At 37.3% G+C, this 144,179-nt stretch overlaps 6 protein-coding genes across 18 annotated transcripts; 2 read left to right on the top strand and 4 right to left on the bottom strand.

Annotated features, from left to right (window-relative positions):
* Positions 1-567: 567 nt before the first annotated feature.
* ALY3 (DNA binding protein) lies at positions 568-35,956 on the bottom strand. Of its 12 annotated transcripts, none has more exons than XM_088857622.1 (22): positions 35,712-35,936; positions 35,555-35,598; positions 34,194-34,295; positions 33,532-33,658; positions 31,541-31,636; positions 31,244-31,306; positions 28,591-28,668; positions 21,307-21,499; positions 16,097-16,359; positions 15,607-15,985; positions 14,575-14,658; positions 13,358-13,647; positions 13,216-13,272; positions 11,395-11,754; positions 11,134-11,312; positions 9,626-9,908; positions 9,086-9,331; positions 8,828-8,992; positions 7,890-8,034; positions 7,516-7,733; positions 1,431-1,742; positions 568-906 (listed from the first exon to the last, which is right to left on the bottom strand). In XM_088857622.1, the coding sequence occupies exons 4-22, from the start codon at positions 33,634-33,636 to the stop codon at positions 697-699; spliced, it is 3,726 nt and encodes a 1,241-aa protein (XP_088713748.1). In that variant the 5' UTR covers positions 33,637-33,658; positions 34,194-34,295; positions 35,555-35,598; positions 35,712-35,936; the 3' UTR covers positions 568-696. The 12 variants fall into 12 exon arrangements, with proteins under 12 accessions (XP_088713748.1, XP_088713780.1, XP_088713742.1 ...); XM_088857654.1 differs by having other exon boundaries at positions 11,401-11,754; XM_088857616.1 differs by lacking the exon at positions 35,555-35,598 and having other exon boundaries at positions 35,712-35,956.
* Positions 35,957-62,464: 26,508 nt separating this feature from the next.
* Positions 62,465-67,850, top strand: LOC18427124 (tetraspanin-2). Its single transcript, XM_088857602.1, has 2 exons — positions 62,465-63,548; positions 67,296-67,850. The coding sequence occupies exons 1-2, from the start codon at positions 63,051-63,053 to the stop codon at positions 67,605-67,607; spliced, it is 810 nt and encodes a 269-aa protein (XP_088713728.1). The 5' UTR covers positions 62,465-63,050; the 3' UTR covers positions 67,608-67,850.
* Positions 67,851-82,244: 14,394 nt separating this feature from the next.
* Positions 82,245-99,369, bottom strand: LOC18427123 (Single-stranded nucleic acid binding R3H protein). Its single transcript, XM_006836179.4, has 4 exons — positions 99,107-99,369; positions 86,664-87,282; positions 85,729-86,011; positions 82,245-82,553 (listed from the first exon to the last, which is right to left on the bottom strand). The coding sequence occupies exons 1-4, from the start codon at positions 99,210-99,212 to the stop codon at positions 82,503-82,505; spliced, it is 1,059 nt and encodes a 352-aa protein (XP_006836242.2). The 5' UTR covers positions 99,213-99,369; the 3' UTR covers positions 82,245-82,502.
* A 5,309-nt stretch (positions 99,370-104,678) lies between these two features.
* On the top strand, positions 104,679-111,319 carry LOC18427122 (bZIP transcription factor 17). Its single transcript, XM_006836178.4, has 2 exons — positions 104,679-106,900; positions 110,720-111,319. Exons 1-2 carry the CDS (start codon positions 104,995-104,997, stop codon positions 111,130-111,132), a joined length of 2,319 nt encoding a protein of 772 aa, XP_006836241.1. The 5' UTR covers positions 104,679-104,994; the 3' UTR covers positions 111,133-111,319.
* A 2,833-nt stretch (positions 111,320-114,152) lies between these two features.
* PPD6 (thylakoid lumenal protein (Mog1/PsbP/DUF1795-like photosystem II reaction center PsbP family protein)) lies at positions 114,153-118,101 on the bottom strand. 2 transcript variants are annotated; one of them, XM_006836177.4, is made up of 3 exons: positions 117,531-118,101; positions 116,368-116,684; positions 114,153-114,409 (listed from the first exon to the last, which is right to left on the bottom strand). In XM_006836177.4, exons 1-3 carry the CDS (start codon positions 118,051-118,053, stop codon positions 114,239-114,241), a joined length of 1,011 nt encoding a protein of 336 aa, XP_006836240.2. In that variant the 5' UTR covers positions 118,054-118,101; the 3' UTR covers positions 114,153-114,238. The 2 variants fall into 2 exon arrangements, with proteins under 2 accessions (XP_006836240.2, XP_088713710.1); XM_088857584.1 differs by lacking the exon at positions 114,153-114,409 and adding an exon at positions 114,906-115,239.
* Positions 118,102-123,656: 5,555 nt separating this feature from the next.
* On the bottom strand, positions 123,657-125,919 carry LOC18427120 (Galactose oxidase/kelch repeat superfamily protein). Its single transcript, XM_006836176.4, has one exon. The coding sequence runs from the start codon at positions 125,268-125,270 to the stop codon at positions 123,882-123,884; it is 1,389 nt and encodes a 462-aa protein (XP_006836239.2). The 5' UTR covers positions 125,271-125,919; the 3' UTR covers positions 123,657-123,881.
* Positions 125,920-144,179: the final 18,260 nt, after the last annotated feature.

Raw genomic sequence — 144,179 nt, 5'->3', positions numbered from 1 at the left:
AGATGATGGACCTGCAAAATCTTGGTTTCATAAGGCAAACTCACAGCAACAGGTGCATCCCCAGACACACTAAACCCTACCCATTTTTAAACTACTAGAAAAATATGGAAAAATGACTTAGTCATGCCAGGACAGCTCTGGAAAATATAGGACTCTTTTGAGAACTGCTATCTCTATCTCTAGGATGTTTCAACATGGTTACAAATACAATCACTATAACCACATATATTCATAACACATATCAGAAATAGGGTTAAAAAATCATAGCCAGCTTGGTTTCACAAATTTACAAGAATAATATGCAGCTAATTTGTTGCAACAAGGATCTAAACTGGGTTCAATGACTCCAAATTGATGGGTTGGTTTGCATGAATCTCTAAGAATCTTCTTGATTTCACTTCTAAAGTGTCCATAGGAGAGAGACAGGGTTGTTTACTTTCTAGTGGGAGAGTAAAAAATACAAACAAATAAATAAACAGAGAAAGTTGATAGAGAGAATCCTGCTGTTCGAGAAACCAGGAGTCAGCACATAAAACCTTACAAGCATTCCCATTTTGAGGAGAGAAGGAAAAAATACTCACATTTTTATTGCCATATGTATGGACATGAATCTTCTCAATAAAGGAAAGCAACGAAAAGAAATGCATTTAGTACATACAGTAGAATTGGGGATGGAATCATCACCGAAGTCTTAAATTAGGCACTCGAGAGCCCAGTTCCACTTGAAAGAGGAACATTTTGTTGAGTAGGTACAAGTGCTAAGATCTGATTCTTCACAATACCCATTAATTGCTGTATCTCTCTGTAAATTCCAAGGTTTTGAGGAGAACATGGTTGCAGGCTTCTAACCGCATCATCGAGTATCTGAGCAACCTCAGCTGGTGGATACTGCCTCTCTGTACATGTCTGCATATCAAAAGTACCAACAAATAATGTCATTGTTGAGTTTCTAGCCCAGATGATTTCTTTGTAGGTTTTCCAAATCTAATTTTCTAGGGAAAGTCCACGAAAACTATATACCTATATATTATCTGTGCCTGCGCGTGTTTATAAAGATGGAGAGAGACAGAATAAAGACAAAGAAATTTTGAAAAAATAAAAAAGAATGAAAGGCATGTTAAAGCAGTTCCTCCAATATTGTAACTTGTATATTTGTTCCATAAAATATACATCCTATATTTTTCATGTAATCTTACATATATATTTTTCATAAAAACTTACATATGAATTAAGCTTCAATCAAATTTCTTAAAAGATTACCAGGAACAAGAGAAAACCATGTGACACTTAAGAAAATTTCTCTTTCGAAAAAATTGAGAGAGGGGATTCCTCACTATCACGAGCACATCTAGTAACATGGTATAGGTGTCCCCAGATCATTTAAACCAGTAACTGTATCCTATCTCTCAATCCCCTTGACCAACAATTACCTGAATCATGAGCAGAGTGGCAACACAAGAGGAGATAAGTTCAGAAGGCAACTGCGCTTCGTTGGCTTCTGAGAAGTCAATCTCACGCTTTGGTTCAGGTAGGCATATTGTTTCAGGATCAGTTTTGCATGGAACCACCCCATGATCCTGAGGTGGTGGTGCACTAGGTTGGTTTGTTGAATCAGGAGGAGGAATGGAAGATTGCATGGCAGGTAAGCTCGAATCACCTGTACAATTCTCATGATTTGCTAAATCCAGAGCCTCCCCCATCCTGTCAAATGGATTGTTCCCTTCCTTCAAAGACGGAACAACCTGGGGTATCCATCAGATCAGCTCGAAATTATCTTGAATGGGGCATCAAAAGAGGAAAAAAATGGAAAGTAAACAAGTATATATTTTGAAAGAAAGAAGATATTTTATATGTTTTAGATGTCACAGAACCAGTATTTCAGAATCAGGAAGCCAACTTGGAACTGCGAAAAGACAGAAAAAAGGAAAAAAAGAAAAAAGAACGTTTTTTTGGTTCATAAAACCCTAATCCACCATTTTCAGTCACTCTCCCTCATTAAAAATCATGAAATTCATGTCAAAAAGTTGAAGCCTCTTTCCTCTTTCCTAACCACAACCATTTTTTGGATAAAAACCAAAATAGAAGAAATGATGAGTCCAACCAGGAGATTTTTTAAACCAAACCAAAATTGAAAATCTTCAACATCTCTCTCATTCTTTCAACAAATCTTGTCAAATTTGTCCCAAAACATTCCTATCACATTGGTCTACAAAATCCAATAAAAGCAAAAAATAACCTCTCAGATTGATTTTGGTTGTCTTTTTTTTTTTTATCCTCCATTTTCTTCAATTCTCCTATGTTTTTTTTTTTCTCTCTCTTATTTTAATTTTCTCTAAAGAAAACACAAATTTGTTCTTTTTTCAAGTACTCTATGAGATCGAAATCAATTTCTCGGATCTATAACTCCCTATCAGACGAAATCGAAAGATGAAAAATTGGGTTTTCTTTTCCATTTTGAGCATAATTTTTCTTGAGATTTAAATGTTTTTATATTTCAATATTGATTTATAGCTCCTATTTAATGAAATGAAATTTTTTATTTTGATTTTCAGGGGTTTTTTCTTCTCTTTTTCCGTCATTGTTTCATCCCCCGAATTTATCTTTTTTTTTCTCTAGTTTATTTCTTTTTTAATACCATGGACCGCCTATCTGACACGTCGAGATAGCCGATCTAACTCAAAAGGAGAACGGTTCAATCCGCCAGTCCAACTTTTTAAACCTTGGGCCAGTGTTTTAAAATGCGGCCGCATCAGGCGCTATGCGCCACCCAACGCATCGCACTTTCTCGCATATGCAGTTTGGAGAGATGCGCCCGCATCAAAGCCGCATCCCGCATCAACTGCATCAAACCGCATAATCTGTCCACCATTTTTTTCAAAACTGTACCCCTTGTGCAGGGGCAACAAGGTTATTTTGACCTTTGAAAATGGGGGGAAAGGGTTTGGGGAGGTATTAAACCACCCAAACAACATTTGGGTGGAAATTTTATTTGTGGAAGTTCTTCAATTTGTAATACAAGATACTACCAACTAAAAGCCCATGAAGATTAAAAGTTAAAAATCAAAGAACTTTTCCCAGTACTTTTCAAATAAAATTTGTAACTTTAAAGAGTTTCATGGACTAATACAGTAAAGTGACAAATTAATGAGTTTATAAAATTTATTGATCTTCATAAATGCTTTGATATTGAAAAGTTACAATATTTTTCTAAATTTGTAAAGTTTGTTAAAAGTATACAAATCGAGTCGAAGAACTTTGTGGACTCTTTTCAAGATTACAGAGTTTATAAAATTTGTAACTTTAAAGTTTTTGGTTGCAGATTTGTGCTTATGGCTGTTGATAGTTGAACGTTTTATGAAGCCAAGTTTCTAGTTTCTATCTAGGGATAGTGGATACAGAATATCCGACAGCTAATAATTTTGGAGTTAATGAATAATCTAAATATCTATTATCACATATATCATCTCCATATTTTTTTCTATGCATTAACCTATTTTTTTAGTTTTTTTTTAATTTTTTTATATTTATTGACCGCATCGCAATGCACCGCATCGCCCCCCCCCAACGCTTTTGGCCGCATACCGCATTTTAAAACAATGCCTTGGGCAGAACACAATCATCACCATCTAACGAAAAGATGTCATGGGGGAAGCAAGCCCCACAGTTGGCACCATGTCCCATTCAATGTCACCCTAACACTTTGATTTTTGTCATGTATCGCGTGTCAAAACTTGTCGACACACTTTGACACAACCGACACTCAAGCATGGAAAATATTTTTTATGAACATGTAGTATCGAAATGGTTAGTCTCAGCTATTGACACGACATATCCCACTTTATGCGGCTAAAAATATTAGCCACCCTGCCTTTAACCACACTTGTGGTGTAATACACATATATAATACACATCCTAAGAAAAAGTAAGGGATAAATCAACCATGATTGACGTGGGATTTCCAAGACAAATAGCAGTAATTGAACACACTTATTCTAATACAAAACTTGTCATCAAAAATCAAAGAGCAGTACTTGTCATATGTTTATTCCATTGTACTAATATTCTCTCTCATGTGCTACATGTCTATATCAATATGGCCCCACCCGGACTAAGATGTTAAACATAGTTCCACAGGAACTTAAAAACCAAAATACCTCTTCTCTTAAGTACAAATATGGTTTATAGTCTATTTTCTAGAAAACAAATTACTCTTTACGAGATTTGAGCTTACATCTTTCCAGAATAAATATAAATGGTTATATCAAAACCACAATAAATAATGCTCAACATGCATTATGCAAAATAAAATATCACTAGTAAGATTTAAAAAGCATCATTTGGAAAAATAAAAGAATCAAAACATACCTTTTATTTTTATTGTATATCTATATTTTAAAATATTCTATTGGTTTATTTTTAGACCAGCCATACCCTCCATTAGACCAGCTAGTACAACGCGTTGCTAACAGGAAAAGTTTAAGTATGAGCATATAACATCGGACTAGGGTTCATGATATATATCTGGCAAAAGTCTTATGTTGTGCGAGCCTAACACAACCCTCCATTATCATCTGAACTTGGGACAAAAAGAGCAGACTTTTTAATTCCCATTTGTCTATTTTAAAATTCTTTTATAACTTATCAACTACTTTTAAATTATTTTTTATATATAGCAAATTGTACAAACATATCGGGGTCGTACTGGATTTTTAAGCTGTAGTACTAGACACCTGAGATATGTTATAAACACAACACTCATGTCAGTGTCCATGTAACATTGCTCCCTTTCAAGTGGAACGTGAAACCAAGAGAGGGGTGGTGATCGGAAACAGGGGTGAATGGTGATCGAAAACAGGGGATCATGAAATGGCACAAAGATCCCTTTGGGTGGGAGCCCTGTCTACATGATGCATATGTTAGAAATCTATGTCGGGGCTTTGTGGCCTTTAAAGGCCATGAGAGCGTGCAAATAAAAATTTTAGTGGATTATACACTTCAGTAGGAGTTTATGGGTTTGTTGACTTAGGCGGTCTATGGGCATGGGAAAGTCCAAAACCCTTACCCCAAGGCATACAACACAATCAAAAGCATTGTCAAAGGATGTTTTGTAGGTTAGGAGAACTTTGTGGTCTCCTGTGTGCGGATGTAGGCCTGAGATAATGAGGCTTAAATCCTAAATAAATTTCCGCACGGCATGTACATCTGATAGTTGCAGTATTGAGAAGAAACCCAGAAAAGGGATACATCTACATGTGCATAGAGAGAGCCCCCTTGCACTATAGTGATATGTGCATGTGACATGACTTTAGGGAGGGGGCTATAATGCACATTCTGAGAATGTGGTTCTACTATTTATTGGCCAACTTTGACATGCCAATCAAGAGCCCATACATGAGATTGTGGGTCATGGTTTCGTTCGGTCGATTCAAGAAGATAGTTGAAGGTCATAGTTATTGGGTCGGGTGCACTGCCTTGATAGTCACTTGACCCGTTGGTATCAGTCTACTTTTACATATTTTACTTTCAATGAAAGGAATGTTTCTGTGAATTTTTAAAATTTACATGATTTTAAAAATTAATTTCAGATGCAAATTCCATGAAAAGGGTATTATGAAATTATGGTCATGCAGAGGAGCACGTGTGGGGCCCTTGGATCCAACCCCACATTGTGCCACACAATGTGGATGGGTTGTAGAGCCCATGGAGCCCATAACTCACTCTTGGAGGTGGCACGTCCCCCTCTATTATTTTTAGTTATGTTTTAATAAAATTAAAAGGTGTCTTTTAAGTTCATAAGTTAAGGAAATCTTTTGAAAAGATTATGTCCTTGTTGTGTCGGAGTTAGTTTTTGACAATATCTTTGACCATATCTATATCTTTTTTAACTCCTACAATCTTGATAGATATGAGAGTTCTAAAAGATTAGGTTTAGATGGGTCTTATCCTAGTTGCTAGAAGTGGATATGGTCAAAGATTCAGGGGATAAGGTTCTTAGAATTCCTCTCTAAATCATGATGGCTGATTCATAGGATGAATGGCTCAAATTTAATTCTCTCACCTTACAGATTAAAAAAAAAAAAAAAACATATTGGTTATGATGAGGTATAATTGGATAGGCATATCTAAGGCCCTCAAGAATGGGTTGGGGCCTTATTGGTAGTACTGTCAAGCACCATAATGAAGTATTGGACTCCATTCCCAATTCCCCACTGACCTGCCCTTTTTTATAGGAAATGGACCAATGTCGCAGCGGTATTACCTCTAATGACCTAGAAAGAGGTCTCAGACTCATTCTCACACAAGTAGGGGCCCAATCCCCATAGAACTACTCAAAAAAAAAAAATCTAAGGCCGTTAAGACCTATATAAGGAGGAATTCCCCCCTCATTCTCTACACCATTATTTTCTAGACTCTCTCTATCTACACTTTCTCACCATTCCACACCCCACTCTCTGTCCTCTCTCTTTTTCTCTCTTCTCTATCTACGTGGCACGCCACCTCTCATAAGTCTTTAGGGTGGCATGCTCCACCATAGTAAGGAAAGAAGGGGGCACGCCCAGCCCTAGATTCGGTTAAAGGGAGGTGCCACTCTGTCGCATGCCCCATAGGATTGAAAGGGGTCTTGAAGATTCTCACTATCTCATGCTATTAAAACTTTAGTTTATGAGATATCTCTTACGGAAGCTTCCCGGCTCAAAAAATTCAGCAAGGCCAATAGGATAAGAGTGCTATATCAATCAGGAAATCTAGTGTGGAGTGCCCTACGTCCTTTAGGGGTGACCTTAGGCAAATTCAAGTAATTCTCCCGACTGTTTAGTTTTATTTTCAGTTACCTTTGCTTATTTATGTGATTTTACAGGTACTAAAATTGTTAATGGAAGCTTATTTTTAATTCCTGGATTATTTTTTTTATTTGGCAGTAAAAACAAAGATCCTAGGTTATATTTAGGGTTTTCTTTTTTATTTACAGCAGTGCAACGTGGCACTCGTAAGTAGAATTCAAACTGATTATAAAAGAAAAAGAAATATTTTGATTTTACTCCCTTGAATCCCACATAAGCACCTCTTTCAATCTAGATCACATTGTTACAAATCAAGATCCCAACCTTTTAGGGGTCTTTGTCCTAATCTCAAGGAGTGTATATAGTCTAGGACTATGTATACTCTTTAAAGTAGGGATCTCTTATTTATAGCCAACAAGCAATGCAACTATGTCTGGTTGTTGTCCTGGTCTTTAAGGTTAGGATAAAGATCCCTAACAGTAGGAACCAGGATACCTACAATGGGGATTGAGATTTCAAAATTTAAAAATCGAGATCCCTTGAAGATCCCTTTCCTAGAGCACCAGAGAGAGATTCTGGAGCAGGATTGCTACCTATGTTGGGAAATCCTAATAAATATGATTGTACATACTAGAGTGGAACTCCAAATCCAAACTCAAACAAGTCCAAAATGATGTGATCCACGTCTAATGGGAGAACCTCGAGTTCATAAGAGGAAACAAATACACCCTACCTGCATTGCAGCATCCACCAATGCCCTAGCTTTCCTCCTTGAACTCTCGACAATTTCCGCTACATGAGATGTAGAATCCAAAGATATCGGAGCACTTTGATTTGTTATCGACAAGCCTCCAGACCCAGGCCCAACTGTGTTGGTCACAGAACGGTAGCTTGGAGGCAAAGAGGTGTCCTGGTATGTGTTCCGTTGCCTCAAGGTAATAAGTGCCTTCTCTACCTGCAAGTGATGAAAACATACTAAAACTGATTAAACACACAAATACAATAAAATAACCACAAGATCATGGACTACAGAATATGGAGAATCTGATATTTCGGCCAGATAATAATGTAAAGCCAAGTAGTGATGCTATAGCGACTCATGGGAACTTGCCTGATCATTAGCACCATTTAGTTGGACAAGGAGCATAGCATACTGCTTTTTGAATTGCTCTGAGTGCTTGGCAAGGTCAGTGTTTTTGATGTTATCCCCAAATTCATTATTCATGTGCCTCAGCTCTATCAATATGGCTTCCTGCAGGAGAGAACATATAATGATTCAACCAATAATCAAATAAGTCTAGAATGGATAATCACTATCAAATATGCTAGCATCGATTCACTATTCTATTATCATGACTTTGATCAAGATTATATGGCTTCTCCATATGTATCTTGACCATGAAATCTGAAAAGAGTCTTCTATTGTACTTAGAGATATATGATAAACTGCAAGCATTTGTCTACCCCCTCCTATTTCGGTTATGGCACCATATGACTTACACATATATTTCAATTGTTTAATAAGTGATCAGACATTATTAATTTTTTTGCTTCTGTGTGATTTCCAGAGAACATCAACATTCTGTTTCACACTTCAAAACATTAAATTTTGAGTTTCATACATTTTTTGTAATGGGATTACTTAAGGCAGAAAACTTGTTTTCGATAAGGAAAAGAAAGGCAGCGAACCTTTTTTCCTTATTGAATAAGCTTTCTCCCTAAAGCAATTGCTAGACAAACTTACAATTTTCGGATTATCATGCTTTACTTCTTGCAATTTCACAATATCTAGTGTCATAGTGCACTCCATACAACTGCAAAACCTTGCATGAGCACTCACATATATCAGCACGATCCTAAGTAGACAGACAGCAACATCTAAACCAAAACTAATTAGCCAAATTATCAAATCTTCCAAAAAAATTACCTATCTACAAATAAACCATCGAAGTTATTTACCCCAACAAAGTGTAATAATATGTTTGGTGCTTCAGACAAACAAATAGTAGTTAAAAAGTACCATAAGGGTCAGAAAAATCATGTACCTTTTTATCAAGAGCACGAGTTAACTCAGCAAGTGCCTTAATATCAGCCTCCCTTGCTTGAATTTGAGAAAGGCTAGAAGGTTGGTTGTACATCCCTTGATGTGCAGCAAAAGAAACTTCATTTGCAGCAGCTTTTGCCTGCATGACTGCATCAACAGTGTCTCCCTGCAGAAAATGAATTTACAATTTAAACAATTCTTAGGACAATCCTATAGTTCAACGGATTGCTGTATATTCGGGTAAAGTAGAGCTACAGACCCTTGCTTGCATGAACAAAGTGTTCATAGAATGATCGGGGAAAGCAACAAAAAAGGGTCCATCAGTTGCATTATCCAATTTTTCACTTGGAACAGGTCCCAATTGTTCTCCGACTTTCCACTCTTTGGGTTTGACGTCCAGTTTAATATCATTAAGATCCTCTCTGAAATTACTCACTTCATGATTTTTTCTTTTAAGAGCATCTGGCATATTCTCTAATTGATTTAGAGGCATGCAATCAATATCCTGCAAGAGCAAGTGGATATACTTCAAGTGGTAACATCAAAGATTAGATATTACAGGGTAAGTTAAAAGTTCCAATTGAGACATTATATTTTCATCATAATGGGAGTAACAAGCTGCAGAGAAAAAACAGTGAATATTCCTTAAAACGAATAAGAGGCACAAATATTCAAAAGTGCCATCACATAGCATCCATGCCATGAATTATACAGAAGAGTCATAAATCATAATGTAGACCGCCATATTTATGAATCTAAGGAGACAAGGAACAGTGAGCTCATAGCTATCGAAGATTACCAGCACAAACTCCACACCTAGTTCTGGCCTGTCAAATTGAACTCTGCATCTGTTACCATCAATGGTTAATATGCTCCCATCATGGATTTCTCTGGTCTTTGGGTGACAGGCAATAACACGTTGTCCAACGGACAAAGGCCTTGGGAAATCTGCAGGCAATCCTTCTCGAAGGCCATTACGCAGATCGCTATAATGTTTCCTCACTGATTCACGATATTTTTCCAATTTTTCCCGCTCCTCCTGTAAAAATCGCTTGGATAATCGCCGTGTCTTGCCAAGTGAACTGTACAAGAGACATCAAAAAATCAGAGGGAAGAAATTAAAAGGAAACCTTACCAAAGCACACCTAAAATATCAACTATTTAAGATTCACCCACTTATCAAAACACACCTAAAATATCAAATATTCTAACTCATGTTTATGTGTCCTTTGATGGGCTTTTTGAAGTTGACTCAAAAGATACAGATGAGATGTTAAATAGTTCATCTCTAGAGTGCTTTTTGGGAAATTTCCCACATAAAATAGCACTATATAAAGAATAATTCCAATCACATCACCATAAAGGAGCTTTCTCCTAGCAAATTAATCATCCATACCCAAACTTGGGATCAATGAAGCTGCACACATAGCATTATAGTATTTACCATTGTTTTAAAAGCTCGAATCGAGAGACTAGATTGGTCAACTGTTGGGCTGATCTGGTCTAGTTCAAATGATTTTCTGGTGTTGGAACCAGTCCAAAAAATTTAAGTAATATTTAAAAAAGACAAAAAAAAATTGAGAAAACACTAAAAAATAAAATGGGCTGACAACAGGCAATTTGGCCAATCTAAGATCGCCACAGGCTCATTCAATTCTCTAACAGAACCAGGTGACCAATGTTTTAAAACACGGATAAGTGGGGTGAATCGCCACCTATTTATCCCGATCAAGATTGACTGGATCGTCAATCCGGTAAAATTATTAACAAAAAAGGAAACATGTACACTACTAGAGCTCTTGGGGAGGGATCGAACCTCCAAGTGCTATAAAGTCGCACACCCTAGCCAACTAAGCTATTCTAGCTAGTTGCTATAATGTTATGCATTAGTATATAGTATTATATTTAAAAAAATATATTTATATTATTAGAACTCCAAAAGAAGGCTTCAAACCTCCACCCAAGTGATTTTAAGCCATCCTCTCTTGCCAACTAAGCTATTCCATGTCCAACCATTTGTTATAAGTTTTACATATTGTATCTGATACAACTATCAAGCACTGATTCCGACCAGGAACCAGTATAATATCTATAGATTCTCAATCCAGATCGGTGATTCACGATCCAGATTGCCAATTTTTTAATCATTGTGAGCGAATCTATAACCATCAGACCGATTCCCAGTTTCGACTAGGAATTGGGTCGGTTCCCCCCAATTGCTGATTCAGATTTGCGTTTTTTAAATCTTAGGCACATATAATAGGCTGCCCCAAATATCAGAAAAATAATATGTAGAAGCATGTCTACCTTCTTATGACGCCCCACTCAACACGAGTCAACCTTGGAACGTGGCCAAGGCGAACATGATTTAAATACTCCACAAACTCACTTTGAGCGAACCAGGGGTAATCGATAGCACTGTAGAACCACTCATATGTACACCATCTACGTAGCTTTGGAGAAGACAGGCAGTGCACAAGAGCATTCTGTAACAAAAATACCATTCATTTGGTGTATTGTTTCAATAAGTTGAATAAAGAAATGTGTATAAGACATATCATATCTGACCTTCACCTCAGCAACTCTATCCTGATGTGAATGCAAATTATTAGGAGCTTTAATATTCACTGTTCCAAGCTCATTACCAGCAAAGTGTCCTGAAGTGTCGGAAGACTTCAAATCCTTCTTCACTAATGTTTTTGGAAGATCCATCTTACGTCTACTTCTCAGCTTGGTGGGTAAGCTAACCTGGTTCATTGTTGCAATTTGTGCAGCCGATGCAGTAAAATGGGCATCAACTTTTCCCACATCAATATTTGAAGAGGACCGCTCTGGAGGCTTCGTTGATTTCCCTAGTTTTGGCACTGCACCAATCTGGCTGACTCGCTTTGCTTTAGTTGCAGATTTCTTAACTTCTCCAATTGAGCCCTGAATTGATAAAATACATCTTCAGAGAAGCAATGCATGCACTAGAAACACAAAAGATAAAATGGGAGAGTAAAAGCAAGCCTGACGCGCCTGCAACCGATATACATTAAATGCAGGTTTGGAGAGGTATACGTATGTCACATTTTGTTCCTAAACTACCCTTGCCTAAAGCCTGAATTCCATAAGAAAAGATCTCATTTGTGTGGGATTTTAAATTTGTTCATATCCTCATCTAAAATAAGCCTTTTTTTAATAAAATACCCCTTCGCAATAACCACACTAATTAAAGTAAGACCCTTGCAATGTTTAGAAGATATATTTGAAGTTCAAATATTTAATTTTAAAAAAAAATTTATTAGCAATAAAAGTTCCTCAAAAACAAGGTTATAAAAGGTTCTTAAACATAGGTTTTTATTCAAAGTATGATATATTCAAAATGCTACTCATCTCTCTCTCCCTCTATATATATATATATATATATATATATATATATATATGGGATTGTATGCAAAGAGAGCATTTCTCTTTTGTACATAGAGGTCACAATCATTCTTGTCCCTTAAATTTCAAAATGGGTGGTTGTAAGAGTGTCATTGAATAGACAGTTCCATAAAAAAAAATCTGACTCACCCTAAGCCATCTAATTTGACATCGAATGAGTGGGAATGGTTGTGACCTCCATGTACAAAAGATAAATGGTCTCTTTGTAGACAATCTCTATATATACATGTATGCATCACATGGCTGGTTGGCAGCTTTAACTAGATAGCATAAGTAAACTCAAACTAAGCAGCACAACAAAATTGTCACTATGGAGCTATCAAAATCCAATTCTCCGAAAACATAATTACCGCTCAAAAAGCTTGAACCATAACTTTTTTTTGTTTTTTGGAAACTGTGAAACAGAGCTTATTATAATAGAAGGGAACAGTAGACAAACACACCATAAGAGAGACAGAAATATGTAAACCAATTGTAGGAAGATATGCACTATAAATGGAAGACTACAGGATTGATTCAATGAACCAAGAAAAAAAAAACTGATGCTTGCGCAAGGTCCAAGTGGCGAAATCTCATTGGAATTTTCTTCAATCAAGATATTTCTTACCATTTTAAAAATGCCTGAATAACCCAAACAGGAAACCACACAAAGAGCACTACAAATAAGGAAAAGTAATTAACCATATTATCTTGCATTCCGAGACCTGTGCACTTCACTGTTTATGAGATTTAAAGGTAATACAAGTTCCAAATATGAATCCTAAAGGAAGGACCAAAACGATACTCCTTGGATTGTTCTGAATACCTGACAGAGAATGATGTAGATTTATAGGTCGCAGAAATCGAAATCAACATCAAGTATGAAGAAAGAAACATTCAATTTATAACATATTCATTGCCCCTTTTATAAGTAAATGAAACAGATGTCTAATCAAGTGTAAAAAAAAAACATGACCATACCTCTGCCTTTTGAGAGTCTTTTGAATGCAATTCACTATCAACTTTGGAAGGTTTAGGCTGCATATGGTAAGAAAAGGATTATCAGAACCCCAATTTTAGAAGATATCCAAAAGCAAACATCAAATGTTATCTTCATTCATACCTTCACATTTCCAGTTAACGACTTCCGTTTTCCTTTCCGCATGTTATCTATAGAGAGGCGAAACCGTGGACTCTTGTCAGTACTTATGATCGCATTAGCAGATTTTTCCTTTCCCAATTTAGCATTATCACGAGCCACAGTTTCAGCTCCCTGTGATGAAGTTCGTTTCTCTTTATGAACCACGCTACGAGATTTTTGTCTTTGAGATTTTGGAGGAACATGCTCTTGTACATAGGGCTTATCAACATTATCAGTACTTCCATTTTCTTCTTTGACCTGGACAGATGATTCTAGAAACAACAGATTTTCGTAAATTAAATGAATGCACACAGTAGCCAATAAAGGCCAAGACTATTACAAATAGTAGTAAATATATGCATGTGTGTGTTTCCTATATAAGGAGCATAACAAATCAAGTCCCCAGAATATCAGATACTAGGGATGATCACACTCGGGATATATAAACCTTAACGTTTTCAATTACGTATTTTAAGCGGCACCACATTATTGAAAATCAATAAAAGGGAGCTATACAAAACAGGAAAAGAACCCACTTTCTGCAGATGGACAAAGTATGATTGTCTGGACAATATATATATATTTCAGCTAGAAAAAAAGGAAAAGAAATGTAATCAGATAATTATATGTAGCCTAACAACAGAAAAAGAAAAATCATGTGTAGACACACTGCTTTAGTTGGAATAAGGTGGTCTATAACTAGACAAAATAACACCTTTATGGCTTTATCTCCACTTGCAATTTAAAAGAGACTCATATTGCACTCAATACTAATCAAAGATGCATTTAAGAAAAGCTTCCTTCAACAAACACTGGTGTCTTGTGTTCAACACATACAATTCGCTCATCACATTCTAAATGAGGATATGCAATTGATAGTACACCATGTCATGCAACATGATAAACACCATAATTAGCAGCTATCAATCCCGAACACATTGTTCCAAGAGTAAAATCTGAAGAAGTATAAGTCACAAACATGCCTGGCATTTTATTGAAAACATAATGGGAAAAAAAAAAGAAAAGAATAGAAAATAGGAAATCCAATAAAAAGAAGCTTGTTTTTCAAAACAATGCAAAGTTATAAGAATTAAAATGGTCATAATTGTTCCTAACCATACAAAAATAGATATATAGTAGAATTTTTTGTCTAAATAAAGAGTAAATGAATAAATTAAATGAAAAGGGAAAAGGCTCACCAGATTCTACAATGGATGATGGCAACAAGCAAGTTAAAGATAAATCAGCCAAAGTTTGAAGGGCATCAATGGCCGAGCATTCATCTGCACAGATTGAACAGAAAAAGCCCCATAAGAAAGCTTCATGCTCGGAATCAATTCATAGATTAAGAGTTCTTAGAAGAATAAAAAGTCATCAAAGCACATGCATGTATCCCACATGCATGCACTCTTGCACACTTGTGTACGCACGCACACATGAAATAAAACTCTCATCAAACATAATGAACATATGAAAAATAAAATCAACAATGAACATATGAAAAATAAATCATCGCCAATTTACGCATTTGAGCAAACCAAAACAAAATCAGCAGTAGCTCTCACAATTCCGTCTCCATCTACCAAAACTATTGGAAATGTTTCAAAAAAAGTAAGCATACAGCGTACAAAGAGTTCATGCCCTTCCTTATCTCTAAAGATTGGGTGTCCTAACCTCCCAACAGCTATTCTATCTCCGTTGTCCATTGAGCTTGCTCTAAATAATCCTCCTTTCGCTGGATTATTATCGATGTAATCATAAAAACTATACATGCATTTATTAGTGTCGAAATAGTGTTTTCATCAGAAAGCCAAAAAAAGCAATGGGCAGGCTAAATCACAAGTTATTCAGTGAAAGACATACAATAATGGGAAATTAGAGGACAGAAAGTATTGCTAACAACCAGCAACAAAAGTATAGCAAAAACACAAATTAAGCTGGCACAAGTCCTAACTCCTTACAATACTAGTCAGAAGAGCTTCAAAATAATGATGGAAGAAAATATATACACCATAAGGCAAGAATGATTTCAGCAGGAAGATATCAATGGAGACCAAATCAGGAACATTGTGGGAAGACTTGGCTCATGAGGACAACCTATATTAAGATTCTTTAGAACAACGCATCAAAAACAAAATCCAACACCAACAAGAAAAGAGAAGCATGAGCAAGCATAAAGCCTCCAAAGAAAGAAAGAATGAAAAAAAGCAACCCAGTGGAATAACACATGCCTCCAGAAATCAACTGCCTGCTTCTCTTCTTGACAACAGGTGGAGAGGACTTCTCACTTTTCCCAATAGCAGCTTCCATGTCAATCTCTTCATTGTCAGCTCTTGGATTAAGCCCTTCATCAGTACAACTGCACTCCTCCTTTATATCATCAACATGATTATACTCAATCCCTTGGGCTTTCAATTTCTTTCCTAACATCCTCTTCATCTTTGGTGAAGCTTGTTTTGCATCAACACTTTCAACATCCAGATGAGATCGATGGTTTCTAGGTCTTGCACTTTCTCCATTATCAGCTTCCCTGCTTCCCAAACTACCCTCCACGCAGCCTTCATCCACTGCTGTATTACGCATTCCACCCACAAACCCAGCTTCCATATACTGTGGTCCATGAATAAAACCTTAAAAGTTACAAGTCTTCTCGACCATTATTCAAGAAGGCATTGCCAAGAAGATATCAAACATAAAAACTAAGTTTCCATAGATGTTTACCTTCCTGTCACCATTTTGAAAAGGAATTTGTCCTGTATGCTCAGCTCTTTTGCTTGGTGTTCGAGAAACCTGAGGAGAACCCCCCCTTTGTGAAGCTTCAGCCAATGTTAATGCAACTTGAGCAACTTCATCTTCATCAGGATCTACCTCTGAATCAAATTCCTGCTTTTTTGGCGCCATGACCTTTGCTTTGTTATCTTTATCATAAAGATATGAAACAGGAAATCGAGGAGTCCTCTTTCCAACAGCCCGAGGACGGCTACCTGCCAAATATATAAACTTGGAAGTTAACAAAAAGCTCCAAGTTACAGACAGATTTGACCAATTTTCATGGGATCATGTGGTGAACATATTCCTATAACAGAACAAGCACCATTCAGAAGTTAAAGAAACATCAAATGCTTGAAAGGAGAAGCAGGATATGGTCAGAAACAAATTTGTTTCATACACACAAGAAAATTACATTATAATAAGAACATTCTTTTTATTAGAGAACAACAATGAGCTAAAGAAGCCGAAGCTTCATGATTGTCAAATTTCTTGCACCTATCTTAAAGAATTGCCGGCGATGAACTCAATTGCATGGAATTTTGTAAACTTCTCAATGGTTTTTGTTAATCCATCTTGGTGATCCGCATGCATGTGACTTATAGTTTATTTGATTTTTTTCTCCAGAAAACCCATCCTTATCCTATCAGTAAATAAGAACGCTGTTGATGGAATGAACTCTATGTTTCTAGATGTTCATCACTGGTTCTGGTCCAAAGACACCTATGTGATGTCGTCGTGCAGTTGGGTAAAGATGGCTCAGCAACCATAAGTTATTACTTCACCTGCCAATATTTTCCATGACCATTACAAGGGCATATATACTTATTAATAACATCAACATGGACCAACCACAAGTTTCAAAAGACACCAAAAGCATCATGGTTCAATCAAACAAGCCAATTGAACAATACCTTTGGGGATACAGAAATGAAAACAATGATACCTCACCCCATACGAAAAGCAAGGGAAGCCGAAGCCTCTACCATGCTAATTATTGAATTTCCCTCAAAGGAAGAGCCTTTGGAACAAAACCTTTCATGGCTTACACTTGGAGTCCACACTGTGGCTACCACTTCCTCGGCCCCTAGACCAACTAGGGCAATCGAAACTGAAAATTGGATTGTCACTCCCCATCCATTGAATCCATCAAAGGGATCCATCGACATTTCCAAGTACATGTGCCAAAAAAACGGTTTGGCGCAGGGTGCCTATACAGACACCCTGTGCAAGGCCAGCCCCTCCGGCACCATCACTACTATCATAGAAAATACGGTCGAGACCATCGATAATCCCAGTGAAAACTTGGGCCCAGTCAAGGAAGAAACTAAAAATAAAAAAAAAATGAGGACTGACCTGCCGATGAAAATCAAGAAGAACAAAATTTTGAGGTAGATGAAGAACCTCCCTCTAAGGAACTCATATTCTAAGCTGGACAGTTTAAGAAAGGATTCCACAGTAGTATTATTGTTATTGTCCAAGAAACCTTAGACGTCACCTTAGGAATTGAGGAATAGACTACTAAAATTGGAATCTCTTTGTCACCAGAAGAACGAGGCAAGATGGTCTCCCTCTTAAAAGAATACATGGATATCTTCCCCTGGTCCTATGATGACATGCCTGGCTTAAATCCCGAATCGGTACAAACACCATCTTGTATTCCATGAATAGGTAAAAGTCGAGAAACAAAAATTATGCCGTCAAAAGCCTCACCTGGAACTGAAAATAAAAGAAGAGATTGATAAGCTTTTGAAGACCAACTTCATCTTACCTGTATCATAGGAAAAACAAAAAACTCTTCATTATCTTTCAACAAGTCAAGTCAATTTATTGGTAACTTAGAGCTAATGTTCGTCAGATCACCAGGACCTAACATTGTTGGTTAGGAGTTGTGATGGAATAGGTCAATTTTCATTCAGGTATTTCTGTAGAGCCTTATAGAATTTAAAGTAGGAGATCCATGGCAAAGATTGTTTGGGGAATCTCCCTGCATGCGGTTCCATTCAGCTGGCAATGAAACAATCCAAGCCCGAACTGACGATAATCTCAAAATTCTATGTTCCATTTTTCAACAGATGCTTCAAGTGTCAAGGGAGCTTGTTGACCAGCTTATCCTGCAGTGCACTTTCAACATGACCATGTGGAGCTCCACATAAAACCTCCTTGCTGCACAACAGGTTATACCAACTTTCATGTCCTCTTCATGGCAATATGGAATATATCCTCTAAGTCCAAAAAGCTTGCATTCTTTGGACAGTGTTACCTAGACATTTCACCTCTAGCTCGGTGTCACGTGACAAGATGTCAACACGCATAGACACGTGGCCGACATTTAATTGTAGGTTTCTGCTGATGTCATATGTTTTGAGCATGTATCGACACTTTTTATTCAAGTGTCATCCAATTTTTAACACTTAAATTATGGTGCCCGCGTAGTAGCGCAAACAACTTACGTCACATTGTAAGGTCCACAGTTCCATTCGTAAGAACCTCCTTTCTTCTTCTTTTTTTAAGGTCAACATGGTCAACTACTTTTAAATAACTTAAATAAATGCATGTTGTAAAAAGTAACAAGATGCTTGCGAGGCTGCACTAATATGCTATCCACTGCCAGCTAGTCATTCACAAATAATAAGCACATAAAAAAACCTTGAAAATATTTATTAACTGAGAAATATTGTATAGCTCATAAAATGAGATCCAAGGGTGTGGAACCTCACAACGTCACCCCATTAGGCACTAGAAGCAGTACAGCCTACCAAAACGACACTCACAATGGAAGTGATCAATGCCTAGAATTATATTATATACTATATAAAGCTATTTACTATACGGCCACGTCAGACAAGTACTAGCTTTTTCACCTCACGTACTAGACACTCTAATACATACTAAACACTCGCGTCGATAGACACCTAATACATACTAGATACCGATACGAGTGTCAATATCCATGTAACACTGTCTTTGGAAGATGCACCTCTCAGCTATCTTTGGAGTATATGGAAGGAATGGAATGATTTCCCAGAACCATCAAACACATAGTAAGTCAATGAGGAAGGAACGGAGAAGTTATAATTTCCTAGGCACCTATTTAAGAGGACTTGCAACAATTCAAAGCGTAAAGCATGATTCAGGGATTAAGGACAATCAACATAAGATTTTCCTATAACCATGGTCTAGAATAATGATGTATAGACCGGATCAGCCAATTCAAACCGGAAACCGGTGAACCAGTCTCAAGTCTAGTTCAATCAAGCATAGTGGACAGGAAGGTCATTGAGGGGTATGTCTCAATCTGAAATGCTTGCATTCTTTGGAACATTTAGTGTTATTCGTTGTATCTATTGTTATTAATGGTTTGTGATTTAATGCGCACCGGATGGTCCAAATTTAGTGTTATTTGCACTTTTTATTATTTAGTATTATTTCTAAATTTGTAACTCTGCCATGGCTAGTCCCAAGTCAGTCATGTTGGTCTCAAGCCCGGATAAAGGACGGTTGTGTTAGGTAGGGCAGCCAGCATATAACATTTCCATATCGTTTCATGAATCCTGAACCTATGTTATATGGCCATGCTTGGGCATGGGCATTCGTTGTAATGACAAACGGTATGAGAATAAATAGATCTTAATGGCGAAACAGGATTTATGTAGACAACCTAAATAGTTGGAATAAGGCTCAAATGATGCTGATGATTCCTGAATTTGTTTACAGTTTTATTTCTTCTTTCCTGGTAAAGGTGTTCTCCGACATTTTTGGAATTTGGAGGCTCTTTATTAGCATCTCGTTTAGTCTTTTCCCATGTTTAACCTTGTTTTTTCATGATAGTACCTAAAATGTACTAAAATGTTTTATCAGGCTCTTTACTAGCACCTTGTTTAGTCTGTTTGTTTCCCAATTTTTTCCTTATTTTGATATTTTTGTTAATTTTTTATTTATTAGACCAGTCCGACTTGTCCAGCTCTGCTAGTCCAACTAAACCGGTGCCCTCACCAGTCCAGTCCAGACAACATTGGTCCTAATCTGTCACCAGATTGACTGCTCCTCCTGATGAAGTCTTTGACTTTGATGATGATTTCTTCAAGGAAGCTGATCCATTAGAAAGACTATTAAGAGAATAGATCATGGAATGTCTGAATGATGCTTGTTGTGCATCTACGAATCAGTGGCGCTAAACTAGTCAAAGAAAGATCCATATTCACCATTTTCAGAACATGGCTCCAGTTTTGAAAGTGACCCACTGAACATTAGGTGCACGCCCAAAAAAGAACCATAGGCATGGAACAATCCTAATATGATGGAGGAGATCATCAGCATGTCCATCTAAAAAAGACAAATATTCCAGAGGTACTCAGATCCACGAAGGAGTTAATTCCCAAATCAAATTAGGTGGCTAAGATTCCATGTGATCCACTATCTCTCTCGAACAAGGCTAATTTATCTATGTATTAGTCACTAAATGCATATGCTGCAAGTGGACGCACTCTTTCCTAACAAAAGTATCATTTAAACAAAACTATACTCCAACCATATTCAAACTAGAAAAAGATTTCCTTCCTAGAAGCAGATCCTAAGTGTTAACCCCTCATCAGCACCGCACTGCTAACACCAAAAACCGAACTTCTTTTTTTTCTGTTTGGTGGATCATTAGGGAGATTTGAAGCCATGATGTCGTACTGCAATTGTAAGATTGAAACTAAGTTGATTCCCCTGAGTTCCATCTATTTCAGTAGCAACAGCAATCAACCAAAGTACTTAAATCTTGCCTTGCTATCAGTAAAAGTCAAACTTAGTTTACCGAAACAAAAGTAGAGAACTCATTTCAATTCAAGTTTGAAACAGCAGAAACCATAAAATTAGTGCAATACCACACACACAACCATTATCAAATGAATCAAAAAGATTCTCATCTTTTAACTTGAATGAAAATAATAAGCACTTCTTATCGAGCCAACGATGTGGTAAAGAAAAAAAGTTCAATGGAATATAACAAACATAAAAAGAATGAAATACACTAACTTCATAAATCACATACCAAATGGAAAATAACAACATCAATAGTACAAGAAAATTCTATAAATTTCGATATACCCAATGAAATTATCAAAGTGGGCAATTGCATGGTATATTGGAAAGATCATTTAAAACTAACACGATACCTCCAGAACGTCTTCTCTTCAATAAAGACAGGCATCCATACTGTGATGAAATAGCTGGATTCTTAGACAAATCAGGAAAAGGCTGGTCCATGTCCTTTGACATGCCAACTCGGGGTTTTCCCCGAGCACGCTTATGAGGTTTCCTAGACATTCCTACACCTTCATTGCTCTCTCGATCACTATCACTCGCCTCCTGCCAATTCACAATCTATTAACTCCAAGGGCATACAAAATAAAACCAACGGTTTCAATAGGAAAAAAGGAAAAGCAATGTAAGCACAATTTTCAACAAGAGGTAAACAGAGGGTTCAATAAGCATCACTAGTGATTTGATTGAATTAAGTTTCAAACATCATCAAGCGCAAAAAATAACAATAAAAAAGAACAAAATAATTAGGAGTGATTCGATGAATTTTCACTCTTCAAACTCGGATACAAATTCTACCTGTTAGTTCTCTTGCTACGTTTCAATTATCTTCTAAGCTCTAAACCACCTTATTCACGATGAGAGAGAGAGGATAGACTGCTCTATTTAAAAGAGATAAAAGAGGTGGTTACGCTTTGAACCACCTTACTCACAGTGAAAGAGGGTGGGCTGCTCTATTTTAGAGAGATAAAAGAGGTGGTTGACCCCCTGCTCTCCTACCATTTCCAAGAAATGGTGGCCTCTTGGAAAAACGGGTGTTTCTCATAGACATTGCGTTATGATTATAAACAAACAGTGATTCAAAAAGCGGACCGCCAACACCTAGGCGGTCTGAAAGGCCTGGGTGCATCGCCCAGGCCTAGGCGGCCAATTTGGGCAATCGTTCCATGGGTGGCCGCCTAGGCAGTATGGAACTCGCCTAGGCGGGTGCCCAAGGCCTACGCCCCGCCCAGGGGCAGAAATGACTTTCAGTAGGGGCAATTTTGGTCTTTTTTTTTTGTTTTCAAGGGCCCAAAATTAGAGTTTTAGATTCATTTGAACCCTAAAACTTGTTGGAGCCAATTTTAGAGAGAAAAAACCCCCAAAAAACTAGTTTTTTGGTAAATTTTTAGGATCGAAGGGTTTCTCAAAGTTAACAAAAATTGATCAAAACATCACTCGTTGATATTAGATTTACTTTTTGATGTTTTGTAAAGTTATAAGGGGTTTTTTAAAAGATTTTGAGTATATAGAAGCATCTTTGAGGTGGAAGTTTGAAGATTGAGCAATCAAACTCAAAGTAAGTGATGTGATTTTTTTTTATTACTTTAGTAATTTGCATTATTTTTTAGATGTCTTCTTCGGGATCTAATAAGAGTGGTTATTCCGGTTGGAAATATGGCTATAACCCAGATCCTAATGATAAAAATTGCATAAGATGCAAGTTTTGTGAAAATAATACAAAAAGGGCATAAACCGGTTCAAGAAACATCTTGCCAGTATCGGGGGGGATGTTGTCCCATGTAAAAAGACTCCTGATTTTGTTAAAGAGGAAATAAACATTTTTTTGAACATGGTGAAAATGAAAAAATATGAGAGATTAGTATAGCAGAGATTAAGTCCGGGGTTCGAGTCAACTTTGATGATGATGAAAGTGATGAGGAAATTTTGGGAAGGGATGTCAAGAAGTTGAGCAATTCATTATTAAGATATCAAAAGGCAGTGAGTGCCATGAAGGAAGCTGTAGAACTTAAGAAGGATGCATGGGCTCAGTATGGGGTTTCTATTATGACTGATGCTTGAAGTGATAGCAAGAGAAGAAGTCAGATGAATTTGCTTGTGAATTGTCATGTAGAGACTATTTTTTTGAGGTCTATTGATGCCTCTGATCATATCCATGATGCCCATTACATATTTCAAGTGATAGAGAAGGGAATCAAGGAGGTTGGGGAGCATCTTATTGTACAGGTTGTGACAAACAATGTTGCTCCTAATGTTGTTGCATCTAATTAATTGCGCATAGCTTATCCTAGAATCTTTTGGACACCATGTGCAGCACATTGTATAGACCTCACACTTGAGGCTCTTGGCGGTTTAATCGAGATATCAAGTGCAGTGAAGAAGACCAAGTTAGTTACAAATTTCATTTATAGCAACCATCTCACCCTCAGCATGATGCGTACCTTTACAAAGAAGAAAGAGATTGCGAGGCTTGGGGCCACGAGATTTGCGACTTAGTACTTATGCCTAGATAGCATACATTCGAGGAGAGTACAGTTGAGGCAAATGTTCATCTCAGATGAGTGGAGAGCATGTAAGGGGTCTACGGATCAGGTTGGGAAGAAGGTGAGAGATATTATCCTTTCTAAGGCTTTTTGGCAAGGAGTGAAGGGCGCTCTTAAGGTATTTTTTTCTCTTATCAAAGTCCTTCGTATGGTTGATAGTAACAAGCTTTCTATGAGCTACATATATAATGCTATCGAGAAATGCAAAAGAGAGATAGCCCAAAATTTCAATAATAAAGAAACCCGTTACAAGCCTGTTTAGGAGATTATTGATGAGAAGTTCGATAGGCAGCTACATCGGCCATTGCATGAAACTAGTTATTATTTGAACCCAGCTTTTCTTTATATTGACAGGGATATACAAACAAATGACACAATTATGAATGGATTAATGATTGTGTAGAGGTGCCAGTCCCTAATCCTGATATGTAGGATATTATATGCGATAATGAGCTCATAAATTACAAGTGCTCATTAAAGTCTTTTGGGAGTCCAATGGCGGCAAAGGACCAAAATTAATCTAGGTATTAATAATATTATTAAGTTCATCTTCATCAAGTTCAAGTAATCAAGTAATTTTATTATTTCCTTATGATTTTTTCTATATCTTTATAGCCCATTGGTGGAGCCAACATGGGTGAAGTTCACCAAATTTACAAAAGTTAGCCATTCGGATCTTAAACCTAACCAATTCTTCATCCAGTTGTGAGCACAATTGGAGTACTTTTGAAGGGGCAAGGACATAAGGGTAATTTGTATAATTTTATAAATAATACATGAACCATAAATATTATTCATACAAAGATAAGGAACAAGCATGAATCAAAGAAGCTCAATGGCCTAGTCTATGTCAAGTACAATCGATTCTTGAAGGACAGCTAAGAGAGATACGAGAGACCCCATCAGATCAAAAATATGGACCATGTTATGGACTGGTTAGTTGATGATGATGAGGTCGAGAGGCATGAAGGATTGACATGGGACATGGTAATGGATGCTTCAAGGACATCAGCTGACCCTCCTAGGGCCACTAGATCTTCTGCATAGAGAACAAGGATGGAGGAAGACGAGGAAGAAGAGGCTGATTCAAAAGAGACGGAGGAGGACGGGGACAACCAATAGGTCGAGGAGGGTGACGACTCCGTCGACTCCAATGAATATGATGCCAATGCAGCTCACCCAAGATTTGATGATGAATGTTGATTGTTGAATAATTATTAAACTTTGAAGTTTGAACTTTGATTGAAGTATTGTGTATTGAACTATTGAAGATTCTTTTGAGTCTTCAAGTATTACTTTCATAATTTCATAATTCAATTTTATTTTCTTTCTCATGGTGGTGTATTGTACTACTGGTGTGTAATGCTATTTGATAACTTGGTTTGATAATTTGGTTGGTTGGAAAATTTTAAGTTTTAATTGGATATGGTACATGAACCGACTTATGGATTATGGTTATGCTTATGGAGTGTGTATTAAATGCTAATATGTAGTATAATTTGAATTATGTACTGCAATACAAATAACTAATACTGACATAACTGCAGAATCCTTATTTATATTCAACTGGGCCGCCCAGGTTCTGAGTGCTCGCCTTGGCGCTGGGTGGCCTGGACCCCCCAGGCCGCCTAGGACCCGCCTAGCGCTTTTTGAAATGTTGTAAACAAAGATATGGGTCTTCTAGAGTGAGGAAAAAGGTTTGTACCCAGTAGTGAGGACTGCTGTTCTCAACTCAAGTGGAGTGCAGATAGAAAGAGAGAGACAGAGAAAGGGAGGGAGGAGGGAGTTATGATATCCAGTGAGCGAGCGTCTGCCCGCATTGTTATATTAGAAGAAAAAAAAAGGAGTTCATGACCTATATTTTCCATTTGTGATTTTGGCCCTCTTTTTGTGTGTGAAACTTTAGGCAACATGAGCTCATATATGCCTCAAAATGAACTTTTTAGTTCTCAATTTGCACAAACAAATTCATCACCAGAATGCCCTCAAACCATGGTTTGGGGTGGCATGCAACGTTACCTTAAACTAATGCAATAATGCACAATCATCTAAAACAAATAGCATTTTTTTGTTTGATGCACAAAAAAAATGGACTGAAAAGCTCAAGTTCCCGTATTCCAACAACAAATTGGTGGAAGTTACCAATAAATATTTGATAGCTTATAACAAAGTTCTCCACATCTGTACAAATTGTTAATAACAATACACCAAGAATACTATTAGAAAAGAAAACAGCAGGATAAATCAACTAGAAGAGGGAGCCATCAAATCCTACCAGAATGATCCACCAGTTGGTAGGATGTAGTGCGTCAGTAAGAACCCTCAAAGTACAATTTTCACAAATGTGATGACCCTTTGGAATCAGGGACATACCAAAAATATCCAGTGCTCCAACATGGAATATCCCAATAGATAACTAGACCCTCTCACACTCACTCCCAGTTGGGAAAACCACAATTACTGGAATCTCCTAACCTGGGTGTCAACCCCACACCGTGATCTCGCTCCAGCAATCCAAGAGAGGGAACTCCATAGGGTCATGATGTTTAAATTTTAAGATCTCCATCCCACCTTTTAGGGATAGCCTCTAGGTGCTCCAAGGGGTAACAATTGGCCAAGAAGATTATCCTTTTGGATCTTAATTGCAATCATACTCTCTCTCTCTCTCTCTCTCTCTCTCTCTCTCTCTCTCTCTCTCTCTCATGCTTTAGGCGGTTGCGAAGTCTAAAATCGTAAATAAAGCAAATTTCTCTCTCTCTCTCTCTCTCTCTCTCTCTCTCTCTCTCTCTCTCTCTCTCTCTCTCTCTCTCTCTCATGCTTTAGGAGGTTGTGAAATCCACAATAGTAAATAAAGCAGATTTGATATGCTTTTGGAGGTTGTAAAGTGAGAAATTATAAAGGGAAATTTATCAAAGGAAAATGTTGAGATTAGCACACTAGCTCATATGAACATATGAGCCCAATGGCCCAGATTGAATCTAAGCTGATCTGACGGTCATGACCTCATTTCGTATTTTAATTTTAATTTTTTTTATACAAATCCAAATAACTTGAAATTTTAGGCATACATTCTTCTCATCAAGGCGTACCTAATAAAAATATTTTAAAAATAAATTGCTAAAAATAAATTGACCAAAATAACTCAGAAACATTTCAGGGGTATTTTGGTCAAATTATTTCTTGCAAATTAATTTTTTGATATTTTTATTAGATTCTCCTATTTTTTAAGAATACACACCTAAAATTTCAAATTATTTGGATTTGTCGAAAAAAATTAAAATTCAAATACGAAATGAGGTCATGACCGTCACATCGGCTCAGATTCAATCTGGGACGTTGGGCTCATATGAACACATATGTTCATATGAGCTAGTGGGCCAATAAGAGATGAACTATTTAACATTCTACCCAATTGTAACTATTCCAACTCAAAATAAGTGGTTTTTTAAGGGTATTTTGAAATTAAATCAAAAGATATGAGTAAGGTGTTAAATAGTTCATCTCTGATGGGTAATTTTGATCAATTTCCAAATTATAATAAAGCAGATTTTATCAATAAAAAAATCTGCTTCCTTGTATTGTTATTAGTTATCCTAATGTGCTCGTCAACATTTTCTTTTTATTGTATTTTTTGGGGTTATAGTTAAATAAACTACTCTTTAACAGAATATAAATTATTATACTAGTAAAATTTAATTAATAAATAATCATTTTACTGCCCATTTTGTTGCCCCATCATTCACTGTATTTTTTGATATTATTGATTTTAAATTTTTTAATTCCCTTCAATTATTATTTATTGATTAAATAATTGTGCAAAGAAATAAAACAAACAATGAATATATGGTCCAGATCTTTTTTTGTTGATTGATCCCCATTCCTCAGCCCTCTATCCCAAGAAGCAAAGAAAGACAACAAAACATGCATACAAAAAACAAGGACTGACAAGCAAAGAAAGACAACAAAACACGCATACAAAAAACAAGGACTGACAGGGGTGAAGATGTGTGCACCATAAAATTAGAGGTTTCACATGAGGTAATATTGCAATTCACAAGTGACGATACAGTAGAGGAGAGAACAATAAATGGATCTTTGGAGACAAAGAAATATCAAGAACAATTTGTCTGAGATACAGGGTCATCTAGAAGCTTCAGAACCTATCCATCAAAAGCTTAAAAAGAGAAAAAACCTTACTAAATCATAACAAAGAGGAAATTATGAATTAAGGCCAAAGTTGATAGGTTTTACCCACCATCAGATTTCTTAGAGCTGGATTCTGAAAAAGGCCCTAAATTAGATATGGCTTAAGCTGACAAACAAGTTGTAACAAGGGATTGCATCAAGTTTAAATGTGATTATAATCGACTCCTGAACAGTATTGATACCAAAAATGTCCTTTGGTGCTATGCTTATTGCTTTTCAATTATGTGCTCCATTGGAGAAAAGAGAATAATCTACCCAGTAATGAATTTTATGGGAGGGCACACCCGAGTAAAATCATCATCAAAACCTGGTTTCTGATTTCCTTGGTGTACGATGAACAAAAATTTGTTCATATAAAGAAAATGGAAAACGCAAAAATAAACTTTTTCCAAGAAAGATGTTTCACAGTAAGATGAATACATGCCAGGACATCACTATGGGGAGAAAGAAATGGAAAACGCAAAAAAACAGTGTCCAAGAAAGATGTTTCACAGTAAGATGAATACATGCTAGGATATCGCTATGGAAAGAAGCATTTGAAAGCCACCAAGTCATTTGAACAAATCTTATAGGCTATTGGAACACCAATCCAAGACATCTGCAAAGTTAGTGTGTTCATTGAGCCAAAAAATAAATAGTTGATATGGGTTAAGACATGAGAGCAACAAGAATCAACTAGAGCTGACAGATGTCTTCAGTAATAAAGGAGAACAAGTCACAATTACTTAAAATGGTTATATCGTGAGGACAGTGTAAGAACATGATATAACCAAAAAAACAAAAGGCAAGATGTTCTTGAACCTATTATAATGGCACAGATTGTCACAAACACAAATCTTAAATTTGCAAGACATAAATCTAGACATATGTAGTGACTTTCAATCGTACCATTAAATTGTAATGATCGGTCATCAGAGCAATAAGCCCTGCACCTGATACATGTCCTTCTGAAAGAGATAAGTAAGCCTACAAATATGTTAAAATATTAGCACAGAAACTATTAATAAACTGTGATGATTAAATTTCTGACAGTTCAAAAAAAATCAACTCTAAATTAACTAACAGAAATGCCAGGCACAGAAAGCATAACCCTTCCAAAGCAATATTAAAGCCAGGCAGGATTAATACCTCAAACTTAACAGTGTGATGCACATAACACACAAAATTCAGGCAGGTGAAAGCAAACCAGCATACGGTTAAAATGAGTGTCAAAGAAAATATGAAATAGAGTACAAGTGAACATCATGCACAGTCTTACTTGAAGAATATAAAATATAGAGGACAAACTATGGAATAAGTAAATACCTGACTACAAGCTTGACACAAACAACTATGTGTAATAGAATATACATAGGAAAGGTTATGGACTGTAGCATTCAAAGTACCGTATGGTACGGACCTTTTCTTTTTCTTTTTTCCAATAAATATTTCGGGAAAGGCTTCAAAGTACCTTATAGCACGGATCTTTTGTTTTTTCTTTTTTACAATAAATATTTTAGGAGCCTTTCTCTATAGTTTTCGCTTTCTTGGGCTAGTTTTTGTATGCACCCAAAACTAGCAGATCTTTTTATGATGACCCGAAATCTTGTGATAAGCGCTTTGAACTGTTTGGACAACAGTGCGTTTCCAAATATGAAAGTTAAAAAACTTTACCATCTAGTCAAAAAGCCACATCTAAAAAAAATTCAAGACATGAATTTTTAATGAAGTTTCGCTCTTGAAACCCCCATCAACCAAACCAAACCCCCACCCCCACCCCCCCAGGAAACCAAAAAGGAGACCCACAAAACACAAGCGATGCTCTCCCCCTCCAAGTGCTAAATTCTGCCAACACCAACAAACCCCAATCAACCACAACACAAAGAATTTCCATGGCCACCAATCCACCATCAATCTATCTCCTAATAATTCTTCTTCACTCTAGCCTCTCACAAAGAGCAGAATTGCCAGGGATCGATAAATATCACCTATGGCCTGGTAGTCACCAAGCCGCTCAGTGTCACCATCATTCCCTCTCTCTTCTATCATGATAACCTCACACTCCTTGATCTCTATCTCAACAACCTCATTGGATTCGTTGCCCCTTCCGTCTCCCCTTCTCTTGCCCCATTTGAATCTCTCCCATAACGTCATAACCTCCTCCCTTGATGGCACCATTCCTCTCCCTCTTTCCCTCCTTGACAATGTTGATCTCTCTAACAATAACTTCACTGGCTCCCTCCCCCATTTTTTCTCTTTTCTCTAGCCTAAGTCAACTGCTCCATTAACCTCCTCGATGGAGCCATCTCTTACCAGCTTGGCCCAGTCAAGAAATCCCACCATTAAAGGACATTTTCAGGAAAATGAAAACAAGAACCATTTCTATGATCTAGTGCTTTGATGTGTAGCCAAGCTACACAAGCCAGGGGCAAGGCAAGCAACGTTTAAGCGAAAGTTGAAGAGGGCTTTGACAAGACTTGGCCACTTGCTCTGTTTGCAAAAAGCCTAGTTCTCCATACAACAGCAAAAATTTCTCTATCATTGTCCGTTAAGACTGTTACAACCAGAAGGGCTGTAAATTGAGTTGCTTCTGCTCCATTAGAATTGTTTCAGGCTGTAGGCCACACCCAACGGTGGCTTCAAATCTTATCCAATTTCAAGTGTGTTTCTTCTGGTTTCACTGTATTGATTTTCGGTTTTTTGGGTTGGGAGTTTTTATGGGGATTTTTTGGGTGTCCTGCTGCAGTTTTAGGGAGAGTTCCTTGGAATCCAGAGATTTCCATGGGGTGGGGAGCAGCAGATAACAAAGGCATTTAAAACAGCCAAACAAATTTCAAGTAGTAAAGAAAAAATTCCAATTTTTTGAAGGGATTGTATAAAAATGAGATCATTTACCTTTGATACAAGGTGGTCACAATTACTTACAACCCTCTGATGTGAAATTTGATGGCTTGGTTGTGTCACAAAGTTCGAGAAAATTTCTTTTGAAGTTTGAGCTTGGTCAATGGAATAATTGCAGCCACCCAATTTCACATCTAATGATCAAGATTAATGTGACTACCATGTACCAAAGGTAAATAGTCTCATTCTATATTTTCCCTTTTTTTAATTTATATATGAAAAACTTGAAAACTTTTTCAACAATAAGCATTTCTTATGTGACATCCCAACTAGCCCTTTGTGAAATTTATCACCTATTGTAAAAATTGAAAAAGAATCAGCACATCTAACAGAAGTTGCATATGACAAATGAAGAAACATCTTCCTAGACATTTGTCAACAACTGTATTATCCCAGGACGTTACCTGCGAAGCTGCAAAAAGCATTTGGAAATTGAGAAACAATATAAGTTCAACTCCATCATCAGGGGTCAAAATCATGTTAAAAGTACTATCTATTTGCTCATTAATAGCATCCAAGAATAGTCGGAAGATGGCCATCATTTCATGAAACCATTTTTTTTGTAAAAGGAAGACAGTGACTGCAATGGTTTTGAGCTATATCAACATTCAAAAGCACGACGGCTTCCACTTCACATTGCAAATATTCTTTCTAGGCTCACCTTGTTCATTCGATAAAGAGCATGTACCATATCTATGGATCGATTACGTATTGCCCCTGCAACCTAAATATCCAAAAGAAGTTCTCAATCAAGAGAAGTCAAAACCAGCACAATAATGATTTTACACTTCTAATGAGATTTACAAACAAGTAAACTTTAGTTGCCAAAATAGATCCTACATAACTTGTCAAACTTTCATATTTTAATAATATTTCTCAGTCACATACAGAAGAAGGGAAATACAAACAAAAGAAGGCAAATTGTGATCAAACTAGATTAACAAAACACAGTACTAACCTTTTTCCAATCCTTCCCAAACTTGCGATAAGCGTCATAAAAACATTCAAGCTCTTCTTTGCTCCACTGAGGACCAATATCTTCAAACTTTCGTTTCTACACAAATTTGGAACATTTAAGAATGTCAACGGGTGAACTTAAAAGGCAAGCAGCCGAAAACAAAGACCAAATGGGGTAAAGAAGCACATTTGCGGTATTGAAGTTGTGTAGACAGCTGAAAAAGAGACCAGGTTCACGTGATAGGCACATTATGACAGAGAAGGGAATCTCACACATGTAATAAAATAAAGCTACAACCTACAAGTAATATAGGCATTTCCCATCTTCAAAGACAAGAACTCTAAGCAATTTTTTTGCTTGGATTCTTCAAGTCCATATTTTTGCTCCTTTGAAATGATGGTAGAAAAACCCATTCATCCAATTGAAAAATGTTTAGCTGTGTGACATTAGTTGCAGATTTGGCTACAAAGCTGGGCTGGAAAGACTACGACAGTGACGCTCCTTGATAGGAGATTGAAATTTCTTTGTGACCTTTCTCATATGGCCCATTTTGGAAGGTTAAGCACAAAGAAGATTCCATTAATTCCAACCACGCTGCATAACTCTTATGGTAAACTGACTAAATTCAAATTCAAAATGTAATGTGCTTAGGGTTTATTTACTTAGGAGATTGAAACTAAGGTCATTTTGGTCTTTCTTTTGTAGACCTTTTAGGGGTATTTGTGTCTTTTTTTGTCCTAGAGATTTTAGGGATTTTTGTCATAAATCGAAGGCTATGAGTTAATAGTGACTAGGGTCACTAGTGGGGTCAAATTAGGTTTTAAGTTTTTCTCTTATAAGTATATGACCTATTGAAAACAAAGGTGAAGGGAAGAAAATATTAAACTAAAAATTAAGACTTGTGAAATAGACCTTGTTTTTGGGGTGGACTCCCTCGTAGACCTAGACATAGGGCCCAAATCTCTCATCCTTTGGTGAATACTCACTTGCAGGCCTAGAGAAACAGCATATTCTCTCACCCTCCTTTTCATACTTTCTCTTTTATTTCTTTTATTCTCTCAACCTCCTCTTTTTTAAAAAAAATATTTTACCCCTCTTTCTTCTACTGCAAAGGGTAAGCATTTCTCAGACCAAACTATAGCAGATTACCAAACAGTCCCAAGTAGACTCCAGTAGGGACCATTTCGCACCGAGGACTAAATTGGTGTCCTAATTACAAACAAATTCCCTAATTATTTCCAAAATGAACATGCGAGAAATTCAATTCACATTGTGGATTCAATTCACATTGGGGACATTTGCATGCGAAGACTCAAAAAATTGGCTCTTAAAAAGCACCCCCCCTTCCTCAAAGCATAATTCTAGGACATGTATAAAAATGATCTGTCTAGTTGTGTGATTATCTCTGAGAACTCCTTCTCATATGAAAGTATAATCCCCCGAATCCAAAAAATACAAAAATCTGACCACACCTTAAAAGGTAGAAGAAAACAAGTCCCTTTACCCATGAATCAAACCTCAAGCACAGAAGGTGTTTCATGCCTAGTAGAACTTGGATGGCAATGGCCCTGCCCATTACGTCCATGAAGGTATATTTTGTAAAAGCCATTGCTATTGCTGAAGAATATTCAAATATCCCAACAACTGCCTTCTACAAGATTATTTCTATATGTACAATGTACAAAATATTATTAAAAAATCCCTTCAGTCAAAATTTTCAGGACATTAATCTCACAACAACTTCACATTTCCATACTAACTTCTCCAAAATTTAGAAACGAATGAACAATATTACAACTGGATACCAGGCTGGCACAATTAGATCAAAATCATTTACATTACCCATGGAATAATATTGATGTTCGTTACAGTATCCCAGTAGCATTAAGTAAAGCAAAGTACATTAAAGTGCTACTTACCCAAAAAAAAAGTACATTAAAGTGCTCCTACAATTCTGAGACCAAGAATACAAATTTCAATCATAATCTTACTCGTGAATTACTCTTGTTTGGACTCACTCCATCCTTGTCAAAGGGCTCTTCATGGACTTTAGAAGACCGCCTATTGGCAGCTTTAGATTTCCTTGTTGAAGCCATGATTAATTTCTGCTTAATCTATCTGAAACAACGGAATAACAGTTTCCCTTGTTACCTTATCAGGGTGTTACTAGAACTAACATGGAAAACATGGCTAGTCTTGATTCCAAGCTAAAAGGCAAAAATAGGGAACGCATTAACCTCAAAATGTCCATGAAATAGAACAAAAACAGGTTCATTTATCAAAAAAAGAATATCAATCGTTAACAATATCACGTGCTCAATATTCAGCATGTTCAAATATAATAACCCTAGATAAGCAAACAGATAAAGGGGCTTTTTTAGTTTCTACTGTGTTAACCTACATGAGACCACGTGCTCAATCAAATTTATTAAGAAAATACGAAGATAACATGTCATGAAAATATTAATGAGTGGGTGTCAACAATGACAAGATTCAAATCCAACGACATCTGAGAGAAAAATAATTATCAGCGGCATGAAAGGTTTGCATTTTTTTATTTTTTAAAGTACATTATATTAGAAAAAACTACCAGCAGTTTAGTGGCTATTCAAAAGGACAATAAATAACTGCACCAACCCATTTTAGAAAGTACCTGATTCCATTTCATGGGAATAGGTTTAGTTTAGCTTGCAAAGGCTCATCCAATAGATCTTAGAGAAACAATGTCAACAGACAGTTCTAACAACAAGCATAGCTGCAAGGATGGGGTGTGCCAAATTAGAGAAGAAAAATAAATAAATAAATAAATTACGAGTGAGCGTGTCTTTCTTTGAGATAAAACATAACAGTGAAAGAACAAATACAAGGATGAGAGATAAAATCCTTAAATTCAAACATTGGCCACTAAAACTAGAAGTGAAATCCCTTAATTGAAACAAATAAACACAAAGATAATGTGACAAATGTTGGGTCAACATATCTCTAGATAGACTTGTTTCCTTTAAATCTATGACATACAGCCCATGCATCAAATAATTTAGGTTTGTTTATTATGATATGAACCAGAAATGACACGAGAAACTGATCTACCAAAAATTTGTCACTTGTACTCCATGTGAAGTTTCATAGAAATGCATTCAAGACAGTGAGATAAACATCTCAAGCAATAGTGACTTAGGCCAACTACAGAATAATAATTCTTTAACAAATAGTCAATAGATATTGAGATCAGAATGAAGGTATTGAGAATAAACCTTGATAGGCTACTCCAAGAGCACAAAATCATGGGAAATATTTTAAGAGTAGCAGTTTCATAACCCTTTCCATGAATAAGCAATACCCATTTTGTTTAAAATGACAACATTTAACTATCGTGTACATGGAATATGAAGAACGCAACCTGTTTTCAACCTCTTGTGATATGCAAACAACAAGCAATCACTTATTGCATCAGAGAAAACAAATACGAATAGAAACAAACACAATATGAACTTGATCAAAAACCCAAGAAAATAAATTGGAAAATATTAAGTATCAGACCAACTTATATTGCACATTTTAAATATTTGAATAAACAATTGTGATACTTGGTATAGATTAAATAAATAAAAAGTAAACTTCGAAAACCTTGAGACAATAATCCTCCATTTCATAAAAATACCAGAAAGACCAAAAATCCAACAAAACAAGTTGGAAAATATTAAGTATCAGACCAAGTTATATTGCACATTTTAAATATTTGAATAAATAATTGTGATACTTGGTATAGATCAAAAAAATAAAAAATAACATTTGAAAACCTTGAGACAATATCGGGACAGAATCCCCCATTTCAAAAAAATACCAGAAAGAGAGGCAGAGATCAACGCCATTACTCCATGTGAACTACCAAGAATTCAAAAATTGCATGGATATGAATTTTTTAAGAGATAATCAAATGAAAACGAAACCCTGGTTTCTAGCACCAAATCCAACATAGCCAATATGTCAAAAACTCTCCCCAAACTAACCTACCAATGACAAACCCTCGAACCATCAAATAATCTTTAGTCGCCAATCTGCATCATTACACAAACAATTCCCAACAAAAGTACAATCTCAAACCGTGATAGCCCAGAAAACCCTAATATTCATCTGATTAACCCATTAAAAAACAAAAAAAGGTAATTACCAGGATTCCTGAAACAGACTGGTTCTGCAATTCCACAGCCGCGAATCAATGGCAGAATACGAATATTAGATTGTAAATAAAGCAGTTTCTGAGCGATCAAAGAAAAGATCAATGGAAAATTTCAAGATTTTTTAAAGCTATTTGTAATGGCAATTGGGGTTCAGAGAGAGTGAAAAGAAAATGAGCTTTCACCACCTCTTCTTCCCCCTTATAAAGCACAAATTTGAAAAAACCCAAAACTATAAAAAGTTTAAATGGATAAAAATAAAGAAACCGGGAAGGTGACCGAAAATACCGAAAATACCCCTAGAGGGAAAATACCGAAAATACCCCTAGGTATTTGGGGAAAATCGCTGCGTCTTGGTGGGTTTGAACTGGGTGAGGATGAATTTCAAAAGTCTAAAAACATTTCATGCTCCCGGCTGAGCATATTGTTTATAACTGCCTTGGGTAAAACCTATTTTAAGAATAATTTTAGACCCTAAAATTTTGGAGGTATAAACCTTTCAACCCATATACTATACTCAATAAAAAAGTTATCAAACTATGTTCTCTATGTGCGTGAAAAAAATGATTCTTAGATGTTTATTTGTAACTGTCCAATAATTTAAGGTTGATATCTAAGTGTTATAAATCTAAAAATTTTTATTTTTATTTTTATTATAATAATCTACTGATTCATAGGGGATTCCCAATAATTAAGATAAAAATATCTTTCCAAGTTAGTCTTCTACTTGATGGAGTAAGGGCACAGTAAGCTCCCATGGGAACATTTTAAAATGTATAATAACCCGCCCATTTAAAGAACCGGTTGAATCGGTAATTCAATTCATTTATTTATCGTTCTCATAATATTTTTTTTTTTTCCGTTCAAATTGGGTGAGATAGTTAAGAGGCACATGCTATCTTGTATTTTGTTTCCTCTTTTTATTATAGAAAAAGTTATATATATAAACATGAGGTCCTAAACAATCAAATTAACGTGCACCTCAAAAATTCACCATAGATGGTTTGTTCAAAAATTCTCAAATAGATTATCTCAACCTCAAGATGTATAGACATGAGAAAAAATGTATTTCAAATCTTGAAAATAGTGCATCTTGTAATGCATTTCTTGAACTGTCAATTTTTAAGATTTTTAAGTATTCATATGTCAACTTGATTTATATTATCTTTGAAACTTTAAATTTTATAGTTAGAGATGAAAATAAATACTCAGGGCATCACAAATATTTTCAATACTAAAACAACGTCTTTCAACATTATTTAAAAGTGTATCTTACTTTGATTTTTTAGGCTTCCGCTTTATACAAACTTTTATTATTAGCTTATACTTTACAAAATATAGTGTCATTAACAATATAGTGTGATTGTTGAAGGAAAAATGTTTGATCAGTTGACCGACTCACTCATTTGCCCTCATTTTTTAAGGATTTAGAATTTGAAACATGTCCAGATCACTGGGAATCCATTTCCTCCTCTCTTTCATGGAATTTAAGAATAATTAAAATAAGCAATCCAAAAATTTATAAATAGATTGATTTTAAGGTTCAAAACTTTTTTGCCTTTTCTAAGTTCATGATCTACATAATTTTGGATTCAAAATCCGTCTTCAAAATGGGTTTTGAGAAGAAGAACTCATATTATTGTAATATGTGCATCACCAACCCATTATTTGAATAGAATTGAGTTAATTGGTGGGACTAATTAAACAAGTAATCCATGTTTAGAGTGTTTATACTGTTGATTTAGCAATTTTCAAATTGAATTTGTGAATTATTAAAGTATTATTAAATGGTCTGAGTTCAAATTTAACTTGCTCCAAAATAAAAAATTTAGTAATTTGCACATCTAGCTTGGATGATAACCCAGCTGAAATGAGTGTCTTTCCATTCTTTTTGCACACACGTGAAGTGTGAAGTGTGAGGTCCGAGGGATTTTAGACAAAATTAAGGATTTGTATACTCAAATATTATTTACTTTTGCCACAGCAACCTGACAATCACTTTTAACAGTTGGATGTCAAATTGGGCAGTGAGCATGGACTCTGCACAAAGCATGATAGAAAATTTGAAAGGATTTTGAGATTGGTTGATGGTAGATGGTAGATTTCACATATAATGGCTATAAGTGATTGTATCTTTTTTCGTCAACTGTAAATACTTTTATTATTATTATTTCCTATATTTGATTGAAGTAAATGCTTAGAAAATTGGTAGGGAGTTCGAATCGGTCACCCAGAGTCGTAATGGTTCAATTATTTAATATTGACCAATCTTATAAGAAAAGGAAAAGAAATAAAAATTTGGCAGGAATAATGAAAGATATATAAATCAAACATTCCAAATCAAATATTTGATTTAACCTAATAAGAGGAATAAATCAAAATCATCGAAATATCAAAATTAGTAAACACTTTGGGACGAAATGGCAGAAAAATGCTTGAGAAAAACAAAAAATCAATCCTAAAGGTTTTCTATTTTGATTAAAAAATTGGCTAGAACTTTTTGTGTAACATAATGAGAGAAATTTGAACCAATGTGAGGAAAGAATGAGAGATAAATAGAAGATTTTGGGTTTAATAAACTCCATAATTTTGGAGTCGATTCCTTCCATCTTGCATTTTTATCCAACAAATTATTACAGGCGTCTAGTAGAGGACTCTAATATCAACATTTTGAAACAATTTGCATATGATTTGATTAAGAAATGAGATAAATACCGCAAAAAAGATAGTTTGAACATTAAAACAAGAAAATTAGAGAGATTTTAATTAAAAAAACTCCTACAAACTGTAGATTTTGATAAAAAAAATGATTATGAGTGATAATATGGATCTATTTGTGTCTATAACAGATAAATTGGGAGTTCAAATTGTGGGATATGGGTTAGAAAACAAAAAAAAATGTTGTAAGAAAGGGTAGAAGGAAACTTAATGAAGTTTTGTGAGAACCGGTAGTGAACCCCTGGCCTTGAGCAGACTTGGGCAACTCCAAGTCGACTCAACAATTTTTGAGCCCTAAGTGAAACTAATGCTAGTATCCTAATTTTGTAAATTACTAGCTAGTATTCCAATAGTATATGTTAACTATATAGTTATCCAAACTGCTTCATTAAATGGCTTAAAACTAGATGATTCAGATCAAGAATCACCAATTCATACTGAAAATAAGTCAAGATCAAATTGGTTATAGGAACTATCAGTCATGACCCTAAAATTGCCTCATTCATATACATACGCATATACATACATAATGTATATATACATATTGTTGGCAATATTGCCTATCATGCCCTTTTATCCCAATTATGTATTTTCAATAATAGTACAAAAGCCTTATTGTATAGTATATGTGAAATCCCATGTGGTTGACATGAGGCAATGTCATTTACTAGGATCCATTTTGGAGCTTTTATAGGATGTTGCACTGGAGGTAAAACCAGTGCTGTGTTTGGATTCTTTGTAAGAATTGTTATTTTCATATTATAAACGTATAAAATTATTTAATTTCTAAATATCTTTTATCAAGTTGTAAGAATGCTTGAATGACATCCTATTATGAGAGACATTAGTGCACTAATGACAGGTTTAGCTCATTGTATAGGATTAATAGTTTGGTGACAACTTGTTAATCATAATTGGCCGCACTTAAATAAATTAAGACAGGAGTTATACTTGGATCTCAACTCCTATAGACCATGAATGTGAGAGTTACAAAATATGGCTATCTATAAAAAGAGATTAACCTCTCAAGTAGAAAGAGAGATAAAGATAAAAAAGAGGTGAAGGAGATTCACTAAGAGGACTCTTAACGTAGCATGTCACCAGATGGTTTGGTCTATAGGATTTGGTATGGAACCTTAGGTCCCTCGTGTGATTTAAGGACAGATCCGAGTAAGTTGTTTATCATTTTCAATTTTATTTATTTATTATTATTTTCAATGGGACTAACATATATATATATATATATATATATATATATATATAGATATATATATATACATACATACATACATCTAATGTTTTCTTAGGTTTTCCTAAATCCCCACTCGATAAACCCCTATTTTATTTTTTATTTTAAATATTTTTTGGGTTGATGATTCGAATGATCTAGGTTGTTGATCTAGTAATTCGACATATATATATCAGTAGACAATTCGCCTCATCGATTCGGGTTTTGAAACCATAGTTTTATTATATAGAGAAATAAGTTTTAAGTTTTTAATCTCGCATTGAATAATAGAGAAAGAAAAGTAATCTATTTATTTAGAAACACTTCATATCCTATCTTATTATAACATAAGGGAAAGTGTGAAGGCTTGTGTAGAGCATGTAAGTAAGGCACTTGAGGTGCACTTTGTAACAAAAAAAAAAAGAAAAGAAAATAAGAGGGCATTATTTTTAGTGTTGGATGTTGCATGACAGCTAAGGGTTGTTTATAAGCCATTGGATGTTTATTGTGGTTGAGGAGATTTATGGTTTTGTGTTTTTTTTTTTTTTTTGAGATCGTCTATAAAGAGATCATTTATCTTATGTACATGGAGTTTCATAATCATTATTATCTTTAAGGTTTCAAAACGGGTGATTGTAAGAGTGTCATTGAAAAAATACAAAATTGAAAAAAAAAAAAAAAAAACTCGGACTTCATGACCACCCCAAGCTATCCAATTTGATACCTAATGAGTAAATGATTATGACCTCTATGTACAAAACATAAATAGTCTTTTTTTAGACAATCTCCCTTTTTTATATGGTTTTTAGTTGTTGGATATTGCAAGGTTGTTGAGAAGTTATGACAGTTGAAAAAGTGACTGTTGGTTTTGCTTTTGGCAATTAGTAGTTGTTAGGTAGTTATAACTGTTGATTAACACTTTAAGTACTTTATAGATAGGGATTTCAAATTCCCCATTTAATACATGTTATCCTCATCCGTTTTTATCTCTCTTACTACTTTGTGTCTCTATAAATTAAAGGCAACTCTAGTGCTTTACAGTTTTACTTTTCTAATCCAATGATAAGCAAGACTACAAAGAGATATTATGTTTTCAAGTATCTCGACGGCTAATTTACTAGTTATTTACATACTAATTTCAATAGTAGAGGCCAAATATACTCTTCATATGATGCTTATGCATCCTCGAAAGTAAGACCCTTTCACCCACACCCTTATTTTTCAATAGCTAGATAACTAAATAACATTTTGTCCCAATGCCACAATTCTTGCCTCTTCATGGATGATCTGGGGTCGTTCTGATGCTCGGTTGATCGAAAGATGATTGTTTTCTTGTAGGGCTCGGCATGACGATCGATTTGATACTAACTTTGAGCCATGGATCGTGTTTTTAGGGCACGATCATGTAACTTGAAATTTGAATGAATCTTGAAACTTTAGATCGATTGTGTGCTCATTCCTTGATGTTTTTATATGATTTCTTCGCTGGAGTATACTGAACATGCCGTCACGATCACGGGGCAACAAACACAGCTCGATTCCGTATCCAGACGAAGGTTTTGCAAATTTGGAATTTTGGTCAGAATCTGAAATTTCGGCGAGGGAATTTACAGTCACTTTGTAGGCTTTGTGTGCAAAATTCGACCATCCATCATGTACTGGGTTCGGGTCAGAGACAGCCTGAGACCTTACGCACGCAATGGAATTGTTCACATCGATCAGGCTCACAAGCGGCGTGATTTGCCGGCTCGAGCGAGGCACGACGCTGCTGATTTTTCTGCACTTTCTTCACGGATCAACAACTTCTCTCTAGCTTTTCTTCGTACTCGGGCATCATCATGGAGCGTGCCACATATTAAAACACTCGTCTTGATGAGACGAATACACTCACAAATTTTGGACTTGATCTGACCTCAAACGAGTGAGATATGAGTGTCAAAAGTTACTAGTCGTGACTATCCCTTCAATGGTGTGGGGTTGCAGGGTGGCCGCAAGGGAATAGCATGCAGCTCCTCCTGTTTCACCCTTTTGCCTATAACTTATTCTTGGAGTGTCTGTTCAAGCTAAAATTTGACCCTTAATATTTTTTAAGCGGAACGGATCAAATGGTAGTGGTCCCACAGTAAATTGAGACACTAAAAATGTATCTCTAGTTATAGGGTCCATTTCAAGGTGTTAGAGGTTGATTCTACCGAAACTGTTTCTCAATCTGCATTGCCTTAGACATGTCAGAATGTGAGGAAATTGGTAGGATACTTTTGAGAGAACTCATGAAGATCTTGGCCAGTTTTGCAGCTATTCTGAGACTATCGAAATTTCCACTGTTTGCTAGGCTTTTATTGAGCGGGGGCCTCATGATGATGAAAAATATCTTCCAACACTGTCTTTCTTCTCTTCTATCACAGCCGACGCAAGCTTAGCACCGCCTATGTTTTCTCTCTCTTTCTTCTCTAATGTCACAACCGGCGCAAGCCTATCGCTGCCTGTGTTCTTTCCCTTTCTTCTTTCTTCTGTCATAGCCAGTGCAAACCTATCGTCACCTGTGTTCCTTCTCTCTCTCTTCTGTCACAGACGGTGGAAGCACATCGCCGCCTGTGTTCTTTCTCTTTCTTCTTCCTCATGTCATAGCTGGAGAAGCCTGTTGCCATCTATTTTTCCTCCTCACTTTTCTTCCTCACATCATAGCCGGCGGAAGCCATCACCGTCTGAATCTTCTTTCTCCCCATCTCATCGCCACCTACGTCTCTTTTTTCTTCTCCCTACTCGTCACAGCTAGCGGAGACAAGCGTCCTCTAAGTTTTCTCTCTCCATCCCTCATTGTCGTGTGTGTCTGTATTTACCTTTTCTTTTCCCTCTATCCTCTCTCACGTTTTTCTTCTCCTTTCCTTCTCTTTCTCCCCTTCTTTCTATTCTCTTCTTCTTCTCTTATCCTTCTTCTTTTCTATCTCTCTCTGATCTCTATTCTTTTTTTTACTCTTTCAATTGATCAAGAGAGTTGAAGACTGGCCTTCCATGGTAGTCCAGTCGTTTAGCCGTAATGTCATTGTACTAGTCAGAGTTACTGTGCCCGTTTTATCGCTACGACAGACTAGCGATTGTGTCGGTATTGGTATTGTCGTCTAGTAGTAATTCTGTTGAGCCGATCTGAGTCACTGAGCCCATTTTACTACCACACTGGGTCAATTCCTTACTAGTTTAGTCACTGTGTCAATCTCACCATCTGGTCAAATTCTTCTAATTCTGGTCCTTCTTCTCTCACTCTTCTCTTCCTCTTTTTTGAATGTGCACGCCTGTGTACGTTTGCCCAAAGGCAAGGTAAGATCCCTTGACCCACTTGTCTTGTAACATTTGTCATATATGTGTGATTGCAAAAACAGGAGGATACAAGCCAAGGGAGGCGATTCCGAACTAGTTTTACGACTGGGGGGCTTTCTTTGTGATATAAGAGGGCGTCCACAAGAGCCAGCACGAGTAAATCGTGAACCCACCTTAAATTTCTCTCTCATAGATTGGTCTACCTGCCCTTGTTTTTTAGCAAGGTTTATGAGAGAACAATCTCAAGTCCTGGGTTCCCTTGCAACCCGAGACGCGTGCCGAGGGCGAGATCGAGGCACCTAACCACTCTCATCTTTTACTATCTCTTCTCTTGTATTCTTCTTTTTCCTCCTGCTTTCTCTTTCTTTCTTCTCTCTTATCTTTCCTTTATCTCTCTTCTCTTTTCTTCTATCTTTTTCTCCCGTTTGACTAAGGGAGGTTAAGTCTAGCAGTACCATGGAAGTCTTGTGATTGAGCATTATTACCACCATACCGGTTTGAGTTACTGTGCCCATCTTACTGCTACAATGGGCTAACCATCATGTCAGGCCAGTTACTGTTCGTTATGTTGTCGAGTAGTATTACCACCGTGTCGATTTGAGTTACCGTGCTCGTCTTGCTACCACGTCGGATCAATCACTTACTAGTCTAGCCACAGTGTCAATCTGACCACTTGGTCAAATTCTTCTCTTCCCTTTTCTCTATTCTATCTAATTCTTCTCCTTTCATCATCCCAATCTCTATCCTCTTACTCTTTCCTTTTTCCTTTGAATGTGCATGCCTATGTGTATTTGCCCAAAGACAAGGTGGGGTCCCTTGGCCCACTTGTCTTGTAAATTAACCATGTTTGTGTGATTGCAGAAATAGGAGAGTACAAGTCACGGGAGGCAATTTCGAACTAGTTGTAGAACTAGGGGCTTCTTCGTCGTGATCTAAGATGGCGCACACGCTAATTAGCTCGAGTGAGTCATGGACCCGGGTGAGGTGTGTCCCGCCTCACATTAAAATCCTCTCTTATCGGTTGGTATTCCTACCCTTGTTCCCTAACATGTTCTCAAGTCCCAGGTTCCCCTGAAACCCGAGACACTTGCCACCAGATCATCCCAACTTAAAGGGCGAGATCGAGGCACCTAACTAACTTGGCAACTCCACTAGGGAGTTACTACCCCTTTGTCCAATTGTCCTTGTTTGGCAAGTCTCTCCTTTGTTTTTTGCATTACACACACATGGCTTCTGGGTTCCTTAACCCAATTATCTGGATCGGGGATTTTCTCGTTCCCACATTCTCGAGCTTTCCCCAGGAACAAGTTTGTCGAAATTTGTTCCCAACTTTCCTTCTGAGTAAAGACCCAGTATCTAGCACCCAGGTCTTAACCTGGATAGGTGTGAGGAGGGACTTTAAGGTCCCTAACTCCCCATCTCCTAGCTCTAGTGGAACTTCCACCAAAGCACTCTGTATCGGTAATGCATCTGCTACCACTCACGGCATGCACCATGTAACTGGCAAATCACTTGCCGGTCGTATTGTCGAGGTACGCCGAAAGGCTGCCCAGTCCCTTTCTGCAAAAGCCAAGCAAGTTGTCGTTGCTTTTGTGGGCGCCGAAAGGCTACCCCCCACATTTATGCTTCGAGGCTCAACACATTGAGGCGGAGACCTTGGAGCCTCCACCTCGTGCACACACCGTAAAGTTTGTGGAGCATCCACTCAAGCCACACCTCAGGGCAGCCCTTATGTTACCTCGAGTAAGTGTTTAGGATCAGGACTCCTTGGGCCGAAACCTATACATATGCATGTGCATCCCACCGCTCGGTGCAACACCGTCGATGTGCCAACCCGAGCACATGGGAGACGACCCCCTCATCCTCCCATTCACCACACACTAGCATACCCTATAAGGGATAGGCTTCCATCTATTCCCTTATAGACACGTGCATGCAACTCTCAGCCTCCTAAGGCCAGACCACCTGTTTGAGCTCGGGCTGACTCCCAAGTCACCCGTGATCCTTCTTCAAGGGGCGCACATGCGCCGCCTTCCCAAACTGCCGCTCCTCGCTCTTGACTCAAGCGTTATCACGAGTCGATCCTTCCCTTGCCTACTCCTCCTCTTACGAGCAAGCACCACAAGCCTTGGTATTCAAAGACTTTTCCCAAGAGTGCCATCTTGAACCAGCCCCGTCATCTCGATCGTGCCTCTAGAGCCCATAAGAGAACTCGGGGTAAAGACCTGATGGGAAATCAAGTGTTCGTCCTTCTCGGCCCAGGTTGACCCTTGTTCTTGGCCCACACCCATTGCTCCACTTAATGGAGATGGATTTCTCTTGTGCAAGAAGTGTCGATCAACCGCAGTCCTGATCACAGTTCTAGCATGAGGTCCATCAAAGCCTCAAAGCCAAGCACGACAGGGGTCTGCAAATCCTGCCTAGGGGAGCCACTAAAATAGTCGAGGCAGCCAGTCCTGATAACCCTCTTCACCAAAACCCCTTCTACCCTCTTCAGATGACAAATCTCGAAGAAGAGGTGCCTGAATCCTGCACCATGGTCAGTGTGGTAGAAGATAGCCCAACTACTCATCAGCCACGGTCCCAAGACCATCAAGAACCAGTCATCATGCGGTCGTCATATAAGACTCGAGTTCAATCAAGGCATGCTGAGCCCCTGCTGACCGATCTACCGCGTGCAACTTGCCAAGTTCGGAAGCCCTCAACCGCACCTAAGGCGGACCTCCCTGGAGAAATGGTCAACGTAATGGTCATCAATGAACCTAGAGTCTGTCAAGAAGAGCACATGAATAGGTTTGAAGACATGATGCATGCAATGATGGAGAAGATTGACCTCATAGAAACAATGCAACATTTAGCCAACCATGAGGCCAACTCCCATCACTTGGATGATGCGCTCCAAGGCAGCCTCCCCCTCCTGTCTCACATGACAATTTCGTCCCTCACCCCGTTTCACAGGCCTACATCGACGCTATGGTAACCCATAGTTTGAAGAACAGGCAAATCCCGGGTATCCAGGATGTAACACTTCACCAAAATTAGTACCCCAGCATATCGCATATTTGCGGCATGTCAAGAAATAGAGGCGTATTAGAGACTCCTCCTCCGTCAGTTCGTTGAAACTCTTGATGGCCTGGCCTTTCAGTGGTAAGCTCGGCTTCCCCCCAATTTGGTACATATTTGGGAGGAAATGGAGAAATTATTCAACCAACGCTTCTATGAGGTCGAGAGTGAGGTTAAAACTATTGAACTTCTCACCTTGACCCAGGATCCAGACGAACCTGTCGATCAATCCAGACGAACTTCTCACTCTATTGAGATTAGGCTCTGAGGACCTCACTCTGACTCATATCACAGTCTAGGGGTTCAACCAATCAGAAGAGAAGTCGACTGGCACGGTCCGCCTTCGTCTCAAGATCGGTGAATTAAACGATTACGCTCAATTTCATGTAATCGACATTGACACATCCTACAACATCCTTCTCGACCGCCCGTGGCTCCATGTTCATGGAGTGGTCCCGTCCACATTACACCAGTGATTCAAGTATAGTTGAGATGGGAGATAGTATACCGTCTATGCTGATAAAAGACCGTATCTTGTAGCCGAAACTCACTATGTTGCTGTTAAGTATTACTTCATAGATTAGTGTCACCCCAAAATCCAAATGATGGTGATCACAAGTCTATGAGGAAGACAGAACCTTCGCCTCATGAAGATGTTAAGGAAATTGGGCGAACACTAGTGAACATGTTTAAAGAAGAGGAAAGACAAGGCAAAATCCTCCCTCTAACTCCCATTCATCCCAGCATGCCATTCGCTACCCCAGAAGAAACTCCATCTTCACCCAAAGATGAGGCTTCCACCTCTGCTTACAGTCTTGACTCACCTTTGCAAGAAGATGAATCAGAGCTCACTCATGAGATTGAGGAAGTCATGGGGATAGAACTCCCGACTCCAAAGGTCCCCTACATGTCGAACCTTCAAAAAGTCATGCATGTCCCTATTACTCTCTTGAAAGCAGAATTGGCGCGCCAGCCACCGCGAAAGATCCTCCAAACCCTGATTTCTATAAGCAAAGAGGATGCTCCTCATCCCACCGCGGGGTCAATTCAGATCAGTAGTCAGTTACAAGTCTTGTGCTTCCTTGATTCTGTGGGAGGAGAGCAGTGTGAGAAAGGACAACTCTCTCACCCTCAAGATCAGTATCCCCTGGCACGGTTAAGGAGCGAAGTTCACAGTCTCTAGAGTCAATTGGAGGTTATGCGTATCACTTCAAGACATTTAAATGAGTTCATGCCTAAGACCAAGAGCTATGACGAACTTGAGGTAAATATGCCTCGAGTAGAAACCAAAGCTCCTCTTGATTGGACTATTTATAGCAAGCAGGCTCATCAAATGTTGAGAAAAATGAATTATGAGCCCCTGTCCAATCAAACATTAAGAGGAGAAGAAGCAACCGCTCCCCTGTTTGAGGTCATTGAAACCATAGCAGTTTGTCATAGGACAAAGCAAGGCTTAGGGTTTCCCTTAGTAAAAGGGAAGAAACAGTGAATGCCCAAAGATGTGGCCTACCTAAGATCGAGAGATGAGATCGAGGGTGAAGATGCCTCAACATGCTGAATACTCTCCTTCAGTTTAACCACCATTTGAGCCTCCTGTTCCATGGAGGTGCTTTCTGACTCCATGGTGCGAATGAGCTCTAATAGATCCTTAGCCAAAGAGGCATCCAAGGCCTTCCTCTGATACATCTCCTTATCAAGATCATCAAATTCACTCCTCAGCCTTCACATCTCCGTCCTTATGCCTATCATCTTGTTAAAGCAAGCTCTCCCTTCCATCTTGAGATCGAGTTGATGGGAAACCATACTGGCCTTCTTCTATGCACAATAATCTATTCCCTCACGATGACGTGAGATCGACGCCTCCAAGGAAGCCAGCCTGCTGGTCTCTGCATCATGATTCAACCTTCCCAATCTCCAGCTCTCCAATTCATTTAAAGTAGCATCAAAGTGAGAGAGGACTTCTTGCGAGTTCCTCAAAGCAGTAGGCGCAAGAGCAAACCCCCTAAGTTTGGTCAGTGCCTTACCCAGCTTGAGGAGAGGTACCCTTAAACGCTAAAGACCTGCATGGAGCTCGTCCGTAATGCCAGATACCTCTCTGAAATTAGGACTGGACGGTGTTGCCGAGACTACCACCACAGAAGGAATTTTGGTTTCGAGGACTGGGCTCGAAGGATGATATATATGTGAGCCACAGGCTCTTCTGGAGCAATCATGAAGCCCAAAGCCTCGAGCTCCTTAGATTCAGAGGCAGCCCCAACCTCAACCTGTCTGGTCTCCTCAATGCCAGCCTCCTCACGTCGACCCTCGCTTGCTAGGGCTATCACTTTTTTCTCAGCATGCTCTAAAGAAGCCTCTTCCCCTTGTCTCTCACCTTTTGGCATGGCCTCGATAAGCTCAAGGCCAGCATATCTTGCTTGTTCTTCACCTTCCTGAATTGTCACTTCAGACTCGACAAGTTCAAGGGCTACCTCCTCCCTGTGACCTTCAACCTCAGTCGCAGCCTCTTCTACCTGGTCTACATCACCCACAGCCAGAACCTCTGTCACAAAAATCTCAACCCCCTCATCCTCATGATCTGCACACTCTGGGGTAGCAGTCTCTTGATGATCAAGTGCCTCACTAGCCATAGGCCCCTCCTCATGAAAGATGCTTGGGCCCTCATTTTATTTATTACCGCAGCCCCTGTCTCAGTTGGGGCAGCAACATCCTGAGCATCAGAGGCCCTGTTAGTGGCAGGTTCCTCTCCTTGAGCAATAACTGTAGGGTCTTCAGTCTCATTGATCTCCGTTGGAACTGGATTTGACTCAGGAAACACCCTTGGACTCAGAGGCATCACCTCGAGTTCCGACGTCACCTCTTGATCAAAAGCAATGACAATAGGCTTATAGGGGCTAGATTCATCTACCTCAGTTTCTGAAGAGGTAGAAAACATTTTAGGAGACATATAAGATGATGGAGAAAGAGCAGAGGGTGACTCGAATGGGGTAGAAAATGAACCAGAGAGGACAGAAGATGGAGAGCTACCTCTTGATTCTAAAATGACTGGAAGTTTTGCACTCCTGCGTTTTGGAGCCGGTCTGACAGTTCGAGCTGGTGCACGAGTGCCGATAGGGATAGAGCACTTCCTTTTCCTCCCTCCTACTGGAGAAGGAGCAGCCGCCTTAGAACGCCCCTCTCGAGAAGAACCTGCAGCAAGAGCACTGTGTGGGCTGCTCCCTATCAATGCATTCAGATCTTGAATTGGACGCCCTTCATGACAGGGGACCTTTCAACCCTCCCTCCATTGAAAGATAGAGGTGAGGTTGTCCAAAAGACTCCCCGTCTTCTTCTCCATGGAAAGAAGCTTTGGTGAGGGGTCATCTGCTGCTATCCCTCGGGGTATCCCAAGAGCCTGCCAGTTCCAGGGATAGCCCAAGTCAAAGACCTCGCCAAGAGGGGGAGCGTTGATGATTCTCGTTCGTCTGGTCTCTTGGTGCCAATTGTAGTTCTCCCCTTTCCAAGGCTGATCGGCTTCCCAGTATCCCTGACTGGTAATCCTCCACCAGCGTGCATAGGCCTTGGTCGCCCAAACCCTTCTGCCAAAATGCGACACCACGTACTTGTTGACTTATGTCATCTCCAAACATGGGGACCAGGTGGTGCGAATATGCTCAGACCATCATGATTCTTGAAGAGTTCCTAGCTCTTCCTTCTTTTCTATGTTTACTCTACTGTGGTGCTTTTCAAAGAATACAAAGAAGGGGCAGCCTTGATCCAGTCCGTGTTGATGAGCAAAGCGATGACGGAAGTACCCTTCAAGTTTGGCATTGTATGGGGTTCGATAGGCCAAAACCCCGCCTCTGACACTAAAGATAAACATGAGCTCCTTGATGGATGTGGGAGCACCGTCTAGCTCATTGCCCAGTTCATCAATGAAAGCCCAGTTAGTAAAGCCACCAACTGGAAAAGCGACCCGACACATTCTGGAGGAATCATTCCCAAACAAGTTTCGTGCTTCCCCCCGGGCTGTGAAAGATAGCCTTCTACCCGGAAATCCTCATCAATAAATGGCACATTTTCTCCCCCACGCCCGAACTTCTGACATAAATGGCAGGGAAATAGGACCCTAGCCACCCATACACGTAATGGATGGGGAATGGTGTCTTAAAGTCCCCAGGGAAAGCTTCGCCCCCCACAAGGCCATTGCTCCCTTCCTTGCCTTTGTAGGCTTTCCCCCTCGAGATGGCCCCCAGTCCATGGTAGATGCAGCATAGGACCGATTGTGCAAGAGCGCACTGACGCCCCCTTGCACATAGAATGTGCCTAGGCAGATCATATCGCCTCCTCCAAGGATCACAAACTTGCATGTGAACAAGGCCAGGTACGCGGCCAAGAAGACAATCATCACTGGTCTCAGATTGGTAAATTGGAGGAGTCCCTTTCACAACTGCTTTTCCTTTTCCTCTCGAAATAACTAGACCAGCATCCTCGGGGTAATCCCTGCAAAAGAAATCCAGCCATTCGGCAAAGGTCACATGACCATTGCTGGACTTCGAGAAAAGCAGCTGATAAATATCAAAGATTTTCTAAAGACTAGTAGGTGGTTCCTCTCCCCCTAAGTGAGCACCACCAAAGATGATTGAGTTTTGAGGCACGAACTCGTCATACATTTCTCTGATCAGAGGAAGGCCTCCGATGAAATGAAGGTCTAGCAAGGAGATCCCTGCTTCACCATGACCCAGGAGCCATGTATATGTCTCTAACAATACCTTGATGGTATTTGAGCATTGGTCATAGCAGCTGCTTGAACATTGCACAGTAGCTAATAAAGAGGCACGTTCAAGAATGCTTCTGTGTGACCCTAGCACCTTGATGGTCTAGGAAGAGTACCCTTTTAAATGTTGGTGCTCCCCATGCACTCGAAGGCCAGCAGAAGACCATATCAGCCCCTTGATCTTCACCATCCTTTTCCCCAATGTGGGCGAATTCTCTCTAGAGGCCACATTCCTAAGCATGCAATGAAGAAGGCCCATCCCTTCTTCAATACTGATGTTACCATTGTTGCATTCTCGGACCACAAAGTGAACTGAGTTGGTAACGAAAGTGACACCGAGGGGCCACTATGGTTTGTATATTGATTCTATTAGCCAAATGGACTCACCCCTGACCAGGCTCTCCCCAATAAAATCGTTTGTGCCAAGCTCTCCTCCCCTTGGAAGATTTTTCACATCAGGGATTCTATAAGAAGGACCGGCCATTATATAAAGCTTAAGGACTCACTGTCGTGTGTGAATCACTAAGGTGTAGACTATCGCTGCGCGTGAAAAGGTACTAGCTAGCACTGGCTGTGTTTTCAAAAGCCCAGCGCTGGCTTGTTTGTAAAAATGCTAGCGTCGGTTGTGTTCTCAAGGCCCAGCGCCGATTGTGTTATGAAGGCCCAATGCCGACTATGTTCACAAGGACCAACGCCAGCTGTGTTCACAAAGGCCCTGCACCGGCTGTGTTCTCAAAGGCCCAACACCAGTTTTGTTCTCAATGGCCCAACGTTGACTGCGTTCTCAAAGGCCCAGCACCGGTTGTGTTCTCAAAGGGTAGCGCCGGTTGTGCTTCTCAAGGGCTAACGCCAGCTGTGTTTTGGTTACATCCCAACACTGTTTGTGTTCAAATCCCTCACATGTGCCACAGATTGCTCACGTGTCACCTCGAACCCTGGGGGGGCACCGCTTAACATCTGCAAGCGGCGACATGGTCTGACGCACGTTTTCACACGTGTCGAAGGCGAACGTTACCTTCCCCGAGACCCTTCGTCTACCGCCAGCGCCTATTCGCTGTCTTGTGATATTTTGGTTTCTCATCAAGAAACCTCTCTGCTTAGCAGAAACCCACTAGTGGACCTCCCCTGTTCCTCCACACAACCGAAAAATCCTCTAAGTTCACCAGCAGCTCCTTGTTGTAACGTGGACCCCTTTTCCTCTTTTTTACTACTCCCAGAACCACTGTCGAAATCTTTGCAAACCCCGGCAAACACCCTATTCTCCTTGTCTTAGCACTCGTCTGCAACTCCCTTCGAGTGTTTCACAAGAATTTCTCACACTTTTACAAAAAGAACAGTGTCGGTGCTCTCTCTTCTTGGCCAGAACTTTCGTGCTGGTGGACTTTCTGCAACCCTCACCCTAGTACTCTGCGGTAGCATCGGAATCCTTGCCGGGAAGCCCTTCTCTCTCACTAGTCACGAGCATTTTACCTTTGGTAAAACGATGAAAAAGGGGGTTTATCCCCTTATATAGGTGACGTTTCCCCAAAGTACCCCTCTCAAACTGAGAATGCTAATCAGGTCCCTGAAGACCAAACGGCAATGGGCCGGACCGAGTTGAGCTCAGACCCAAAGTCCTGATTCACTTAGCTCTTGAGTTGATTAAAACTCAGAGCTAGATGTGTCCTCAAAACTTAGCATCTGCTGTGTCCTCAAAACTAGCACCAAATGTGTCCTCGAAAGATAGTGTCAGCTGTGTTTGTCAAATCCCCAGTGCCGACTGTGTTTGTCAAGTCCTAGCGCTGGTTGTGTTCTCAAAGGTTAGCACCACGCGTGGTATCACCGCTCATGCTAGCGTCGTGTGTGTTATCGCCACCCCTGGTCACCGCTGCGCTTGTTACTGTTGTCCATGCTAGCACCATGCGAGCCCTTGTGTTTGGCCCAGTTACTATCGTGAGTGTCCTGTCACCACCCGCCACAACCCATCATCCCCAGTGGAGTTAGGTGAATGCCAAGAAAAAGAGCCATTCTTATCTTTGCAATCCCCAAGTGGGTTTGTTTCTCACCAAGTCACTATCCTCATTTAGACCCTTTGCTATCTTATCCTCAGAGAATCGGGTTACCTTCCATAGATCGGTTCTCTACGGAGTCTCACTTTTCACACGAGGGCGTCACACTTGCCCCCCCTAATCCCCAATAAAGTCTGCTTCCCTTTGCCACTCCTTGTAGGGCCACCATCTTCATCTAAGTCCTCTGCTTGAGTACGGCCTCAACCATTCTATCCCCAGGTAGTCAGATTGTCATTCTCCATGGAACTTCACCTACATGGCGACCCACACAATGGTCCGTCCTGCATGACCCTAAACTATACAACCACGATCTAGATGCATTGCCCTAAACTGTATGGTCCAAACTATACAACCTTAAATTGTAGCGGAGGTTTAGTTGCACGACCTTAAATTGCATGGTCTTAGCTACATGACTTTAAACTGCATAGCCCATGGAACTTCACCTACATGGCGACGCACACCACGGTTTGTGCTGCATGACCCTAAACTGTGTAGCCACAGTCTAGATGCACGACCCTAAACTGCATGCTCCAAACTATGCGACCTTAAACTGCATGGTCCTAGCTACATGACTTTAAACTTCATAGCCATGGTCCAGTTGTATGACCATAAACTATAGTGCATGTCCTAGCCACATGACGTTAAAAGGCTTAGCACCATGGTCTCGTTGCATGACCTTAAACTGTAACAATGGTCATAGCTGCATGACTTTAAACTACATATCCATGGTCCAAACTATCCGACCTTAAACTGTAGCGGAGGTCTAGTTGCACTAACTTAAACTACATGGTCCATGCTACGTGACTTTAAACTGCATGGCCACGGTCCATGCTATATGACCTTAAACTATAGTGCACGTCTTGGCCGCATGACATTAAACTTCTTTACCCTTGTTCCGAAGGCATGACATTAAACTTGCCCCCACACATGTGCACACACCCTTTACATGCATCTTCACGCATGCCTTCCCTAACCGACCCGATAGTGTGCGCACACCACTTTCATCAACTTCCCAGTAAATTTGTTTACTTCATCATCATTCCCCAGTGAGTTTCACCCACGCTCAAAAATGGCGAGCCATGCCGCTACCCATACTCATCGTTAGCTAGTGGGTCACCACTTTCCACCTTCCATCCATACATCATCCATCATTCATAAGCAATCTCGTGCCATCCCCCCAAAGTGAGTCAAGCTACCGCCATACTCACTCAGTGGCCTCCACAGACTACCATTCATCACCGTCTCGATCCAAGCTATATGACCTTAAACTATAGTGCACGTCCTGCTGCATGACGTTAAAAGGTTTCACACAGGTCCCGGAGGCATGACCCTAAACACGCCTTCACAAAAAAAACAATAAATAAATAAATAATAGGCATGGTATATACCTGAACAAGGGAACACCATGAGTAAAAATGATGGACGGGCATGGTCACAAAACCATGAGTAAGAGAGTTTCATGAAAATAAAAACCCAGGCATGGTGAAAATCCGAAAGGGCACCGTGAGTAAAAATGAAAGAATAAGGGTGGACATGGCCGCAAGGTCATGGGTAAAAGAGCCCCAAATAAAAGAAGGTTGGTAAAAATTGTCTCTACGGCGCCACTTTCCAAGTTCAAGTGAAAACCTACAAAAGGCGCTTGGATCAATAAACAGGTTGATACAACACACCCCTCAAGGGCGGCTTCAACCGACATTCAAAAGAAAAATCCCTGGTGTCAGACTGCCTTGATACCAAGACCCAAAAAGATAGGCATCAAGGAATTATTCTTACGGCCTGAGTCCATTTGCAAAAAGGACTCGAAGGACAGAAGACTCGCCAAGAAGGTAATACAAGTCTCATGAAGAAGAGCACCATTCCCAGGAGGTCACTAACGCACTCCGAGATGCTGAAGGTGCCCCAAGAAAGCCAAGTCAGCCTGACATTGGACCTGTAATATAGCAACCAGGATTGAGCCCCCAGGCGTCGCCTCAGACGAAGAAGAGAGGTATCTTGAATGTCGAAACTACCAACAGTAAGCAGGGTTGCGCCCACAGCTGGTCACCTCGACAAAATGAGGTACCCTGCCCACCAAGGAAAATTTGGTGAGAAAACCAGACGGCTGTTAAGAGAAGGCCCTTCAATAGACCATCCAGAACAAACAACAAAACAAAGAAACCCAGACTAAATGGGAAAAATTCCCTTCAGCATGGCACTTTACTGCTAGACGGGCCTAATTCTAACCAACGTGGCCCGTACAAAATCCTCAACTGTCAGAACCACAAACAGTGCACGCGAGGGTGAGGACTTTGATAGGATCCCTCAAAAGTCTCTTCTCCCCCAAAGTTTCCACGGATGGACACGCACATTGCATCCAAACGTCTGAGCATCCTAGTTATAACATTGCATGGATATCTCATTGGTGTTCACATGGTCCTGTAGCTAGGAAGAAAAAAATAATAAAGTCAAGGAAATTTTACAAATGTTGTCCTTTTCTCTTCTCTCGAAGCACAACATTCAGTGGGGCAAGCTGTTTGAAAACATTTTTCAGTACCTTGGGTGCTTGATGCGGAATAAAAGAGAAGTCGGACAATAATGCCCTAACATACAGTAGAATTCTTGACGGTCTCAGAATTGTCCCAAAACGGGCTAGAATCTTCTTAAGGACTCCAAAAGGTCCCCCTGCCAAGTTTTGTCGTAATCCGACATGTCTAAGGTAGTGCAGACAAAGAAACAATTTCAGAAAAATCAGCCTCTAGCACCTTGAAATGGACCCTGTAACTAAAACTCTATTTTCGGTGCATCAAATGGCTATGAGACTACCGTCATTAAATCCAGCATAGTCGAAAACCCTTAGGGGTCAAGTTTCGACTTAAACAGAGGCTCTAGGAAAAAGTTATGGGTGAAACATTACAAAGGGATAAGCCGCACGCTATTCCCGTGCGGCCTCCCTGCCCAATCTCCATTAAAAGGAGATTGGTTTGCACAATCACGAGAAGCAACTTCAGAGACCCATATCTCCCTCTTTATGAGTCGAATCGCGCTCAACTTTTGGGAGCATGTTCGTCTCGTTAAGGCGAGAATTTTGATAGGTGGTACGCCTTGTGACGATGCCCAATAGGAAGAAAAACTAGAGAGAAGTTCGCAATTCCTGAAGACAGTTGTAGAAAATCAGCAGTAGCATGACCCACTTGAGCGGCTGTATCACGACGCTCGTGTACCTGATTGGCGCGAAACCAGTTCCATCGCGTACGTAAGGCTCAAGGCTATGCCTGGTCCAAACCACGTGCATGATGAACTGTTAAATTTAACACACAAAGGCGTCAAAGTTGCTGCAGATTCCAGCCGTCAAAATTCAAGATCCTGTCAAAAATAGAAGATGGAGAAATCTTCATTCGAGCACGAAATCGAGCTGCATTTGTTGCAACGTCAGCGTAACGATATGCTTAGTGTAATTCAACAAAGAAATCAAAGAAAAGCATTAAGGAACAAGCACACTATTGATCAGAAGTTTTCAAGATTCATACAAATTTTGAGTCGCATGATCGTGACTTAAAAACACGATCTTTGATTCGAAGTTGGCACCAAATCGATCGTCATACCGAGCCCAATGAGAAAGTAATCATCTTTTGACCAAACGGGCATCAGAGCAACCCTGAATCATCCATGGAAGATCACGAATGTTCTAAGGTAGTTGCAAGGACTGTTTTGAAATTTCATGTATTTTTGTCATGGGCAAAACATCATTTTGTACCCAATTTTAGATTTTATTTTAATTCAATTAAATTGTAATTATCATCAATTAGACTAGATTTTGGGTATCCACTTATGTTTTGAGCCCAATTCTATAAATACATGCTAAACCTATTGTAAAGGGCTTCCCTCATGCTTCAATCTCATGAGTAAAATTTGAGATTTTTACATTTAAATTATGGGCACGTCCAAGAGAGAGAGTGAGGAGAGAGAAGAAAAAGTCTGTTACCCTTCGCTGAAGGTAACTTTCTCTCTCTTCCTCTCATCTCACTTTCTCTCTCCTCCTCTCATCTCTCTTTCTCGCTCCTCTCATCTCTCTTTCTCTCTCCTCCTCTCATCTCTCTCTTTCTCTCTCCTCCTCTCATCTCTCTCTCTCTTTCTCTCTCCTCCTCTTATCTCTCTTTCTCTCTCCTCCTCTCTCCTCCCCTCATCTCTCTCTTTTTCTCTCCTCTTCTTCTTCTCTCTATCTTTCTCTCTCTTCTTCTTACTGTCTCTCTCTCTCTCTCCATTCAACATGCACGATAGTGGGCCATCGTCACGCATGTCTTTCATCATCTTCTTTCTCCTTTTTCCTTGCTTCCTTTCCTTACTCATCCTCGTTTCTTCCTTGATCCTTCTTCTCTCTTTCCTAATCTTCTTTCCTCCGTTTCTTTCTCTTTCCTCTTTCCTTCCTTTATCTTTCCTCTCTTTCTTAATCCCTCTCTTCTTTCTTTCTCCATGTTCCTTCTTTCTCTCTCTTCTCCATTCATGCATGACGGTGTTTAGTATTGGGCATGATATCCTCCTTCTTATAGAACATGCATAGTGAACCGGGCCTTAACCCGAGTAGTGGGCCGACCCTCTATCCAAGTTCCCTTGTCTCCATGTCACGCACGACGATGCTCATTGCTGCGCACGACATTTCTCCCTCTGTTCTCTGACAAAGACATTGAACCGGCCATTTCCTAAAGTGGCAAGTCGGGTCGTGTCAAGTCGCTTTCGACATGCACGGCGATCCCTATCGTCCCACGTGTCTTCTCTTTCCTCTTATTTTTTCTCTCCTTTGTCATGGACGGGAGAACCTCATCATCATCCATGTTCTCTTTACTTATTCTCTCTCCTCAATCATAAGCGATGGGACATCATCGCCATTCATGTTTTCTTCTCTCGTCTCTCTCCTCTGTAGTCGACGACGAAACCCTATCACTGTCCATGTTCTTTCTCTCTCGCCCTTTCCTATCATGGACGACGGAAGCTCATCATTGCCCAGTTTCTTTCTTTTCCTCCCTCCTCTGTTATGGACGGCGGAAGCTCATCGCCGTTCATGTTTCTTTCTTTTCCTTCCCCCTTTGTCATGGATAGCAGAACCTCATCGCCGTTCATGTTTCTTTCCCTTCTCTCTCCTCTGTCATGAACGGCAAAACCTCATCGTCGTCCATGCTTCTTTCTGTTTGTCTCTTCTCAGCCATAGACGGCGAAAGTCCATCGTTGTCCATGCTTCTTTCTCTTTCTCTCTCCTCAGTCACAGACGATGGAGCCCTATCGCCGTCTATGCTTCTTCCCTTCTCTTTCTTCTTTCTCTCTCTTCCTTCAACTCTCTTTTTCTCTTCTCTTTCTTCTTTCTTCTCTCTTCTCTTTCTTCTTTGTCTCTTTTTTTTATCTCTCTCTTTCCCTCTCCTTTTCTCTTTCATCCTTTCTTCCTATTCGCTCTTCTCCATTTCTTCTCTTCTCTTCCTTTCTTTTTCTTTTCTCTTCTCCTCTATTCCCTTCTTCTCTTCTTCTTCTCTCTCTTCTCGTCTTCTCTCTTAATCTCTCATCTTTTACTCTCTCTTCTATTTTCTTCTTATTTTTTCTCTTCTTTCTCTTTCTTTCTTCTATCTTATCTGTCCTTTCTTTCTCTTCTCTTTTCTTCTCTCTTTTTCTCTTGTTTGACTAAGAGAGGCTAAGTCAAGCACTACCATGATAGTCTTGTTATCAAGCAGTATTGCCACGGTCTGAGTTATCGTGCCCATCTTGCTGCCACGATGACCTAACCATCGTGCCAAATCGGTTAGTGTTCGTTCTATTGTCGAGTAGTATTACCGTCGTACCAGTCTGAGTTACCGTGTCCGTCTTGTTACCACATCTGATTAATCACTTACTGGTCTAGCCATTATGTCAGTCTGACCACTTGGTCAAATTCTTCTCTTCCCTTCTCTCTATTCTATCTTATTCTTCTCCTTTCATCATCCCAATCTCTATCCTCTTACTCTTTCCTTCTTCCTATGAATGCGCATGCCTATGTGCATTCCCCCAAAGATAAGGTGTGGTCCCTTGGCCCACTTGTCTTGTAAATTAACCATGTGTGTGTGATTGCAGAAACATGAGAGTACAGGTCAAGGGAGACGATTTCGAACCAGTTGTAGGACTAGGGTGCTTTTTATCATAATCTAAGAGGGCGCCCTCCCGAGTCAGCCTGAGTGAGTCACGGACCCAAGTGAGGTGTGTCCCATCTCACATTAAATTCCTCTCTCATCGGTTGGTATACCTGCCCTTATTCCCTAACAAGGTTCTCAAGAGAGCGGGCTTAAGTCTCGGGTTCCCCTGAAACCTGAGACACGTGCCATCAGGTCATCCTGACCCGGAGGGCCAGATTGTGGCACCTAACTAGTGATCTAAGAGGGCATCACTGCACGCCCGAGCATGTCATGACCCACCGTGAGGTAGGTCCCACCTCACACCCTATAATTCTCTCTCACTAGTTGGTACCTGCCCACACATGCACCCACACGCACTGCGGTTTTCGAGAGAGCGATCTTGGGCCAGGCCCCACATCTGGGTCCCCGCAGCGGTCCACAGACCCGACAAAATCGAGGCCCAACCAAACATCACCCGACTATTTGGTCTGGGTTTTTAGTTTATCGAATACAGATTGTGTAAAATATAATCCAAATGAAGAAAGCTTCACCAATATTTTGACTGAGGAATTAAAATTGCTCGAGGCCAAAAAGGTGTCCTCTCAGTATCAAATAGAGGCAGACAAATGCAATGCAGGGATAGAGACTTGCTAAGGAGCAACAAAGAAAGCTAAGATAGAGCAAACTACACGTCTAGGGTCTGAACCAATTAATTCAATCTCAATATAGTGAGAGAAAAGTTATAAATTCAATCTCATGGCCATGGATGAATGTGATGACCCTAATTTTTTTTTTGAAACTAAATAATAATAATAATAATAATAATAATAATAATAATAATAATAATAAAACAAAAATAGAACAAAAGATTTACATAAAAAAATATTAGAGTGATAGTCCATTGTGTCAAAATACACCATAAGGATTATCCTTTTTACTAACACAATTTGATACAAAAATACTAATAAATTAATAATAAAATTTAGCTTATGGTCATGTGTCATTCTTCTTAATGATGTGCCAATCATGAATCCATCACTTTGGTGATGTGTCATGAGATGGCGCATGCACTTAATAATATAATAAAATAAGTGACACAAGCAACATGCACCATATGAATAAAGGTTCTCTCTCTTTTTAAAACCATCATAGGTCCATCATACTCAATGATGGGGTCTTCTCTCTATCTTCACTTGTAAGTTTCTCTCTCTCTTTTCAACTAATTTCACTTTTTCTCTCTCAATGAGAAAAATGAAGTTAGTCCTTCTATTGCAGGACTTCTATTGTTGTGAATGCTTGTTTGATCATATCTGATACTTGCTTGTAGTAATATTTTAAACTATTAAATTTAGATCATAATTCATCCTGATATGAATCACGTGCATATAATTTATATATCATGCTTATTTTATTTATCCAATAAGGAATACATGATACGTATAAGATTAGAAGCGAATATGTCTAATAATAGGTATTAGATTGCAGGAAATCAATACGTCGAATTTCTGCTTATTATGCAGTATTTTAGAAAATATTTACATCCTAAAATTCTGATTTTCAAGGATAATGATAGTAACTTACTGAGCAGTCAAACTCATCAAGCTATTGTGAATTTTGTTTACAGTACTCACAACCGTATTGTTTGTATGTATAGCAAGAGTAGTTTGAGAGAAGTGTGTAGTCATGGATAAATTTGCCTTTAAAAATTTTGTATATATATATGGGAAAAGATCTTGTCGGCCCAATGGCGTACTGCTACAGTAAACGCCAATGGCTCAGATTGAATCTAGGCCGATCTGACGATCCTGGATGTCTGGTAGTGTTTGAATTTTAATATTCTTTTTTACAAATTGGAATGATATGAAATTTTGAGTGTGTGTACGTAAAAAATAGGTGAATCTTTGAAAAATATAAAAAAATATTTTACATGAAAAAAATTGATCAAAATACCCCTATAAAGTTTCGGGGGTATTTTGGTCAATTTAGTTTTACGGATTATTTTTTTTTATATTTTTATTAGGTGTGCCTTGATAAGAAGAACATACACCTTAAATTTCAAGTGATTCGAATTTATAGAAAAAATTAAAATTAAAATACGAAAAGAGGTCGTGACCGTCAGATAGGCCTAGATTCAATCTAGGCTATTGGCGTTTACTGTAGCGGTCATGTTATTATAAGCTGTGAAATAGACTTTGTATAAAAAGCTTTTGAATGAAAAATTTGTTTTGGAGTAATATATAGTAAAAATTTCGAAATTGTTTTGGTTCTTTAAAAATAGACTGTCATATCTCAAGAATTTTATTGTTATAGAACATGAGTTGTGACAATGCATATCATACACTCTTAGAGAAAGAGCGCACAAAAAAAGGTAAGAATAATTGAATAAAGCGAGCTGAATGGAGCCCAGTTCAAACTTTTGTTGCCCTCTTTGAGCTTCTCTTCTCAGCTTCCGTTTCTGCAATGCTCACATAAAACTCTCGACCAAGCATGTGTCTCACAATTGTCCAAGAGACACTAGCTACCACTGTGTCAAAGATCAATTCCATTGAGAAATTGAAGCCAAAAAGCGAGAGAATTTGGATCGCATTCGCGAGCTAACAAACATTCTCTCTGGTGTCCAATGGAACTGATGATGCCTCTTCTTTGTGGGAAGGTAAAGGGCTCACATCTACTTCCATTTTGTCCTCTGATAATGTACTGAGGTCTTCAAAATCCTCATTTTTCCACCATTAACAGAGTGAGCACCAACCCAAAAATAGGTATTGCAGCCAAGGGATGAGCTCGACTGGACGCCATATTGTTCAAGATAGTAGAAATGTTGCTTCAGCCTTTTCACCAAATTCGCAGAGACGGTGAGAAGCTGGCCCTTCTCAAGCTGTAACATGCAAAGTTTATAATTGTCCGTTTGACTTAAAATTTTATAGGAAGAGTATCTATAAAATTTTTAAATCAAAATGGATTTTTGAACCATCAATTTTCAAGATTTTCATGGATAGGCTCGATCTACACTACTATTGAAACTCTAAATTTTATAATTAAAGATGCAAATAAACTTTACGGCTATCACAAAGATTTTTAGTATAAAACCATATTTTTCGACTGTATTTGGAGGTGCGCTCTATATAAACTGCACCCTTAAAAAAATGTGTATATATTTTCGAGACGAAAATAGAATATAAGGATAGGGTTCCTGTATATAAACTGCACCCTTAAAAAAATATGTGTATATATTTTCGAGATGAAAATAGAATATAAGGATAGGGTTTCTGTAGTTCTTGTGTGTATGAGGGGCTCGTAAAACCATTATTCTTCTCATTATTCTTCATGTGTATAGGACCTCAACAGACTACCATTAAAGTTAGCGTGGAATCATTTCTCATATCATATTGGTATGCATGCAGGGAAAGAGAGATGAATGACGAAAGAAGATAGAGAAATTGCAGAAAAATAAATAGGACCGTGTTCCTCCTTTAAAATCCTGGGATAAGAGAAAGCATTATCATATAAAAGAGAGAGAAGGTGGAGGAAGTACGAAGAATCCTTGAGAGAGAGAGAAGGAAGGATTTGTTTAATGGGTTATGTGGGAAAGGGGATCGGAAAACTGCTGAGGTTCAGAGAGGGGTGGGGGTCAAAGAATTAAGCATGAGGAATAGAGAGTTTGCAGAAGAAGGGGGAAAAGGATAGATGTAGAGAGAGAAGGGAGGAAGTTAGGGTTTTTGCAGAGAGGAGGGAGATACTGTTACTGTATGTGAGAGAGAGAGAGAGAGAGAAAAGAGATTAAGAGAGAGAAAGGGAGAGGTGGTACTGTTACTGAATGAAAGAGAGAGAGAGAGAGAGAAGAGATTAAGAGAGAGAAAGGGAGAGTGATGCTGTTACTGAATGTAAGAGAGAGAGAGAGAGAGAAGAGATTAAGAGAGAGAAAGGGAGAGGTGAAAAAGCCAGAACACTCCAGTGGGATACAGGATCTGGAGAGAAGGTCAGAGAAAGCAAAAAGGAGTGAGAGAAAGTTGAAAAAGAGAATAGTGAGAGAGACTTTACATAAAAAAAGTAGGGAGTGAGAGCTAGAGAGAGAGAGAGAGAGAGAGAGAGAAACCCAAGCAATGGCAGTGAGCAACAACATAACGGCGGGCCTCAACTTTGTGGCCCTCCTGAGCTCCATAGCCATCATCGCTTCCGGAGTGTGGCTTGCATCACGGCAAGACAACGAGTGCATCCGCCTGGTCCGATGGCCGATAATCCTCATCGGACTCCTCATCTTTCTGGTGTCTCTTGCGGGCTTCGTTGGGGCGTTCTGGCGCGTCCAGTGCCTCCTCGCGGTCTACCTCGTCGCCATGATTATTCTCATCGTCCTTCTCCTCTCGTTTGTCGTCTTTGCGTTCGTCGTCACGGGGCCATCGGGAGCCTACCCGATTTCTGGCAGGGCATATGATGAGTACCGCCTGCAGGGCTACTCGGCATGGCTCCGCCATTATGTGGCCGACAACGGCAATTGGAACCGCGTCCGGGCCTGTTTGGGTGGCTCCACTGCGTGTTCGGGGCTCCCCCTGAAGTACCTTAGTTTTCAGGACTTCATTGCTGCGCATCTCACTCCTTTGCAGGTCGGTGAATTTCTTTTCCGCTCTCTGTCTCTCTCCTTTGTTGTCCCCTGTTTTCATTGTTCTAGTCTCTCCCAAACTTTTCTTTAAGTCCCCTGTGTTAATTTTCCTGATCTTCTTCCTCTTCGCCCCCCCCCCCCCCCCCCCCACCCTCTCTCACTCTCTCAACAAATTTCGGATTTTTCGCCTTTGCTCTTTTTATCTCTCTGCATTTTTGGACTTCTATATTTTGGGCCTTTCCAGGTTTTTAGGGCTTCTTCTCTACCTCTAACCTCATTTGGGTTTCTTCTTCCTGTTTATCTTTCATTCCTTGTCCATTTCTATTGTTGGGATGATATTTTTTCCAGGTTTCTCCTCCCCTCTAGAGAGAGAGATTCAGTTGCAGGCTCCAGCGATGGCGAAATGGCCTCCTCTTGCTCTCTCTCTCTCTCAGCACCCAGTTAGCTTCACCTCGCAGCTTTATCCACAAAATGATTCTCATTGAATGAAACATTGTTCCTCTCTCTCAAGCCCACCACCATTGTTCCCAGTGCCTCAATAACAAATACACAATTTTTTGCGATTCGTAGTTTACCTGATTTTTTGCCTCCCACTTTTTGAAATGAATTCGTTTTATTACTGGTGTTTCAGTTTGCCGATATATTGTTTTTTGCCTACTTGTTGTAAACTTTGGGTTATACTCTCTAATTCAGGGTTAATCTGTTGGTTTTTTCTCTCTCTATTATCCCACCTCTCATTTGGGGACCTCTCTCTCTATATATCTCGACAATTTCAGAGTTTTATTTCAGAGGCCTTTACCATTTGAGCATTCAGCCTTTGCTCTCCATTTCTGGTTCTGTAAGTTGTTTTTTTTTTTTGGCAATAATAGTAGCAGTAATAATAATTATAACAACAACAACAAGGTTATTTGTCTAGAGAACAGAGTAATAAGGCCCAAAGTGTTTTTATTCTTGCAGAGAATAGAATAATAAGGCTGATTCCTTCCTGGAATCAGCCCCGCCCGAGCTATTTTTTAATTTTATATAAAGCTTTTTATTCTTGTATGAAAAGTTTATACAAGGTTACAACATGTAAAAAATCAGCATAAAAGGATATTCCAATCATCAGACATCAAGATGTGTGAATATACAGAAAAAGAAAATTTTAGACTATCTATTTTCAAGTGTTTATAGATCGCACGATCTACACTACCATTTTTGAAAATTCAAATTTCATAAATAGGATTGAACATAGATTTTGGAGCCATTGTAGGTTTTCCTATGCCAGAACTACTACATCTCTTGATAAATTTTAGAGGTGCCGCCTGATTTATAGGTAGGAACCTCATACAAACCTCACCCTAACTAAATTGGCCCTCTTTCTATTAAATAAATATTAAAAGAAAACTGAAAATTACAATATGGGCTTTGGATGTTTTTTTCCAGGTCTTTCCTGCGAGGGGCACTTCTTTCTCTCTCCTCCCCTCTGGAAAAAGAGAGATAGATTCAGTTGCAGGGTCCAGCGATGGCCTCCTCTTGTTCTCTCTCATCATCCCACCCAGTGAGCGTCAACTCGCAGCCCACTTGTTCTTAATCCACTAAATGATTCTCATTGATTGAGACATTGTCCCTCTCTCAAGGCTTTATCGGCCACAACCATTGCTCCCAATTTGTAATGCTAGCCAGTGCCTCAATAACTAACACACGACAAACACAATGCAGCTCTGATCAAGCCCTGGTCCAGGACCACACCACCAAGCTGCTAAAAAATTTAGATGGAGAAATAGACCCCTATGCCCTGACTCCTCGGAGTTGCCGAGGTTAGAGAAGCAGACAAAACAGTGGAACACTGCAACCCGAATCACTGGAACCCGATCATTCAACCCGAACCAATTCTTGAATGACAAAACATCGGGCTTTCTTTCCTCAGGTTCTCCTTTCTTTCTATATGGATGTGTGAGAGTTGAATCCAATTTATGGTCGATCCTCTCTCTGTCAAGGATATCCTCTTCGTAGGATTTGAAATGCACCTGTTGTTGCAACCCCAACCATGGGGCTGCTGTTGAACCCCACCTTACTCACTTCCCATTAGAGCAAAAGAAGGGGCTTTCTTTCTCTAGGATTTACTTGCCCTTGTCCTGTCTGTCATTTCAGCCAAGGTTGAAGGACAAAACCCCCTTAAGAAGCAAATGGCGTGTTTGATTTTTGGAAGCGGTGGCTTCTAGAGCCATCTCTCCTATACATTGTAGCACCTCCCTCTTATGTTAAAAATATCGTTGAAAGTGGATGCTATGAGCCCCATGAATGGATAATCAAAGAACCCACCGTATCCACTTCTTCGAAGACACGGTATCTAAAACCATGTCTTCAAAAATTGATAAACCAGAAGGCAATGTTTCTTTCTGTGTCTACTACCACAAGCACTCCTTTCTCAAGTATTTCCTCTCCCTAGACATTAGCAACCAGTCCTGATGTTCTCTTCGAATGAAACTAATCTCACCCACCACGTCTAAGACATAAAACAAAGTCCCTTCCTAGCCCTTTATCCAGAATTCCCCCATGTCTCTCGATCTAGGATACATAGGAATTTGATCTTGTAAGCCCACCGGCCTATTAAATTGTATAAGCCAAATGCCCCTGAAAGATCCATAAGTGAAAGGCTATCCTGGTGGTGAGAAATTTTTTTCAGAGAAGTGAGAATCCGAGAGACCTGAAATTCGCACAAATGTACATCTCCTTTAGGTGCTCCGTCAAAATGAAAAAATGCGTACACTAGGATAAATATGTCCACAGTTTTTTGTCATCCAGATCGCCTCCTCTCTTTCAATATTGACTGTTGGACTTACACTTAGATTAAGCTCTTTATCATGAGGATGTGTTTGGATAGAGAGAGGGTGTTTCCCCAGGGGCTTTCAGGTGTGTGTGGAGAGGATAACCTCTGGTGGTTTACTCAGGGAGTAAGTTAGGTTTTTGGTTTTTGTTTTAGATATAGACGTACAGGTTCTTGGGTCTGTACTCAGAGAAATTCTTGGATCTGTGAGTTTAGGGAGAGGGAACCTCAGTGATAAACAGATTTAGAAAAAAAAAAAAAAGGGTTAAAGCAGTACTTTTAGAACTAATTTGTTTGAGTATTAATAAAGCGGCTTATTCATAGGAATGGAATCTTGTCTCAAAGAAAAAGAATTAAAGTAACAATTTTAAGTAAGCGAAGCATAGGTGGTGGATTTCTGAAATTAATGCCAACTTGGTTGGAAAAGGTGAGGTTTACCCCTTTTTCATTGCTGCCTTTCTTGTTGCTACTTTCTTAGTGGAAGAGAAACATAAATCTTTCTTTTCTTTTTTTACTTTTTGGTTGTTAATTGTTGCTTTCTTTATGGAGGAAACAAAACAGCTTGATCTATCAGTCATTATGCAGTAAATGTCTTTTTAGTTGAATAAAATAAAACCAGATCCTCATCCTAGCTGAGTAGAGAGAGAGTTGCACTAGGTAAAAACAGGGGGATGCTGAATAGAGAGGGAGAGGAAGGGAGAGAGGTAAAAACAGAGGACTAAGAGAGTGAGATTTATAGGTATATGCATGGGGAAACAGGTTACAGTGATAGGGTTGAGATAGAGATGGAAATTATCCAAGAGAAAAGACTAATTAACTTCTAAGATATATCATTTGAAGTGTCTTCACAGAGAGAGAGAGAGAGAGAGAGAGAGAGAGAGAGAGAGAGAGATATTAAAAAAGAATGACAGTGAATTGACCTCTGGTTTGTGGTTTCATCAGTCAGGATGCTGCAAACCACCAACCATATGCGGTTTTGGGTACGTGAACCCTACAGTGTGGATCAACCCCACAAATCCAGCAGCCGACCCCGACTGCTATCTTTGGAGCAACGACCAGACTCAGCTCTGTTACTCCTGCAACTCATGCAAGGCTGGCCTCCTCGGGAACCTGCGCACAGAGTGGCGAAAGGCAGAGGTGGCTCTCATTGTATCTCTTGTGGCTCTCATTTGGGTTTACCTCATTGCTTGCAGTGCCTTTCGCAATAACCAGACAGAAGAGCTCTTTGATCGCTACAAGAGGCCCTTCACCTAGTGAGAGAGAGGATCCACAAACTTCTTGTGTTTGGAGTTCTTGTCTGTATTTCATATTGTTTCTGTAACCTAAGCTCAGTATGGACATGGCACCCAAGTAAATACTAGTCTCTACACTTTTGTTGAACTGCTTTTGTTTGTTTGTGAATTACACGAAGTTTAAGCTAGTGTAACTCTTTCCCTGTATTTCTCATCCATGTACATAAGACGATTATGACAGCAAAAATTAGTAGGTTTGCACTTCTTTCTCTTTCCTCGTTTTCTTTTCTTTCTTTTGGCTTTGGAAGGTAGTGCATGCTTTTTTTAAAGTGTTAAAAAAGATTGAATATTGTACTTGTGTTTAGTATGTTTTTGTTTGTAACATATCGAGGAAATATAGAATTCATTGCAAGATTCATAAAGGGATTTGATGGAGATTATATAGCTTTATAAACTTGGTCACTTTTTCGTCGCTAATTCGCACACGAAATCCTCGAAAGTTGCGCTGGTGATCGCAACCTTGGTGCCAATCTTTGAGCTTGATGGAGATGATGTGGGAGTGGCTCTCTCTAAGTTAGAACCTCCACACCTCCATGGTAAGCTGAATAAAACTTGGGTTTTTTACTGTTTTTAGAGGGGAAATTATAAAAAATATATCTTAATTTTTATTTAATCAGAAAAAAAAACTTTATATTTTTTTTAATTTCACCTAAGTTTTTTTTTTTTATTTATAAAAAATAACATTCACGATAGTCGTATGACAGTGATGGTATATTTCATTATGGTGCTTTTAAGTACCATAATGCATGACAGTGATGGTATGTCTCATTACGGTGCTTTTAAGTACCATAATGCTAAAAGACATCATTATGATACTTTATGCGCCATAATGCTAAAGGGATTCATGCCCATCTGACTCATGACTTTCGGTTTTTGACAGGTCTGCTTCATCAGAGACCTTTTTTCTCTTTCTACCCCTGTTACCCTCCTCATTACTCTCTGACTCTTGCACTATCTTCACCCTCTTTCTCTGATCATCATCACTAAAATCTATATCAGCAGCATTGGCAAGAGCTGATACATCGAAGTCATAGGCCAAATCTGCCCGGTTTTCATTTTCCTTGGTGTATAAACAACTACTTGTTTGTTGTTTTCACTGAGATTGTGAAGGTGAATTGAACGATAGCTACCGACCGCAAAAATTTGAACCAGAGGACCCAAGTTCAAAATTTGACAAAGATCTTTGGCAACCCCAATTGATCAAGAGTGCAGAGATGGGTGGGTTGGTCAGAAGATTGAAGAAGCTGGTCTGAAACTTTCTTCTCTCTAAAACGGGAGATGGGGTAGCAAGAGTACCATATGGAATGGGAAGCTAAGACATGGGCTATGGTCTTAAAAGCATATAGAGAATCGGCATCCGATGTGGAAGGCAAGATGAGCAATGGGTTAGAGAGTGAAAGAGATGCAGAGGATTTTAATTGGTCATAGAATGATTTGATACGGCAATCTCCTACCATTGTTTCTCAAAAGAGAACATGCAAACCGTACAAATAGATGTCTCTCTCAAGACCCAACATCAAAATCATTAAAATGCATTAGCAGAATACAAAGAAAAGAGGTTTCTCACTCTAAACAACAATCTGATTCAAAAAATGGGGGTTTCTTTTGTATTGTGGGGAATTGAAAGTAACAAACTGTGAAAACAAATGGAAAACAATCTGGGTTTCTCTCACTAGATGTGGCATCCAAATTCGTCAAAATTTGGGATCATTATCGCTCTTTGAGAAAAAAATTGCCAATGCTAATAAAAAGTTCAAGTACAATCTTGATAAAAGGATTGCACTTAAGATAAACTGAGTGGCATGAAGCCCTTTGGCATCACGGTACTTACAAGCATCATAATGAAGCCCTTTAACATTATGGTAGTTAAAGTACTGTAATGAAACATTTTAGCAGTATTCAATTAAAAGATCACTTTTGGTACAAAGTCCTCATCTCTAAGTATGGTGTGGACAGATTTGGTGTTTGGTTGGGGGTTGGAAGAGGAAATGACAGATCTCAGATATGGAGATTGATTGCAAATTGTAAAACTATGATCTTGGGATATTTTAGATGGAATCCAAGAGATAGTTGTTAAATTTCCTTCTGGCACCATAGATGGATTGGAGACTTTCCTCTATAAAGTCTATTTTCCCTGATCTGTTTGGGATAATCACAAGGTCGAATATGTTAGTCAGTGAAGTTGTGGATAGAAGGGCAATAATCTCTTGTGGAACATTCAGTTGGCTTATAGCTGGCTGAATAATGTCATTCTCTCCTAATTGTGCTCTCTTATGGAAAAGCTAGATATGGTCTATGTTTCACAGAATGCCAGGGATGAGTTGGTTTGGAAGAATGAAAGTGATGGTGTTTTCACTATCAAATCCTGTTATAGTCTATTCTTTCATGATCAATGGAGAAAGTCATGCCCCTAGAAGATTGCTCAGATTTAGAAGTGGTCGCTACCTCATAAGGTACAAGCATTCATCTAGTTGGTTGCTATGAATAAAGGTTTGACCATTGACAATCTGATTAAAAAGGGGAAAATTTTACCTAATGTATGCCTTCTTTGCAAAGCTGATGGTGAATCTGGTGCTCACCTTTTCATCCATTGTTCTTTTATGGTGAGAATCTGGCATTAGTTGCTCAGTGTTTTAGGTATTAGCTTAGCACTTCCTTAATCGGTGGAAGGGGTAGTTTCAAAAGTATTCATTCCTCATTTACCCACGGTGGGTAAGGCCTTATGGAATATTGCTAAAGGTGTGATCCTATAGGAGGTTTGTGATATCCACTTGCCTTATATTTAAGGCCAAAAAGTGGATCCCATTTGTTCCATGAGGGACCATAGGATTTGGAATACCCGCATATCCATTTCGCTGAGAGATGCAATTTCCAATATTACGTCTTTCAGAAATCAAACATATCATTAAAGCTCATCCTTTTTCTCTATTCCTCAACTATGAAGATCTTCCTCTCTCTCACACACACCTTCTCCATCATCTCATAAACCTTAAAGAGGTATCGCAAATTCCATTTATATGATAGAGTTACTAGAAAAATTAAATAAATATTGTAATTGGGACAATGAAAAAATGAATGAGAAAATTAAACGCCTTTTTTTATTTTATTTTTTTACTTTTTTAACTTGCATGGGTCTATAGGCTTTCCATATATATGGGGATTTATGGGATTAAGATTTTAGATGGGGTGCATACGTCTTTTTCTCTTAAAAATACAGGGATAAAAAAAAAACAGAATTTTATTATAGGGTTTTAGTTTAGGACACGGTTTCTATGTGGCCAGCCTTCATATTGTAGAAAGGCAGGCTTGAAAATAAATATATTTTTAAATATAATTTGATCCTAATTTTTAAAGAATATATAATCTTCAACATGGAGATCATAAATATGAAAAAAAAATAAAAAATTGAAAACTAGAAATAATAATTATATCAAGAAACCATTTGGACTATTAATTACAATTGTTTTTAGATGGACCACCTATTTACATCCATCTATGCTTTATGGGAAAGGTTTCTATGCTTTCCATACAGCATAGAAGTTCTATCCTCCCCTACTATCCAACCGTCTATTTTTTATCAAGAGAGCCACTCACTGTTTGATCTTAGATCTGACGTGTCAAAGTATTTTATTTTTAGTTTTTTTTATACAAATTGTACATATATGAAATTTTGTACGTGTCATTTTCTCATTGGGGTGTACTTATAAAAAATATTAAAAATAATTTTTTATAAAATATAATGACCAAAATTCCCCTTGAAAATATATTTTTTATATTTTTCGCAAGTGCGAGTTTAACAAAGGAATGGACGTCCAAAATTTGGTGTCAAAATACTTTATAGAAAAAAATTAAAAATAAAATAGTGTAGAGACGTGACATTGTGATTGGGGCAATCTTAGCCCTCCATTCACAATAGACAGTTGGATAAGAGGGAGGATATGACTTCTATGATCTCAATCCTATATATATATATATATATACCAAAAGTAGTGGAAGAGGATATAAAGAGGATACAAAGATGTAAGATAATAATAAAAAAGAGTAATAGACAAAACATATAATTCATATATATGAATCTTTTCTTATAGACCATAGGAACACAAATTAATATGATAGAGAATGTCCTAAACACAATAAAACCTCAACACCAGGAGAAGAAAAAAGAAAGAGATAAGGGGGAAGTTTTATTCAAACCACCTCCTAGTATTACAGTAGGAAAATTTAACCTACAAGGAATCAAAAGGAAAGAGGATAATAAAGAATTAGTAAATGAATTGGTAAAACGACTTGAAAATTAGATATAAAAAGAAAGACAAGTGTACAAGTACTTCAAGAAGATAAGTTTTTCAACTCTGGAGATATATAAAATAGAAAAAGCTTTTAAACCAGAAAGCTTAGAGATTAATAGAATTGATTATGGGAGAAAAACTAGGCTGGTTGCACCAACTAGAATGTATTATCCTGGACCAACTGCTGTAGATCTTCAGATAGAAGAAGACCTAATTCCCACTTCAGTTTTTTATTCAAGAAGATCCATAGTAACTTGGAATATAGATGGGATGTTTGAAAATCAGATTCTTGATCTAATGAAACATATGACCAGCATGTAAAGCAAGTGGGGATCAAGACCACGAAATTGCTAAAGCCATTATATATGAATTTACCAGATGGCTTAGAGGATGGTGGGATTTCCACATGGATGAGGAAGCCAAAGATCAAATTCTAAATGATGTTAAACAATATAATATAAAAACTGAGGTCGGACCAAGACAGGTGTTGGAAAATTTAGTAACTGAGGGAGATGCAGTTAACATTCTAATATATACCATTACAGTTCATTTTGTGGGAAGTACGACCTGCCAGATTTGAGGATCTACTTTCAAACTTACGTTGCCCAAGTCTCTCACATTTTAAATGGTATAAAGTTGTATTTTACTCCAGACTGCTATCCAGAGAGGACAGTAAAGCAAATCATTAGAAAGAAAATTCATTGCAGGACTTCCTAATCTTTTTGCTGAAAAGGTTAAAATAAGATTAAAAAATAAACATGGAGGAATTATACCATATTCCTTATATACTCTTGGAGAACTCTCTGCAGAGATCTGTGCTGAAGGTCTTGCATTATGCATAGACATGAAATTGAAGAGACAATTAGAAAAACAGAGAATGATGGGAAAAAAAGAATTAGGCGACTTTTGTGAGCAATTTGAGTTTAATACTTTACCAACTTCAAAATCTACTCGCAAACAAAAATATAGAGACTATAAAATATAAGTCTAAATATAAAAGAGAAAAGAAAAATACTTTTCCCAAAAATTTCTTACATGATGGCTCTTTTAAACAAAAGGGGAAGAGAAAAATACTAGTTCATTACAACTGTGGGAAGTTGGACATTATAAAAATCAATGTAGAGTAAAAAAGCAAATAAATGCTCTTGAAATAGACATTGAGATCAAAAAATAGTTATTTGATATTTTATTAATTAAAAGGGATGAGTCTGAAGAATCTTTTGACTCTGATGAAGAATTACTTATCGAAGAAATAAATGATGAAGATTTAATTTTTTCAAGTTCAGACTCTGAAACAAATTTTGAAAAATACCCTAATATAGACTGTCATTGTGGTTTCTTAAATACACTCACAAAAGAAGAAAATCTAATCATTGATTTAATTGATAAAATAAGTGATCCCGAGGCTAAAAGAGAAGTCTTGATGCATTATATCAATATGACCAAAGAACCGTATAGTTCTTCTAAACTTTCTCTTGTCCCTACTAGTGAAGATTATAGTTTTACGGATATCCTAAAAGAGTTCAAAATAAAACTCAAATCCACAAAAAACTTACAATTTTTTATCTAAAAAATGAGATAAATGAAGTTCGAAATGAACTTATAACTCTAAAGACCAAAGTACAGATTCTAAGGATGGCAACCACTGAAAAAGGAAGTGGTAATGAAAATGCTGAGGAAGAATTTAATAATCTAATACATGATTATAATCATAAGCTTTTACAACCCGAAATTGAAGATACATTCCCAAAAGTGATAGATGATCCTCAAACTTCAAATAATTGTAATATGCTGAGAAAGTTACACGATTATAAATATGTTAACCTCCTAGATAAAGTAATAACCCAAATATGATTTATCATTGTTAAAATAGTGGTGCAAAAGGAATACACTTTTCAGACTACTGCTTTTATAGATTCAAGAGCAGATCTAAATTGCATAAATGAAGGTTTAGTTCCAACCAAATATTATAGCAAAACAACACAGGTGTTAAATACTGCTGATGGTAGTAAGATGATAATAAATTACAAACTGTCTGATGCAGCAATATGTAACAATGTTGCATGTTTTAAATTTTCTTTTATAATGGTCAAAAGTTTAAGCCAATATGTTATTCTTGGAACTCCTTTATTAAATATGTTTTATCCTATCAAAATTGATAATACTGGAATAGAAGCTGATATTGAGGGACATGAAGTAAAATTAGACTTCATTGATAAACCCAAGGTCTATGAAATAAATAACATTAAAAATAAAATCTCTATTAAAGAGAAATTCCTCTTATATCTAAAAGAAGAAGCAAAACATAAAATTATTAATGAAAAATTAACTTTATCTCAAATACAAGGTAAAATCAATAATTTCAAGAAAATGTTAGAAAGAGAAGTTTATCTTGACATTCCTAATGCCTTTCGGAATATGAATCAGCATATTGTAGAACTTCCTTATGAACCTGGCTTTAATGAACAAAAAATTCATACTAAAGCCAGACCTATACAAATGAACAGTAGGCTCTTGGAGATTTGTAAAACTGAGATACAAGAACTTCTTGATAATAACCTTATTAGGAAAAGTTCTTTACCTTGGAGCATTGCAGCTTTTTATGTGGAAAAAGCTTCAGAAATTGAAAAAAAAGCACATCAACTTATCATAAATTATAAGCCTTTAAATAAAACACTAAGATGGATCCATTCCTATATCAAATAAAAAGGATCTTTTAGACAGACTTGTCAATGCCTGTATTTTCTCTAAATTTGATTTGAAATCAAGGTATTGACAAATCTAAATAATAGAAAAGAATAGGTATAAAACAACATTTAATGTTCCTTTCGGACATTATGAATGGAATGTGATGCCTTTCGGATTAAAAAATGCTCCTTCAAAATTTCAGAATATTATGAATGATATTTTCAATCCTTATACCAAATTTATTATTGTTTACATTGACGATGTCCTTGTTTATTCTGAAAATATTGACCAGCATTGGAAACATCTGAATATCTTTTATAAAGCTATAAAAAGTGCAGGTTTGGTTGTTTCAGCTAAGAAAATAAACATTTTTCAAATTAAAATAAGGTTTTTTGGACACAATATCTTTCAAGGAAGAATAATCCCTAATGATAGGGCAATATAATTTGCTTCTAAATTTCCTGATATCATTAAAGATAAAAAAGAATTACAAAGATTTCTAGGATGTCTAAACTATATCTCAAATTTTTATAAAACTTTGGCTTTGGATGCTAAACCTTTATTCCAAAGGTTAAAAAATAACCCCCCAGATTGGACCCATGAACACACCATGACAGTAAAAAAATTAAAACTTAAAGCCAAAGAATTACCCTGATAGCCCTTTCTGGCCCTACAGCTTTTAAAATAATTGCGACAGATGCCTCTGAACTTAGGTTAAGAGGAATTCTTAAACAAAAAATCCAAGATGATGAGCAACTTATACACTTTACATCTAAAGCTTGGAACCTAGCCCAACAAAAATATTCTACCATTAAAAAAGAAGTTTTAGCAATAATCCATTATGTGACAAAATTCCTAAGTAATTTGCTTTAACAAAAAATTTCTTATCTGAACTGATTGCAAATCCGTCAAAGACATTTTAGAAAAAGATGTAAAAAATCTAGTTGAAAACAAATTTTTGCCAGATGGCAAGGAATTCTATCTTCTTTTGATTTCAATGTTGAACACATTCAAGGAAAAGATACTCATCTACCTGACTTCTTGACTTGAGAATCTTTACAAGGAGGGAAGGAGAAGCCAACATCAACCAATGGATATAGTTTCTAGCCCAGTAAAAATCCTGGCTTGAAATAGTTCAAGCTCAGGAGATTGAAATATCTCCCCAACAATCCCTTTTGAGCACCGATAATCTAAACCAAAATAGAACTCCATTTCTCGAAACAACATATATACCATTAATCATAATAGAAAATGAGCACATGGAAAAAAACCCTATTGAAATAGCAGCTTTGTACTTATGCCACCATCTACATCCAAATGTGGGAGATAGATGTAGAGAATGGTATGAAACAACATTAATGGAAACCGGGTCGGTGTCAATAGTGCACCATTATAGAAACAATGACTCAGAAATAACATATTCAAAATTTCAGATACATAAAATTATTTCTTATAAAGATTGGGTTTCAACCCTTTAAAACCAAGGGTAATGAATACCAAAGGATTAAATTTAAATCCTATCATTATTTCGAATATATTAAGGCATGGGATGAAACCTACCAAAATACTAAACATACACACAACTGATACATGCAGTTTAAAAGAACTGAAACAGCAGAATTCCCAAATTGGTTTAAAAGTTGGTTCCTATTATGGGGATTAGTAAGCCAGATACTACCTAAAAATTTGCAAGTAGCACATATATATATATATATATATATATATATATATATATATATATATATATATATATATATATATATATATATATATATATATATATATATATATATATATATGGTGCAGTTGGCATACGGATGCATCCATAGCTGTAGAGGTAGGTGCACCTTCAAATTTTATCATGGTATATAATTTTGATGTAAAATGTTCTTAGGATTATCTCAAAATCTATTTGTATATCTAATTATAACTTTTTAAATTTCAAAAATGGTTAAAATCAAGTAGATTTATAAACATATGAAAATCTTGAAAATGGATGGTGTAGATAATATTTTGTAAAATGCACTATTTCTGAGACTTAAAATCTTTCTATTTTTCATGGTCATACATCTCGATGTCGACATTAAAACTACCTTTTCTGATGGATTTTTTAGGTGCGTCCGTAGTTCTACATTACAAGGTTGCATCCTTATATAAACTTTTTTCATATATATATATATATATATATATATATATATATATATATATATATATATATATATGTGGAGAAAGTTTATATCGGGTGTCAACCTTATCCTATTGAAGTAAGAGGCACCTTACAAAGTCATCAAAAAATGTTGTTTTGATGCTAGAAAACCTTCAAATTAATCACCTCAATGTCCTAATGTATGGCTTTGTAAGGAAAAAAAAAAGATTTCAAATCATGAAACAATACATCATGTAACGCATTATCTAGATAATCCATTATCAAAAGTTTCAAGTGTTTATAGATTTGCTTGATCTGCATCATTTTTAGAAGTTTAAATTTTATAATTAGGGGTAACGATAGATTTTCATGCCATCGCAAAGCTTTCAAGTACTACAATGGCATATTTCGGCCTAATTTTGATGTGTGCCTTACTTCAATAGATTTGCGGCTTGTATAGAGCCGAGGCTCTAAACAATCAAATTAGAGCTCACCTTCAAATAGTGTCGAGAATTATGATTTCAATACTGGAAAGATAGCCTTAACTTATATTTTCATCTTTAGTTATAAAATTTAAAAGCTTCAAAAATCGTGTTGATCAAGCAGATCTATGAGAACTTGAAAAACTTGAAAATTGACGGTCCAAAAATTTGTTACAAGATACACTATTTCTAAAACTTGAAATCCATTTTTTTCTCATGTCCATGCATCTTGTTGTCGAGATGATCAATTTGATGATATTTGAGCATCAAAACAACCTTTTCTAGTGAAAGTCTTGAGGTAGGTTCTAATTTTATTGTTTACAGCCTAGGGTCTATATAAAATTTTCCCATATATAAAGAAAATAATATGCAAAAAAAATTATTTTGTCAATTTATTTTGCACAAGATATTTTTCACTAGATGCGTTGGATGAGAACTGTGGATGCCCAATATTTCAAATCAATCTAATTTATAAAAAATAAAAAAATAAAAAAATAAAACATTATAGAAGTGATACCATTGCTTGTGCAACTTTTCCCTTTGATAATGAGGCGAGGAGACCACATAGTGACTGCGAGGAGAGAGACGCCCAATTTTTATTTTTTTTTATGTGGCTCCGAATTGCACTCGGCTCGGCAAGGAACCAAGACTAAGTTCACACTTTAGGCACTCGGTCTCTTACCATAATTACAAGCCCTCTTTACGCATGCACTCTTGAGGAATTCAAGCTCACTCCTCCCCAAACGCCACCCCAAAAAAAAATTCTCTCTCTCTCACTTTTGTTTGTTTTTAATTTTTTATTTTTAACATACCACTTTTACTAACTATAAACCAGTAAAGTTACAAAAACAACAAAATACATCAAAGTGCATCATACGAAATTGGTAATCATCTCCCTTGGTTAAATAATCAGCTTCAGCGTTAGCTTCACGGTAATAATGGAGTATTTCAACCTCAAGTGACTGAAGAATGTCACCAATTTCATGAAAAATGGAAGAGAGTCTCCAAAAAACTCGCGCTTCTCTTTTAAACCATGCTATAGTATTCACCAAATCTCCTTCAATAACCTTTCCTCCATCAAATTTTAAAAGCAATTTAATTCCCACCAATAGACTTCTAGCTTTTACTTTATTGACCCTATTATTATCAAAAGGACCAGAGTAAAACACTAGGATCTTTCCAAGATGATCTATCTCTCTCTCTCCATGCATTTAATTCTATATATTTAGAGCCAACATTTTAGCTAAGGGTGGCAACGTGTCAAGTCCAGGTATCCAAGTCTGGCTAGACCCAGAGACGAAAAAATGATATGGGACCCGAACCCAATCGGACCCAACCCAAAAATAAAACATATATGTGTTTAACTATATTTAAATATATTTCATATGTTAAGACCTGAATAAAATTACTGGACCTGGACCCAGACTTGGACCTAAATAGTGTTTTGGGTTCAAGATTTGGACTCAGACCCGACCCGCTGGGTCTAATTATTGGAACCACCTGGATCCAGATCGGATCTATCCCTCAGTTCCCTGGTCGGGTCCGGGTCATTGCCATCCCTAATTTTAGTGCTTATTTTTTTAGGGTGTAGTTTTTATGAAGTTGCAACCTTAAACAATCCAATTATTGCGCACTTCCAAATTCTATTATAACATATATTTTTGTTTTAAAAAATTCTTAGGATTATCACAAAATCTATTTTCATATCTAATTCTGAACTTTTAAACTTCAAAAAAGCTTAAAATCAAGTAGATCTATAAACATTGAATGGACGGTTTGGATAATATGTTGCAACATGCGCTATTTCTGAGACTCAAAATCTTATATATATATATATATTTATTTATTTATTCTTTGCAATGTCGAGATGATCAATTGGAGAGTTTTTCAACAGTAAAACAACATTTTCCAATGGATTCTTGAAGTGCATCTTTACGTCTACATTTTAAGGTTGCAACCTTCTATAAACTTTTTCCTAATTTTTATATTGAATATTTGACTGACAGTTTTGTTGAGGATTGATGTCTTGTATTATAAGAAAATAGATTTGCCAAGGTGGAGTTAAAAAGAAGACTCCAGAAGGCCGTTAAAAGCCCAAAGGGTATTTTGGTATTTTATATATACTTCAGAGGGCCGTACATGAGATTCGATATATCTGAGACTTAATATATATATATGTACAAAGGTATTTTGGTAATTTATACCATCTAGCTTGATATATATTGTTGCGATTGGGAGTTCAAGGGTTACTAGAAAAACGCAAATTACTTTGTAATAAGAGAGGCATGAGGAAGAGAGCTTTTGTAACCCTATTCTCCATTGCCAATAAAGAAGTTATCATCTCTCGTGGACGTAGGCACATTGTCGAACCACGTATATCATTGCGTAGTAGGTGATCGTCTCTTTTTTTTGTATTTGTTTCTTCTTTCTAGTTTTCGTGGATTGCTTTTCGTTTTTACAAGTTTAGCATTTTATGAAATTATTCCATACGTCGGGGAGTTAATTCCATTTAAGCATCCTCCGATGAATCAAACATCCATCTATATGGATGTAGAAAAACAATGATCCTACTAAAACTTTAAAAAAGAAGGTGGTACAACTGTCGGAGATCTTGTCTTTATTGCCGAAGCGATGTGGCACCAGAAGATGTACTGCAGGAGCATGTGTCCTCATTGCCGGAGCGACCTATTCAACCGCTAGAGCGCTATGGCTCTAGAAAGTGTACTGTCGGAGCGAGTCCTTGCATTACCGAAGCACGTGTCTTCATTGCCGGAGCGTTTAAATGGACTGCCGGAGCGCATGGGGAGAGAGTCATGGGTAAAAGCCACTAGGAGAGAGAGGGGGTAGATTAGTCTTTTTTTTCTTTTTGTTTTGGATTGGAAGGGTTTTTGGGCGGAAAGCTGGTTGTGGAAAAAAATTGAGAAAAAAGGTTAGCTGGGGGATAAGTTGCATATATAATATACTTGAGAGGTTTTGTAATTTTCCCTATAAAATATACTCTTAAAGGAGCGTAGTATACATGCCTTCACTTATTGAAAAAGTATAGAATAAGACAATTTATCTTTGGTACAAAGTGGTCACATTAATTTTGACCATTGGATATTAAATTAAATGGCTGCAATTATTCCATTGACCAAACTCAAACTTTAAAAAAAACTTTTTCAAAGTTTGTGACACATACAAAGTATCAAATTTCAAATGGGATGGATGTAAGATCACCTTGTATCAAAGTTAAATGATCCCATCGTATTACTTATTATATCATACCTACAATTACAGGTAGAGATACTTGAATTCAACTAGAACAATACCCTATGATGAAATCCTTATTGTAGTGTACCTATTGAGATGACTTCCAAAATGGATATTTCAATTTAATATTTATCTCTCCCTATAATACATGCTACCTTCAGTCATTCAACTAGTAATACAAAGATTTATATCGAAAAAGAAAACAGTACAATTTGTATAAAGTCGCAACCTTATTTTATAGAAATAAAGTTGCAATGCTCTACACATTTTTCAAGAGTGTCAATATGTAACATGCTTTTTAAAATAATATCCAATCTACATCGTCCAGATAAAAAGATTGGTGCTCACTACTGCAACCTTTTATCTATATATAATAAGATTACAACATTATGTAAACTTTTTCTAAAAAAACAAAACCATCTCACCAATATCCGATTCATCTTATCTCAATTTTTTAGCAGATATTTTGAACCAATATCCTAATCCTGAAATTTTAAGATATTTATTTATTGCAAAAAAATTTAAGATGGGGTTTCTAAGACTCAGCTAACTCATACGTACATATGCGACACCCAGTAAAATTCATTTTAGATGATTTTTTTTTTCTAATTGCTCTTGTCGATTCATCATTTAAGCTATGGTTATTTATGATATAGTTTACTAAAGGTGTGATAGCATTATACTATGATACAACCGTTGTATGAAATCACTGCCCTATCTTATTTATGCCAATACACTTGGGATATCGTCCATCCATTCTAAGGATGGTAAGGATGAAAGTGTGTATGCCTGCGGGCTCTTGAAACAATTTTCCAAATATTTATTACCACTTGATGGTTAATCTTATTCTTCCTGTTTAAACCTAAGTTGTCTTTCACCATCCTTCAATACTTGTGTTCCCCATCCTTCAATACTAAAAACCCCCACGAGGAAACCAACTATTTCTAGTGGGGCTGTTGACGGGTCGGGTATGAATTAGCCCTGGTCCAACCAAAAAATACACTACTGGGCCCAGCCCGAACCAAGGCCGGTTGTTAACAACCCCTCTTTCTAGTTTCAACTTTTGAACGCTTCACAAAGTAATACACCATGACCTATTTCCAAACCCCACGAGGAAACCAATATTTCTAGTGGGGCTGTTAACGGGTCGGGTTTAGATTAGCCCTGGTCCAAGCCAAAAAAACACTACTGGGCCCATCCTGAACCAAGGTCGGCTGTTAACAACCCCTCTTTCTAGTTTCAACTTTTGAACCCACAAAGTAATACACCATGACCTATTTCCAAATAAATCTCTCTCCCCTCATGTAAAGTAATACACCATCATCTATATCCAAATAAGTCTCTCTCCACAAGCACGACCGTAACCCAACCTTCTCCAGATAATCCTGATTCAAATGGATTTACGAACCTGCAAGCAACTTGATCGACCACAACAAAGAACCATAAAGAAAATCTATCATTTTCAACAGAGTACAATAAACACATAAACCGAGGCCGCAACACAAACATTAACAACAAGAACATACAAGAAAGTACAACCAGATGTACTCCCTCTCTCTCTCTGTCGCACACAAAGAGGAACATACAGTACAAACAGGAATGACAAACATACAAGAACCATCAGATGCTCTCTGTCTCTCTCTCTCTCTCTCTCTCTCTCGCACACCTAAAATAAAAACAAACCTGCCAACATCTTCAATAATAACAATGTCTAAAGCAGAACCAAAAAGAATGCTGCTCTGTGGCCAAAAAAGAATGAACAAATTCCAAAGGAAGTGGTATAGGTACACACGAAGCCATGACAATAAAACAAGAGAACTAGGAATTAGCAGTCTGCTACATACTAAAAGAGCTAAATACCAATCAGTTATAAAGGTACCCATTCCTTCAATAGCCTTTGGCAAACATGAGTTTAAATTTTGAGAGTTCTAGCTACCTGTCAACCTCCTATACCAACCTAATATAAGGTAAAACATGATGATACAAGCAGTTCCCTGGTATTATTGATGCTGGCCATGGTCAAAGCTCAAAGATTGCTGATATAATGGAGCCTGCACAAAAAGAGAAACATTTAGATATTTGCTATGATGAATACATTTATGAAATCAGAAAAGATCAATCATGGGGAGGATGCATCATATTCCCTTGCAAAATGCTTTCTACTCGGACCATAACGAATAAAAATGGATTTCAGAACCTTTTGAATGGGTGTTTGTGTGTATTTCTTTTTTCTTTTTCTTTTTTCCATATTTGGTGTGGGTGGGGGTTGAGGGGGGATACGATGATTAATCAGAACTAGACCTGAAAGTAAAGATCAGGCAATGTGGTCAGCCAACATGACCTAGCAGAAAGATCACCCTGATCCTGAGTGAAGTTCAATATTTTTACTCTCTAAAGATCAGGAAATGTGATGAAGGCAACATGCCCTAGCATAGAGATCACCCCGACCCTGAGTCATTTTCGATATTATCTCTCTCTCTCTCTCTCTCTCTCTCTCTCAGTCAGAACAAGAAGCAATCTGACTTAAGTCATATAATTAACGTTTCTATCTCAGGCCTGGACGTAAAGGTCTTGGGTTAACACACCCTGCTGTAGTAAAATTGAAGTTTAAAGATCAGGTTTCAGTGCATGACCAAAAGGGGAGTAATTCTCAACAAGTACAATGCCAGAGTGCATTGGTTAAACTACAATCTACCTCCGGCAAAACGTTCCCATACCTAGATTGGAAAGGTCTTAATGGAAATAAAGAACCTTTTGAGTATTTTGCAATTTGTTCATGTCCCAAGCTCTTGAGGGGCATAGGCCCCCATATGTGCAGTTTAATGGGGCCTTATCATGTGTATTGAGCTGTAGATTTACAGAAAGTAGACCATAATCCATTGGGATATGGTGTAAGGCACTCAAAGGATTACCCACAAATCCGTTCTACAGAGAGGCAGCGGAGATCAACCACCAAGAAAAATGGCCAATGAGATATCGAACCAGGAGCCAGCAATGCATATCATACTGCAATGGACTACAGTAAATTTTGAGAAAATCACCCATGTCTTATTAATCTTTCAAATATCCCTTAATTTTCTCATACCATGCATATATCCCTTTTTTTATTTTTTCTGCTTTTGTCCGAGTCGAACTTTGGAAGTCCGAGGTATATATGAGCTTGGACTTTAAATGTCCGTAATCATAAAAAGCTTTGATGCGGGCCTGGTGCCAAAACTTTGGACTTAACGTATGAAAATGCATGTTGTTGTCTTAACATATCATATCAGGGTGAAATGGGAAATACAAATGTTTTTAAATTAAAATACTCTTTAAGAAATAGAGGGCTTTGTTTCTCTCTCTTAAATCCCTCATGAGCGAGATTTCCAGCAATCTTGAGTGGGACTCTAGTTAAGCATCAAAATCAGGTAAGTTTTTTTATATTTATTGTAATCTTTACTCGTTTTAATATAAGGTGAGGTTTTAGAACCTACCTTCAAATAATCTCGAGACAGGAGGTTTCAACATTGGAAATCTTCGTGATGGCCTTAAAATATATTTTTATATTTATTTATAAAGTTTAAAGCTTCAAAAATAGTGTAGATCGACATATCTATGAAAATTTGAAAATCTTGAAAATTGACAATCCAAAAATGCATTACAAAATACACCATTTTCAAAAGTTGCAATCCATTTTTTTTCTCATGTCCATGCATCTTGATGTTGAGATGATCAATTTGAAGATATTTGGGCATCAAAACAACCTCTTCTGATGAAATTTTTGAGGTAGGCTCAAATTTGATTGTTTAGAGTCTCAGCTTTATATAAACTTTTCCCTTTACTATAGGATTTAAGGAAATTACCCTAAAATTTTCACAAAAAGGTTAAGAAACAGTAAAATCCAAATATTTCTTTTGCTTTTTCTTTTTTTCTTTTTTTTTTTAATAATACTAGAAGCCTAGATATTCTTATGAAACTCTAAATTTATATGTAAAAACAATAAGACCGTAGGGTCCCAACTTTAATATTGTAAAATTGTTTTGAAGTTTGTCAAAAAGTGAAGATGGACGGGTCAGGGTAAAGTGTAAGACCCAAGGGCGTACTTGGAAAGTGCACTGCTCCAGGGTTGGTAATACAGCATATTTTAGGGCTACGATCATGGTAAATGAACGAATATGCAATATTAAAGGTTAGAACTTAGGGTTTAACTGTTTCCCACATAATTTTAGGGTTGCACAATAATATTTAGCCTTTTAGAGCCATGTGTAAAAGAACAAAAGAAAAAAACAAAATATTAGGGTTTTACCGTTTCTTAACCTTTCAGTTTAGGGTAATTTTTTTAAGGGTGTGCTTGCATAAGATTTCAACCTTAAACAATCAAATTAAGATGTACCCCCAAACTTTGCCATAAGATGTAATTTTAGTGTCGAAAATTCTTAGGATAGTGCGAGAATTTATTTTTATATCATAAAATTTTTAAACTCCAAAAATAGTTCAAATCAAGCAAATCTATAGAGTATGAAAATCTTCAAAATGGACGGTCTAAAAAATGAATTGCATGATGTACTATTTTTAAGACTTGAAATCTCTTTTTTTCTCCATACGTATCCAACTTGATGTCAAAATGATCAATTAAATGTTTCTCCAACATAAAAATAACCTTTTTCAAAGGATTTTAGAGGTGGGCCATTTTAAGGTGTCAACCTTATATAAACTTTTTCCTTTCCTTAAACCTATAGTAAAACAAGTAAACATTACGGAATATTACAAAAAAATACATGGCTTTGATACTTGGCTGGAGTCACACTAAAGCTTGCCGAAAATCTCATCGGAGTGCTCGTGAGGGATTTGTGAGAGAGAGAAAGAGCTGTTGAGGGATGTGAGAGCAAGAAACAAATGGAAACCCAATTTCTCTCGCTCATAAAATATTTTAATTAGAAAAATTTGTGTTTTCCATTTTACCCTGATAGAAATTCGTTAAGACAAGAATATGCTTATCCATTTCCATGGAATGTAGAAAAGAATGGGGTAGCAAGCGCGCGCCAAACTTTTTCATACATTTAAAGTTCGAGCTCAATATCCGAATTAGGGGTAAAAGGAGGGGGAAAAAGAGGGGATAAATTCGTAATATGGAAAAATTTAAGGGATTCTAAGAATTATGAGATAAAACAGGATACGCAGGTAATTTCTCTAAACTTTTCCTTTATTCCTTATCATGAAACCTTAATAAGTTTTGAAAAGAAATACCTGTATCATAGCTTGCCTTAGATGATCGTATGAATGAGCATACATCATAGTAGGGCTTGGACAAGGAAGATACACAGCACCCCTGGAATTTGGAGCTAGCCCAACAGCACCGAATGGACCAATGATCGGGTTTGAAGGCCTATAGGTTACCGAACTCTGGTTCGTTGACAACTGCCCCATCTGTGGAAACCCAGTTTCATACTGAAGGAATGGAGACTGAAAACTTTGCATATTGAAAGCCGCCAAGTTGAAGTTCTGGTTAGAAGGAAAAGCCCGATAGTACCTGAAATGGTTATGTCTCATAAATATTAATTACGCATTCATTATCATGAAAACTGGAGAAACATAAAAAAAATATGAGCCTAAAACTAAGAGATTCATTGAGATATTAGATTACATGCAATCAATCTGCACATTGAAGAACATAGAGCAACATTGCAGAGAAAACTGATTGCTCTTTCTGGAATTTGCATAAAAAGTCATATAGCAGAGCTAGTATGGGGGGCCATAGTACAACGGGGCTCCCTCATACAACAGGTCTCCTCATATGTTCCAGACCTGGCACACTGAGAGAGAGAGAGAGAGAGAGAGAGAGAGAGAGAGAGGAACAGGTCTAGCCCGGTGCTTAAGGGATTTGTCTTTTCATCCCTTAAAGTTGAGGGTTTCAATCTAGCTCGATTATACATACAAGCGCGTGGAAACGTGCACAGAGGAACTGGTCTAGCCACTTGCTTAAGGCATTTGTCTTCTCATCACTGAGGTACTGGATTTCAATCCAGGTTGACTACACACACACACACACAGAAAGGTCTAGCCCATTTCTTAAGGCATTTGTTTTCTTACCCCAGAGGTTGTCAATTTCAAACCAGCTTGACTACAGAGAGAGAGAGAGAGAGAGAGAGAGAGAGAGAGAGAGGAGATCCTCCGTTCCTCACCTATCATAACTCCGGTCATAATCAGGGTCACTCCGATCCTTTTCCCGGTCCCTGAAAATCGCAACCCTACAAATGCCATCCCTGTTACAGGTCTTCTCAACCTCATCCTGAACATTTAGGTCACCACTCTCATTTTCATCTCCACTCGAACAAGAGCTCCTCCCATCTGTTGCAGCCGGAGCAGATACAACCTCTGAATCTGAACTGCCCGAGCCATTGAAGATGCGGGCCCTTGCTCTATCATACTCCTCCTTCCTCTCTTCTACACTTCGAACTGCGCTTCTCTTAATGCCCTGATCAGTTGCATCATTAGGGGCAGCTTTTTGTGGTCTTGGCTTAATGGCAATTTTAACATGTTCTGGCTTGTCAGTTTCTGACATTTTTGCAGGAATTTCACATAAACAGATCGATGGGTATCTGCTTTCTGGTGTCTTACGAACTATTATCCTGCTTCCTGAGCCATCAGCCGTGTTATCAGATGCCATTGATTGAAGACCATAGTGCAGAGCAACACGGTGGGCAGCAAGTCGAAGATATGAAGTTGGGAAATGTGGGAGTTCTAGCTGTTGTTGCTCGGGATTCTTCATGAGCATCTGAATATCCAACTCCATCCGCAAAACTACAATATCATAGAAACCCAAATTCATAAGAAAGGTTAAGCCATGATACTGAAAGCAAGAACATAGCTTTTAGTTATTAATGTCTTCGCTGGATGATTGAATTGCTGAATAGGCACAGGTATCGACAAATATGCGCAAATATAAGTGAAAGAAAGCTCTGACAAAAGGAAAACCACAAAACGCCAAAATGAAATCATGATCTCTATGAATATTTTTTTAAAACAATTATCTATAGGAGTTCAAATTACATACATTCATATGCTCTAATCCATGGATAAACATCATCATCGTCATCAAAGCCTTTTTCCAACTATTTAGGGTCGGCTACACGAATCCTGGTCCGCCATTCTGCTCTATCAATGACCATACCCTTAGTGAGGCCATAAGTCCATGTATCTTTTCTCACTACTTCCAACCATATCCTTTTGGACCTACCCCATGTCCTTTTTTAGCCCAATCCAATCCATGGATAAGAAAGCCTACAAATTCATGACCCAAACCCCAATGTCCTCGAGATATCTACCGACCTCTTTCTTTTAATTGTTGATACTGCAATTCATTTGAATTGTCTTTAAGATAGTTCTTAATTTCTCTTGTAACCATCTTGTCAATTATATACGGGAAGCAAAAAAAAAAGGAAGAAGAAGAAGAAGAAAGAAATAAAGTAAGAAAAACAATTTGAAAAACAATTTAACCATGAAAGGGGTAACTGTTCGATACCCAATAAACGCTTGACATTCGGACTAAATGAAATATGATATTTCCTAAAGTGTTACACTGTTACTTTAATTTTAATGACTTTAAAACAACATATACTTCAGGAATCCAAATTTTTTATAACAGTCCCCTTTAAGTTTTAATTTTGTACAAATACAGAAACAAAAATCTTAACTTTCATGACATATTTTCCATTTTGTTTCTCCAAAAACTTCCTATAACAAATTTAAAAATAAAAAAAATAAAAAATAAAAAATAAAAAATAAAAAAAATAAATTTAAAATTTTATGAGTAATAACCATGCTGTCACACTACTGATCGCCATCAGGAGGGGCCCAAAAAGTATTCTTTTTCATAGCAGGAACATGCACAATCTACTATAAGCAGTGCTCAAAGCCCTTGCGCAATACCCAACATCACTTGGCAAATGAATCGTAAATGCTAAAAGAAAACAAAGTGATTCAAAATCACAAGGATGGAAATGATATAATAATGTTTTGACAAAAAAAAAATTTAACGGTTGTTATCAATGTTAGATTCCATGGCTCGGGCAAGGTAATCTGCCCCTTGCCAAGCCGAATAACTCAAGGTCAGTCCGAGTTGACTTCCCCAAGTCCTGCCTGAGCTAGAAAAAAAGCGCCAAAAAACAAAGCTATCAGTAACTTAACATTTTACCCATTTTCAGCTTTCAAAACCATGATCATGTTTCGATGGGCCTTTTGAAAGTTAAATCAAAATACGTTAAACAGTTGATTAACTAGGCGTATGTAAATAAATTTCCAAAAAAATGTGAAAATCTGGATAGAATAAGGAAAAATATTACAAAATACAAAATCACAACAATTTAGAGTATAAAACATGAAATAGAAAAAAATGATGTTCTCAGCTTGAAAAATAAAAAAATATGCAAAAAAAAAAAGGAAAAATAATAAAAATCATGAAACGGAAATAAGCAAGAAATGCATGGGTTAAAACCAAAACAAAGCTTCAATACGAAATGCACCAAAACAAAGCTTCAACAAGAAATGCATGGGTTAAAACCAAAACAAAGCTTCCAACACACTCTAGAAAAGAAGGTCAAGAACCTAGTTGATGAGTATTTGTTTAAATCCCTTTCTTTAAAAGAATTATCAATGAATTTAGCACAATTATAAAGGGCACATTTGGTTCGCATGACAATATTTCCCAGGAAATATGAAATATTTTCACGTGAAAATATTCCCTCGTGGTTAGAAGTGGGAATATTTTCACACCAATTGGTGTGAAACAATGCACTAGGACCAATTGGTGAGGTGAAAATATTCACACAACTAACCACACAAAGGAATTATTTCACGTGTTCATGTGAAACAAACGTGAGTAAAAGATTTGATCAGTTGGATGAGACTGTTTGGCTGAGCAGAATGAGCATTAAATATACCTCAATTCTTGAATCCGAACCAGTCGATGGGGTGATCAATACCCAATGGCATAAAAACGAAAATAGGAAATACGTAAGTGCCATGTGAACAAACCCATGAAATGAAATACCACAATTTATTGGTATTATGACATATGAACAAAAAAAACAAAGAGTTCCTGTGTTCAGAAATGAGTCTTCAAAAAGATGCCAATGATTCAACTCAGCTAAAAAATAAATAAGACATTAGAAAGCAGCCAACATGCATGGAAACAATAAAAATTCAGCCAGCAATATCCCACATACCATAGTTTCAAAATTTGAACCTGGACAAAGACTCCGTTAGTCTTAGGGTCCAGGTTGAACTGGCAACCCAATGGGTATAGACCATGTCGATTAGGTGGATTATAACAGTCTAAAACCATGACAAGTATGTCATAAAACCTTGTTTTGGTCCTACCCACCATAAACTGACCTGGTCATCAAATGTCCTAGCCAAGTCAGGCTGATCCCAGGTTGACCAGCAGGGTTTGCAAACTTATGCCACATAAAGGCATCAATGCAACAATAAGAGAGATGAAGTGTCATTTGTATGCAACTTAAATTGCGCATGCACAATCAAAAAATATAGTTACCCAATCCAAACATGATTAGTGTGTTTGCCGCATAAGATTGCAAAATCTATACCCGCTACAAGCTTAAGAGTTTTGCAATTCTAAGTCCAACTATACAGGTTTTTGTGCTTGCTAAGTCCAAAAAAAATAGTTAAAACTCAATTCTATAACTAGTTATTTTTAGCATTCATTAGTGTATCCAAATTCAAGAAAACAAAAATACAATAAAACCCACCTTAAAAAAATCCAAGAAAAAAATCCAAAGACAGTGGAAGATAGAAAAAAGAGATGAGGTATTGTGTAAAGCGAAATAAAATGAGAGGTAAAAGAAGCAAATCACTGCATAACTGAACCCAAGCGTCAAGAAAAGCAAACATTAAAAAAAAAGATAAAAAGGAAAACGAATGTTGTTTTAGTAATAAGTACCAAATAATACAAGAATGTCATATAAAACTTCACAACAACAAATTCAAAGATAAAATACAGTGGGAACAAAAATCCTTAGATTCTAATAAAGAACAAGCAGAAAGATAATTTAAATATTTAGCACAAATCGAGTTTGACTAAAATACAGTTACCCAACATAAACCCTATCCAATAGCAAGGAAACAGAAAAAAAAATACCAACATAGACGATAACATATCAATTAGAACCAATATCTTGAATCAACAATCAAGAACAAGCCAAAAAGGGGAAAAAAAGGAAGGAAATAATACTCATAACATAGCATCAAGATAATAAACCATAGCCACAACCAACTAAGCTGAAGAAAAGATGAGGACAGGAATATTAAATAAATATTTCTATTTCCAATTACATAAAAGGAAGCAACACAACTAAGTAGAACATTGAGAAAAAGTTTTGTTTTTTTTTAAATCATCTTTCAAAAAGAGTTGGACCGATGAGAAAAAGTTAACAAACAACCCCATATAACCAGCAATAGCCAAGAAACTATTCCATTTTATGAAAACCAAATCATTCAATATCTAGAGACCCAAAATGCCTGCCAAGAAACCATTTTCAAATAAAGAAAAGCTAAATGTTGATTAACAAAGACAAATGATCAAGTTGAAACAGGTTCTATCTGAAATTTTATAAATTCTACCCTAACATTGTCCTACTAAGAGATGAGGCCCACCAGAATACGACATGATCAAATTCATAAATCCTTTCACTGCCCAATATAGTCCATCCATCAATCAGATGAACGGGGAATAACAATCCATAGGGTAGAAGTTGTTCTACCTGAGCATTCCACTCAAAAGAAAATGTTCAATTCCAGGGAACCTTGTATTTTGAGAACTGGATGAAAAAGATACAAATATCGAGAGGTAGATATCTTGAAGTGAAAAGATAAAAAAAACTGAGGGTAAGTACATGGAAGTAAAGGTTGCTGAATTGACAAGACAAACTCTAGATCATGGTACCATAGACAGACACAGAAATCCTAGATGTCAAATTACAGGATATAAGTGATAGGTAACCAGTGTTGTAATTACCCAGCACAAAAGCAAGAATCCCAATATCTTGATGAAGAAACCATGAACAAATTGGCAGCCATTTGTAAGTGCCAAGCCAGAAGAGAATCAAACATTGTAGTTTCAGGAGCTGAATCTATGAGGACAGGATTAAAAGTCACGAAGAGAGAGTTAAAAGCAAGTCCCTAGATATTGAATTGCTAAACTAAGTACAGATCAGAACATAGTGCATGATTTCCCTGGTGAAATAAGCATAAACCATATGCCAGGGTAATAAGCTAGTATGTTATCTATACAACACCCAACGAGAAAAGCAGAAGTACCAAAACGAGAGATACAACCAAACCCCAAATCAGCTTTTACCAGATAAAAGGAAATTAAAAACAGATCCGCTTTAAGAATCATTTCTTGATGACGAGAATGAACTAATGAAGATCTTATGACAGAAACAGTAGCCAAAGAAGACGACGAAGAATCTAAGACGAACAAGATTGATGAAGAAGATGATGAATTATGCCTCCTTTAGGTAGTAAACCTAAGGTCAGGCCGGTCAAACCTCCCCCACTATACCAATATTATCGTAATCTGATCTACCCTCCCATTCATCCTCAGGCCTGTCCAAATCCCAAGCCCCCTCCCCATATCCAAACCTCTGATATCAACCCCATCCACAAAACTTATGCAAAAGTACTAACCTCTAAAACTATTATCCCTCCCCTAACCTCTGCCCCCTTCCATTGTGATTTGTGTTCCTCATATTTGGCTTGCCAACTCCTCTGAAATTCAAGACCACATCCTCTCCCTTCGAAATTCTTTTATGGCTTCTTTTACACCCTAGCAGAACGATCTCAAAGGAATCACCTGATGGTTTCAGAAAGTTTTCAAATATGACCACCTCTTTAGTAGACTCCTTCAAAACAGGACCTATCTTACCTCGTTCCCAGAAGAAGTAGCCATCCCAGTGGAGGTAGCTAGCAACAAACTTTACTTTCGAGGAGGAAGACTCACTTTAAGAAAATTGCAAGAATCTCTGGACACTTCGAAAAAGACCAAAATTTGGCTGCCCTTAACTGCCAACCAAATTTTGGTCTTTTTTTTTTTTTTAGTTATCAAAAAAAAGGAACAAAATTTGGCTGGAAGTTAAGGGCATCCCCAAGTCCTCCTTTGGACCCAGCAAGCCTTCAAAGCCTTAGGCGACTGCTGTGGGACTTTTATCACAATCCATTAAAAATCTTTTGGGTGTCACCCTATAGGTTTCGTTATTATTTTGGTAGAATCCTCCCAGTTAGACTCCATACCATCTCTACTAGAATTGCATTTCAATGATTTTTCTTTTCAGGTTCGAATTTCCATCAACCTTAGGCTCTGGATCATGAAGGTTGGACTAATGTAGTCCATAAAAACATAAACATCCCCCTTAGGGTGTTCCTACTCCTATCCCACCCTCTGATGGTCCGCATGACCTCGATTCTTCTGCGTTGCCACCTTTTATCTATATGTATCCCGTCTCTTGGGATTCACACGTCGCTCTTGGTAAGTCCCCCCTCACTTGCAATGATGACCCTAGCCCGTCTTGCTCCTCGTCTCCTCATCCCAGTCCACCTATCAACACCTCACATTATCTGCATTAATACACCCTACCTTCCATCATGCGCCTTAGGACCCTCATTCGTCTCTTCACTTAGAACTCTAGTCCCATCCTCCCTCTTTCAACTTCTCACCACCTTCTCTTCCCATCACCCACTCCTACAATAGCGCCCATCTCTCATCCAACCCCTCTTCACCCCCTTTCCTCCCCATTGTCGCATTCACTGGTAATCCCCCCTCTCATCCCCTATCTTCCTCCACCTCCTCCTCCAGTTCTTCATACCCCCACCCAGCTCCTCTATCAGCCACCTCTCCATCCCCATCATTTGTCACACCCCTTCTTCTCCCCAACCCCCCCCAAAAAAACATGCCTCCTAGACTTAAAAAATAACCCATTCTCTAATCCCTCTATACCCCATCACCCGTCTCCTTCCTAACTACACCCCATCTACATCACCTTTTAAAGTTTCGCTGCAACCCCTCCTCTCGAATCGGACCACAACCCCTCTACATATTTTTTGAAACCTCCCCATCCTCCCCTGTTCATTCTAATTCCTTTGCTATTCCTCTACCCAACCCAACAGATACCGGAATTTAAGAGAACAACCTAGATTAATTAGTTCCTCTTCCGTTGGAGATGTGGCTTGCTATTAACACCGACAACTCCACAGATGGTAGGCTCCTCCCCTTTTATCCCTCCTCTACAATTCTTTTTCACCACTTGCCCCTCACCCCATGCCCTTCCACAACCTGAGCACCCTATCATATCTCCTGTTCCTCTGCAGGTTCTCCAATCTACAGAAGATCTCCCTACCCCTGAGCTGCCCCCCTTACTTGAAGAACAAACCAACTTCGACATACAACTCCACGCTTCCCCAATTGCTGTTTCCCCCCTACCTCTCGAGGTGGACGACTTCAATTCTGACATCCAGTCCCAGAATTCAATCGACTCCAGGAAGAATGCAAGAATAGACAGAGGAGAACTTGACATGGATGCAATGATCCAGACAATGGGAATAGTCTATGATGGTAACGTCTTGGATCTTGCTCATTCCCTTACAGCCAAAGCTGGTCAAGCTCAGGTAACTACTTCCATTAAACCTCCTAAAGGTATTAAAGAATTTTCCAACCTTCATTCAGGTGTAAATTATAACACCAACGCACATTCTTCTACCTTTGTTCCCCTTCTGGCCTCCCTTTCACGGAGCGCCAAGAAGAGAAGGTCCAAAAGGAGAACCACCCAACCTCCTAATTCTCCCAAATGAGGATTCTTTGCTTGAACATTAGGGGCCTTGGTAGTCATACTGAGCATAGTGCAATGCACTCCCTTGTAACATGTCATAAACTAGATTCCTAGCTCTTTTTGAAACAAAACTCCCTGCCCCTAATCTTTCTCTCATTAGGGAAGTCTGGGAAGAAAGCCTTGCAGTTGGACTGCTAAGGATTCTCTTGGACACTCTGGAGGCATTTGGGTCTTGTGGAACCCGAAATCTTTCCAAACAATCTCCTCAGCTATAGAAGACTATTTGGTAAATATCCTCTTAAGGAGATTATCAGATAATTCTCTCTTCAAAACCACCTTTATTTATGGTCCCAATTGCCCCATTAAAAGACAAAATCTCTGGCTGGAACAGCTCCGAATGTCCCCTAGATACTTGGAGGTGACTTTAATGTTGTCAGATGGAACCATGAAAAAAGCTTGGGAGGAAGTATATCAGCCTCCATGAGAGCCTTTTAGGACTTCATTGCTAGTGTTCCACTTTTAGACATCCCTCTCTCTAGTGCTTCTTTCAGTTGGTCAAACCATGTATTTGTTCCTGTAATGACCAACATTAACAGATTCCTCATTTCCAATGAATGGGAGTCCAAGTTTCCTAGGACCCGAGCATCTGTTCTCCCCAAAATAACCTCCAACCATACACCCATGATCCTGAACACTTGCCCTATCCAAGATGCAGCTAGGCCTTTTAGGTTTGAACTCTTTTGGATGGATGAACCCACCTTTCCCCAATTGGTTAAATCGTGGTGGTCCTCTTGCTTGATGTATGGTTGGGCAAGTTACAGACTCGCCAATAAACTCCAGCTCCTTAAAAGTTCCATTAAACAATGAAGCCGTAATTGCCCGGGAAACTTCAGACAACAAAAAAATGTTTACTTAGCCTAGATCCAAAGTCTAGATACCTTAGAAGGGTCCAGACCTCTTTCTGCACTGGAAATCTTGAATAGGACAACTTCCAAGCAAAACCTCATTAATCTCCTCAAGTAAGGAAAAACTTTCTGTCACCAAAGATCTAGGATAAAATGGCTTTAGATGGGGGATAGGAATACAACCTTCTTCCATAAAACTGCTAGCTCTAAGAGGCTCGGAATGCCATCACCCACATTTATGTAGGAGATCAATGTCTTTTCGATTCATTAGGTTTTTTAAAACAATTTAATCCGCTCCATTCACACCTAAACCCAGCTTAGGAGATTTATCTTTTCTCGCCCTTCCCTCAGAAGAAGCCTCTTGGCTAAAAAGACCTTTCTCTTTAGAAGAAATTCATCAAACAGTCTTTCAGCTGGCCACAGAGCACATGGGCCTGATGGCTTCCCTGTGCTCATTTTTCGAGAATTCTAAGACACCTTAGCCCTTGACCTCCTAACGTTCTTCAATGTTTCTTTCACAAAGGTCACCTGAACTCTGTGCTGAATTGCACATTCATGTCTCTAATCCCCAAAGTCGAGGGGGCTGGGAAAGTAAAAGACTTTTGTCCCATCAGCCTTCTCAATTCCTATAAAATTATCTCTAAAGTCCATGCATCCAACTGCAAAAAGTTTTAACATTTTGTCATCTCCCCCACTCAATCGGCCTTTGTTGTGAATCGTCAAATCCTTGATGGGGCTTTTGTGACCCAAGAAGCTATTCACTCTAGGTACACCTTTGGTTTTAAGGCCTTAGTCACAAAGTTAGACTGGAGAAGGACGACGACATAGTAGATTGGGTCCTCCTTAACGAAATCTAGCTTCGCATGGGGTTTGATCCCTGTTGGAGATCGTGAATTAAAGCATGTATCTCTAACACTCCTTTTTTATCATCATTAATGGCTCTCCAGAGGGATTCTTCCAATCTTCTAGGGGCATTAGACCCCTCTCCCCCTTCCTATTTACCTTGATAAGAGAACTTTTCACCAGAACTTTGTCTAGGTTGTTCAAGCAAGGCTTCCTCTCGGGGTTTCATACCTTCATAGTAGGCCCTATTTTGTCCCATCTTCTCTATGCGGACAATACCTTGATTTTTTGTGGGGCAAAGCCTACTCAATTGGATAAACTCTGGTTTTTTTCTCAGATGTTTTGAACTCACTACAAGAATGAAGGTTAACATGACCCAAACGAAAATGTTAGGTATTTGTGTCTAGGATTCTGAACTTCAATCTCTAACTCATTTAGGTTGTGCCATTGACCACCTCCCCTCACCCTACTTAGGCATCCCCCTCTGTTTAGGCAAGCCTAAAAACAGCTTCTGGATAATATTATAAAGAAAAGCTTGCTAATTGGAAAGGAAGATTCTTGTCCCTGGGTGGTAGAATTACCCTTATCAAAGCCACTTTGGCCTACATCCCGATATACCAAATGTCTCTTTTCCATATCCCGATATCCATAGCTAATTGCGCTGAGAACCTTATGAGGGATCTTATGTGGAATGGGGAATCCCAAGGGCATGAATTCCACCTTGTTGCCTGGAATAGGATTTGTACTCCTAAAAAGTATGGAGGTATTGGCATAAGGAAAATTACCCTTATGAATTCCGCCTTATTGGGAAAATGGCGGTGGAAATTCACCTCTCCACACCCTCTGCTCTAGAAGTAGGTCATCAATGCCAAATACCGCATGGGAGTGGACAGTTGGCTTCCTGGGTCCCCTTTGCACCAAGCCTACAGTGCCTAGAAATCTATTTCATCCTCAACATCTTTGTTCAAATCTCACAACAGATTTCAAATAGGTTCTGGCTATAGAGTTAGTTTTTGGAAGGACACTTGGATCGGTGACCAATCTTTAGAACATCTCTTCCCTTCTGTCTTCGTCTTAGCCACTAATCAAGATTCCTTTGTGGCTACTTATATGGAATGTAGGGGATCCTCATTGGTTAGGACCCCAATTTTTAGAAGAAACCTAAATGACTTGGAAATAATCTCTCTTAACTGCTTCCTTAGGTTACTAAATCCTTTCTTCTCTACTCTTTCCCACAAGGATTCTATCATCTGAGCTCCCAATCTTGCTGGGGTATTTAATGTCTCATCCTTCTCATCCTTCTTCTCGTCTCTCCTTCCTCTTATGGATCCCTCTCCTCTTCTCAATAAACTTTGGTCGATCCTATCCCTCTCAAATCCAAGCTTTAGCCAGATTCCTTCTGTCTACTCTTTTGATTCCTTCTCTAATTCTACTCTCTGTAACTCCTCTTCCCCCATTCGCCTTTCCTCACTTCTATAAGGCTCTTTACTCCTCTTCCTCAAGTTCTTTTCTTTCTCCTATGCAACTCTCTCCTTCTTTTCCCCTCCCTGCTTTTCTTCCTCGTCTATCCCCCCACCCCCCAACTCCCCTTCTAATCTGATCTTAACCAGATACCCCTCTTTCCTAGGAAAATTCCTTATCACTCCTCAGCAAGTTATCCAAGCATGTTCCTAGGTTTGACGATGGTAAAATAGTTCAATGCCTTGGTTTTTTTCGTCCTACTCATCGGTGCTTAGCTCAGAGTATATGCTAGCTTAGTCCTTGATCACATCCCAATACCTAAAAACCATATTGTTATTCTCGCCTCACCATTCCTGCCTGTAACTTGGTCTCTCCACAATATTGAAGGACCCCCAACAGAAGCAACTCCTCCTAAATTTGACCCAATGAAGGTCCATTTTTTGTAATTGTATCTATTTCTTTCTTCTCTCCCCTATTTTGGTACTCTGAGCACCCACTTTTGGGATGCCTGTATACACTTTTTGTAACTTCACTTTTTACTAATATTAATACAAAATCAACAATTCTCAAAAAAACAGTAGCCAAATGGGTCTTGGATATGAAACGAGTAGGAAATAAACCCTATATCGATTACAGAAAAAAATCAAAGAAAAGTAAGATATTGCATAAGAAACCACCTTGCACAAAGAAGCCCTGATTCTTTAATCCCACGTGAAAGAACAGAAACCCAAATGTTGGATACAGAATTGATGGAGATAACAACTGTGAATTTTGACTAACAAAATAAAGTTACTTGAACAAAGACCAAGACAACGAGTTTTAACAAGAATCCCCTGTTCTTCACAAAAAATACGACTCAAAATAACCAAAAACCCCAACTGGTTAGCCACAGAGAGAAGAAACACAAACACTGCCTGTCAAGGTGATAATTCATTAACAGATCACAGAATAATCTCTACCCTAGAATCACAAATTTTAAAACTAGAGAAAGAAACAACTACCGAGAATCAGAAACCCGATAGAAACAATCAAAAAATCTAGATTGTGATGAGTCGAGTTGACAGATAAATGAAAAATCCTAGGTCTTACAAGTGAGATGATGAAAACAAAACGGTCATACCAAATAAGCCAATGTCATAAACCCTAGTTTATAGTGTGCAGAATTCATGAGAAACGAAAAAGTCCATGTCGCACCAGTGAGGCGACAGAGACCTAAGATCCTGTCAAAGAAGATACGCAAAAACCAGAACACTAGAAAGAACAGAAACCCAAATTCATTATTCTAAATCCACTAAAAATAGCATAGGTCTCACACCAGAGAAGTAATTAAGGCCTTAGATCTTGTCAAATAAATGCTAACCATACATCAAAAACCCTAGAAAATAAACACAAGAGCACCCTAGATTTTGATGCAAGGAATCCATGCAAGACAGAAAATCTAGGTCTTTCTATGTGTCCATATGCACATCAGATCTTTTCAAAAAAACCACCACGCAAAAACCAAAAACCCTAAACAGAAAACCCTAGCTTTTCCGATGCTTTGAATTGACGAAAGCCAAAAACCCTAGGGTTTACCGGTGAGGCGATGGCGAGGATTCTGAAGAGCTTCCAACAAGAAGCGGTCAACCTGAAGGTGCTGGATATGGCCACCATTGTTGGTGCAGTCCGCCAGGGCATCCATAGATGAAGAGAGAGAAACCCTAGCCCTAGGTTGAGAGACCACCTTTCTCTTTCTGCCTTATTGTTACAATATGCAGGGCTTAGCAGCGAGAGCCGCGCGGACCCTGCACACCATTGAAGCCCTAGAGAGAGAAACCCGATAGCCTTTTTCCGAATCTGATATACCAATTTTAGAGAGAGAAAATGAAAAAGGATACAAAATAAAAAATAAAAAAGGAAAATTATGATAATGGGATTAAAAAAGAATAAAATAATGAAAAAAATAGGGTTTAAGAGATGAGAATAGGCGGGGGTCGTTCTGGTTTGGCCAATTAGAGCCCTACACATGGCACGCGGTGGCGGCCGGTGGTGGATTGGCCAATACGGAGACGGTGCCAGACAGATAGGCACGTGCGGATAAAGTGTATGAATGAAAGTGAAGATATTTTCTTCGGTTCCTTAGTTCGGTAAAATACGAAAGGGTTGTATGTAATGAGGCCATTTACTTTTGAAATTTAATATTGAGATCTGATGTGAAATCTGAGTGTTGTAATGTATCGTAAAATGTGATAAAAAAAAAATTTTAATTTTAAATTTGGTTAATGAAATATAAGCTGCTACTTAATTTCACATTTAATGGTCAAGATTTATTGTGATCACTTTATTCCAAAGTAAATGATTTCATATATTTTTTTAATTAAAAGGACCCAATTTCTATGCAACCAAGCTAATATATGTAGAAATGTAGGCCTCTTGATAAATCTATTTTTTTGATGGATTTTATGACTTAATTTTTATAAAAAATTATAAAAGAACCTTCAAAATACACTATCTATACAATTTACCCCATCCAAACCTTTTCTCTCAAATTTTTTTCTAAAATTATACTTTCCATGCAAATACCCCCCAACCAAAAAAGTTACCTTTGTTTTTTTTTGATGGAAATGCCCTTCCTGTATAAAATGACCCTTTTTTTTACAGAAATGCGCTCTGACTGTCTCAAATGGCGCTCTGGCAATACATGCTTTGGAGCCCCAGCGCTCCGGCAGTTGCATAGGGCGCTCTGACACTGAAGACACGGCGCTCTGGCAATAGCATAAGCCGCTCCGGCAGTACACGTTCTGGAGACAATGTGCTTCAGCAGTCTCAAAGGGCACTCTGCCAATTCATGCTTTGGAGCCACAGCGCTCTGACAGTTACATAAGCCGCTCCAATACTCGAGACACATGCGCTCCAGCAGTGCGTGTTCTGGAGACCATAGCGCTTCGCCAGTGGCAAAACGCGCTCCGGCAATATTTGTTTTTGAGACGAGGCACTTCGACAGTGCTTTGTTCTAGAGACGAGGTGCTCCAATAGTTGAATAGGGTCCGGCTGTACTTGTCCTGGAGTCACAATGCTCCGACAGTATCCGAAGGCTCTTTGACAATATATGTTCTAGACAGTGCGCTCTGGTAGTTGCATACTACGCTCAGCCAATGTGCTACTTAGGTCCGATAGTTAGCGCCAATTAGTTTTTTTTTGTACAGGAAGGGCATTTCCATAAAAAATAAAATAACTTTTTTGGTTGGGTGGTATTTGCATAGAAAGTATACTTTTGGGAAAAAAGTGAGAAAAAACGTTTTGATGGGGGTAAGTTGTATAGATAATGTATTTTGGGGGGTTTTTGTAATTTTTCCTTATTTTTAATGATATGTAATCTCTAATATGGAGATAATGGATATGAAAAAATAAATAAATTTTAAAAATTTTAAATAATAATTATAGTAAGAAAACATTTAGACCATTAGTTTTCATTGTTTTTAGATGGAACACTTACTTGCATCCATATTTAAAATGGATGCTGTACACTTTTTGAACTGCATATGTAGCCATGTTGTCTAGCCCACATGAAACAATTTTCATTTTCTATTACTAAAATTCCACATTTTAAGCTAGAGTATCTTCTCTCGAGGCATATTTGTTTCGCATGATAATATTTTCCGATCACGTAAAATATTTCTTCATGTAGTAGGTGGGGTAATATTTTAACACTGATCGGTTCCAGTGAGTTTTTTTTACACTTTAGCAGCTAATTAGTATGAAAATGTTATCATACCTAATTATATACATTGATTTTTCACGTAAAAATGTTTCTCAATAAATATTTTCATGCGAACCAAATATGCCTTAGACCTAGACCCCATAAAATATAGGGAAAATATCTCCTTATCCACCTATTTTTGCCTTCTATTTCTCATTAAACCCAATGTTTGCAAATGCTAATTGTAGCATAAAGTGTCTATCTTTTCTATATTGCCCCTTTCATTGGTAATTTTTGACCCACACAAATACTAAAATGAAACCTATCTCTCAAAGCACTATCTCTATCAAATCACCATCACTCTCACAACACTTCATCTCTCTCTAGTACCCAAAGTTAACCCTCTCTTCATCGTCCCTGTCTCCTCTCTCTCTCTGAAAATTAAACCACAAACTCTCTAAAAAAACCCAAAGTATCATCATTCGCTGAAATCACGTATCTCTCTCAAACCTCCATCTCTCTCTCTGATACCCAAAGTTGTAAATACCCTCTCTACATCGTCTCTTTCTCCTCTCTTATACAAAAAATTATCTAGCTTCTTTTGCAACCCCAATATACCACAAACTCTATTGAAAAAACCTACAGATCTAAAACCCTATTGCCCTATTGCAACCCCGACCCATCGATCAATTGGAGGTCACTGTGTCCAAATGATCACATAGCCAAAGACATCTGCTTTGATTTCCTATAGCTAGTGCCCTCTGCTTGTCTTCTTGTCACCAAGAGTTATTTTGTTAGCACAAGATATAAAAAGTAGGGAGAGTCACCATAGAGAGAGAAAAAAAGATAAATTACAAAGAGTGACAGTGGAGAGAAAAGTTGGGGAAGAGAGAGGAATTAGGGAGTCACCGCGGAGAGAGAGATAGATACTTTAGGATGTGAGAGATGGAGAGAGGTAATACAATGAGAGAGAGAAGGGTTGGGAAGAGTCACGGTGGAAAGAGAAAGAAAGATAAATAAGGAAAATATCATGGGAAGAGAAAAATGATGTGGTTTATAAAGAGTTATCTTTAAACAAATTGTTTGGGTTAAAATAAAATGAATAAAGTGGGTAAATCATTCTAGGGGTTAGAAAATATAAGAGTTAAGGTTTCTATGTTACAAGATATATTTTGAAATATTGGGTTTATTGAGATATAAAACTTTAAAATATAGGGTATGGAGATATTTATTTTTTTAATATAATTATTATTTTTAGTTTTCAACTTTTTTTTTTTTCCATATTCATGATCTCCATATTAAAAGATTATATATTCTCTAAAAATTAAGATCAAATTATATTAAAAAATATATTTATTGCCAAGCCCGCATTTTTACATTACGCGGGCTGGCCGCATAGAACCTGTTTTCGTAAAAATATCAACAACTTGCCAAATCACTCGAAAATAGTTATTACGATGGTCAAATTAACCAAGTTAGCGTTTGAGTGGTTGCTTCCTTCTCCACAAGCATCTACCCAAATAAATATTTTAAATAGCCAATCATCTATGATGGATATGATGGGAGCCGATATAAATAGGGGCATTTCAAATAGATCTCTCTATCTCTCATCTTGCTTCAATGATCTAAAGGGTTGGGTAATAGAAGTTAGTAGATCTTGTATCTCTTAAAGGTTTCATGGGTTGTACCTAAGGTTTAGGATTTGTAATCAAGATGAGTTTATGGTTTCATTTGAGGGTTTGGCCTAAACGTGAGAAATGAAGGATGATCGTTGATCCCACAACATCGGATAGTGGTGACTCAGTGTGAAGTGTAATAAATCCGATTGAGGTAATATCTGGTACTATCTTTTTATTTTGTACCATATTTAATTATATAATATTTATATTATCAAGCATAAATAATTATGGTTACTTTATTTGATTAGATAAATTTGGTTTAGTGGCATCAAGGTTTTTAAGATATTGGATTTGTTAGTTTTATTTTATTTGAAGCAATAGCTATTGTAATAAGACTACTTGTAAGTGATATTTGCCAAAAGAAAGGAAAATGTGTGAAAAAGAAAAAAAATAAAAAACATATGGCTGATATGAAAATCAGCCACCCGTTACGGTTCAATGTATATATTGAAAAAGGTTGGGTCTCAAAGGGAATTGGTGGTTCCCATAGTAAAACAATGACTCTCTATAGTAAAACGGCGATCTAGATTGTTGATTCACCATATGAGTTTTTTGAAAGTTTACTGTTTTGTCAAGTGTTTATTCTCTGGTTTATTGTTTTTCTGCTTAATTAAACGACGATCTAAACCACCAATTTACTGATTCAAACCGGTTTTTTTGGTACCTGATCTGCATCAAAGATCAATTTTTTAAATCATTGGATTAGATTAATTAGAGGGTAGAGATAGGACATAGAGAGGGTAGGGAGAGAACAATCAATGAGAGTAGAGAGAGGACAGAGAGATGAATCAATGCGAGGGTGGAGAGAGATGAGGTAAAATGAAGATAGAGACTAGAGAGAGATAGATAAAAAATATTTAAAAAAAAAAGAAAGGGTAAAAGGGTAGAGAGAGATGTATCAAGAAGAGGGTAGAGGGAGATGAGGATCAATGAGGTTACAAAGAGAGGTCAAGATTATTTAAAAATGAGAGGGTAGAGAGAGATGATGGGAGAGATAGAGAGAGAGAGAGAGCTTATTCGAAATAAAAGAGAGGTCAAGATGGGAGAATGATCAACAGGTCGAGTTAAGAATCAAGATAAGTACAAAACTAAAGGATGATGGATTTTTGACTCAAATTTGAAGGGCATATAATCGCTAGTATAAAGATCATGAATATAAAAAAAGTAAATATTTTTTTTAAAATGAAACATTGTAATTTTATGAAATAAATATTTAGACCATTAGATTCAACTGTTTTTTGGATGGGCAAACCATTTGCATTTATTTTTAAAATGGATATCGAATACATTAGGGGACACAAATGTAGAAATACGTATCGGGATGTGCAAGGAATATATTTTTTAATATAAATAGAAAACCTGTTTGCTAGGGTTGCAACTCTTACCAAAATAAATAAAGCTTCATTTTATAACTCATCAAAAATTACAATTTATCGAGTATCTTGACTTAAACATTATAATTATACATAAAAATTCCGATTTCAAGCTCAAGACTATCCATTTCGCCCTAAACATAGGTACTCACGTATCTGTAATATCTGTACCATATTTTGAGTTTTAAATTTTACTATATTTGAAATTGAATTTAGCTGGCCATCGAGATTTAATTGAGGATTTGAGGTGAGACATTATTTTGTTTCCATAAAGCCGAGGTCATACAAAAATCTCAACCATATAATAGGGACGAGCGTCTTTATGCCCGAAGGACGTTAAAAACTCCCACGTGTCGTCGCACACGTGTTTTTCGCAGCACGGGCATTTTTCCAGCAACTTCCTTAATCATAGACCCCTCTCTCTCTACAGTACACTTTGAACCTCTCTCTCTCTCTCTCACTAACTACTTCGAACTTTCGGGTTCAAAACCGTAACAATGGCGAAACCCTAATTTCGTATATCGCTCTTCCTCTGGGGGTTTATTTTTTAGTAAACCCTAATGTTCTACTTGCTTGAGCTCTGTTTGAACTTCCTTAGAAGGGGTTATAAGCTTTGATAGCTCTCTCTGATCGCGTTTTGGTAGGCTCTCTTTGATCGGGTGCACGATTCAAGTGTCTATATCGAATAAGCCTTATAAAGTCGAAGACCCTATAAAGTTTGAAAGCCCTAGAATGGCAGCAATGGAGGATCATTGGGTCACTGGTGACCCTCCTCCCCACTATTTACCATCTGATTTCGAAGCCCTGCAAATACCTCCCCTTGATCCGGCTTATACAGATGGACTCTTCAACGATATGGATTTTCCTCAGACTTTGATGGATGGTATTGAGTTCTCTGATGATGATCTTAACTTTGACCTTGATGATATTCTCTTGCCATCATCGCCAGGTTCCGGCAATAACAGCGGGGTTTTGCCAGATTCTGGTCAAAATTGCCAGTCCTTGATGAACTCTGGAGATTCTGGTTATTTGAGCAATGGTGATTCAAGCATCAACATCGAGGTACAAGGGTCTCAGATTCCAGCTTCACTGTCTTCAGATCATACTAATGGAGATCCGGAAGTGGATTCCTCTGGTTCAGTTTTGGCTTCCTGTGATCCTTCGATCCAAAGTGTTACCAACTCTGAAACTGCAACATTTTTTCCAGAGATTAGGGTTTGCACTGACAATAAGAACCAATTGTTGATAGATTCTGGTAACACGAGCTCCATGACTGGTTTTTGTGGAACTCGGGATCCTGGGGTTTTAGGCTCTGAGAGCCCACAATCTCTACAATGTAGTCAGGTTTCTGCTGATTACAAGGATCGGCCATCTCCAGATTCTGGGCACGGGAGCTCGAGCATGAATTTTGGTGATACTTTCACCAGTGGGCTTTCAAAGTCTGAACCTTTGGTTTCTTTTCAAGGGAAAAGGAAGAAAGCGAGAGAAGATGGATCTCCTAGTTCTAACAACGAAGAGGAGGAGAAGAAGAAGGCGAGGCTTATGAGAAACAGAGAGAGTGCTCAGCTTTCACGACAGAGGAAGAAGCATTATGTTGATGAGCTTGAAGACAAGGTAAGAGCCATGCATTCAACAATTGCAGAATTGAATTCTAGGCTTTCATTTGCCACAGCTGAAAATATGAATCTACGGCATCAATTGATTGCGCTCTCCCCAACTTCTAATGCATATGCACAACCCTCTTCGTTACCTTCCCATTTTCCTTGGGTTCCTTGTTCTTCTTATGCTATGAACCCTCAAAATGGATTAGGGTTTCCCCCTGGTTCGCAAGTCCCATTGCTCCCAATACCTAGATTGAGAACCCAACAAACTGTATCTTCATCTAAAGGTAGGAAATCATCGAAGGTGAATGGGAAAGATGGGGACGGTTCAAAACCATCAAAGAGAATCAAGAAGGTTGCAAGCGTGAGCTTCCTGGGGTTTTTCTTATTCTTATTGTTTTTTGGAGGTCTAATTCCAGTTTTAGACTTTAGACATGGGAAAATCAGTGATCAAGGGGTCCCCCCCAAAGGAAGGGTTTTAATAATTAGGGATCATGTAAATACTTCAGATAAAAGAGAAGTAATTGATCTTGTAAATGGTGACTTTGGAAAAGAAAATTGGGATTATGCTAAGCATAAGAGAGATGGGTATAGGGACTCAGGGATGGAAGCGAAGCAAAAAGAACGGGGCTCTCACTCACTTCCTTTCTCTGATACCAAGGGATCTGTGCGACCTGACAATGCCAGTGAACCTATGGTGGCATCACTTTATGTTCCTAGAAATGATAAACTTGTGAAAATAGATGGCAATTTGATTCTTCATGCTGTTCTTGCAAGTGAGAAAGCAGTGGCATCTTCAGCTGGAAGGGAGAGTGAGAAACAAACCATGGCTCCAGATGGTGAAGCTCTGAGAAATGGATTGACAATTGCTAGTGCTATGACACCTGCTATACCTGCTGCTTCAAATGCAGCACTATATAGAGAAACTTTGCGTCGGAGAGCTCGTTCTTCCACTTCTAGAAATGCTTACTTGGAAAATCAAAAGGCCTCATCGATTGATGGGCCTCTCCAGGAGTGGTTCCTTGAGGGACTTACGGGTAATGACTTTTGTGTAAATGCACATATTATCTCTTATTTGGTGCATATGCATTTTTATCTTTGCAAATTTTTTAGGAGAAAAATGGTCAATAAGACAGAGAGTGCTCAAAATTGGTGGTAATCACTGTTTTATTGCTTGTCTGGTTATGCACATGTTTCTTATAAATTTAGGCATAACATGGATAGAGGGTGCTCAAATTGTTACTAAACAGTCAGTGTGTTACTTGCTACAGCTTCAATATTTATACATGAATATATGCATATCAACTATTAAAGTTTTTACTCTTAACTACATTGTATAGATTATGCACATTTTCCTTATGAATTTAGGCATAACATAGATAGAGAGTGCTCCAATTGTTACTACACAGTCAGTGTATTACTTGCTACAGCTTCAATATTTATAAATGAATATATGCATATCGACTATTAAATTTCTTACTCTTAGCTACATTGATCCCTAAATTTGCATTATCCAAGTGTTAACTTTAATGTAATTTTAATTTAAGTATTTCTGAGTTAGAATGCCTCAATATATGCATAGGCATTCCTCAATATATCCATAGGCCTATTGCATGTCAAGTTTATGGTAAGACGTGCTGGCTTACCTAAATGTTTATCAGATGCCTTTAGCAAATTGTCACGAGACTGCTAAAATTTTGGGTGCTGGATTGTTTATTACTAAAATCCGAAATCATGCCAAAAAATTGAGAGGGGAACGAAATGATGAATAAATACAGAAGAAGAAGGATCTCTTTCCATTTTGATTAAAAAATGGAAAAAAAGTCAGAAATATTACCTCAAAGAGGAATTGTATGTGAAGTTTGACTATGAATGATCAAATTTGAAGCTGAATGGAATTATGTTCAGTCTATGTGAATCAAATCCCTTCATTTTGTGTGATATATACTATTATTGATCATGTTTTCATAGATTTTCTAGTTGAAAATGTGCTTCCCCTGGTGTCAGTGATGCTAGAACATTGTAAGCATCCATGCATGTGCTCGTGAATTCCTCTACTTCATGTGGGATGACTTACTGGAGTTGGCTATTTGATTGTGTGCCACATGTTTTTGGATGATGCATGTATTTATATTTGCCTTCATTCTTCTATTAGTCCATCATGCATTTGTAGCTGGCATGCTCTCCTAGTTTGCTTATTTACGAAAGCATCTGTATCAACATTAACTAAACTTTCATATTGGATTTGATGAAAACAAGCAAAAAATAAAGCAAAAGAAAAAGAAAAAGAAAAAAAGAAACAGCTCAGGTTATAGCATACCTTGAGTTGTCTAGATTCTACGGACTATTCTGTGTTGCAAGACTCGATCTTGCTTTAACGTCTTTCTTACCGAGTTCAAAAGTTTCTTAATAAATAATAAACTTGGCATTTTCTTTTTGAAATATGTAGTTCAATAAAATCATATTCTAATTTTAAGAGCCAAGCCAATGCATAAACTTCAGGAATATATGGGCTGATGTTTTACTTTCTTTCTCATGGTCCTCTATCACTCTCTCTCTCTCTCTATGCTTTTCTAGAATTTTACTATGTATTTCTATTTTTAAGATTTATTTTGGTATTTGATTAATATTATATTAAATAAGTTTGAATTGTGGTAATGCAGAGTTACCGATTTAACCCACTAAGTCCTAACCTGATGAACATTGTATTTTACCTCAATTAAGTGCCATAGCGGGACCTTTTTTCCTTGAGATGTAATAATTGTTAAGGATTTTGAAGTTGGGTGTTAGGGTACTTCTGTCTTTCAGGAGGGATATAGTGATTAGAAATTGTGTTGGACCCAGATTGTGGCATATTTGTTAATCCTGATGGCACTTGAAGCACTGTTTGTTTCACTACATGGTGTGCCACTTGTACTGGGAAAAAGGAATGGGAAATTTGCATATAAATCCCCAAAAGAAAATTACTTATGAGATGAGCATTATACTTTATAATCTTCTAAAATGAGTTATTCTCATGTTTGGACTAAGACGACTTCAACAATTTTTTTTTTTTTAAAAAAAGTGTTAACATATTGACATTTTCTAATATTCTTTATTTAATTATTGACAAGCTTCTTTTTATGTTTTCAAATTCTAGAGGAAGTTAGTGGATTGTGTACTACACACTGGGCCATTTCTGTCAAAATTTCCTTTCATGAAAAAATAAAAGAAATTCAAGTGACAATCAAAGATTAAATACACCATCACCATCATCTGAGCCTTATCCCAACTATTTGGAGTAGGCTAGATGAATCCTATTCCACTATTCTGCTCTATCAATAGCCATACCTTTAGTCAGACCATAAATCATCTTCTCATTACTTTCATCCATATCCTTTTGGACACCCTTGTCCTTTTAGAGCCTTCCACTTGAACCACACCACCTTTCCTAATCAGTGTTGTTCAAGATCGAAGTTGCACATGGCTAGACCACTCAATCTACTTTCTCTTATTTTATTTCCTATAGGAGCTATCCCTAAGTTCGCTCAAATGTATTCATTCCGAATTCTATCATGTCTTGTCTTGGCACTCATCCATCTCAACATCCTCATCTTAGCCACACTCATTCTATGGATATGTTATTTCTAGACGCCCGCCCAACATTCCGTCTCATGAAGTATGGCTGGTTCTGCTGCAATCCTATAGAACTTTTCTTTTAGTTTCATTGGTATGCGACAATCACATTAGAAAGATTGGATTAGATACATAGCATATAAAACTAAACAAGCGTTAGCCTTTATTCTTTAATTCAGATCGTATGTAATGGTGATTGTGCCTTTATTGATTTTTTATTTTTTTATTCTTTTTGAACATGTTAACATTACGGTGTAGATTACTACGACTTTATTTCTACAAATAAGGTTGCAAGTTTATATTGATATGTGCCTTTATGGATTATAATGGCAAAAATACAATTATACCCATATAATATTTAGTTGAAAATAAAGCATGCCGAGTATTTTTATTTGAACTGTAACACTCTCATACCTATGCATTTTTCAATAGTTTTCTGACCAATGAGAATCTTGTGCTTTCCTATTAGCCCAATTAGTTGTTGGGTCTGAAAAAATGCCTTACGATCTTAGTAATTCCACTGTGGCAAAGAAGTGAAACTTTCAAACAAGTCTCTAAAAAGTTCAGAAAAAAAAATCATAGGTAGATGACTTTCTGGCTTTGGTGTTTCATTAACCACAGCAAGTTCCATGATGTACTTGCCTTGAGAGAGAGCATGTAAACCCTTTGTATAAGCTTCAATTTTTCCTTGGGGTTTCACTTCGGGATCCATGTCTTGGATTTCTTCTTGATGGTTGAATCAGCAAGTCCGTGTTTGTTTCTTTTCTGAGGTTTCAATAGACAAAAGGAGCTCAATGGCTAATGGTTTTTGGTTGGTATAAGAGTCATTCAAACAAGACTGCACTAATTGAGTCGATCCTGTCTTGATAATAATGTAACTGAAGTAAGTATGCTATTATTGAGTCCAAGGGTTCTGATGGTGCAGCAGATTGCTGAACCGGCGCTATAACATGGACTCTTGCTTTTTGCTCTCTGCAAGAGAGAGAGAGAGAGAGAGAGAGAGAGAGAGTAGGGCTGTTAACCTCGTTTCTATCTATTTTGATGAGTAGGTTCTCATAGAATCCATGTTACTGAGATGATCATGTGCTGCTTAAGTTTCATGAAAGCATTCCTTTGTTTTTCTATGGATCGGTAACTGCTTGCAAAGTTTAATGAAAACATTCCTTTGTTTTTCTATAGTTCAGTAAGATAACTTAGATTCTGATATTACGGACGCTTGATTTTGTTCTGCACTGCTTCAGGACCAACGCTGAGCTCGGGCATGTGCACAGAGGTCTTCCAGTTTGAAGTGAACACAACCATAATCCCGAAAACGCCCTCTTCAAAGGCTCGCAATTCTTCCGAGAACTCACTTTCAAAGAACAGGCGGTTCTTGTACCATGATGCTATACCCCTGCCTGGCAAGACTGTCCTCAATGAAACAGGGGAGAGTTGGGGTAAGAGAGAAAAAGGAGAGGAGAGAGAAATTAAGCCCGGAATGGTGGTTTCGGTTTTGGTGGACCCAAGAGAGGCCAATGACGATTCCGTGGGCCCACCAAGCAAGAGGTTAGGGCGTGTATTTGTTGTGGTTTTGATAGACAGCATCAAGTATGTGACTTACTCTTGTGTGGTGCCGGGACCAAAGGGATCCAAGCCTCACCTGGTTACCAGGTGAGTGGAGTGGGTTGGTTTTGTAGAGAGAGAGAGAGAGATCTAACCTGCAGCATAGGTGTTTGGAGCAATTTGCCTTGTGCCCTTTTGTGAGATCAAACTCTGTGCTTACTAATCAAAATGAACAATAGTGTACTAAGCTCAACTCTTAGTACTGTGTTCATATAATCAAATATATAGATTTATGGTGATGGCTCTTTTTTTTGTTCTATTTTATATTTGGAAAAGAAATCGGTGGGGCGGTTCACTCACTCCCTGGTTTTTGAGGGATTTGAGCCCCGAAATATATTTCCAGTTGTTGTAGTTCTATTTCTATCTCCTATTCATGAATTAGATGGTTTTATGTGATTATCGTATACTAATGAAGCTGAAGGGAAAATTCTATTGGACAATTGTGTTCTTGTTTATGAGGCGTAATGTTGGACGGTTAAGAAACAACATATTTGTAGTTGAGATGAGGATGTTGAGATGGATGAAAAGTAAGAGAAAAAGGAATAGAATTTGAGACGAACACACATTCCGAAGAATTTAGGTGTCCCAATAGGTGAAAAGTTAGAAAAAGTAGGCTTAGGTAGATTGACTATGTGCGGCAAAGGGCGAATTTAACATTTGTTAGAAGGTGTGAATTGGTTCGAGTAGAAGACTCAAAAAAGGAAGTGATATGTCCAAGAGGATTTTTTTTTAAAGTAGTGATGAAAAAAATATGAGGATTTATGATCTTATTGAGAGTATGACTTTTAATAGGACAGAATGACATATCAAAATTTGTGCAGTTAATTTTAAATAATTGGGTGAATTTAAATGATTGGGTGTAGAAGAAAAAAAAGAAATGATGATGATGATTTATGAATTATCTTCAAAAGGTTTGTTGATATTTATAGTATTAAGACAGGGTTTGTTGATATTTAAAGTATTAAGACGAATGGTATTGACAAAGAACAAAACAAATTAGTGGTAGGGATCCATATTCAATTTTTCTTTTCTTTCAAATTTATGATTGTGGTGGTTTAGATAATATTAATATGCCTTAAAAATTCGGATCCAAAATTTATTTCTCATACAGTTTCAAGGGGTTAAATGAATGTTGTAGGGTAGACTGTGACATGGGCCTCTCATCTAGACTATAAACATGCAAAATTTTTGGTCCAAAATGCACATTGAGAATGATTTTGCCAATTTGCTCGTGGTAAATGTCTATAAGAGAGAGCATGCGTATGAGTGTTGTATAAGCGAGCAATGAAGGCTGTAATGGAATTGAGTGGTTAGCGGCTTATGTTTAACTAGGGGTGACAACGGGTTAGGTTCAGCTCCGGACCCATACCTGAAAATAAAATTATGGTACTCGGACCTGACCCGATTTGAAGTTATCGGATTTGGATCTAGACCTGAATGGACTCGGACCCAGACCCGACTCCAAAAAAGTAAAATAAAAAAATTAAATTTATTTAAATGTTAAATATATACATGTATTATTTAAATATTTAATTAAAAATATATAATTATATTTATTTAAGTATTAATTAAATATTATATAATAACACTAATCGGATCGGGTCCGGATCAAGCCCACATTGACCTAGACCAGGTCCACATTGACCCGGACCCATACCAAATATGAGTCCAATTTTTGGACCCATACCCAAACCCGATATCGGTCCGGACGTCTGGTACGGATCAATTGACACCCTTATGTTTAGCCGCACTACATCATAAATTCAATTCTCATCGCTGAACCACCTAAAAATCTCAAATACCATGCAAATTGTTTTAGGAATTTTGCAATAGAAACTACAAAAGGTCCTGTTAGAATGTACTTGAGAGGGAGATTGATTATAAACTATCGAAAATTAAATAGATGTAATTAACATTGTTTGGATCAATTGAAATTGACTCTTCTCAATCGATTTCAAATTGGGCTGTTTGAGTTGTGTTACGAAATTTGAAAAAACTTCCTTCGAATTTTGAACTAAGTTAATGGCACACTCACAATAATCAAGTAATCAAGTTTGAAATTCGAAAGACAAAAATGATTGTGACCTTTTTGAATCAAATGTAAATAATCACTTTATATATATTTTTTTATTTTATTAACGAAATACATACAGAGAGAGAGAGTGTCACTGTAATAAAAGAAGGATTATTAAGTGGAGTGTGTTTCCAATTTCGAATTGGAAGATACATAACATGTATAAAATTATCATAACACCACTCTTTTATAAACTGAAATAAATTTGATATTCTCAGTTTTTCTGAAAGCTGATAACCTCCCCAAATTTACATAAAATTTCTTCGTCTAGGATATCATTTAGGTAATATTATTGTAGTTTACAAACATCTCTCTACTGTAGAAGTCTCTCCCTTGCAAAATATTTTGGTGGGTTTTGTAACCATCCACAAAGGGAAAGTCTCACCCCATCTACATCATTTTCAATGTTTAGATTGACCAAGGTCATATCCAAAGACCAAAAAATAATCTTATTTTTATTTTTGTTCTTTAATTTAAAACTAACTTTACCTGAAATTTGGGAAGTAAATCATTTGGCATACTAAATAAAAATACTAAAAAATATTTTGAACAAGAAAATTTTCCAAAATACACCTAAAACAGTCAAGGGTATTTGGTTTATTTTTTTGTTGAAAATAACTTTTATTATTTTATTTGGAAATAAATTTACTCCCCAAATTTCAAGTAAAAATAAAAATAAAAAGTGGCATTACTTTGTAGCCCTTAGATAAGGCTAGGTTCAATCTGAATCCGTCCATCTCATGTGAATGCTATACCATCCCTTTGGCAAACATAAAGTCTTCACATGCATCTTACAAAATGTTTTGTGGGTTTAGGCCAATATAAATCCTTCATGAAATTTACGAACCTGAAAATTTCTCCGAGCAAACCCTTTGATAATGATTTGAAGGTTATTTCATAGTTACTGTTTTTCTCTAGTGTGGTACTTGTTTCCCTATATTGTGGTATCCTTGTTCCCTTTCTTTTTGGTACATAATGGAGTAACAAATGCAAAAGGAGACCCTTCAAAAACTCAGCCAATGTTGAAATTAAGTACTCTATAAATTCTTTGCATTTTCCTTTTTCACTTTTCTTGTTTTTGAGATTATATTCTGAAAGAATCGAGCATGGCCTCCAGCGTTTTCTGCGAGGTTGGCCACTGTTTGTCGTTGGCGCTCGCCACAAACAATACAACTGTGTTCCCCTTTGCTGTGGCTTTCGCGAGATTGTGTGATCCCGTCAATGCATACGGTGTCTCCAATTTATAAGTGTAATACTGCATGAGCATACAAACACTTATTTCTTAGGATTTTTATTTCTTAGGATTTTTTTATCATCATCATCCGAGACTTATCCCAATTATTTTGGGTTGGCTATATTTCAAGATTTCATCTAGCATAAAAATTATGATAAGATGTTAATGGAGTATATTTATAGCTAGCCAATGATACGTCTGTTGCAACATGGTGTAGTTTAAATACAAAATCTTTCTCACTGTTGAACTTTCTTGCTAGTTTTTGTCTGCCATGGCTTTAGCATACAATTGTAACTGGTGCTTTAATTTAGGTTCTAGATATGCATTTTTAACAGTAATCTAGATAGGAGATACTCATGGAGCAGGTAGATTGTTTTTAAGAAAGGGAGCTAAGTCTTTCAAAGCAAAAGACACTATATCAATTGGTTGGTGACTCTCTCTTCTCGTTGTTCTATTCGATAGGGCTGACGAGTCATTATCAAAGAAGCAGCAACAAACAACCCACAACTGCTTGATCTTCCATGGAGATGGCTTACATATGTGCAATTAAACCAATTGTTTCAATACATTCTTGTGAGAGTAGTGTTTAAAAAGTCATACATTCTTGTGAGAGTAGTGTTTAAAAAGTCAATACATTCTTGTGAGAGTAGTCCTCCAGGTTTGGCTTGGTCGGGTCTGAGTTGGTCCAGTTGTCCGAGTCAGACAGGACAATCTTTAACCAGAAAAATTTTAAGATTATGAGAAAATTGGGAAACTTCAGCGATTCCAGAGTTTTTTGACCTAGAATCGTCTGTCTCCTGATCTAGGACAACTTGGGCAAGAGTCATGTTGGCCAGGAGATTTTTTAAGCACTGTGAGAGAGCCACCAGATAATATAGTATTGAGTGTCAATACCATGTTGATCTTAAGTGCAAGAATCATATCTATGGATCACCATCATTCGGTTCGCAAGAGTGGCATGTTAGTTTTACATGGTTAAGGTAGAGATCACATAGTGGAGAGGAGAGGTGTTTGTGAGAATCAATATGAACTTCACATGGTGAAGTAAAAAGAAACACCAAACAGTTAGCACAAACATAGGCATTCCTCATGTATGCTTGAAACCAGATATAGGTCATGGCTTTATGTCTTTGTCTCATGGTAAGGAACATCAATCAAAATTCTGAGTGTAATACAAAGATTGATAAGAAATGTTCAAGCCAGTAAAGAGATAGAACTATGGGTTAAATTCACAACCTGGCCCAATGTGCATGTGTATTTTAAGCACGTCAACAAATCAATGAAACTCATAAAGCTCTTTCTTCCAAGCTACCATAAGGTTAGTGGACATTCCCTCACTAATAAAGTACTAGAGAAGCTTGTCGACTAAACTTTCTCTTAAACCATACTTCACCTTAATTTTGAAAAATATCCGAAGTGTGAAACTGTTGAAGATAAGAAAAGACCAAGTCAAATTACTTGATCATCAAGTTAGTTATTGGAGATAGAGGTAAATGATAGGAGGCCTTATCACCCATAACTAACTTGATGATCAAGTAAATCTTAACAGAAACAAACTGAAAAAATTTCGAAGTTGTTTTCAAACTCCCTTATAGCACTAAAGGTAGCTTTGCATCATCGTTTCATGGTAAGAAGCATCAGCTAAATAATCCATATCGATGGGGGCAAAATACAGAGCCAGGGCTACATATGCAATAGAGATATCAAGCACTGATTTCTTCAGTAGAGAGTGATATTACTGAGTTTCTCACCTTTTGTTGGGATAATCACTAGTCATGAGGCTCTAGAAAACTAGCACTAGGCATGTTAAGATTCACTTTGTATAAGGGAGTAAAATTATCCTTTGTCTTCTAATATTATTTCTATTTAACCTTGTAGAGGCTAATCTTATCAACTATCCACGGCTGTGATTGTATTTGCAATAAATTTCAAGAAATCATTGGGACCTTTCCAAATTATTTCACATTAAGAATGCGTACCGTTTGGCCATCGATGTTCTTCATATTGCTCTCGATGAGTTCATCAGGGTCATAGCTATTGCCAGTGACAAAGGGCCCAAGAGAAGCAATAACCTTTTCAGGGCTCCCAATCTCTTCAATAGAGGCATTCAACTTGTTGGTGAGTCTAATGAGAGGTGCAGCCACAACCTGAACTTTCCCTTGCTTCTCGTCCTCGAATTTTACCTCCACCCATGGCTCAGCACACTTGGGTTGGCAATAGTTGCCGGATAGTATGTTTGCAATTCGAGTTTGTTTCCATGAAGGCGGTAGAATAAACTGGTACGGTTCTACATTTCCTGCAATTAACGACAAAACTTACTGTTTTAACACAAGAGTGACTGGTTAATGCTAGAAACTGGTAAGGTTGTACATTTGTTGCAATTAACGACAAAACTTCATGTTTTAACACAATTGTGACTGGTTAATGATAGAAAATTGCAGACATTAGGGGAAACAGCCGAGTAATTGTGGAAATTTTACACAAGTTTGATTTTTATGCCTAAGGTTTGCCCAGGCATTCTTTAAGGAAATAGTTACTTGATAGGAAAACAGAGACCTGGACGCATGGTAGCTTAAATTGGAGCTCACATGAGAGCTCAAAACCTGATTTTGCTAGAAATATGGTGAGAATTTAATCTTATATATGGCCATAAACAGTCTTTTTGTTCACCCAATATCATAAAAAAACCACGTCTGTCCCATTAGACTATAACTTATCACAAAAACAGAATTCAGCTCAAAATTTGGACCATAACTCAGTGGGAAAATCCAACTCTTATTTTCTGTTCACAAAAATTCCAAATCCCAACTCATTGTTATCTCATTACACATGATGACTGCTAAATTTCGGTCTGCGAGGTTTCAAACTGTAACTATTCTCCAAGAATCAAATCCAACAAGAAAAGACACATTCAAAGTTTGTAGTACTTCAAGCAATTACCTAAAAGAGTTTGCAAGCGACTCAGCCGCAACCTAAAAATTTACATTAAAATCATAAAACATTACATTAAAATCATGAGAACCAACCGAATTGGCCAGTTCCCATGGTTTTGTGCTTCCATACTTGGCAGCAATCTCAGTGACTTGGGCAAGTCAGAGTCCAAATTGCTGAATTTTCAGAACACTGAAAGAAAATAATATACCAGCGCGAAGAGCTGGCGTATCCTTGGTGGTGGCCTTGAAAACAACAAAGGAAGAGTCCGAATCTAATGGAGGCAAGTATGATCCCACCTGAACCTCTCTGGCCTCACAATCCACTGGCCTCTTAGCCAATATCCAAAGCAATGCCAGTCCTTTAAACAGGTTTCGTCGACTCCATTGTTCGTGCATCGAAGTATACCATATTTCTCTTGATTTCGGAGCAATGGAGGAAGAATTCAGGGTTTCTGAGCTCCCACTGATCTGATCCCTTATGTTTCTTGAACTTGCAGCAATTGAAGAAGGTTTGAGGCCTAGAGGTCGAAAATTTTCACAGTTTTTCTTTGAATTTGCTTCAATAGGACACGGGTTATGGGTCTTTCGATGAATAATTAAGTCTGTGGTAGAAATTGGGGTAAAATAACTGGAAGAAATTGGAGTTGCAGAGCAGGTCGCCATTAATGAAATGAAAGCTTGATGAGCAAAAAGAAGCGGGTAGTTCAAATGACCAAGCTCTCCGGTCCTCATCCACGAAGGGTATTTTCTTGGATAAGAGTAGTTAAGGAAATGCCCTCTGATTTGGCGTAAATTTCCAAATGCCTTTGCCTTGTTATATGGGAGTTTTTTCACGTTAGATAGTGCGAGCATATTTTTTATAACTATTTGATATGAAAAACCTTTCATACAAATATATTATATGAAGGAATCTTTTCACGTGAAAGTTTTACATAATTATTTTCATGCGTATCAAATGTGCTCTAACTTGGGACATAGTTTACGGGTTACGGCTTATATGTAGAAATGAGTACCGTCTTAAAAATCTATTTCTGAAACGGATTTTGGACTTAATTTTAAAGAAATATATAATCTCTAACATGGAGATTATGAATATGTAAAAAAATAAAATTTAAAACTCAAAATAATAATTTATAAAGAAAATATTTAGACCATTGGTTTAGATTTTGTTTTATAGAGACCACCCATTTGCATCTATCTTTAAGATCGGTGTTTTATGCCCTGGGAGGATGCAAATGTAAAACCTCTGTAAAATATAGCTCAAAATATAGATGATACAGTAATAACATATATATTTACAAGTTTATATATAAATTTGTCATTAAAAATATCAAAAAGTTCTTATAATGTATAGATAAGATGGACCTAAAAAATCCATTAGTGATTCCTATATTAGAAAACCCTCAAATTGATCATCTCGACCTCAAAATTCATAAACATGAAAAAAAAGGCATTTCTAATCCTAAAAAGAGTTCATCTTCTAACACATTATATGGACCATCAATTTTCAAGATTTTAAAGTGTTTATAGATTTGTTTGATCGTCACTATTTTTTAAACTTCAAATTTCATAATTGGAGGCAACAATAATTTTTCATATTATTGCAAGGCTTTATGGCATGAAATTGCATTTTCACCGTAGTTTTGAGGCATACCTTGCATGCAAGGCTTTATGGCATGAAATTGCATTTTCACCGTAGTTTTGAGGCATACCTTGCATGAATAGTATAAGGTTGACATCTTATACAAAACTCACCCTTAAAAATAAATAGTAAATAAACCTCGCAAGTACACCATTCCAGCCCTTAGTCCTCATATGGGGGGGTAGCCGCACCTACACTATAGACTCGTATGGTTGCACTTCAACTCCATTTTGCTCATAGATTTCAGGACCCAAAAACACTCAAAGAACACTTGGAACATGTTCTCCATTTCAAAATTAGATTAGGAGCTCTTAAAACATTCCCAACTTTGTTGATCACCCATTTGTTGAAATTAAATTATATGGTAAGATGACATTCAAGATGGAATATCTTTAAAGCTCAAAAAATCATTTTTTTTTAATCATAAAGGGTCGATTTGAGGAGTGAATGAAATACTCTCCACACGATCATGGTGCAGCCGCGGCCATATCCAACTATTTTACATGATCACATGGTGTTATGCTTGGAGCTATAATAGTTAAGATAGAGAAGTTGGCTCCCTTCATCATTCTTCCCCTCTTTAATAGAAAAAAATGTTTATACAAGGTGAGAACCTTAACTATAGAAGTAAGGTTGCAATAATTTATACGGCGACAATATAGATTTGACATTGTTTTTAAAAAAATACTAAATTTTAACATTGTTTTAGAAATTATATCAAATATGTACCGTCCAACTAAAATAAACGTTGTTGAACTTAACAGGGAGGATTTGAATAACTTGGAAGCTCCAATGCGAAGTGTCGACTAGTCCAATAGCATTAATATTTTGGGGTTCTCACTTGTTTCCCCAAAACTTACCAAAACTTATCTACTTCTACCAACCGAATTAGCTATATCCACAAGATATTCTACTCTTGCAGGAGTAAAATGTCTATTTACTCAATTGGGTAAAATTTCAAATAGAATTAATCTAAAATCCCAAAATTTGGGGATGTAATCTTTTCAACTCATAGTTTGACCTCAATAAAAAATATTCCTAATTGTACTTTCTATACACTTGAAAGTTGAACAGAGACCATCCCATGTTTAGATAGCGAAATCTAAGTGTTAGAAAACTTAAAATTTCATATTTTTAGGAATAAGCATTTAGTAAGTGTTAAGTGGTTCCCAAAATATCAGATTAAGAAAATCCTACCAATAAGTCTTCTAATCGAGGGACTAGAGATCGTGTTGATGTGTTCGATACATAGGGCTGGATTCCATCATAACATCCCTGAAAGAAATATTTTTTCTTTTTTGACATGTTAACAGTAGGAATGGATGGTGGGATGTTATATTGAGATATCGGTCCCTCTAACCACCAATGTCCCCACTCCATTCGAGAGTGGAGTTTCCAACTGGGCTGGCATGTGGCCTTTCCATTAGAGAGAGACTTCATAGAGCCCGGGCTGGCATGTGGCCTTTCCCGTTGGGCCAAGTTTTCGGTGATGTTTGGCCCACATAATAAGGCCCGCAGGCAACGATTGGTGGGGTTAATGGGCCGGAGGCATTTTTGGGCCGGGCCCTCTTAGGGACAGGGCTAGCACCGGCCCATGCTGAAAATAGCACTGGCCCATCACAAAAATATTTAATCTTATAACTGGCACCGGCCCGGCCTCCTTTACACATTTTCTGGTCAGACTTGGGCTTGGGCTGGCCTGATTTCAAACTTTGCCTCCCAACCGCCCCTTTAGAATAGAATTTATATGCCCAAAAACATTAGACTTGGGTGCCATCCACCCCAACAAACTGAAATTGAGAGGGAGGACTTTGTTTTTTTTTTTTTTTGGTGAGTAGAGAGAGAGATGAGAACTATTGAATGCCGTATCTGGCTTTCAATAGTCAAATAGTAATAGGACACGGTTACTCTGCAGCCAGCCGCTTGGCAATAAATATATTTTTTTAATATAATTTGATCTTAATTTTTAAAAAATATATAATCTTTAACATAGAGATCATAATTATAGTTTTTTTGTTTTGAAAACTAGAAATAATAATTATATCAAAAAAATATTTAGACGGTTACTTACACTTGTTTTAGATGGACCACCTATCTTTAAAATGGATGTTTTATACCTCTGGTCCACATATTATAGAAATGAGATCCAACTCCGCATGAAACAATTTTCCTTACAAATATTTAGAGAGAGAAAGAAGGGAATAGAGGACTAATAAATGGAGTACCTTGCTTGTAATGGTCAAACAAGTAGAGCTTCAAATAGATTCTTGATGTGATCAATGTGATTGGTTCCCACCATAACATATTTTAGTGAGAGAAACATTAAAACAAAAAACATATTTTAGAGAGAGAGAGAGGCCATCTCTCATCACATTGTAGCCATAAAATCACATGGAACTTGCTTTTGGTCACGTGCATTGTGACTAAAGTCATTAAAATCTTTTTCCCTACCCCCAACAAAAATACCATCATTCTTTAATAAAGTGGAATAAGGGGATGTCAAGGAATTTAGGTGCGGTTCTTATTTTGACCTAGATTTATAACAAGTGAAAAATATTCAATACTCCTTTAGGAGCATACTGTCCATTTACTCCGTCCAACAATCCCCACCCTAGTATTTTTTTTAGGAATGGAAATTTTGGAATCTAAATATTTAAATCTAATGACTAACCTTTGAAATAAAAAAAAAAAAATCATGTTCCAAGTGTCCGACAAGAATAATATCCCAATATTGTATATGAAATGTCTAAATTTTGAATGACAAGATCTAATTGTTGTAGAACTCAAAATTTAAACATTTTTTTTTTCTTTAAAGAAAAAAGAATAAAGATTGGGTAATTCAAATGGATCCCAACATTTAAGATAAAAAAAATCCCCCATGCATCCTGTTTCCTCAACAGAGCATGTGTAGATATGCTTGCTTTCGAACATACTATAAACAACTTATTTGTAAGTACTTAAAATAGGTGGTCCAAAATAAAATAGACTGTTTTTAGGGCTGAAATTCATTTTTATAAGTTATATGATTGTGAAAGTCAAAGATAATGGCGGAATTTTTATGGCATTGAAACTTCATTGTTGCCTTGGTGAGTGAGATAGCAATTTCTTTGGCAGCAACAATTCATTTTAGGGTGAGATTTGTACTTTACAAAGCTTAAGCTGCCCCACAAAATACTTTGCCACTAGGATAAATAATTTATAAATTGGAGCTGCTCTCAATCTGAATAATAAAGGTAATAAGTCTAGCATCCATCTAAACCCTGCTGGAAGATGCAGTTCTAATGACTAAAGCCATGAAGATGTCTTGAAACTATATTTCCATTGGTAACTATAAAGTCTGACGATCAAAATATAGTGCGAATGAACGCATCTATTTGAAAATCTTCAAATTGGATGGTCTGGATAATATGTTACAAAATATACTATTTGAAGAACTAAATTCATTTCTATCTCATATCTATACATTAGAAATCGAGATGATCAATTGGAAGGTTTTTCAACATCAAAACAACTTTCTCGATAAATTTTTTTGAGTACACATTGTTTTTATAGTATAAAATCGACACCTCATATAAAGCTCATTTAATCAAGGAAAAGTTTCTATAAGGTTGCAACCTTATAATGCAGAATCACAGATGTCTATTGGAAATGTTGTTTTAAAGTTGAAAAGACCCTCTAATCGATCATCTCGACATCAAGATGTATGAATATGAAAAAAAAAAAGTTTTTGAATCTTGAAAATAATACATCTTGCAACACATTATCTAGACCGTCTATTTTCAAGATTTTCATATATTAGGTATGAAAATAGATTTTAAGATAATACTAAGAATTTTTTACAACAAAATTACATGTAATGATAAAATTTTAAGATTCGCTTTAATTGAATTGTTTAAGGTTGCAACTTTATAGAAACTGCACCCTTTAATCAAATTCTTTTTCAAATAAAAATAAGTAACATGATTGAGAATTGAAGCCCATTTCCACACAAATTACTCATAGTGGGCGGTGGTCTTCCAAATAGACGCATGAGACACAATTATGTGTGTCCATTTGGAGTGAATGATTTTGTCCACCTTCTTATGTCCCCCCAAATAGTCCTTAAATGATTAGGGGTTTGGACTAAAGAGGCTTCACTTTGGATAAGGTCGAGTTTTTAGGGCTCGATCCTCCCAAATAAGCCCTAATTTTAGGCCTGACTCACCCTATGCGGTATTCAAGGCATTGGATTCTCACCAATATTTCCATTATTCAAACCTAAATTCTCGCTTCTTTTTCGTCTTCAAGTATTCGAAGCATTCGATTCTCACCAATATTTGTGTAACTCAAATCTACATTTTCGCTTCCGCTTTGTTCACACCCGAGCAACGTTGTCCACACCCGAGCATCGTTTCACCACCGATGCACTTAGATATAGCCAAATAATAGTAATATATTTCCCAAGTTGCATCCAAAAATAATCCATTGTAATCATCCATTTCCAAGTAATATATTTCACCAGTGATATATTTTTTAGAGAATACATTTCCAATTAACCAAATGACGCCAAAATACCAGCTCAAACGTGAGTTTTTAGGGCTGGATTGTTCGGCCCTGCCCTAAAAACTTCTCCTTTCGAAACAGGACCATATGCCAGCATACTCTCTTTTTCCATACCATTGAAATTACAGTGAAATACCCTCTCTCCACACCATTAAAAATTGTAGCCCATTTAATTATTTTGGAAGCTCTTTACTACAATCCTTAAAAAGGAGACAAAAATTACAATCCTTAAAAATGATACAAAAAATAATTTACCCAACATTAATTCCCACTCTGAAGTCTCCAATCTACCCTTTATTTTCAAAGGCAATATTCTCTCTCTAACCGCATACAACCCAATAAGGTTTTCTTACTGGATCTGCACTTCTCCTTTTCTCTACCATCTCAACGCCACACACACCGCCGGCCCTTTCCAGGCCGGTGGCAAGTCTAACCCCCTCCGCCACTCCCCCGTCCGAGTATCATACACAACCACCACCCTCCCTCCGTACACAACCCACACCCTCCCCTCAACGCCGCAGCACCCCAACCTCGCCCCTCCTTCGACCCTAAATTCCATCCCTACCCTCCCCCACTCCCCTCTCTCTCCCCACCTCCACAGCGCCACTCCCACCCCCTCCCTGACCACCAAGTATACACAACCCCCCGATACACAACCCGACACTACACAACCCCCCGCTGGCATCGCCTTCCTCCCCACCCACTCTCTCCTCTCCACATCATACACATCCATCCTGTTCACGTACCCCCACCCCTCCCATACACACCCCCCGCCCCTACCATACACAACCCCCGCTCCCCTCCCTCCCGAAACCCTAGAACTTCCTGAACGCTGCAAAAACCTAACCCTAGAGCTCTCAGAAACCTCTGCAACATTGCCTCTGGAGCTCTCTGGTTCCTCTGAAACCCTTACCCTAGAGCTCTCTGATTCGTCTGCAACCCCAAGCCTGGCCGGTCTTGCCTTGAGGCTGAGCCCGCCTATCACGTAGAAGCACTTTCCGATGGCCAGGCCGACACAGCCATAGCGAGGCTCTGGTAACTCGCCGATCGCCCTCCACTTGTTCGTCAAAGGGTTGTATTCGTCCACACGCTTTGCGCACGAGCCAGAGCCGCCGGCCACATATACCTTGCCGTTAATGGAGCAGGCGGCGAACCTCTTTCTTTTACAGGGCATGGGTTCGCACGTACGGACACGACCGGACCACGGGTCGTAGCTGAGAACGCATCCATCCGAACCCAGGACTACAGCTCGGCGCCCTACCGTCACGACCACCGCCGTGCCATTCACGAGCCCGCCCGAGCCACGGGGCTCCATCTGGGTCCATGGGCTCGAGGGCTCAGTGCAAAAGGCCGCCATGCTTAGGGCTTGATCAAAGGCCCATGCGCCCTCTCTCACCAGGCCTAGGGTTCGGCGTAGCTCGAAATAGGCCTCTGAATCCATGATTTCCGACCATTTTTTGCAGACGGACATGGCGTATTTGAGCGATGAGCGGTCTAATCTGGCCAAGCATTCTATGACGATATCATCTGGCAAGGCTGAGAAGGCCTGGATTTTGTGGTTTTCCAGTGAGGTTTGGTGGTTTTCAGGCTGGTTTCTAGGGTTCCTTGGCCGCACTGGTTCGAAGAAGGCCGGAAAACGGTTGTTTTCTGGCGACGTTTCCGGCCAGCAAGACTTTACGAGCTTTGAGAAACCCCCCTTGGAGTGACAGCGATCGGCCTTGCAGGCCATGGCTTTGCGTTGCTCACTCAGTGGACGTGAAAGCATATAACAGGCGATTCTTAAATCTAGTTTAATGGGATTTTACGTCCGTGGTCTAAATTACTGAAATGCTCCTTGATGGGCCCTCATTATTTTCGTGGAATGCCCGGAGTGCCCTTGCCCCTCTTGAAATAAGCCGAAAGATTTAGTGCTCCCGCGGGATTACTGTCCAAATACTTCGTCTCCCAATTTACAAGAATTATTAGGACTTCAAAGATTTAATCTCTTCAATATATAGACTAACCTCAATAAATCAAAATATTCATGAGAGATTAACAACATTTTACCCATTTGTAAAAATTCCCATTCAAGATCATGTTTTTTTTTTATGGGTATTTTGAAACTAAATCGAAAGATAAATGTAAAGGTATTAAATTGTTCATATTTATGAATAATTTGATCGATTTTTTGTAAAAATATTATCTCAATATTGTGTAGAAACTTTAAATTTTCGATGGCGAGATTAATGTATTGCGCTTAGAAGGAAAATTGATATAAATATTCATGGGAGATTAACTATTTAACATTCTACCCATGTGTAAAAATTCCCATTCAAGATCATGTGTTTTTTTATGGGTATTTTGAAAGTAAGTCAAAAAACAAAAGGCAAAGGTATTAAATTGTTCATATTTATGAATAATTTGATCAATTTTTTGAAAAATAATATCTCAAGGTTGTATAGAAACTTTTTAAATTTTCAAGGGGCGAGATGGAGAACTCAAATCCTTTTTTTTCAGATAACAATCTAGTGATTTATTGGGTTTTTTAAATTTCAAATTTTAAATTGAGAAATCCTCCCTAATAAGTCTTGTGCCTGAGATAGTAAACATATAATATGCTCCACGCTCTCTCTCATGAGAAGGTGGCTTATAGACTTAATGGTGATGGATTTTGATAGGCCATGGTAGTCTAAGGAGAGTGGCTTTGAAATTTTTATCTTTTTATGTAAAAAAATAGGCTTTGAATTTCTTGTTCTTTGGGGGAATAAAGGGACTTCCCATTCTCACTAAAATAACAAGCGCAAGCCTGTGGGACGTTAAAATATTGAAGGAGAGAGAAGGCCCTGGAGAGAGACTCAAGGGCATCTCTTGAGAGAGAAAGTGGATAAGAGAGAGAAAGGTGATCAATGACAGTTGGATGAAAAATAGGGGTGGCAATGAACCCGGACCCGACCTGAGACCCAAGGGTAGGCTCGATCCTGGTCTGGGTATGGGTATAAAAATTGGACCCAACTGGTCGGGTCTAGGTCCAAATCTTGGACCCGAACATAAGTCGGTCCAGGTCTCATATCATTTTTTAAGTCTGGGTCCAGGTTTGGCCGAACCCAGAGCTGACTGACCCGTTGTCACCCCTAGGATCATAGCAGCGAATAACAATATATTGGTAAACCTAAAGGATTACTAATAAATCAATTTATTACAAAAAATTAGAGGCAAAAAATTAGGTAAAAAATATCTAATAAATCAATTTATTACAACAAATTAGAGGCAAAAAATTAGGTAAAAAATATAGATAATCAAATATTAAGTGAGTTAAAGTATTGTGAATGTTTCAAATTTGACTAAAGAAGACAAAGTGACAAAATCGAATACGTAAAGATGATATATGATAAGATTATGATTTGTAGTTAGTGCATGGATACATTAAAGCTATTGAACAATAATTTTATCTCCTTATGTAGTATCTTTAAAGAAATATTTAATAATATTTTATCTAAATTTTCGATAAATACAACTACAATGTTTACCGTATTATCACGACACAAAATATATAATAGATTTATTGGGAGTATATAATGAAACCACAATACTGAAAATAAGAACTATAATAGCAAATAACAAGAATTGCAATCTAATGTATACGTGTATTGTTAGAAGAAAAATAAAAAAAACTTACTATCAATATAGGATTGCAGTTAACTAAAATATGAAACCCAAAAATGTAAAATAGTGGTCCATCCAAATACTAATACACCAATAAATACTTTATAATACACCAATAAAATGGCTCAAAAGTTTCAAAAGTTTAAATTAATCAAACTTCTTTATATAGAAAGAAAATAACGAAATGTTTAAGATTATCCAAATATTCGAATCTCACATTGAATTTCTAACTATCTAAAGTTTTAGTTGTCACTGATCTCTCTTGCTATTTTGCTATTTATATTGATCCTTTGGGTTAAGAGAAAAATGTGATTTTTCTTTGAGTCAAACTCTACATATTGTATTGAGATGTACGGTTGAAAGATTATTTTTGGGAATCTATTACTCGTGTTTTTTTAACACAATTCTTTTAAGAAAATGTTTTATGGATTTTTTTAATCAAAATGTTTTAGGTAGTCCCACTTTTAATGTATTTATTTCTAAACTAAAGATGATAGAAGTTTCAATGAAATTATTTGGAAAAAGACATATTGAAAAGTCTATTTGAAAAAAATATAATATACATATTTATATCGGTTTCATTAAAAAAAGACGTTTTTTTTAAGATCTTTTGAAAAATTCAATAATCTTAATAGATTTTAAAAGACGTTTTTACAAAAAAATATGCTTTAAACGGAGACTTGCTAACTATGGATTGGATCATATTTCTTTTAGAGAAAGTATATAATGAGACTATCTACCTTTGGTACAAGGCGGTTACAATTAATCTTGACCATTGGATTGTGAAATTGGGTGACTGTATTTATTTCATTGACCAAGTTCAAAGTTCAAAAATAATTTTCTCGAAATTTGTGACACACCCAAGCTATCAGATTTCATACTAGATGGTTGAAATTAATTGTGATCTCTTTGAATCGAAGGTAAATGATCTCATTGTATACAATTCCTTTCTTTTAACAACGGGACAATTTGGAAGGGAGGCATTCACAAGTATTGTCTGCTAGGGGACTATAAATCTACATGCAAGGGTTGACAACAGGCCTGGCGAGCTCTAGCTTGCCTGAGCCTAATCCATATCCTAGAGGTAGCGGTGGCAATTGGGTTGGGTTGACCTGAACTGATACAAGATCCGAGTCCGAGTCCATGTTTTGGATGCGGCTAGTCGGGTCTGGATCCCAATTACTTGAAACCAACCCAGGGTCTAGCATGGACTCCCATTGAGTCAGGTCAGGTCAAATCGACCAATCTGACCCGGTTCAAGCTGTGGGTGATACCTAGTCTGGTCATTCAAGTCTGGGTCCGGGGGGACCTAGACTCTAACCCAAACCCAAGCCGACCTGATGCACCTGGAGGGCTGGCCTAGATCGGGCAGAACGTGTTTGTCCTCTAGGGTGAGGGGCTTTTTTGTGAAAGTCCTCAAGGTTGAGGGGCATTTTTGTGAAAGTTATTAACAATAAATAAATAAATAAATTTAAAGCTCAAGGGAATGCTTTGAAGCCAAGGAGACATATTGATAATATATTTTATATGAGGCCATGCAGAAGAATCAATCCACACTCTTTCTAGATGTCTCATTCCCACAAACAAATTCAACCTTTTATTCAATCTGTGTTTTTCTCAATTCCATTACTTATTTTATTTCATTTTTATTCCTTTTAACTGACAAAGTGATTTCATTTAAGATAATAAAACTAAAAAGGGGAAGAATAATCCATGATCTTGCATTATTAAATGGATTTTAATAATTTTCAAATATTGTTCCCTTTTGTTCTCGTGTGGCTTACTCAATCCTCACCCCATGTGCTTAGTTGTGTAGGCAAATTAAAAATAACTCCATCAATATTTTAGAAATGGAGATTTATGTTGCCGAGAGTGCTTTCTCGACGAGGATTTGTAGTAACGTTTTATTTTGTTTCATAAAGCCTAGGATAGAAACTTGATCCTTATTTATGACTAAATATTATAGCTTTTTATTATATAAATAATGGGAAATCATTAATGTCTACCACCAGCATAAAACCACTAATTCCAATTGCCCATTCTTAACGGATGGCTATGGTAGCTTCAATAACAAAGCCACATCTAACAAGCTTATATTTTTAACTCACTCTGAAAATCATTTTGACAAGACATTTTATGAGTGCTTACTAGGACTACAAAAAAAAATAAAAACCATGTTTTTTAAATGATTAAAATACTCTTATAAATTACAAGGGTAATTCGTTTTCTTTTATTGCATAAAATAAGTTTCTCATTTTGTTTTTAGGTGCTCCAAGCGAAAAGAGAGCATACCCCAAATTCATTTCAAAAGGATTTGTACAAAATAATTAAAAATCAAATACCCTAAGCAATCTGATCAAGATCAGACGCTTGAGGCAAGCTTGTGACGTTATGATTAAATCTATCTCAACTGTCCATTCAAATTGGATGAAACGATTCAAATCCAATGGGTGAAAATTGTCCACATATATGTTATATATGTAGGTGGTGCCGCTTCTTACAATTTCCTGATATAATTTCCATATTTGCATGAAATGAAACTGGGATGGAGAAGTGATAAGAGTTGTATGTAGTATGACAAAATAGCTTGAGTTTGTTTTTTGAGATGATCCCTTCCACAAGTTCTAATTTTTCCATAGAGCCAAATTTATTAAGGGATTGTACGAGATCATGTACCTATTGTACAAGGAGGTCACAATTGCTTATAATCATTCGATGTGAAATTTAATAATTTAAATGTGTTACAAAGTTCGAGAAAATTTCTTTTGAACTCTATGCTTGATCAATGGAATAGATGTAATGCCCAATTTCACATCCAAAGGACAAAGATTAATTGTGAGCACCTTATACAAAAGGTACATAGTCTCAATGTATATTTTTCCATTTATTAAAGTGTCAATGCATATGAAAAAGCGATACATGATGCCATACAAAAAAAAAAAAACATCCGGAGGCCAATCTCCTCTCTAAGGTTTAGGGGCCGACATCTTTATTCTTATATTTCCATTCTTCTTCTTTCTTTTGGGTAGTTCAGTAGGGAAGGTTCATCTACCTGTGATAGGAATAAAACTCCAATGTTAAAAAAAAAAAAAAAGGAAATGGTTGTGACACTCTGCCACCTTGACCACCTAGCCTCGAGCACATCTTTAGCCTTAAGTTCATTTGTGATGCAGCCTAGCTAGGTGCAACAAACTCCAGAACCAGTGTTCAGGCCTTTCAAGGTGTTTTTCAATCTAGTTTTTTTATGTGATTTGATAAGCAAACTAGACTGAAAAATATTTCCAATAGTGGCCATTGTAGAGCTTGTATTGCTAATTTTAAAAATGGTATGGTTTCTAGGCAGCCAGCTTGCATATTGTAGAAATGTAGGCTTGGCAATAAATATATTTTTTAAATATAATTTAATCTTAATTTTTAGAGAATATCTTAATTTTAACATGAAGATCATGAATATAAAACATAAAAAAATTTAAAAATTAAAAGCTAGAAATAATAATTAAATTAAAAAATATTTGGAGTGTTAGTTACATTTGTTTTTAGATGGACCACCTATTTGCATCCATTAAAGATAGATTCTTTATACCTTTGGACCGCATATTGTAGAAATGCGGTCCAGCCCGTATGAAACAACTTTCCTTTTGAAAATAGGGTTATAATAACGACTTTCGCAATTTATCAAAATGCGCCCAACTTTTCAAGCAAACATTTTTCTATTTTTAAACTTTTCCACCTCATGTTTGTATATATTTTGATGGGTATTTTAAAAATAAAATACAAAGAAATGGAGCAAATATTAAATAGTGAATTTCTCATGTGTATTTGATAAATTTTTCAAGTGATATTAATATCATAGCAAAAAGTTATGCCTTCGTGAAATGTGGTATTTTTTAGGGTTATTTTCGAACGAGTTTGTCATAATTTATTTCGTCAAGATCAAAAGCTTCAAGTTTGGGTAATTTTAATTAGCAGTTCTAATTACATAATAATTATGATTAGAAGGTCTAAACAAAACCTATAAATAAGGTAAGTTAGTGTTTTGCTTGAGAGTTGAATTATTACTTTAGAAATATTATTTATTCTAGTAAATTCTCCATATTCATTGAAACTAAGCTTGATAACTTCATTTTTAATTTCAATTGATTCACTGTTTTGTTTTTTGTAATTATTATTATCTTTTTAATTTTCAATCCCTTTGTCCACAAAATGATGAAATCACCAATAACTTTTAATTCATTTATTTTCCTTTTAGGTATCGACTTTAGCTTGGTTTTCCAATACCATTTATCTTTGGTATAAAGAGGTGAACAATTGGCTTTGGCCATTTAATGTGAAATTAAGAGGTTGGGATGTTAAACTGGCACAAAGTCTAAATAAATAATTTTTCAAACTCAATGATCTGTTCCAAGTTGTCGGATTTCACATTTGGCTACCATAGGTGATAAATATTCTCATCATGTATCCTTTTTTTTTTTTTGGTAGGTCAGTAGTAAGCATCAAACTCAAGATATAACACCACTAAACATTTGCTACTAACCATGCAAGTGCAAACTCGAATCGATATCTTTTTAATTTTGATCTATAACTTTCAACGGCTAACAAAATTGATGTATGAGTTTATAGGGCCATACAAATCGAAACGTATACAAAGAGACTACTTACTTTTGGCACAAGGAGGTCGTAAACATTCTCGCCTATTAGAGTTTAAATTAGGCAGTCGTAAGAGTGTCATTGAATAAACTCAAACTTAAAAAACAATCCTCGAACTTTGGGACATATCATAAGCTACTTAAGTTGATATTTAATGGTTATGATAGACTGCGAGATTGTGTGATCTTGCAACTTCAAAGTCTTTTGTTTATGCTTGAAAATGTCTATATCTCACCTATTAGGGAAGACCAGGTGATTTCGGAAAGTGGAAGTGATGGTTCCTTTTCGGTAAAATCAGCATACATACCGTTTTTCATGATCGAGTTAGATGGTCTTTTGAAGGCGTACATGCCATTTGGAAATCGCCTATCCCGATGAAAGTTCAAACTTTCCTTTGGGTGGCCCTTCAAAATAAGTACCTTAGAATTGACAATCTTCGTTTGAGGGGTAAAATTTTAACTAATGTTTGTCTTATGTGTAAGAATGCGGAAGATACTGGTTGTCATCTATTTCTACACTGCTCTTTTGCTGATGCTATCTGGAAGTGGGCATTTCAGTTGCTTGGTTTTTCTCTTTCACTTTATACCAATTTAATTTTTATTATTAATCATCTTCATATGCCTTCCTTACCTTCTAAAGGCCTTCTTATTTGGAAGATCTTTAAAAATGCTATTATTTGGCAGGAAAGAAATAAAAGAACTTTTGATAGGATTTCCTTAGACCTCCTAAATATTAAAGATAAAATCCTACAACGCATTTGGGATTGGTTCTCTGTCACAAAAGAAGGTTGTGGAGTTTGGAGAGCAGATGTTTTTGTTAACTTAAAGCAGCTTGCCTTCTCCTTTGTGCCCAAAAACCGGCTGGTCTCCTTTTGGTTTCCTCCTCCTGAAGGTTCTTTTTGTTGAAATATTCACAACATGATATCTTTGACTGCACAACTTTGTACACATTTAATTAAGTTGTAAACAGTACATAAGTTGTACCACAAAGATATAACCCTATAAATATGGTATTATGCACATGTCTAAAGCATCTCCAGTAATACAATGTATGTATTATGCAATACATTCATGGGATTCAATAATTCAGTTGTATGACATATAAAATATACATCCATGGGGGCTTAAGGCCCGAATATACAACTTTTCATGTTTTAACATGGAATAAGAGTAGGTCCGATCTGAGCGCCTGCACGCTTCTGCTATCTGTGCTATCTATCTTAGCCACTCTGATTTTGATATGTGAGCATGAACGCTCCTCCATCATTTGTCCCATTGCCTCTTGCCAAGATTTTCAACCACCCGGATTCCATGCCTTCTGTGCTAAATGTTTCCACCACTCTGATAGGATTTGTTTTCCTCAGATCTCATATATGTGTTTTTATCTCTCTCCTCAGATATCTTGGCTAAGAAAAAGAAAAAGAAAAAAAGATTTTGCCTAGTCTTGTCCATAAGATCTGCATCTCCTTCCTTTTTCATTTCCTTCGAATCGTGATTCTTGAAATTTGCTCACCCTCAGTCTCTAGTTGCAAATATTTGCTTTCCTACCACATCATGAAACTTGCTCTTCACCCTCTTCGATGATGCTATAGTTCTTTCCCTTGGAGAGAAATAATCGCTGAGGGTTTTTCTGTTGATCTCAAATGCTCTTGCAATAGGATTCCGCCAGCTTCTCTCTCTGTGCCAGCAAAAGCTCATTGTGTTTTTATAATGTGTTTGTTGGCCACAATGCTAAGATGCCTGATAATGGAAACCTCTGCTTCTTCAAAGGAAAATTTTCATCTTTTTCCACAATGATTTGCTTCTCTTTGTATGCAATTACTTCTCTCTCTCTCTCTTTACCACCATTGAACTCATTATTATTTTTTTATTATCTGTTTGCTAAAGGGAGTAGAGAGAGAATGAGTGGATAAGAGTAAAACAGAGAGAGAGAGAGAAAGAGAGAGATAAAGGAGAGAGTTTGAGTGAAAGGAGAAAGACGAAGGGATCCAAGAACTATTTGATTGAGTAGTGATGATTCTCCAGTGTATTGAGTGACCATTTTGTTTAAAAGGGGAAGTATTTATTTGCACATTTTGAAAACGGGTGGTAAGCTTTCAAATGGTGAACCGCTCTATTCATATTATATCTTTATTGTGAAGATTCTTTCAGTACAATCGAGTTTGTTACTCTATTCGATCCTGTCTGATGATTTGCGAGATGTTGAGTTAGTATCAAGTTCTTACCGAGTTTTGTTGGTTCTTCTAAGTGCCATTTGATTTTCTCAGTTGTCTCAACAGTTTTTCTGCCTTCAGCTTCAGTGAAGATTTGAAAATTATATTGCTCGAGCTTACTTTATTAAAGTCATCTATTCATGAGGACTATTACTCGAGATTTTTCTATTCGAGGCATCAGTTTCTGAGGATTGCTGATTTACTGCTGCTCGAGGTTCTTCTATTCTTGCTCTATAGGGCTTGCCTTTATTTGTCCAAACTCACGTTGGTTTCTCTTAACGCATCTTGAGTTTGAGGGGGAGTGTTGAAATATACACAATCCTATATCTTTGACTGCATAGTTATGTACACATTTAATTAAGTTGTAAACAGCCTATACACAGGCTATACCACAAAAATATAACCCTATAAATAGGGTATCGTACTTAAAGTCGGGCTATGTGATCAAGCACAGTGTATATGAATTAAAATTTTTCTTAGTTTTCGTACATCAGCAAGACCACTTACAATGTCCAATTACAAATAAATAACTTTTGAAACGAATAAATAAAACAAAAATGAAACACGGTTCTCACTTGCTACCATTGAATATAACTCTTTAAATCAAAACCTTAATTCATTGGTTTATGAAAATAGAAGAGCATAGCACAAATAAAAGCTTAAAGAAGTAAAATTGCTAGAGATTGCCTCAATCGGACTTAGTACGCCTCACGTCGAGTCTTCTCTTTCTGATGGTGCTTGCGATCTATGATCGGTTTCTTGATTCTCCTACTAATGATAAAATTCTCTCGATGGCATATGGATCTCGATCTAAAACCAACTACCTAAGACCTCAATGCCTTAGCTTTACTCAAACCCCTTTGCTTGATCTCTAGAGAGATGAAAAATAAAAATCAAAGAGAGAGAGAGAGAGAGAGAGAGAGAGAGAGAGAGATGTGAGAGATCTAGCCTAGGCGAGCCACCTTTAAAGAGAGATGAAGAGGCTAGGTTAGGCATGGCCCCTTAGGCTAGTTAGGAGATAGAGAAAACCTAGGTGCGTGCCCCTCTTGAGAAATCTTAGAGAGATAATTCTTAGAGAGAGAAGAGAGAAGAGATGCAGAGATTTGGTAAGGGATATAGTCATTTTTTATAGTTTTTCTATGCTTTAGGGTTTGTCATATTTAGTTAGATCAAATCTTGACCTTCGCTCTAAGGAAATTTATGGGGTGAGATATGTAAGCCGTCCATTCTTTAGATCCGCCATCATGATTCAAGAAATGTGGTAGAAAATTATCCTCCTTTTTTCTAAACTTATTCCCATCAAATATTTATATAAGAGAAATATTACTCATACTTTCTCATTTAGTAGATTCCTTATTCTTTCAATCAAGTAAACTTGATACACAAGATTTTATAAAATTTCAATATTTGATTTTATTGTGCAAGTTGGCTTCAACCAAAATTAAAAATCCAATAGCATAAGATAACTATTGCCATATTTGGAAAAAGATCAATCCCCTATGGGTGCGGCGTGCCACCCTTTAGTGGCCTCTCATGGGCCCCATCCAATCAACCTCATGTGATAAACGGACCCCCATATTTTATGGAGGGTCCCACATGTTTTTAGAAAATATGAAAATTGATTTTTAGAATTTAATTCTCTTAGTTTATTTAAAGCATTAGAAAATAACCTTCTCTTTATTTATAAATCCAAGTGACAAAAATAAAATATCAGAAGAATCACAAAAATTCAAGTAAACATTCCAAAAATCATATAACATAAAGTTAATTAAAATTAATTAATTTTGATGGGAATTAGATCCGTCTAGGTCAAGAAATTTTATCAATGCACTGGAGCATTCTACCTTCAACTGTGGACCACGATCCACATTAGCTTTCTCAAACTGACCCAGCAGCTACCATGACCCACAATCCACTGTAGGGGCTCATGATTGGACTACCAAAGTCAGCCAATAGACTAGGGGAAACAATCACAGTCTGTGTATTTCAGGTACTCCTCTAGAGATAGAAACCATGGTCCCCTAGACCATGATGCAACCACGACTTAATGATATATAGGAGTAATCTTGCACATGTACATGCTTCACCCTCAATGGTGGATCGCTATCTCAATACAGCTATATATATACATACTGTGTGATGATACAACGATGAGGTTTTAGCCCTGTCTCTAAAAACTATTCATTACACATAAGAGTCTCACAGTCCCTTGACTCTCATCCGAGAATACTCCGATCTCATCAATGGCTAGCCCACTAAACCCTTCTCGGTTTTATCTCTATGCCCAAGTATTTTGGATTTTTCCAACTCGATTGGCCTAGCAAGTCGAGCCAAGTTCGAGTATCGGCAAATTGCATTTGTTTAGTATGGTTCACATGAGGACTACACTCCCATTGAGTTTATATTTCACTATATAAAATGCTTATACAAGCTCTCATAAGGCCTTTAATTGCCACATATACACACGTCTAATGCATCTCTAGTAATACAGTGTATGTATTGTGTAATACATTCACGGGGTTCAGTAATTTAGTTGTATGACTTCTATAATATACATCCATGGGCGTTTATGGCCCGAATATACAACTTTTCATGTTTTAACACTTTTAAATTGAACTTTGATGGCAGCTCATTAAGAAATCCTAGACCAACTGGAGTAAGAGGTATTTTCAAGCATCATTGTAGGTCTACTGTTTTCTCTTATGCTGGACCCTGTGGTTCCACCACAGCTAATCAGGCTAAGATAGCTTCTCTACTCTATGATTTGAAAATTATTGTCGGCGAAGGTATTTTAGGAGCTATTTTTATTGAAGTCGATTGTCTTAATGTGATTAAATGGTGCTTGATGGAGCAGCGAATACCTTAGACTCTTCATACTTTTTCATTGAAAATTATGGATCTTTTCTACTCTCCTGGGCTTTTAGTTTCTTTCTCCCATAATATACAATCCCATACAAAATTTGACCGTACAAATTTCACAAAAAAATTAGAACTTTGTAACAGGAAGGAGGCATTCAAGACCCCTCCTTGGCAATACAATTTGCTACTGAATTTCTCTCCCTACAAGAGAATGAAAGAGGTTATTAAACCTCTCGAACTGTTTTTTATGCTACTGAATTTCTCTCCCTACGAGAGAATGAAAGAGGTTATTAAACCTCTCGAAATGTTTTTGATTTCATCAAATTATGAGTAAATTTTTTTATCACCTATAACCCATCATATAAAGAGAAATAAAGGATACCGATATTCAACAGAAAAAGTATAAATTTATCAAATGAGATTGTATATGATGAAAACATTTACCTTTTATACAAGGAGTTCAAAATTATTTATAACCATCTAATGTGAAAACTAATAGCTTGAGTGTGTCATGAAGTTTGAGAAAATTTCTTTTGAAGTTTGAGCTTGTTTATGGAATAAATGCAACCATCCAATTTCACATCCAATGGTCAAAATTAATTATGACCACGTAGTATCAAAGGTAAATGGTTTTATTGTATACTTTTTTTAGGAGATTGATTGTTTAACAATTTAACCATATCTTTTGATTTTTCAAAATGCCCATAAAAAACACATGGTCATGAGTCGGAAAACTTCCAAATGGGTAAATTATCACATATTTCATATCATGAGTATGTTGATAAAGTTCCCTAGAAAAATCACAAAAAGAGATAGAAGATACTAACAGGAAAGAAATATAGAGCATTTGTCATTTAATGGGATTGCATCCATATAAATAAAGGGTGCCTATAGGAAAGAAATAATAAAAAGATGTGACTTCATTATCAGCGATTGAAAGGTTGAGATATATTTGAGTTGCCTACGTTTTAAGATAATTTCGAAGTAGTAGAGATTGAGTGAAAAGCAAGCTTGAAAACGACTGAAATTATCAAGAAAGCCTATTCAGGGTTATCAAGATCGGCATTAGCCACGAACCAGTAGATGTTTGGTTGAGTCAAAATCGGTCTAACCACTAGCTGAATCGATTAACTGAATTTTTCAAAAAAAAATAAGAAAAAAAATAAATATATTAGTTTAAAAATATAATATTTATTAAAAATTTTGCCCAACTTCATCTAGTTGGTTAAATCGATTAAAATTAATTGGTCCAACTGTCCAAACCAGTCAAATATTGGTTTTAACAAAGGTTTGACTAAATATACTTTCACTTTATACCAGATTGGCCAAGGCACTAGACGTTTACCCGTCCGTTCAAACTACCAGCCTAATCCGATCTTGATAACTATAAGCCCTTCGACACCTAACAAGTGTTTAAAATGTTGGGTGAGTGTGGTCATTAAAGGCTTTATGAGTGCTTGTAATAAAACATTTTGATATAATGGAACATGAATTCAGTGGAAGTGTAGTCTCTCGTGGACTATACTAAGCAAATAATGGTTGTTGATATCAGACTGAGCTTGACGAACTAGACCAGCCAGTTGGAAAAAACCTATGAAAAACCTATGTTACCGGAGCATAGAAAACTATCCGATAAGGGTTCTAATAGGTCATCCCTTGAAGAGGTCGGAGGATGTCCAAATGAATGAGTCGAAAGACTGTGTGATCTTGTATGTGATGGTGGCCTTCAGAGACGGGGCCAAAGCCTCATCCATATATTATCACATGACATGCATAATGATAGCAGTTTCGGGAAGCGAATCACATTTCAGGGTGAAGCTTATGCATGTGCGAGAGATACCCCTATGTACCATAAGAGTTATGGTCGCATCAGATCTAGGCGAGAATAAAACGTCTCTAGGGAGAGCATGTAATTCACAAACTGGGATTACGACCTCTTGACTCATCGGCCAGACTTTGGTGACCCACTAATGGGCCCCTGCATGAACTGTGGGTCACAGGAAACACTAGGTCGGTTTGATAAAACAAGTGTGGTCTGTAGTTCACAATTGAAGGTGGAATGCCCCAATATTTATTTATTTAATTTCTAGACCATATGGACCATTTTCTCATCTAATGAATTTAATTATGTTTTTTTTATGGCATATATTATTTTAAAATTATTATTTGAATTTTTATAAATCTCTAAATATTTTATTTATCAAATTTGGATTTATAAAATCAGAGATATTGATTTTATAATGATTTAAATATTTAAATAAATTCTGAAAATTCTTTTATTTAAATTTAAAATATTTAAAATTGTATGGGGGCCCATTGTGCACATGGGCCACCATGGTTTAGTTGTTGGGGCCCATGAGATCCCCTCATGGGTGGCATGCCCCACCCTGTTTGAAAGTTTACTATTTCCATTATCTTGAGATAGAGCAACTTTTGACATGGAAAGCTAGTTGCTATATGTTTTGGAAAGAACTAACCTTGACGAAGCTTTGAATGGTTTCTTTGGAAAGCATGAGAAGGCTTGTGCATTATTTTGGAATGCACAATATTTTATTTGAAATTATTTTATTTAATTTCTATTGATGGGAAAATGGTTAAGAAAAATAAGATAAAGGTTCTAGCACCTTCCATAATGTTGATAGCCCATCTATAGAATAGAATGCTCAAATCTCTCACCCCATAAGTCACTCAAGATCAACAGTTCATGTTCAATCTCACAAAAAGAGACAAGCTATGAAAAACACTAAAAAACCCTGATTCTATTCTTATTCTATAAATAGATGACCTCTACCCACGAAATCTCTATACCAAAATTTCTCCTCTCTCTCTCTCTAAATATTTCTTTCTCTTGATGGCAATAAGGGGCATGCCCCAAACTGTAGAGTGCTCTCTCTCTCTAGCATATTCTAAGGGGCACGCCCCACCTATTGGTTTTCTCTCTCTCTCTCTCATCTTGCTTTAAATCTAAGGGTTGGGTAGTATTAAGAAGATGACATCCCAGACTAGGTCTTGAGGGTTTGAACATAAGGTTTAAAGTCTTGTGATCAAGAGGAGATCAAAATTCCATTGAAGGGTTTGTCCTAAACTTGCTTTTCCGGTTGAGATTGAAGGTTGATTGTTGATCCTGCGTTATGAGATGGTGGTGACTCGGCATGGGGTGTAATAAACTCGATTGAGGTAATCTCCGACATATCTTTTGTTTTTTGCATATTTAATTATATTGTCTTTTTATATTCCTAAGCATATGAAGTACATGTTATTATATTTGTTTAAATAAAATTGATTTGTCATCAAGGTTTTAAGATCTTATTTTTATTTTCTTTGAAGCATGAGTTATTGTAACAATACTACTTTTAAGTTCTTGTAAGTGATCTTTGCCAAAATAATAAAGGTGAAAAATAAGAAAATAAAAATATACATACCTTGACAATAACATTGGTCTTTCTTTTATAAAAAACTGGACACGAGCTCATACAACAGGTTGGAGCCTCTCTCTTTAGTCTTTCTCAGGCGAGTCCGAGTCACACCTGGCTTTTTTTATTAGGAAATATGATACCATATGAAAATATCACGAGTCTCAAAGTATTTTTGCGTTCGGCCTGGAATCATGTGGCTCACAGCCTCACACATAATCCCAGTTATTTGGGCAATTTCAAGCTTTTAAATCACTGCACCTAACTATATAAAAGATGATATTTGATGAGGAATTTGGTCCTTCACCAAACAACTTTTATGTGTTTCTTTTTCATGTAAATGCACATAAACCACTGAAGCTGCTCAGCAATCAGCATTCACTTCAACCATGTGAACTAGTGAGAGAGAGATTATGCAGTTGTGGATCCGTTGAGATGATTCCTTGAAAGGGGAACTACATGTAAAAATAAAAAAATGTATCAACTAACACACCAAAACCCCATCCTTTTCAAATCTATGCGTGTCTTTAATCTATACTTAAAACACAAATAAATAAATAAATAAAAATAATCAAGGAGAAGAAAGAAAGTTATCCAAATACTTCCAATAATCACAAAAGCCAAATTGTTTAGACTCTTCCTCGCAAAGTATTCTTTGATCATTGTTCTTAACGCCTAATATTATGATCAAGTTGATTCAAAGAATGGTGATGAATTTTCTGTGTGGGTCTTTGGATGGGGTGAAGAAATATCATCTGATCTGTTTAGTTGGGAGAGGGTTTGTACGTAAAAGATGAAGGGTGGTTTTGGCATTAGAAAATTAAAATTGGTGAAAAGGACTCTTTTATCAAAGGGAAAAATTTATATAGAGCCTACCTCAAAACTTTCACTAGAAGAGGTGGTTTTGATGCCCAAATATCCTCAAATTTATCATCTTAGACATCAAGATGCATGGACTTGAAAAAAAAAAATGGATTTCAAGTTTTAAAAATAGTGCATCTTGTAATGCATTTTTGGGCCGTCAAATTTTAAGTTATTCAAGTTTTCATAGATCTGCTCGATCTACACTATTTTTGGAGCTTTAGATTTTATAATAATTAAAGATGAAAATATATTTTTTAAGGCTAGTCAAAGATTTCCAATATTAAAACCATATTTCTCGACACCATTTGAAGGTGGGCTCTAATTTGATTGTTTAGAGCCTTGGCTCTATACAAACCGCACCCTTTATCAAAATGGTGGTGGGGTCCACGGTTGAAAATAAAGGACTTAGAGGAGAGTGTTGGTTGCAAAATATAGAGTGGATCGAAATACCAAACTCATCCGTGGCAGGAGGGCTGGCATAATCTTTCACAGCTTTGGAAGGGTATTCTTAGTTGTAGGGTATTGCGGTGAATTATAGTCGATAGGTAGTTGGAAACGGTGAGAAGATTAATTTTTCGTCAAACAAATGGTTGGATGATAGGCCTTTGAAAATCAAATTTCCTCAACTTTTCTCGAAAATTTCAAATCGTGTGGGAAAGGTGAATGAGATCTATGTTTTTTTTTGTTTTTTGATAAAAGTTATCAAGATATTATTGCAAATACAAGAATTACAAAAGATTTACATTAGTTGAAGATACAATTGAATCACGTGTAACTCCTTTATTTTGCTAACCCATCAGTTAAGGAATTGGCCTCCCTATAAATATGGTGAAAAGATACATTCAAAGATCTTCCCAACTCCAAACTCTGCAACCACAAATGACGGAGCTTCCATGGGATTCGTTGTTCCTTGTTACACTACTTGATCACATTTAACGAATCCCCTTCCACCAAAATAATAGGTCTCAAATTTTTTGAAAAGAAAAATTGAAGACCATAAATCAATACTGATAATTATGTAAGATTAACAAGTGCAACAGCTCCCCATTCTAGTCCCTCAACACACCTCCAATGCTTGCTACTCCTGGGTTTCCCAAGGAGTTACCATCAAAATTAAGCTTAAACCAACCCCTAGATGGTCAGCACCATCAAATAACATGCGTGTTCTTAGGGGAACAAGAAAGGGCTAAATTGGCCAGGTTCATCCTAACATCCACCTCTATAATATCCCCTCCCTCCTTAGTAATCGAGAGCCAGGACCAGCTAGTATGAATAATATTATTCAAAATTACATCCAAAGGCAGTAACTTCCCTTCAAATGTTCGTCTATTTCTTTCCTTCCATACCTCCCAAAGTGTAGCCCCCTACTAATCTTCCATATCATTCTCCCCAACTTAGGTAAACAAGTAAAATCCAGTTGAGAGATAACACCCATGCAATGTTTGGATTGTTTGGATTATACAATGTCTCTATTACAAAATGCATGATTCTTTCATTTCTCAATTAACTGAGCTACTTGAGGAGTTGTAATGGACTCATATTTTGAGAGAGCGAGAAGATGAAATAGTTTAGGAAGAGAAAAGTGATGGGATTTTCTCTATTAAATATGCATATAGATTATTATTTCATGATTGAGTTCAATGGACTAATAGGCATCTCAGTAAGATTTGGAAATGGCATGTCCCCCATAAGGTTAAAAAATTTCTTTCGACCTATATGCAAAATAGATCTCTTACTGTTGATAATATCAGGAAACGAGGTAAAATCCTGATTCACATATGTTTATTATGCAAAAAGGATGAAGAGAATGGGGACCATTTATTTCCCCATTGTGAATTTACAGGTACTCTTTGGAAGTGTGGGCATTTCAATTGTGTGGAATTGCTATGATTTAACCTCAACATCAAATTAATATTGTGGAGCAGTTAGGTGTTTCAGGATCACCAAAGAAAGGGAAATTTATGTGGGATATTATGAGGACTGCAGTGCTATGAGAAGTTTGGTCATAGCAGAATAGAATAACTTTTGAAGGGAAAATTCTATCTATACAGCCAATAAAAGATAAGATCTTAGACACTACATATTTGTGGTTGGTGTGAAATATTGTGATGAAATATATGGCATTCTTTTGGATTTTGTAGACATGTGGGAAGATGGAATCCACTAGCAAATGGCTATATCAAACCTAATTTTGATGGCAATGTATCAAACTTAATTTTGATGGTAGTTCAATGGGAAACTTGAGACTTGCTCCTAATGGAGGAATTATTTGAAAGTCGGATAGCAATATTCATTATTGCTATTTTGGTCCTTGTGGTACAAGTCTACCGCAAATAAAGCTTAAATGAATGCTTTCATTTTTGACCTAAAGGTCGTAAAAGAGCGATAATGGTGGTGTCTAATGGATAGTGACTCCCTAAACGTTATCAATTGGTGTAAGAAAAATTGGAGACCACCTTGGACACTGAGATCTCTATGGTTTGAGATTATGGATTTGTTAGCTAGGTTGTGGGTATATTTTTATCATGTTTATAGAGAGGTCAACCAAATAGCTGATTTTTTAGTTAAACGTGGCGTGAGCAATTCCCATATTGTAGTTTGTGATTCTCTACTACTGTAATTGCTGTGTCTTTTCTCTTATCAATAAAAATTCACGATCTTGTCAAAAAATAAAAAAAATGAAAGTACTTAGTAGTGCCAACCATAATTACTACACCCCTATACTCAATGTACATACTACGTTCAACTTTATCAAAAAAAAAAAACAAATAATATTTTACACTGAGCAAAATAATCAAAAAGCTAATATTAAAAAATCTACAAAGCCATGCTACTTGGTTATATAGGGCTGACTTTATAAGGATGGTATGCTATAAGAGGAACATCTCCGGTAACAGTAAGTCACAATCATCATTTCTCAGATCCATTTGATATAATTATTTGGATTAAATCATAAAGTTTGAAAAAATTTTATTTAAATTTTATATTTAATTAATAACATTTTATTTATTTCATATCCAACTGCTACAAATAATTG

The sequence above is a fragment of the Amborella trichopoda genome, chromosome 1 (genome assembly GCF_054954075.1).
Source record: "Amborella trichopoda isolate Santa Cruz 75 chromosome 1, AtrichopodaSantaCruz75HAP2 v2.0, whole genome shotgun sequence".
NCBI classification, from domain to species: Eukaryota; Viridiplantae; Streptophyta; class Magnoliopsida; order Amborellales; family Amborellaceae; genus Amborella; species Amborella trichopoda.
The sequence above is the reverse complement of the archived record's forward strand: the minus strand, read 5'-3'. Positions and strand labels throughout refer to the sequence as shown.

Bases quoted from the DNA above. Each gene is read 5' to 3' on its own strand.
- LOC18427123 (XM_006836179.4), bottom strand. From the start codon at position 99,212: ATGGATGCCCTGGCGGACTGCACCAACAATGGTGGCCATATCCAGCAC. The intron at 87,283-99,106 runs GTAAACCCTAGG...ATGATATTGTAG, and splicing joins TCCTCGCCATCGCCTCACCG to TTTTGCGGATGGAGTTGGAT. The intron at 82,554-85,728 runs GTATTTCTTTTC...CTTTTTGTGCAG, and splicing joins TAAGGCAAGCTATGATACAG to GCTCCATTATATCAGCAATC.
- LOC18427120 (XM_006836176.4), bottom strand. From the start codon at position 125,270: ATGCTTTCACGTCCACTGAGTGAGCAACGCAAAGCCATGGCCTGCAAG.
- PPD6 (XM_006836177.4), bottom strand. From the start codon at position 118,053: ATGAGGACCGGAGAGCTTGGTCATTTGAACTACCCGCTTCTTTTTGCT. The intron at 116,685-117,530 runs GTATATTATTTT...CGTTAATTGCAG, and splicing joins TACGCCAGCTCTTCGCGCTG to GAAATGTAGAACCGTACCAG. The intron at 114,410-116,367 runs GTACGCATTCTT...ATGCTCATGCAG, and splicing joins AGAACATCGATGGCCAAACG to TATTACACTTATAAATTGGA.
- LOC18427122 (XM_006836178.4), top strand. From the start codon at position 104,995: ATGGCAGCAATGGAGGATCATTGGGTCACTGGTGACCCTCCTCCCCAC. The intron at 106,901-110,719 runs GTAATGACTTTT...GCACTGCTTCAG, and splicing joins GTTCCTTGAGGGACTTACGG to GACCAACGCTGAGCTCGGGC.
- LOC18427124 (XM_088857602.1), top strand. From the start codon at position 63,051: ATGGCAGTGAGCAACAACATAACGGCGGGCCTCAACTTTGTGGCCCTC. The intron at 63,549-67,295 runs GTCGGTGAATTT...TGGTTTCATCAG, and splicing joins CGCATCTCACTCCTTTGCAG to TCAGGATGCTGCAAACCACC.
- ALY3 (XM_088857616.1), bottom strand. From the start codon at position 33,636: ATGGCTTCAACAAGGAAATCTAAAGCTGCCAATAGGCGGTCTTCTAAA. The intron at 31,307-31,540 runs GTTAGTACTGTG...TTGGATATTTAG, and splicing joins TTGGGAAGGATTGGAAAAAG to GTTGCAGGGGCAATACGTAA. The intron at 28,669-31,243 runs GTGAGCCTAGAA...ACATATTTGTAG, and splicing joins CTCTTTATCGAATGAACAAG to GCTTACTTATCTCTTTCAGA.